This window comes from Pyxicephalus adspersus, chromosome 7 (genome assembly GCF_032062135.1).
Source record: "Pyxicephalus adspersus chromosome 7, UCB_Pads_2.0, whole genome shotgun sequence".
In the NCBI taxonomy this organism is placed as follows: Eukaryota; Metazoa; Chordata; class Amphibia; order Anura; family Pyxicephalidae; genus Pyxicephalus; species Pyxicephalus adspersus.
The window spans coordinates 26,897,439-27,019,334 of record NC_092864.1 but is presented as its reverse complement, the minus strand read 5'-3'; the positions used below and the strand labels follow the sequence as shown (position 1 = coordinate 27,019,334).

Below are 121,896 nucleotides of genomic sequence, written 5' to 3'. Positions count from 1 at the left end.
CCTCTAAAGTCCCTTCATTAAAAATAGGTCAGCTTACATTGTCTGCGGTTCTCCCATTCCCCAACTTACTGTCACCAAATCAACCATCTCCTACATCACAGGCTTTCACACCTCTCTAGGTAGATTCCTATGGAACCTGGGGAGGGGTAAACTTTGAAAGTGCAATCCAGCCTGGGGCAATTTCTCCATCTTCTCATGATTTTTCATCTGTTCTATATCCCATATAACCCTACCAGAAAAGCCAGGGATGTCACCCTTCCCCAATCATTGTGGGCAGGAGATGGAGGCAAGGTATGTTTAATTCTAATCTTTTTTGGCTTAAAATCTTGCATTAGGTGATTTATGGAGGGAGCCCAAAGAATGTAGATTGTAAGCTCTTCTGGTCCTTCTGTGACCTTCCATGTTAGTTATTTCATTGATTGTATAGCCAGATGATTATTGAATGGCGGCTATGACTGGCTCTGGGTCCCCACATAGCCTGCAAGTCACCTGGCATGGTTCAAATTCTTTGGAAGTGATCCACTGGGCCAGTCCTATTAGTCTCTGTGCAGAGGAGCTGACACTCTAATGTCCCCACACTCACACACTAATATTATACATTTATATAACTCTGATATAACACTGAGCCAGTCACCTAATCCCTGTACATCAGGTGATTACTCTGTAATGTTTTTGTCTTCATTCTTTGATGGGTCATTGGCCCTAAAGGATTCCCATGAAGTTTAGGGACCACACTTGGTTCACCTTTCACAGTAAACTTTACTTGAAGATTTATCAGCACTGGCCCTCAAGAGACTCTGTGTGTGCTGAGACCGGAATGTAGAGAATCAGAAGACACCATGGAGAACTTTCTGCTCCAATGCCTCTTCAATGTGGAAGTTTACAGAAGGATGGGGAGGGCTCTAGGTATTGCCTGTCTCAGTCACATGAGTCAGCAGAGTGGGTATATGGAGCATTCCAGACTCAATGGGGTTTTGATTTTCACACTTTTTATAGTTAGTGTGATGGTCAGGTATGCATATGGACAAAAAACCTTCCTTGCAAGGTGGTGAACGATATTCTACATGCAATGGGGACACTCTTGGGTCTGGAGAGAATGTCAGAGGGTCCTGGATAAGGGAGTGGAAGAAAATGAGTTTTTTCAGTGTTTTTCCCTTGTCAGGGTGAGTGGCTTTTTCTGTCTGTCCTTTATGTACTCTTAGATCCCAATCTCTTATCCCAATTGGTTTTTGATAAAGGGTGATATTCATAGGGAAGGGGTTGTGCTTCTGGTCTTTGTTTATTATATGTTTGGAATAAAGTTTTTATTTTTGTATATATGTTTGAAGTTTTTTGGCATGAAGCCTGATATTTATTTTCTCTTAGGTATTTATTGTAAATATATGTGTGATGTTGTGAATACAAAATCTTTCATATAAAGGAAATTTACACTCCAATGTGCCACCATACACATTTACTAAGGTTGGGATTAGCAAAATAAATACTGAATTGTAGGAAGAAATTCTGAGATAATACAATGTGTGGATAGTTTATTAACTCAGATTCCCTATAGACTGCAGAGATGGAGACATTATCCTGCCATGTACAAAGCATTTGTCAGACCACATCTGGAATATGCAGCCCAGTTTTGGTCACCAGTTCACAGAAGAGTGCAGAGAAGGGCAACTAAATTATTAAAAGGAATGGAGGAGCTAAACTATGAGGAGAGATTAGCTGAACTGAATCTATTTCCCCTTGAGAAGAGACGTATAAGGGGGGATATGATCACCCTGTATAAATATATAAATGGTCCATATAGAGAACTCTCTTCCCCATTATTCACTTTGAGATCATTACAAAGAACAAGAGGGCATTCTTTGCATTTTGAGGAAAATAAGTTTAAGCTCTGGATAAGGAAGGGATTCTTCACTGTAAAGTCTGTGAAAATGTGGAATCAGCTCCCTTGAGAAGTAGTTTCAGCAACTACTATAGATTGCTTTAAGAAAAAGCTGGATCATTTCTAGAAGCACAGAATATAACTGGGTATAAAGGCTTCTTAAGGGACTACTGATCCAGGGAATATCTGATTGCCTCTGGGATCAGGAAAGAATATTTTACCCTGTTGGAGCAAACTGAATCAGGCTTTATAAGGTTTTTTTGCCTTCCTCTGGATCGACTATGTCAATGGGTTTAATCTGTGATATGTTTATTTTCCTAGTGGTTGAACTTTTTCAACCTAACTATGTATTTATGTATGTTAAAAAAAGTGAATGCAAGTGAATGTCCAAAGCCGTCTCCATTACCCCCCTGCTGTCCATGGAAGATCACTCATTGATGTCTTGTTCATACATTTGAGTTGTGCAATGGCTCTGTGACCAGTCTGTGTAGATTATTGATGGGCCCTCTGGTCTCTCAGTCTTTGGACAGCCGTTGGCTGCAGTCAGAGGTCTCTTGCTCCAGAGCCTTGACATCTGTTATCATCATTTATTGATTCCAAAAATCATCTGCAATGCTGGCGTGTCATTAGCCGGAACCTCACAGCGAGTTCACAGGGAATGAAATTTCCATAGCATGCAGTAAATGCATCAGATTTGTTTGCACAGTAATAATAATCTTCACATTTTATTGTAAAAGCAGAACATTTCAAGACATATATCACCAATGATGGAATACGACAAGGTCATTACCAGCGATGGCCATTTGGATTCACTTTAATTGGACCCTGAGGGTAACTGAAACACTTTGCAACTGTTCCAGCTATTTTCTTGTGCCGAAAGATGCCACTCATTTTTGATAAAGTGAAAAGTGACAATAATTCATACAAAGGTCACTAAATGAGCTGGAATACCCTGCCCCCCTCCCCAGAAAAAAAAAAAAATGACATCTTTGTGGAGGTAAATTTCTCTCGAGCACCTGAATGCTTTTTTGTATGAGCAAAGTGGTAATGACGCATATTTAGTCATTTGGTGGTGAAATCAGTTTGCTGATTTCTTAGCTGGAAGAAAGTAAAATGTGAATATGGAATAACAAGTTAAAATGTGAAAATATGTTAGGAAAAATAAGACACATTTTTGTCCAGTATTTATGTAGCACCCACATATTATATAGCGCTGTACAGTTACTCACCATCCTTCGGAGGGCTCACAATCTAATGGGCATAACAAAGTCTAGTTTTTGGGGGAAGAGAAAGTAACCTTTTAGTAAGTTTTTGGGATGTAGGAAGGAGGAAACCCACGCAAACAGGAAGAGAACCTGCAAACGCCATGCAGTTAGTGTCCTGGCCGAATATGGAGCTGTGGATGCCACATGTTAGGAGGCTTGGAGAATTCATTGTTACTGTAATTGGGACATTGACAGTGTGGGAGGAAATGTTACACCTATAAGTGAACTGCTGCAGGTCCATGAGATCTCCTGAGAACATAAAGATCCTATATTGTGCTGGGGAAATAAATCCCAAGAATTGGAAATTGATTGGGGTCCATCTGTGCATATTGGGGATATCATAGTATTTGCCCCCCTCTCTCCAGTGATAGCCAGTGATCTCTTGTTATAATGTATTGGTAACCGATAACTGCAGATAGGATGATCCTCTGACCGTTCAATGTTGGTGGAAATTTCCACTGATTGCATATGAAGAAATCCTTTCTATGGGCCATAGTGCAGTTGCTTAGTGTGATGGCTGCTGTATGATGGATCGCAGTCCTAACTGCACCAAGTGTAAACTAACCAAACTTTTTAAAGCCCCCCTTGCAATGGTCACATAACCCTGCTGCCAACATTCGGGGGGGGGGGGGGGGATGGTTGCATCAGATGCATAGGTCAAATATTTTTTGAAAAAGAAGAGCGAGGTTAAAATAGTTGATGGGGTGTGTTATAGGTGCAAATGTGTTTGAATGATTGAAAGGAAGAAGAAAGAAATGGTACAGATGATAAATAATAATAATGTGTAACTATGTGAGATCAGAATTGATTAGGATTAGAATGTAAGCCTTTCTGGTTCAAAGACTGATCTGATTGGCTCAGTATTCCCTGTACAGCACCTTGGTATATGTCAGAGCTATATAAATGTATAATATTAGTGTGTTACTGTGGGGGGACATTAGAGTGTCAGCTCCTCTGTACAGAGACTGATAGGACTGTTCTCTGTACAAAGCTCTGGATATGTCAGAGCTATATAAACGTATAAAAATAGTGTGTGATTGTGTGTGGGTGAGTTGGGGGGGGGTTATTAGAATTCAAGCTTTTCTGGTACACAGACTGATATGACCGTCTCAGTGTTTGATTAGAGATTGCAATTCAAAACACACTCTTGAAGATTAGAGATGATTGAATCCAGAGACAGCCAAGCAATCAGCATTTTCAGTTTGGTGGTCTCATTCGGAATATAAGGGGTGATTAGATTGTGGCCTCCATGCATCAGGATATATAGTGGGGGTAGGGTAAACATAATATTATAGAAAGACATCTCATCTTGATAGCTGCCACCAATCAGCACCTCCAGTTCCCGTTAATTCCTTTTTATCTCAGTCACTAAGTACTTTGGCAGCTTTGTATTGCTTTATAACTCATTATCTGAGATTATCTTCTGGAAGAGGGACAGCTCGGAGTTCAGCATAGTTTATTGCAACACTTTGTGACTTTGTATAATATTTCCTTATTGTGTGCAAATATGTGACGCAATAACGTCACAAAATGAATATTGTAATGCAGAGTCGCCACTCATCCCATTAGTGCTGTACGATGGCGTTATTGTTTGACTCCTGAAACTCACAAAGGATATTTAAAGCTCATTGTACAATAAAATCACCCAAACCGCTGTAATTTGCCATTCCTGATGGACTCCAATGCATTTTGTAAGAGTTGATAAGAACTGATAATGTAATGAATAATTTATCATTATTGAAGTTATTGCTTTCTACTGTTATTGGTTTTATGATCTTTTTTTGGGATAAGCGGTGCATTTCAATGCTAATGGGGAATTTCTTTGAAAGAAATGTGGAACATCGCATGTTGCATGCATGGTTTGTCATTTAGGGAACAGTTTGTAACAGGTAAACATCTCCAGGTATCAGGTTGTTGTGACTGATGTGGATTTATATCACTGGACAATGTGATTGGCATTGGACCACATCTAGGGACATAAAGTCAGTAAGCACATGATTGTGATTGGACATTTAACTCTTTACATTCATCTCCCTGTGAGGGGGTGGGCATCTGATTGCTGAGAGATTCCATCATAAACCCCCATTATTCTTTTTGAGGTAACAGATGTGGGTAAGAAGCCCTGTTCCTTAATATTGTGACCTCTGTGCAATCTCTTTGCAGTTTCTGCAGATTTTCTGGTCATTTGCATTCATCTCTATTTGTTTACACCCAGTGATGCAAATATTTAGGCTACTTACACACAGGCAATAATTGTCGTTGGAAAGGAACGTTTGACGACCAATTGGTCGATAATGTTTAACATAAAAACTGCACAACGACTGGCCAACGACGCCGACGAATGAGGAAACGAACGACCACTTCGGCGGATCTGATTGGGCAACGATTGTTAGCTATCTATTGTGTGTACGGTCGTTCAGTGATCGTGGATGTTTCTGCAGTACACTTTCTCCTGTACATGTCATTTCCTGCATCGTTCAAACGATCGTATCTAGTGTGTGTACATTATTGGTAGATTATATTTGAACAATCGTATTGTTACAGCATGTACAGAATCATGCACAATACCATCGTTCAAAATAATCGTGCATAATAGTTGATCCGTTGTCAATTGTTCGTTTTGCTACGACAATTATTGCACGTGTGTATGTAGCCTTAGATCCCAGGCATGTCAGAGTTTCTTCCGACCCTTGTCCCTCTATGGCTCTACCTGCAGCCAATACAAATGTTTATTCAGCATTACAGAGAATTCAATTGTTCATGGAATGTTTCCCCCCTCCCCACCCATAATGAAGACAGTGAGAATTGTCTGAGAATTGATTTTGGTGACTTCATTGTGTTACTTGTTATGCAATCCAAACAGAGCAGGTCATAGACGGTTTATGGCTGGAGTTGTGTCAATAACGCCGCAGTGATGTCACCTTTACATGGGAAGAAGTTTGGACCTTCACATATGACTTTCCGTAACTCTTTACTGGCTGCAGTTGTGCGTAGAGGAACATCATCAAATCCTATGCATAATTCCTCTAAAATGTAAATGATGCTTGCAGTTTCTCACCCACATATATACAACACAGAAACACATGCAATAACATGCATATTCCTGCAGCTGTACGGTAATGCGCATCCCACATGTTGCATGATGCATTTTTACTATTCTTTTTTTTAAATATTTCTTTAATAGTTTTTATAAAAAAGAGAGAGAAGTAAAAAAAAGTTTGTAGCATTGAGGGTAAGAGAGGAGACATTATGGAGGGGAGAAGGGGTAAACAAGGGGGTGATTTCTACTCATTCCTAATTGCACCCCAATGCACATTGTGCTGCACCTCCTAGCATTCCCATTGCACTCCCCAAACAAATAAAGGTTTGATTTCTGGAAACCAGTGCTGTGTAATGCAACCTTAATCTAAATGATCGCAACACACAACAACCAAAGGCTCCAGCGCATGAGAATGCAGCAATGTTCCTGTAACACATAGATGTGAATAGGCCAGTATTTTATTCATTAATATTTCCTCTTTACTCATTCAGTGGGTATTCCATAACATAAAGATCTTGGTGCAGAGGCCCCCTTTTGAAATCTTCTTCCCTTCCCATGCTACTGATACATTTTAGTTGTTGGGAAAACTTTGGTACATTTATATTCTTGTCTTTAACATACTGACAAATATTACCTGTGATTTTTCCTTTCTGTACTGAATCTTCCCAGTTTTATTGCTGTTCATGTTCGGGCTGGTTGCAAAGTCGCTCTAAACATCTGAGGTTGGGTTTGGTTCATATAGAAATAAATAACGCTTTTCTTGGAACGCCGCATAGCTCATTCTCCATACACAGCGGGCAGTGTACAGTACCAACAAGCTTCCCGCAGCTCCCATGCACTGTAAACAATGAGCTGTAAGCTTGGCCATCCCGCAGTCCAATGTATTCCCCTCCAAGTTCTCTGCACCCCCTGCTGAATTTTTAACAAACATACAGAAATGTTTTCTACTGTAGGTCAGCCACATTACACTAAGGTTTATGTTTCTCCTCTTCTGTTCCTGGCAGTGGGAGGTGAATGCTGCAGAGAATGTGACACAAGTGCAATGTTCCGCATGTTCAATGGCCAGCACCATACTGTGCCCCCAGGGGTATGTCCATGACACTCATACAAGAAGTGTGGTAAATGGTCATTCAACCTGTGATAGAAACCCAGCTTCCTGATCACTTTTTAGTTATGGCCCAATTGTTCTACACTTAGCAATTCTGTGCCAAAATAATCAGCATTAAAGCCCAATCTTTCAAGATTTGTCAAGCTTGAAATTTCGACTCCAATAACCTCTGATTAGTCATAATGTGGCTGATAGGAGATGCCTATCGGGCTGTAGATCCTGTGCTGTGCACCACTGCAGTATCACACCCCATTTATTCTGTCCGGCGGTGTCACTTGTGGCAAAGAGAATAAGGAAATCCCCTGCTTCTCTTTAGCTGTGCAGCCTGAGTTGTACATTCTCAGCATTCACAGCACATACTCTGAGGCTGTACACAACTGAAGGGGATTTTTAGAGCAGATTAGTCCCTGGTTCAATCCTGCGCTGCCCTTGGCTGCTGGGACTTTTTAGCCTTTTGCTCCAAGTCCCAAGTGCTTGTTTTGGTATTAAGCTGGGCTGATTTGCTGCTGGTGGGATTTATTTGTTGGATTTACTGTTGCTGACTTTACCTGTTTCTGATCCTGCGATTGTATTGTGTCTGAACCGATCTTTTGCCTGTGACCCCAACTCTGGTTTTGTCTTTCCCTTGGATAGATTGTCTGGTGGACGGATTACCTGTGAATGACCTCTGACTCTGTATTCTGGAATTGTCTCTGCTGGAATCTCCTGTACTGCAATATTGTGGGCCCCTGGTCCTCTGTCAGTCCTTCCCCAGACGCCGTTCCTTGCACACATAAGTCATGGAGGTAACAGTGTCCTGGGATAGTGCAACTACACTCCCGAGGCTGAGCGGGGGGTTGTTATAGGCAAAGATTGTGGCATTGGATTGGATGACTGGGATCTGGCGAGCACTGGTACCGGACCAGGGCCTTACAGTGGCCTTATAAGTTATTCACATAGTATTATATTAGTACTGTGTATTTTTATCTCATTATCTCTTTTTTTCAAATCCTGAGACTTTCTTTTCTTTTGTGGCAGCTCCTTGGCATTGAGAGTTGATGGGCTTGCAATTATCTATCATTTCTCACAAGTTTTCGTCTCTCCATCTAAAAGAGAAGCAAATGCTAAAACCCTAGCTTAGGTGTTTAATCTTCTATGAACCTGGCATTTCATTGTCATTCCTCAGCAATCCAGGGTGCAATGCAGGTTTTGGAAATGATGTTTTCCAGTTTATTGTGTTGAGTTTATAGGTCATTGACTTGCTGGATGAACACTGCCTCGGTTTTAACACTATTGTGCAGGGATTTGGCACTGAAGTGCATTCTATACATTGTAATAAACCTTTGCTGAAAATCTGGTCATTATTAAGTCATTCACTTTTAGATTATTTTGGGCCCCGGGCCAAGAGTCAAACTGGGTCCCCTTGGCTAAATACAACAGGAACATAATTCTGCATAAAATGTATCTAGTGTTCTCCAATATATTGTTTTATTTTAAATTTTCCAAAATGCTATTTTTTTACACCATGGAGTGGATCCTGCTGGAGGATACAATACTGCTGTTGTAAGGGTACAGATGTGCCAGTTGGGACTTGGAGGGGCTCTGGGCAATAGCCAAGTTTGCCACCCCCAAACACGGGTTGCTGCACTGTTGGTATTCCTGTGATCAAGCAGTTCCACAGTCAGTTCTGTTTTTAGTAAGTCATTCCAGAACAAAGCAGATGCACCTTACGGTAATTATGGCGAGTAGTTGGCACGGGCAAAGATTACTCTGCAGCTTTGGAACACGGCCAGTGCATAATTCACACAGATTCACCTGTTTTTAATGGACTTGCTTAAAACATTAGTAACCATGCAACAGGTTGCAAGAAGAATCTTGGATTTAGAAGAAGACGTTTCAAAAAAAATGGTTAGACTAACCATTCATGGCAACATATTTAGGACCATTGTTGTGTGCATTTGGGAATTGAGCACATTCGGACGTTTATTTATTGTAAACTGCAGCGGCACCTTAATAAATGTTCACTTAATAATAATTCAGCTTAATCTCTTTTAGGGGTCATTTTTAAAAAAAACTAAAAGCAATGATGGAAGACTTTTTTGGCTACATTTCCATCAAATACATTAAAATGTTTTCTTTTCCATATCACACATTTTATGCTTATGCTGCAATGATTGCAGGGTCAGATTAACATTAAATGGGAAATGTTGTGTTGGTGGCTTTGTTAACTCTTACCAAGCTTTCGTCGTTGCTTTGTCCAGCGGCCAAGTGGCCTGCGGACAGAGAGCTATGCACAAGGCACAAGTGGAAGAAGGCAAGCATGTTTTATCTGCAATGGGACAGCGCAGAACTCCGTGTGGGGAAAATTTACATGAGAAATGGCCCGGCTGCAAAAGCCATTTCATCCCCATTGTTTCAGTAACGCAGCTGTCATTTGTGCTACATGACGCCTGCGTCCTTGTACCATGCTAATTTTTCCAGGGACAATTTTTTTACAATGAGCTGTGCGGCTTCTAACAGAAATCTCTTTATGGGCCGAGCCCCAGGGAGTTCCCAAGTCTGCCAGGCCGAACAATAGCCGAGAGCTGTAAGCGAGCATGTCTGTGGACATAATATGGCATGAAGAGTATTGAGGCAGCTTCCAATCTGCCCGCCGTTAACACCTGGTAAAAATGCCTTCTGGAAATTAATCAAGATATCAATCAATGGCTGACAAAAACATTGCGCCCCTTCCACGCCATAAAAGTCAGCGGAGATGTCTTCTGTCGCTAATAGTACATTACATTTTACTAATAACCTTCGCCCATCACTCGTATAAAGAAATGGGAGTGTGCAACCCAAGAAGTACAGGAAAGGGGGCAACTGAGGGGAGGCAGTCACCATGATGGGGCGCATCAGCCAGCAGTGGAAACAAATTGGATAATAATAGCAGTAACAATAATAACAAGTTTTAAATATTAACATATTCTTATGTCTACTATGTTAAAGTCACATTGAATATAAACCTGAGAACAAAAATGTCATATATTGCATCTTACCTGTCCTTCAATGTGGCGGCTGCATTCATTTCTCTTATCAGGCTATGGAAAAGCGGTGTTGTCACCCTGCAACGTGGGACTACAAAACATTTACTTCACTGCTTTTTTTTTATAATATACAAGTTCTGTAGTCCTCATCTACTTCCTGATACCATTATTTGATTGCACACTGCACTGAAATGGATAATTTTGGTTTGTGGCAAGGAGAGCGCTGACGTCTTGAGTCATGTGACAGTGCTGGAGGTTAGTTGCTAGACCCGAGCCCGCTCAATGGGAGAATGCCCAAAAACACTGGATATGGGCATCAGCTCCAATGGAAATGGAAGGGCATGGGCTCACTGGCAAGGTGAGCACTGGAGGTTCTGGGACTTTTACAAAAACATTATCACTTTACCCTAAAGGAGCAAGATGACAGGTTGTCTTTAGGTTATCTTTAGGTTCAGACATTTTTTTTTTTCTGCGGCGCCATGATAGTTTATGTTTTTTTTTTTAAATGCTTCTTTTCTACTTTTACATTCTGAATCCATATCTATAGAATCTGGCCTTTATTACTGCAGCCTTATTAATATCCCCTCAAAGGTAAATGATCAGATAAGGCAAAATAAAGTTCATTTTACGTTGACGAGTCAATCATTTAGAAAGAAAAGAGCAATTATTACAAAAAAATGTCGGCGGTAAACGGCTCCTGGTTTAACCCCTTGTAGCCCCAGGAGGTGAAAAGGCCGGCGAAGAAAAGCTGTGTGAAGCGGCCCATGAGACGATTACTTTTGCAAACTTCCCAACTGGAACGACTTGTGAGCCCAGGTAATCTGGACATCGGGCCTTTGAAGTAAAAGCCTTTTTAGAAACAGTTTAACCTTGCCGGCTGTGGTTTTAAAACAAGAGAAATCAATCAGCCGGGAATTACTGAAGAATTATTTGACGCCATCGATGAAAACTCTTTAAGTGTTCTTCCATTAACGCTTTTTTTTTTCCTCCCTTTAAAGGTTCCCACAGAGGAGGAAAGGAAGGGAGCGAGAGGTGTGACATTGTGAGTCCGGGCTTGTGCTGGCGGTTATTATGTCAAGAAAAACTATTAAAATCCTCCGTAACTCCATTCCCTTTCAGCACGACAATTAGCTGCGCTTTGATGTTGGGAGGAGAACCCGGCTTTAGTTTGGCTGGTTACACAAAGGCAGAAATGTTTTCTGCTACAACACTGACTTTGGAATTCAGCTGAAAATCACAAATTCCACGCTTGGCATCGACGACATTTTGTATTCATTAAAACTTAATAAGTTCTTAGAAGGAATTTCTGCTTCTATCACTTGTAAAGGCGATCGTTTCAATGGAAAATGTTTCAGCAAGTTGTGTTAAAGGGCCAAGCAAAACCTTCACTGAGCCAGATAGGATAATATTTTACAACAGCAACACAGACACAAAAAAAATTAAAATGGTTTATTTTTTAATTGAATAGGAAAAGACTTTCTTATACGCTCCTTGCAGACTTGTAGTTGAAAATAGCAAATGTCAGCCACATAGTTAGACAATCACTTTGTCATGAGGTTGAGTGTGGCTGAGTTTTGGTTCTTCCTCCACAAGAGGAAAAGCAAAATGCCAGAAGCCACTTGTTGCTTTCAGGAACGGCGCCACAATCCACCACGACCATAGCCGTTCTCATTCAGTTGAATAGGAGAGGTCGGTAGTATGGTTGAGCCTCCACTAGGATGCTATGGTCGGCCACAAGAATAAAATGGCCCATAGGGAACTTCTTGAGACTTCTTAACTGTGGCTGTGAAATCTACATTTATATTGAATTCCTCTAGAAATACAGCAGCGCATTTGTACCTCTGTGCTTTGAGCCTCATAGCTGTACGAGATCATTTAAACCAACTGTTTTACAATGGGGGACTCTCAAAATAACTTTCAGGTCTTCAGAGTACCCCTGCTTTAATTACTATATCCACTGCTCACAGTATATTAGTATGGTGGTCAAGGAGAAGAATTCCTCTGATATTGCTGGCCCTTACAGATAGCCAAAAAGATCATTAGTGTCACCTATACTTACCTGATAGGCACAAACTGCTCATTGCTCAAGGAACCCCCAGCAACCTCTGCAGGAACAATGTGGGCAACCTGTTCTAACAAGAGGAAGCAAAGCCCTGCCTCTAGCAAGATGCTAATAGGGGAAATATATTTTGCTGGAAGACCCAGGAAATATAGGTGACCAGTTCTTTGTTTTCTGCTTGCCAATTTTGAACACATCATAAAGGGGAGGATAAATGCTAAGAATGCAAAAAATAAAGGGTTCATTTCAAGTTATAGGTCAGATGTCAGAGATGCATTTATTGGATGATGTTGTGTTAGGTTAGGAGTTAAGGGGTAATTTTCCAGGTTTTGTGGGGCAGAGGCAAGTTTTAGGCTCAAGATAATTTATAATGGTAACAGATAATTTATATTTTTATATTATATTCGGTGAATTTCCAGCATCAAGACTGAGGAGCTGCAAATAAACAAATGGCACATTGCATGACCTTTATGGGTGCATTGCACCTATATCAGATTTGCCCTCATTTGGAGCATTCTATAGATGGGCATAGAGGGTGGACAGAAAACCAATGCCCAAGATAAAAAGTGTCCAAGGGGGGCAAAGGCCAATTTAATAAGGGGATCAGTAAACCAGCAGGGACAGGATTGGATCTTTGATATTTGCATAGGGACTAATGACAAGCAGCATTGCTGGAAGCTGACATCTTCATTGCTTTTTCATTGGACCTGATTTATTAAAGCTTTTCAAGACTGGAGAAGATAGACTACCATAGGAGAACCTGAGTGTTCCAGCAAACCTGAAATGGATTGCTTGAAAATAATTTGCTATTTGTTGGAAAATGTTTTCAATCCTGGACCAGATGCATTCAAGGTTTGCTGTACTACCCAGGTTTACCCATGACAGTTTATCTTCTCCAGTCTTTGAGAACTTAAATCACTTCCGTTCTGAAAAAAACACTGAGCACATTTACAGCCCAGTTGTCATTATATTGCTAACAATAGACTGAGCTGAGTTTTGATGGATTGTGATGTACATGCATCCAAGCATGTAAACATAGAGCCAAAACAAATTTTTTTTTTAGTTACAAAAAAAGGTTTTGTATTCAGGTATGCATTTCATCATCTATTCCAATATATTTCCTTATTCTATATGAGGGGGATAGAAGAGTAAGGCCTTGAAGTTGCGAGGTCAATAAGGGCAGCACAATAAAAGCAACCCCGGAGGGGCACAGAATTGAAATCAGTAAACAACACACAACAACCGCATGAGCACGCCCGGTTCACCAGCACAGGAGGAGTTAAAACCTTCTTAACCGTTGAAAAGTTGTTTGCTTTGATCCTGCGATGTTCACAGAGCCGGCCGCATTGTTGATAAGTCAGACAAAGACACTAATGCGATTGGTAGAGATGCATCAATCACAAAGTCAAAAGCCCGAGGAATTCCCATAAATGTAATCCGATAAAATGAGCGGGTAATCCACCCTTCTTTCAAGAGGTATCAAAGAGACTGAGGATTGTCATTTAACGGGGCAGTGCCAATCCTTCGCTGCTCACATCAACTTCACAACAAACATCAGACGTATGAAGGAGAGGAGACGACCCTGAATGCAACACCGTCAACCAACTCATCACCAAGACCTACCTTGTGTCCTTGTGAGGACAGAAATGTAGCCGCTATCTCTGACCACCTGCAGATGATGATTGTTTGGTTGTTCTAATGACCCAATGGCCTCAATACATTCAGAGTCATTCCACATCAGATACCTACCTGCTAAGAGCCATACACCCAGGTTACAATGGCATTTCATAAATGGTTACTCCAACAGTGCCCTCAATTTCATCAGATCATGATGCCTCCATTCAGTGCTTTATTTATTTTATAAGCCACGTACATTAGATGGACGATGGCCCAAATTAGCCCAGATTATCAATGTGCATTGTGATTACTTCCCCCTCCTGCTAGATTGTAAGCTCTTCTGGTCAGGGTCCTCTCCTTCTCCTTTGTCACTGTCTGTATTTTTCTGCTATTTCAAACCCCTAATGTATAGCACTGTGTAATATGTTGGCGCTATATGAATACTGTTTATTAATAATAATAGTAATAATAATTACTTCAGGCTTCTTTGTAGTATCAACTCACCCCGCATTGTTACACAAGCCATGCAAATCCATCATCTGCATACATATAATGCTTGGTTGTGTTGCTTTAACATGGCTACAGATTCCCAATAGACCCCTTTACCTGGGCTCTGAATTCCAACTTTAAAAGGTGATTTCAACCTGCTGAGAGTTAACATATGAAAAGGCTATTCTGTAGCAAAAAGCAGACCCTGGTAGCTGGAAATTAGAACTTAGAGCAGCATGGGGAACCCTTAAAATAACTATCAGATAGGAACCTTTAAAATAACTTTTTTTAGCTTGGGGCAAACCTTGAAATACTTTCAGGTTTTTAGGTAACCTCTTCTATAATTACTATATCCAAAGCTCATACTACATTAGTGTGGTGGTCAGTGGGAAGAATGTCACCCTTACAGATAGCCAAAAAGATCATTGGTGTCACTTAAACTGACGAGAGTCACAAACTGCTCATTGCTCAAGGAACCCCCAGCAACTTCTGCAGGAACCCTGGTTGAGAAATAGTAATGAAAAGTTTCAAAAGCACCCCCTGAGGGCTCCTTCATGTCTGAGAATCATTGCATGTCATGTCCAACCTTTTCATTTATGATTGCAATGTCCAGGAACTTCATGGAGCAAATTGGAGCAAATTGAACCAGGGTTCCTCCGGACCAGGGTTCCTCTTCATAGGGTTTTTTATCTGGGATATGTGTATTTTCCTAGTGGTTGAACTTGATTGACTTATGTCTTTGTTCAGATTAACTGACTATGTAACTATGTAACACCCAATCAAGTCCCCTCCAACCAGGACACACAAGTGGAGCAAGCACAAATATCACTCTGGGCAGAATAAATTAAGGAATTAAAAATCATCTTATTATTTATTCTCTGCTCTGGAACACCTCTGCTTGGTGTGCGGTCACCTTGGCCATTCCACTCTCAGGCTTCTGATGCTTTCAGACTACTCTACTTTACCTACTTGCTAACAGGTGGGGGGTTTTGTGTTTAAGAGTGAGTTCCAAGTGCATTTGCTACATATATGCTTAGTGTGTTGCTTGGCCATTTTAATGGCATTCTTTCTGGATCTATGAGTCATACCAAGCATGTGTAGAATAATATTATAATTTTGTATTTATATAGAACCAACTACAGGTCCATAGTCATGTCACTAGCTGTCCCTCAAAGGGGCTCACAATCTAATGTCCCTACCATAGTCATATGTCATTAATACTGCACACCTGAGCATTACCTATATGATCCATTTGGATGTCTCCTTCCAAAACCAAGGCCATTATCATGAAGTTGACCCCCCATTATCATGAAGTTCATCACACTCTTTGCAGCTACAACAGTGTCCAATACCTAAAACATCTTTGCATGCTGCATTATTACCAGGATTCCTCATTGCTGACACATGGACTCCATCATTTAGGAGAATCATAACATTTTGTGTATAGAGGTCAGGTGGCTGCAAAGTTTTGGTCAACTGGTGTATTTACATCATTGAAAGACCTATGATTTTTCCAAGGTCATATATTATTATTACTAAAGAGTATTTGTTTACATTACATTACATAGGGTTAGCAAATGATGGACAGATATAGACAGCGACATGGGAGGTGGAGGGGACTCTCCCCAGAAGAGCTTACAATCATATGTGACTTCTAGATGTAATTGGGTTGGCACCTTTTCTTAAGTGCCTTTTTGATTGATATAATTAACATAATTGGGACGTAGTGTGCTTTTGGAGATTGATTTTCATTATATAAGGGCCTATCTCATTTTATCATTGTTATCTGAACCCAGAATCTGTGGTGAGTCAGCAGAGGCCACAATTTCCAATGTGGAATCCAATTCCACATTGGAAATTGTGGCCTCTGCTGATTGTGGGTCTGTGCTATTTGTTGATAATGTATCGGGGATATCCTCAATGCATTTTCCAGCAATACGCAGATTTATAAATCCCACAAGTTGAGCAAACCAAAGCGGCTCAACTTTCAATAACATAGTTTCCAGTGTCAGTGATGTCATGACTGTTCTCTGCTTCCATGGCTGACAGGTACTCTTTATTACAGACCAGGTGACTTGCATTGGAGTCTGTGAGAAGGAATGTGACATGTGTATGTGAAATACAAATACAACAAAGAAAACAACTTACTGTTTTATTATCATGGTTTGCAAAAGTAAATATCTAAGAAGCCGGCGATGGATTTCACCTGAAAAATGATATTGTTCTGTTTGATGTGTTGCCTGGTGACCAGCTCCCTTCTTTTTTGTGGGTTGCTGTATTAAACTCTGTCAGGTGTTGGGATGTGAAAGGTTATAATATGGTCTAAAAATAGTTTTTATTGAAAGGTGAACTTCAGTCAAAGTGGAAACTGAGGCCCCAGGGTGCACAGAGGGAGCTTATTCGGTGCTCAGGGCTTTCCAGACAGAAATTGCTGCAGTTTCTTCCTGCACCCCACTGCCTTCTGCCATTAACCTGGAGATCTGGGAACACCGACTTGTGATGCTGGAGGGAATTCTAGGACACGCCCCCTGCTATTTGTTTCTTCATAGCCATTGGTCAGATTTACACTGGCCTGTTTAAACGTGATGGGTGATAGAAAGAAGGAGGACGTTGCATGGCAGATTTGAAGTTGATGTCCAGGCTCTAAAGTTCCTTACGAAATAACACCACATCACCTAAATGCTCCTTACATAGTTACGTACATTGATACCCTGAATCCCATGACATCCTTGATTTTAACTGCAGATTAGTGGGTCTCATGTGCCATGGGTGCCCAAATGTCTGCCAGGTCATTTGGTAACCTTCAGTTGGATTCATTGGGTTCCTCTGACTGAAGGTGTAAATCATCCTTCCACCTCCTTCCCCTCCTTCCCTGCCCTTCCTCATTTCCTTCCATTTTCATCCCTCCTCCCCCTCTTTCTCTCTTTCATTCCTCCATCCTTACTTTTCTGACCTTTTGTCCTTACTTCTCATCCACCTTCCTTCCTTACATCCCTGCCATTTATTATTTCTCCTTCTATCCCCTTTTCTTCCTTTGCCCCTACCTCCTTTTCTTCTTTGTTCCTTCTTTCCATTTTCCACTTTCTGCTCTTTCTCCATGTCCTACTGTCTGTCCTTCCTTTCTTTTTTCCCTCCATCCCTTATCCTTACCTTTCCTCTCTTCCTTACACTCCTGCCATTTCTCCATCCCCCACTGTTCCTTCCTACCTCGCCTTCCCTCCTTTCTTCTTACCTGCTTCTCCTCTTACTTCCTTTGCTCTTTTTGTTCCTGCCCTCTCTTCATTTTTTTTTCTTTCTTCTCTTCTCCTCTTTCTTCCTTGTTTTCTTTCTTCTTTACATTCCTGCTCCTTCTCCATGTCCTGCTGTCCTTCCTTGCTTCTTTTCTTTCTTTCTTCCTTCCATCCATCTTTCATCTTTACATTTTTCCTCTCTTCCTTCTGCTGTTTGCTCTTTCTTTTTCCTTCTTTCATTTCTTCCTTAAAATCCTGTTCTCACCTTCCTTCCTCTCTTCCTACCTCCTTCTCCTTTTATCTTTCCTTCACTCTTTTTATTCCTACCCTCTCTCCATCCCACGTTCTTTCCTTCCTTTCCTTTCGTCTTTCTTTACCTTCATCCTTCCTTACATTTCTGCTCTCTTCTTTCCTCTGTCTCCTTACTTCCTTCCTTTATTTCTCCTTAACTTCCTTCCTCTCTTCTTTCCTTTACTCTTTACATTCCTGCTCTTTCTCCAACCCCTACTGATCTTCCTTTCTTTTTTTCTTTCTTTCCTTCTTCTTTCCCTCCATCCCACACCTTTCTTCCTCTCTTCCTACCTCCTTTTCCTCTGCCTTCCTTTTTCATTTTCTCTTTACATTCCTGCCCTCTTTCTTGCCTTCCTTTTTTTCTCAATGCTTCATACATTACCTTTCGTCTTTCTTTCTTTCTCCCTCTCCTCCCTCTTCCTTCCTTTTTTCCTTTCCACTTTACATTCCTGCTCTTTCTCCTTCCCCTACTTTGCTTCCCTCATTTCTTTCTTCCATCCTTCGTCTTTACATTTTTTCCTCTTTTCCTTCTTCTGTTTCCTCTTCCTTTTTCCTTCCTTACATTCTTCCATCTGTCCCTTGCTTCCTTCTTTACCTTTCTTCCCCTCTTCCTTCCTTCTTTTCTTCCCTCTTTATTCCTGCTCTCGCCATCCCTCTTTCTTTCCTTCCTTTTTTCCTTCCATAGTTCCTCTCTTCCTTTTCCCCTCCATTCTATTTATCTATATGAAATGCGATCTTCCATCCGCCCGCTGCCACCCACAGAGAGGAAATTCCAATAATCGTTACTACTAATCACTCCGCTTTAACCCTTTCCTGTCCTATCACAGCCCTACCATGCAGGTTATCATTATCCATATTGCTTTGCTTTCCCGCTAAACTCCCAGAAGTCTCCGCTGGCTTTGTTGGAGCAGAGAATCTCCACCCCACCCTACGGGGCACAAAAAGATTTGCTGTCATCTGTTTAGATAAGGATTAGGGCGCCAGGTAGAGCCCTTCTCTCTTTCAAGTTCTCAAGAAGAGCAATCGCCTTTGATGTCATTGGCTGCCGTTGTTAAAATGTCATTTTTCCTCCTTTGTAGAGCTTTTTTTGTTACATATTTTTTTTTTTATCGGTGAGTTGAAGCGTCCATCAGCCGATGATGACAAAATCTCCACCAAAGAAGACAAATAAGCCTTTGATTTGGATTGTATTCTCAGCTCATTGTTCTTTGGTAACCTGCGTGTTAAGCTGCAATATTCATGCGGCCCATCTGCTGCGCAGGAGCGGTACCTGCACAAAACAAACCCCTTGCAGCCAGCTTTGCTCCTAATTGATGAAATAAGCCGAACATAAATAGAGTGTAATTGTGCGTCCGATGAATAAAAGCCACAAATATCTCTCTTCTTTCTTCCTCTTCATGTCAATAGGATGGCCCCATCTTCCTGGCTGATTGACGGGCTGAAAGGGCGTTTTCCCATCATGCCTCGGAATGTCACGAAATGTTTCTCTGTACAGTGCTATTGAGGAAAAAATTATCATCAACTTATCATTGATAATCATCAACTTCTTATTATCAACAGAAACCAACTCAAAAAATCTTCAAGTGCTCTTTTTTTCATAAATTAATTCCCATTCAATCGAACCTGCTGGAAAATCTGACTTCTCCAGGAAGAGTCAAATCCCCAGCCAAAGGCGGGTGGGGGCAAATTGGGCAATTGCACATAGCCTCCACCTTCTCCAAGACCCCAGTTCAGTGGGGGGGGGGGGGGGCAGCAAGTTGGTATGTTGTGGATTTGGGGCCCCTGCTTCATATTTACTCAGGGCTCCATTAAGTCTAAGTCCATCCCTGAGCACAGTGCCCTCCGACTTCATGTCACACTCTTCTCCTCTGGTCTGCTGGGGGCATCTGATTACTGTCTGTGCCAGCCCAGCTCCTCTGTTTCTTTCTTCATCTCCTTTTATATTAACAGAATTGTTGTCATATATCACAGAATGTGGAATGTATTAGTAGTACAAAGAACTTCTGTGTATTAACATGATAATACTGCATTAATTAGTGCTTTGAAGTATGTAACATACAACACATACAAAACATACAACATGTGCAGAGTGGAGTAGAGTTATGTATGTAATGTACATCTCAGTACACATAATAATCAGAGTTGGGAAAATAATGTAGAGTACAGCATACTGAGTGGAACAGTTATGAATATAGAGAGTAGAGCCAACTTAGAACACAGCATAAAGAGTGGGGTAGAGCTGAGTATATAATGTAAAGCACAGCTTACAGAGTCTGGCAGAATTAAAGATATACAGAATGGAGCTGCGTCGAATATGTAATGCATAGAATGCAAAGTGGAGCTGAGTGGAGAATAAAATGTACAGCACAGCATACAGGGTAAACTATATAACACACTACACAATGTACACAATAGAACAGTATGGAGAATGTCTTGTACAACACAGCGTACAGCGAGGACACCTTTTCATTCACCCCATTAATAAGATCATCTTCCATGAGAACTTTCTCTGTTCTTCTATTGGAAGATCCATGACCACCATGATGTCATTAATACAAACTTCTCTGTTCTGTTCCCTGGCTATTAATGGCCTGTTAATACCCTCAGGGTCACAAGTGGAGCAAATATGAGGGTTGCACAGAAGTCATTATTTGCACTTCTTGTTTTCGGTGATCATTAGTTATTGCATTGCAGCCAGTAAGTTGGCATTTTCAGATGCCCCCGGTTTGTCTCAGTGGTTCCCTCTTGGTGAATGGAGGGGCCCTTCTTGCACATTGTGCTGCTCTGACCAGGCTGCCTGGAATTGTTGGCTTCCCTCTCACACCCATTTCCTGGTTACATGTGATCCCGTGTACATATTAGCAGATTCACACCTTAGTGTGGACAATGATGTCAGGCTGACATGCTACGGCTTGCTGTCTAAGCTCTTCGGCTGTGCGGCTTTTGGAGTTTGCGTTGCTGCGGACCTCTCTGCCGACCCAGGAAAGTTTTGTATTCTGCCATGGCCTTTGTTGGCTTTTCATATAGATATCTGCCGTGCAATGATTTGGAACCTTTACAAAGTAAGTCCGGCATTTTAAATTGTATGAAAACCCAAAAGTTTTAAATATTGCAGCTTCCAGTCCTTAAATGCAATGGCTGCATTTGTTTTCTTTTTGTTCTTTTATTTTCTGTCCATTGACGCACTCTCTGATCTCAGATGACAACACTTATTTATTGTAACAATAGGAGAACAATGTTGTCACCCTAGTACAAAAAGTCTGTTAGGACTACACCACCCTCACCTCATAGCCTTATAGCCATTCCCCAGGGAATATTTCAGTGAATGTCAGATTCACTGCATTATAAAGAAAACCTTAAAACCTATCCAAAAGCTCCACTGATTTTGCTGAGGCTGGGATGATGTTATCAGTCTGCTGCAGGCAGGGGCAGGCATTTCATCAGTCTCCTTTTCTCCAGTAATCACAATGCATCATTGTATCCGGTGACATGATGAGAGGCTGCAGCAAGGGCTGATCTGTGCCAGACATTTGTGAACACAGCATAGACACTGGGATTCATGTGATTGTGTCATCTCGGCATTGCAGTCCAGAAAGTAGAAAGTGACCTTGGATGATGCCTGAACAAATAGGGTGATGAAGACATTGTCAGGGGGAGCTCTGTGATCTCTATGTAAAGTAATAACTACCTGGCAGTGTTGCACAGACACATAACTGAGCATTGGGGTAACATGGATATGATGACAGGTCCTCTTTAGACACTCCTTTGCCCCATCCTGGTCTGTGATATGGGCGCTCGGTGATACAAGTTCACATTTATTTTTATCTGGTTGCTCCGAGCAGAACTCTGGACACAAACACACGTCCATGGGGCTAAGACTTTGGCACTGCGTAACCCTTTAACCCCCGGGGCCCTGCGGTTGGAGCCCTGGCGGCAATGGCCGGGACAGGTGTCTGGAGGCAGCTGAGTTAATGGACTTCACTTGACCATTGCAACACTTTCTGGGTGTGTTCAGGGCCGGGGACACAAGGTCGCATTAGTCAGGGATTTATAAAACAAACAGGACTTGTGTCCCGGCAGGCCGCTCAGGTTACAGGGGACGTCTTGGTGCAAAAATCAGCCAAATACCTGGCAACAATGCAACAGCAAATTCTAACATTCACCCATTTCTGTTCTGTCTAGAGATTTGTAACCCCTCACAGCGGGAGAATTCCCCAAATCTTGCAGGAAAGACACAAAAAATGCAACCGCAGGGCCTGAGCTTCATTGTGATTCTGTGTCACATGACCTGATAATAGGAATCTCACCTCCACCACCAATGCACAACTCTCAGACTTTGCAGTCATTGATCAGATCGATCTTACAGGTTCATGTAATTGTGAAATTCCAATCCAATACCCTCCATTTCTTCATTGGGGGATTTGCAATTGTGCAACAGATCATTATCATTTTGATAAATTCAATTTCAACTTTTAGGCAGATGACTTCACATTGTCATCAAGCATACGTTGTTATGGTGCAGAATTCATATTTTACTCGATGACTGCAAGCTGCCCAGATCCAGAAACAATAAAGAAATTACAAACCATAACATCATCGACAACATGTTTCACAGTTGGTATGAGGATTCTTATTTCGGATGAAAAGCTGTCTTTGGTTACCCCAAACATTGCACCTGACTTAATAAAGCTCTTCAGGACTGAAGAAGATAAATTATCATGGGAGAACCTGGGTGATACAGGAAACCTGGAATGGATCTGGAATGGAAAAAAACATTTGCCAAATAATACCAAATAACTTTAAAGAAATTCATTCTAGGTTTGAAGGATCACCCAGGTTCTCCCATGATAGTTTATCTTCTCCAGTCTTGGAGAGCTCTATTAAATCAGGCCCAGTGTTCTAGAAGGACGAGATTTCCTAAATGTTCCTTTACAAATGAAGTCTCTAATGTTTTTTTGACAGCATTTTCTGTTATTGAAATGTGTGCATTGAAATCTCTTTCTGATTGTAGGTGTGTATTCTATGACACTACCTGTTACAACTACATACATTTCTTTTTGTAAGTTTTTAGAATCTTGAAGATTCTTTGAGCATCAATATTCAGCTCTTGGGTGGATTTTGCTGGGCCGGACAATACTGGGCAAACCAACAATTTGGAGTTTCTACCACCTAGTGTTTTTTTTACAGTGTATTGATTGATTTCTGATCATTTGGTGATCTTTTTATTCTATTCCCATTGACATCCAAAACCTAACTTCCTTGGAGAGCTTCTCTGATCCTGACGTGATGATAAAATGCAGTAGCAAAGAGAACATCAAACCCTCCAAATCTGAGGATGACAGGAGAGGTCCAACCTGCAAACTCCCGAAGGAGAATCTGTTCATCAACACCTAACCTGGAATACCAGAATCTAACTTCAAGCATTTGTGGTGGTAAATATTAGGGTGTACTTACTTTTTTCCTTTAGATTGACTGTTATGTGTCATGTTCAGGTGTATCACATGTATACATGAATTAGGATCTGAGGTTTGCTTGTTCAGACATTTAATGAATGTATGCAGTTTAGGTCTCTGGACATCACCAGTAAAAAACACAAATACATTCACACACATACATAAATACACACACACATTCACACCCAATATGAAAAGAATGTAACATAACAATTACCTAACTGATGACCGGTTACAGAAAAAGTGATCTCTGATCTGTTTTCAGTTAAGAGGCTAGATCTTCAAACCTCACTGCAGGATGCTGAGTTTCAGGGGTCCTGGTGGCCATCAATGTTTTAGCTGTAATAATGTTTGCTCCAACTCTGATTGAATCAACTTTATAAAAGTAAATCTTTACCCTCATTTGAAAATCACCCAATTGTTCTTCTCTACAACTGATATATTTAATTAATTGATGTTGATCCTTGTTAATAGATTAAAATTCAAATTGACAACCAAATGTTCACCTTATATTTTGAAGGAAAATGTTGCTGCATTTAAACATCACTTAATCCATGGCAGCCAATCAGAGGTAAAATATACAAAGTATTGATGTGCAGAAAGTCATCAGCACCCAATCGGAGCAAATATCCACTACTGCAATTTTCACATTCTGGAAATCAGTTTACTGTCTGCTGAGACTCAATCTGTAGCCTTTCTAGACCCCAAGACCTATTGCTGGACCCTGAGACTTACCCCTGGAACCCAAGATTGATCATCAGACTCTGAGCCTAACCACTGGACCCTGGTAGCTATTCTTGTACCCAAAGACTCATCGCTGGACCCTTAGACTCATTCATGGACCCAGAGATTCACCTCTGAACCTCAAAGATTGACAACCAAACACCAAGACTAATCTCTGAACCTTACTCCTAGACCACAAGATTCATCAATGAACCCCAAGATTCACCCCTGGACCCCAAGATTGTCAATCAGACGTCTAAACTAACCTCTGGAGCCTGGGAATCACTCCTGGACCCAAAGATTCATCACTGGTCCCAGAAACTCAGTTCTGAACCACAAGATTGACAACCAGACACCAAGACTAACCTCTAAATATTACCCTTAGACCCCAAATCTCATAAAAGAACCCTAAGAGTCACCCATGGACCTCAAGATTGACCACCAGATTCTAAGACTAACCCCTGGACCCCAGGAGCTATTCCTGGACCCTCAGACCCATCCCTGGACCCAGAGACTCAGGTTTGAACCACAAGATTGACAACCAGACACCAAAACTAACCTCTTAACCTTACCCCCAGACCCCATAATTCATAAATGAACCCTAATACTCACCCCTGGACCCTTAGAGCCATCCCTGGACTCCAATATTGACCACCAGATGCTGGGGCTAACTCCTAAACCTTAAGATTTACCCTCAGACCCCAAGAATTATCAGTAAACCCTAAGACGCTCCCTTGGACCCCAGGATAAGCCATCAGACCCAGAGACTGAACCTTACACTTGGACCCTGAGATTCATTGTTGGATCATCGGACTCATCTCTGGACCCCAAGATTTATGGACAGACACTAAGGCTCACCCCTTAACATTAGAACTCACTGCCAGTCATTGAGGCTCACGGCTGAACCCAGAGACTTTTCCCTGGACTTCAAGACTCATCTCCAGAACCTGACATTGACCCCTTGACAACAAGACTCATTAGTGAACCCTTAGACTCACCCGTGGACTCCAAGATTCACCACCAGACCATGAGACTAAACCCTGACCTTGAGACTTACCCCTCGACCCACAGATTTATTGCTGGACCATCAGACTCACTCCTAGACCCCATGACTCATCTCTGAATCACAAAGATCAATGGCCAGACACCAAGACTCACCACTGGACATTACTAACCCTGAGACTTACTCCCAGACCACAAGACACATCTCCCGACCCTGAGACTTACCCCTAGACCCCAAGATACATCTCCTGACCCTGAAACTTACCCCTAGACCCCAAGATACATCTCCTGACCCTGAGACTTACCCCTAGACCCCAAGATACATCTCCTGACCCTGAAACTTACCCCTAGACCCCAAGATACATCTCCCAACCCTGAAACTTACCCCCAGACCCCAAGACCCATCTCCCGACCCCAAGACTTACCCAAAAACTCATCTCCTGACCCTGAGATTTAACCCCAAGACTCATCTCCGGACCCTGGGACTTACCACATCAGAGAGCCCCCATCAGTGAACCCTTAGACTCACCCCTGGACCCCAAGATTGATGGCCCGACCCTGGGACTCTCTATTCCAACATCCAACAGCTACTACTTACAGGGCAATGACCATAAAAAGCTTAAGAAAGAAACTTGACAACAACAACTTCAATCAGCAGGCAGGCAAAAGCCTCTCCAATGCCATGTTCAGATGAGCGGTTATATTCACCACTTTCATCCAATGTTGAACCCCACAAAAACCCCAAATATCATGGAAAAGAATTGGATTAGTACCTCTCACCACCTTTTGTTCAACTTTGGTCTTCTTGAACTGGTATAAATAATTTATATTCATCATGTTATATATTTCATCATTTTTATTTTAATTTGGAGTAATGATGAGTGAATCTGTTTCCATTTTGGGATTTTTGGGGGAACTCGCCCTTTATTCCTATAAATGGGCCATTGTGGCCATGGCACGAGACAACAATCCTCACTGTAATTTGGGTCCGCGTAACATTTTCTGCTGCTGATCGTCCCGTCTGCATTCTCATGACACCGTTCCCTGGGAGTGACAACATCTCTCAGCCCTGCTAATAGGTTGAACAAACATCCCTGAAGAGGCATCGTGGGAACCGGGCCAGCACTTTGTATGGGCAGATTGAATCATTCGGCCTGCAGTGTCAGGTGTCACTATTAACCTCTCACTTCCTGGAAGAAATGATGGCTAGAGAGTTTCTCCGTACATCAATGTGTGGGTCACCTGGGCTGGTGCCAGCAGGCCATTCCAATGAAACATCAGCCATTTTTTAAGTAGACCTGTCATAATAAAATCCGGATATATCACAATAGAACATTTTTAACTTTGTTGTTAGTATCGCCTAGGCTGAGATGATGTCATCAGTCTGCTGCAGGCAGGAGGAAGCATTTCCTCAGTCTCCTCTCCCTTAGTCATCAGACTGCAACATTGTAACTTTGTATCTAGGAGTGCACAGGCAGTAGGATTTACATGAAGGGGTCACCTTGGAGTCATTGGGGTCTAGAAGTAAAAAGTTTTTTCTAGCAGGAGGAAAGGAGATCTCAGAGGAGGTGTGAGGAGACAAGAGCTCCCCCGCTGGCGAGTAAGGGAACTACCTAACATTAATAGGTGGGCAAATATACTGCTGCTTTCTTGCTTCCTGTGTCACTTCTATGCTGATTGGACAGAGCTGATATTACTTGTGGCACAGGAAGTTGTGTTGTGGAATCAGAAAATAGGGGTGTCATCTGCCTGGATTGTGTGTGAATTATATGAATGGCTGAACAGAAATACAAATCCTTTCCATATGGACATGTCACGGCCTGGAGGGTAAACTTTAAAACAATTACCCCTCTATCTGCTATTCAGCCCTCTACAATCCAGTGCTAGTTCACCTTAGGATTCCTCCGAGCCCTGGCTGCCATGGACACGCCCCCAAGGAGCTCACAATACAGAACTGCCAGGAGCCTATTGGGTTTAGAATTTTCTGGGCGTCCAATCAGAATGGATATATTTGGCTTCCCTTGCAGTGCTCCACCCCCTTTCATATGATATTACCTGCTTAGCCTCAGGACAATATTACATGTGGAAGATACGTCCAAAATCAGTGCCCCTCCCCAAAACCAGAATATTTGGAGTGGAGTTGCCCCAGTTGATGCCCCCACTCACAATGATAGAATTTATTTTATTTGTCTTTAGATTTTTTTTATACATACATCACATGACTGACACCCCATTGTTTGGAATTTGAGGCCCTGCACACCGTGTGGTCACCTTCTTGGCCCTCCCAGCGGTCGCCCTCACCTTGTTCCCGGCCCTTTGCTGCGTCAGATTCACTTGGCCGTGTTTTCTTTGATTCTGCAGAATAAAGCTTCTCGTGTTTCATGGCGACCTCCTCCTAACCTTTGTGTTTTGCTGGGGACACAGCGTACCATTGTCACCGGGAAGAATAGACATCGCAGGATGAACGCCGTTCGCAATTCATAACTCTGCCACTTGCAGGTATCACCGCCCCTCCCCCACCAAGGAGTCAATGGAGGTGTATTGTGACAATGCCAGGTAACCAGAAATGAAGCCGCTTGCTGTCAATCAATTCCAATCCCAGGAGATTGTGGAGCATCAGCAGGGCAGCAATGTGACAAATTCCCCAATAATAAATGTTTCTAGATGTTTCTTTTGGGTTTGTGAAATATTCCATCCAAAGTGTTTTCTTCCATAAGTGTAAAATTTTACATATTTATCTGTTGATCCTGCCAGAAAACATGTGAGCTCATAATTTCCTGTGCTCTGTTAAATTATATTAGGTTATCTCTGTGCACTACAGAACACCTCCTATTATGTGATAGAGGGAGGAAGGGGGTGCTCTGTAGTCCTGTCATAGGGTGACAACACCTCTCCTTCATAGATATAAAGCAATGCAAGTGTTGTCACCTTCCTAGGACTGCCTGGCTGCAATATATGACACCTTTGTTTTCGGGGTTTGGTGACACTGGCTGACAGCCAGTATAAGAACCCATATCTGACTTTTTGATAAAGCCCAGTACACTAGAAAGAGGGTCAGTCAGGGCCCCATTGTGATCGCAGTGCTGTCAGTCTTACACAGGGAACATGCTTACAGAAGACTGGATGGGGGAGGGGCATAACTAAAGGCAGAATGCAAATGTGCTGAGAAAGCCGGAACAGAGTGAGCAGAGGGGTGGAGTCATCTGTCTGCTGCTGCTCCTTCACTGTCCAATCACTGGCTGGGGAGGAACAAGAACTACAATGTGCCTATAAATGAAATTGCAAGCGGGTAATTTGCCATGACAGCAAAATCAAATCAATCACTGCGGTTGAACACTTATAAACCTGGGGGAATCTCCACCAGTGAAAGTGTATGGTGAATGTCAGATTCATTGCTTTATAAATAGATCCTGAAATGTTACTGAACTACAATAAAGAAAAAACAGATTCCTTTCCCTGCTGTGTGCTAACCTGTATCAATCTCAGGGCTGGATGGGCAGAACTACAAATCCCCTGGCAGATGTCTTAGCTGTCTCATATTGCATTTGGCTGTTGACCTGGAGTTCCTCTTTAGGCTCATGGGGTGTAGAGTTCCCCTCTCAGGGGTCGAGGTGATGTCATGGTTGAAGTGTCCTTCAAACCGATCGTTTATGACAAGTGAACCCTTTCCTGCATCCTGTTTCTTGCCCCAGTGGTGGAGGACGGCCGATTGTTCCCCGCTGCCCCTGGCAGGGTTGGGGTGCCCCCATTTGTCATTCTTCATGGGCAGGTTATTTCACCTTTGGTACTACACAGAAATTCCTTGACATCAGGCCTTCAGGGCCAAGCTGGTGAAAGTCCATCTAGAAGATTCCGATTGGCCCCAGGATTGTCCCCCCTCCCAGCATCTCAGTTTGGGGCTGCCATAAATTGAACGCTTTCTAAGATGTTTCTGGGGTTCAATCCCCAGCTAGACAAAGGGCCAGAGGCTGTCTAATAGAAGTCATAGGAGGAAAAATAGGAAGTTACCAAACAATTTAGAATTTGTTGGAAATTGTAAGCTCTTCGGGGCAGGGTACTGTTGTCCTCCTGTGTCACTCTGTAACTGTCTGTCATTTGCAACCCGTATTTATTGTACAGCGCTTCATAATATGTTGGCACTGTATAATATTAATATGCATGGGTGCTGTCTTATCTAAGCAATGGAGAGGAATCATTATGGAAAACTGCAATCGGGAGATTGTTACAGTTGATGCATTGTTTTTTAATGCCAATGAAATAGCTATGGTCGCAGTTATTGCAACCACAGCTGGACGTTTTTCTTGTTGCGGGGGAATACCAAGCTCTCTATTACTGCCCATACAGCTGCATAATTAATTAATTTAAAGTGCAGGAATGCAGAAGGTCCACTATGCATGGGGATCATATGTAAGCTCTATAAATACTGTTTAATAACAGTAAGTAAGTAAGTAATATATGTAAGTAAGTAAGTAATAAGTAATATTATGCAAGGGGTGGGGTTGCTTTCTTATGTAAACCATGGAAAAGAATCATTATGGAAATTTGAAATCAAGGGATTGCTGCAACTGATGCATTTATTTTTTTGCCAATGAAATAGCTCAGTTACTGCAACCACAGCTGGAAGTTTTTCTTGTTGGGGTTGGGGGTAGCCCAGCTCTTCATTACTGCACCTACAAACCAGAACGCTAGCAGCCCCATAATTCAGAGCGCAGGAATGCCAGCCATGCACCATGCAATATTTTGGATCTATTTGATGATTGTTTAGACAAAAACATCAAACTGATCAAAATGCAGATCTATTGATCAGTTTTGATGGATATTTGGGCAGAATGTCAATCATTGATACAACGCGTGTACATACAACAGGGAACTGTATGCCAATCTGCATTGTTTTTGGGGCTAAATCACCAACCAGAAGGTCGGCTATGCATGGAGTGCAGTCTTATGTATGCTACCAGGAGGAATTGTTAAGAAAAACTGTAATCAGGAAATTGCCACAGTTAATCCATTTTCTTTTATGCTAATGAAATAGATGCTATTGCAGGTAATGCAACCACAACAGAGTTTTTGTTGGTGGGGGGGACCCAGCTCTCTATTACTGCACATAAACAAACCTGCAGTAAGTTGTACACCATGTGAGCTATTTTGGGGGTTCAATTACCAATTGTGCAAGGGGAAATCCACTATGCGTCGGTGGGGTTGCAGATTTATGTAGGTCTTGGAGAAGAAATTGCAATCTGGAGATTGTTGCAATTGATGCATTTCCATTTATGCCAATATTAAAATTAAAAGCTGATATTTCAGGTATTGCATCCACATCTGGGCTATTTTTCTTGTTGGGGGGGGGGGGCTCTCCATTACTGTCCTGCAATGCACAAACTGGCAATCCCATAATACAGAGCGTTGGACTGCCAGCCATACAACATGCAATATGTTTGATCTGTTAGATGATTGGCACATTGATGGTTCTTTATTTGTAGACTTTTTTCGTTGATTGGCTACCGCTTTTTCCAATCAATATTCAATCACACTGCATCTTGCTGGGACTTATAGTTCACCATCCCCAAGTCCAGTGCTGGCACTGACGGACAGAAATCACTTTGAACCTTGAACGCCAAATATTTTGTGTGGGGGGAAAAAATGCGTCCCCAGCCGCGGAGGTCATGTGATGGCGGTCAGGGGGGTGATTCTGTAGCAGATGCATTATCATTGTGAGAAAATACAAAGAGAGGCAACAACACAGATTACCAACTGAGGGAAAAAGCTGCTTCCCATCAGACTAAACAAACTCCAACCTGACACATTGTTGCTTCCCTGCGACGTCCAGCCAAGGTTACAGATAGCAGCGCGCTCAGTTCCGTCACCCCGGCCCCCCGGTCTGCTGAAAGTCACCGCAGGACAACGGCGTCACTAAAGCAGAGAAAATATCTCACCTAGGGGTACCAGAAATGGTGGGAATATTGTGCACCGAGCTGGGCTAAAGGGGCTCTGCCAGCTGTTCCCCAGCTCCTGCCTGTGCATGTGATGTGCAACAGAGCAGACTTGATGAACAGAACATATCTGCCAAGATTTTGGGGATTGGGAAGACAGAAACTTTTTAGGTCAACTTAGGCAAATTACACGCCCTGTAAAAATAGGAAAATGATTGGTAAAATTGTTTGGCGCAAATTTTCACAAATAAATGGGTAACTGGTATAATAAAAGAACAAAAATGCAGGGAGCAGTTACAGTTACTGATTGCATTTCTCACTGCACATTTTCCTGCAGTCGGAGTTGCCCTTTAGCCCTCCTGTCATTAGGGGAACACAATAATATAGTCACAAAGTTTATTCGACTCCATAAAAGCTGATCGCCAGTCGCCTGGGGTAATTCTCCGTCGTTGGGTTGTAATGTTGCAGCCTTGGCTCTGGTAACGGACCCTCGATCCTTCCTGGTGTGTCTGTATGCGCGCTTTATTGCGCCCGTACTATTTACAAGGTGTGAAGTCTCTTTCAAAGTCAGATTTTGTCACACCTCTGGCCTTTAATATGAGGGGGGTGAGGGCTCCTTAAACCGGCCCAGGCCCTGTGAACTCCTGGCAGCCATCGCCTCTAGCGCAACATGTGCAGCTTCTCTGAGGTTAATGAATGCGTAGACGTGACGTGAGCGCTCAGACAAACCAAAAAACATATAGAATAAAATATAAATATATTCGACAATCGCCATGCAGGGAACACTGCAACTGCATTACAGCTGCCCATTCAACATAATGCACCACAGTGCATGATATTACATTATTGAGTGCTGCATGCAGTGTGATGCACCTTGTCTTAATGCTTTGGGTGGCTTTCATAATAAATAGAATGAAACTTGCGTTGCTGTAAAGGGTTTGTTACCACAACATGCCCTATGGAGGAGGTGTATTTCACTAGGAGTTGAGCTTTGTCCCGCCCCTGCTTACTGCCCGAGGCTGCCTATTAGTTCTTTATTGTCATGTGTGAAGTCAACCTTGTTACCCCCAAGGAACCCTTAAAATAATTTTCAGGTTTCAGGAGAATTTCTGCTAAAATAATGTTGATGGTCAGTGTAAAGAATGTCTCAACTTATGAATGTGACTTCTAGAGGAAACGGAAAAGATTGTTGGTATCATGCTCTGCCAGGTGACATTATGTCTGACATTATGCAGGCACTGCATCAGAATGAAGGACAATCAGCCACAGTACCTCTTGCAACCTCTAATGCAGGGGTGTCAAACTCAAATACAGAGGGCCAAAATTAAAAACTTAGACCAAGTCGTGGGCCAAACTTGAAATTTATTGAAAAAACAATTAATCTCACCTCTCTCAGAAGAAACACGAATACATGTGAAGAGCTTGCAGTAATATGCAGTGGATATCAATCCATTCCATATTACTGCATGCTCTTCTCATGTGTTCTTGTTTCTTCTTATTGAGATTAATTGTTTTACTGTGCCAGAGAATGCAATGTGAAACCAAATGAATTGCTGCATTCTCTGGCACAGAAAAACAATTAATATAGCAATAGCGCTATGATAATTCTTGATAATAATAATCCTGATAATTCCTGAATATTGAGTTTATGAGCTTGTGCCTGTCAGTTTAAATTCTGCGGGGTCCAGGCATAGGCTGCACAAGTGATGGTGCTACTACAATTCCCGGCATGACTTGCATCTATATAATGCGGAGCCACACATAGGTCACACATAGGCAGAGAGACCGCTGGTCCAGAGTTGCAGCATTGTACACGCGTCTATAGAACAGCAGCTTAATATGAATTGCAGCTGGCCCGCCGTTACTACGGATTGCAGTAGCAGTGGGCCAGCTGCAATTCATATTAAAAATTCTTTTCGGGGGCAAAAAAAAGTATGTGACGGGCCAGTTTGAAACCCCTGCTCTAATGGAAGCCCAGGGTTCTACGGAGCCCTGTCTGAAAATGGTTGAAGTAGGCTGAGGAAGTGGAGCTTTGTCTGACTTTACAGGAAAAGTCAAGATTTGCATTTATATTCAGCACTTTGCATCTGTGGCTTTATTGGCTGTTTTCAGAGCTGATAACAAACACATACTGTGTATGGAAATATTTGGGTCTGAAACCCACCCCTTAAAATGTTATTTAGTATTTAATTAACTCCTCACAAAACTATTCAATGGAATTCCTGGATATCAATGGGTGAGAAAACATAAAACTACTAACCTGAATGCTCATTCACACTATTGCATGCTTTAGTGCTAAAAATTGTAAATATCACACTAATTTACATGCAAAGCATGTTCAATGCCCATGTGTGCAGGCACTTCCTGGTATAGACTGACAACTCTCCCAATTGTGTCTTTGTGTTGTCACTATGTTACAAGCACCCCTATAGGTCATTACAAGCAAGTACAATACAGAATATTCATGAGGGTGGGGTGGGTGTGGATGAGGTGCCATCCTGGCCGCATGTTTGCAGAAAGTACAAAGATTCTGCCAGACATTCACTGACTATTGTGAGAAAAAAGTTACCCCTTCTAATAGCTGCAGTGCTGCTGTGGTCAGGATTCATATTATTGCCTTTTTTCCTTTTTACTATTTTTTTATTTCCTGTATATGAGCACTTTATACAGCCAGAATTGCTTCCTAACAATCATCAGCCAATAGGTTTGCTCTGTTCTGTTTACTTTACCTGCACAGCTCTGCCTGTTATTTTGGTTAATATCAGGGAATGTTCCTATTGGCTGCTGGTTGTCAGAGGCAGGGGCTCTTTAACAAATGCCAAAGCTGTGTAGTAAAACAGAAGCAAGCTCTCCTATTGGTTGCTGGTTATTAGGAAGCTTTCCCTGCTAAGTGAGCCATCATTTTATTTATTAAAAAAAAAGTGGTAAAAGAGAGAAAAAGCAAATTTAAGCTCTGCAGTGATCATTGATCTGTGGCCGGGCTGCTTCACCTCATTTTTCATTGTTCATTATTATTATTACACAGTATATATATAGCTCTGACATATTACGCAGCACTGTACAAAGTCCATAATCATGTCACTAACTGTCCCTCAAAGGGGCTTACAATCTAATGCCTCCTTATATATACGGTAATCATAAATTCATGTGTTTTTTTTCCAGAAGAACGGCGCCATCTGTGTTCAGCATCATCTACAGCCTGGACTGAGATGCCAGCTAGGTAATGACACATCATATAGGTTTGGTGCCCATGCAGTATTTACATGTCCCTGGCAGCCTCTCATCTTTTGATTGGCTACAAAGTTACAATGTTGCATTCTAATCAAGGGGGGGGGGGGGGGGGGGGGGGCTAGAAGAGACTGAGGAAATGCTTCTTACTGCCTGCAGCAGTAAGATTATCTATTGTGACACACCAGGAATTTCTTGTCCATGCAGAATTGTAAAGCCGCAGACAGGTCCTCTTTAAGAATAATCTAGAATTTTATGAGTGCAATGGAGGAGTTCAACCTAAATAACGAAGCGACTCGTTGGTCTTGTGCTGCGGCCGGAGATTAATCGCTCTGTCCGTCAGTGTTGATATTGACTCAGTGTTGCCATGTTACAAGCTTGCACCGAGAACAACATGAGGACGGCAGGACGCAGATAAGCCGAACGTGCTGAGACTTGATCCACCCATTATGGTCAACACACAGGCTGAAGTATTGATAACCGTAATTTTACACCTTGATGGCCCTTGAAAACAGCAATTAAGAGCTTGACGTGATGCGAGTATTATCCACGGCTGAGGAAGAAAGAGGATCAGCTGCATGGAGCTGCATCGCTGCAAAATAAAAGAAATTTTTTTTGTATATATATAGGGCCACAAGGTCACAAGTTTGTTTTAGCAATAACAGGGGTTAACCGGTCTAGCTAATACATTTAATAAAATCGGATTCCGGAGAATTGGACCCCCAAATCATTTGGAAATGGGGTGTTGGTTGCATTGCAGTGAATGCGGTGCCGCTGCATCAAGGTTATGTAGGGAAACTTTTCTGATGAACCGTTAGTGCCCAAATGCCCCATTGGCCAACTATTTGCATCTGTATAGTAACATTAATGCTTTGGTCTGCAGATGAGACAATGATTCATGTTTGTGAATGTGGAAGGAAATTCTGTGTACACACTGTGGGAATAGAAAGAAAAAGTAACATTTCCATAGAAAGATTCTCTGTACATCTGGGCATCCATCAGACTGATAACGCAGGGAATCTGCTACACATTGGATATGGGACATGGATGCAGTGTACACTGCTGGACATTGACAGAGATTATCATCATACATTGTATCACCTACAGGATGGGGGGCAGGAAAGGGCACAGGATGGGGGGCAGGAAAGGGCAACAGAAAATTCTCCCAGAAATTTCAATCTTCAGTTTGTGTGAATGATTGCTTTGCCCATGCTCTGGGCCTCAAATGTCAGTGTGTCATTGTCCCTGGATTCCTAAGTGCCAGTTTATTATCATTCTTTAACCCAAGTGCAAATGCGCCATTTCTCCAGGCCTCACGTGTCACTGCTTTATTGTTTCGGGGTCCAAGTGTCAGTGTGTTTTGCTCTGGGTTTTAAGAGTCATTGTACTAGGAACCTTAAGTTATCATTCTTTTATTGCCCTAGGAACCCTATTATTATTATTATCATTCGTTATCCACAGGTGTCATTGAATTATAGTTCTGTGACCGAAGTGTCCGTGTGCGATTTATCTGGGCCTTAAGTGTCACTTTGTCATTGTTCCAGGGCCCAACTGTCAGTGTGTCATGGTCTTGGGCATTGCCCTGGGCCCCAAGTGTCAGTGTGTTGCTGTTTTTGGCCCAAGGGGTCAGTGTGTTATTGCTCTGGGCCTCAAGTGTCAGTGCATCATTGTTCCAGGGCAAAATTGTTAGTTTGCATTGTCCTGGACCCCATATGTCACTATGTCATTGCTCTAGGCCTCAAGTGTTAGTGTGTCATTGTCTTAGAATTCTAAAGTAATAGTGCATCACCATTCTGGATCCCCAAGTGTCAGTTTGTCAATGTTCTGGGACCCACACTTGTCAGTTTGTTATTGTTGTGAGATTCCAAAGCCAGTTCAGATCTCACTTTGTCATTGCTCTAGGCCTTAAGTGTCATTGTTGTAGGAGCCTTCTGTGTCTGTGTGTCAATGCTCAGCACTCCAAGTTATTGTGTCCCTAGCCTAAAGCTGCGTACACACTTCCAATTTTTATCGTTCAAAATGAACGATGAACGAACGACGAACGATCGATTGGGCAAAAATCGTTCGTAAAAAAGTAACCAATGACACCGACGAACGAGGAAAGTCGTTGGAAATGAACGACCGGACCGGCGGATCGGATTGGACGACGATCGTTGACCATCGTTCGTGTGTACGATCGTTCATTGATCGTCCATGGTCTGAGCATGCGTGATGAACGAACGTTCCTGTGGTGCACGTAACTTCCTGTATCGTTCAAACGATCGCATTTATTGTGTGTACAATATCTACGAACGATCGTGTCGTTATCTGTATGTACAGGATCGGTGCTATACGATCGTTCGCAGATATCGTGCAGGATCGTTCGTCGTTCGTTTACCAACGATAATAATTGGAAGTGTGTACGTAGCTTAAGACCCTGGGTGTTTGTGCGTCAACATTTTGTCGCCAAAGTGTGTGTCAATGCTTTGCACCCCCAAATCAGTTTTTCATTGGACTAGGATTCCTAAATGTTAGTGTGAATTTATTTGCCAGTGCGCTAGTGCTAGTGTGACAACGTTTTTGGAACCTCATGTGTCAGTATGCTACTGTTTTGTTACCTGCATGAATGAGTCATTGTCCCGGCATGTCTCTAATACAGGGGTGCCCACACTTTTGTGGCTTGCAAGCTACTTTTAAAATGACCAAGTCAAAATGATCTACTAGCAATATAAACTTGGACATAATAACTCCTGTGCGAGTTTATTTTTAAAGCAGAGCTGTGATCTACTCGCGTTGCCTTGGCGATGTATCGGTAGATCGCGATCCACCTGTTGGGCACCCCTTTTCTAATATAAACTGCAGTTCTGCACATTACAGGACCTAAAATCCAGCCTGTGGTCTCTTCCTGACCCCCCATATATGATAACATAGCAAAATGCTGCACCATGTTCATTACTTTCATGGCAGCTGAAGGGGACGCAGCAGGAGAAGTAGCAGCAGACAAGCAGAAAAGGGCAAAAGAGGACACGCATTTATATTCTGGCCAGGGTGGCAATTTTGTTTGTTTTTTCCCCCTTCGCCCAACGTACACTCTTTCACAAGGGGAGCCCATTGCTATTTTCTCAATGAATGTTGCAAGTTTACTTAATAGAACTGAAACCAGCTGAGGCTTTTGTTTATTTGCATAAAAAAAAAGTTCAATAAAGATTTGTCCTGATTCAAGCTTATTGTAAAGAAAAAAAAAGGCATTGACAATGTAAGCCCCTCCTGCCTGCACCCTGTATCAAGAATGGTGCCTCGCAGCTGACGGCCTGAATGGGCCTATTTTAGGACGGGGGAGCCCTGTATTCTCGTGTTGTAGCTCTGCCAGTCTTCTGGGGGCTGAAAGGAAAGAAGTTTGGCAAGAACAAACTGTACAGTAGCAGCACTTGAATGGGGGGATGTGGTTTGTCCTCAGTCCTTACACAATACATCGCCCCACTCGGCTGCTCGGGGACGCTTCTCGCCTATCTTGAGAGGCAGCTATTTAAAGTAACATCTTATTTTTACATTCTATTCTTAAAAAAAAGGTTCCCAGGCTGAAGTGCTCCTTGGATCCGGGAGGGGAATATAATCCAGCATGGTGGAGGTGTTTGGATTAAAATGGAACCTCCGGGGAAATCCTGCATAGTGAGCCCCCAATGAGGTGTGAACATTGGTCCTGTATGTGCACTCCAGGATAACGACCATTAAGTATTTGCATGAAAGCCCTGGGACCTGTAGCTTTAAAACAGCTTGGACACCAAGACTGGATATTGAGAGGTGCAAAATCCCAGACCTTCCCCAGCCAACAGGAGACCCCTAGTTTGGCCCAAAGTTGGCTAAGTCGGCCAATGCCACAGTGACAGGTTCTCTTGATATCCTATTCCCTATCAATACCATACAAACCTTTTTACTTAAAGCACCGTCATGAAATTTTCTTGCTATTCCTATCAGTAGCCTGCAAATATGGTTCTGCCATGGAGAAGTGGGGGTCTGCCATGTTCCAGGATTTTATGACTGGGTGAACAGGAATACAGGAAAAGAGGATGCAACTGGTACATAGACGTTGCCTATTGTTCATACATAGATGTCTATTTATATTGGGACCCAGGGGCTTCTGCCACAATGTATGCTGAGCACCTTGGCATATTATGGCACACTGAACTAGAAATGTGATGGCTGCATTCCCCTTCATCACCATCATCTTCATCATCACCCTGTCTTTTTCTGGATTTGGAGTATTCAATAGTATATATTGACTGGGCTGATGTAACTCCCATGCATGTACACAGGTGCAGCAGAGAATCATTCCAGATATGCACATGTGCATGCACCGCTTAGTGCAAAAAAACCTGAAATGGGTTCATGTTTCCTGAACTGTAAAGAAGCTTACAACACTCAGTATCCCCTTAGCACCCTTCCCCCTATAGTTCTCTTACAGAATCCATTGTACAGTATAATATGGGTTCAGCTACCTTTCTGACCTGATAGAAAAATACCCCCCAGCCACTCTCTTTGCTCCTCCAATGACCTACTAATGACTTCCTTACTCATAACCTCCTCACACCCACGGCTCCAAGACTTTTCTAAAGCTGCCCCAACTCCCTGGAATGGTCTTCCTCGTCCTATTCGCTCCCACTTTCTGTTCATTTAAAAGACCCCTCAAACCCAACACTTCAACCTCACCTACCCATCTTCTTCTGTCTCCTAAACCCTTACTACTCACCAGCCATTGCATATCTCCCCTCCTATTGTGTGCTAATTCCCCCATTTCCTAGATTGTAAACTCAAAACCAAAAGTGTGCAAAGTGTTCCAATTTACAAATAGCTCTATCCTGATTAGAAGATGCTGTCCCCTGCAGAGAAGGACCCTTGCTCTCTGTGTGGAAGCAGCCCTGTCTCTGAAATGGTATGACCTCCTGTTGAGTCAGAACTAGAACGCTCCAATCAGAAGGAAGAAGGAGTTTTTTTTATCTCAATGCTATAGGGCCAATTCAGCAGGGGGCGTGTCCGACCTTGGCAAAGAGACCGCTGCTTCTATAATGAGAACAAGGGTCCTTCTTTGCAGCATCCTGGTGGTGGCCAAGCTCTGACTACTTTCTAAAGGAAATAAATTTGGCTTCATATTGTCTCCAAATTGTCACATTAACCCTCAGTGTGCTGGGTATTTTTAGCTACGCATTACAGGTTGTCCACAACAAAATAGAAGTGGTGTATGGTTCATGCTGGATGGAAATCCAAGTAAGCCAAATTGTTGTTTTGGTCAAAAATTGAACCTGACCCCACCCCCACAAAAAAAAAAAGATTAAAAAATTCAGGTAATAAGGAAACCAATTGGTGGATGAGGAGCATGGGGTTCGGAGAGGGCCAAAGACGCAGCTTCATCTTGAGCGAGCGATGGGAAAAACAAAAATGGGGTGGCGGTAGCCCAGCTCAGCCCCGATAGATAGTGTGTGAGAGAGATAGAAGCGAGCCCGTCTAGCCCTTCTCACAGTCCTGAGATTTGGGCTGAGCCCAGGCAGCGGCAAAGTATGCATAGCTAAAGCGCCCTGGCTGTTTCAGGCCCTTTGTATGTGGCACAGGCTCTGTGATAATCCTGATTACTGAATCTTCCAGGACACCGAGCTGGACAAATCAACCTGAAAGAGAAACCTGAAAAATGTTTAATTATAATGCAGTCAGCTAAGAGCAACAATAATCTGCCAGCAGATTCAATATTGTCCATATGTGGTAATTAACTTTTCTGGACTAATCCCCCCTGCTCCTTGCATGTAGTCAACGAGCAGGCTGACAACACTGCCACATGATTTGGACCCTATGGTAGGCGTTGTCACCAGCAAGTCACAGAAGGAGGATTGGGCAGGATCAACAAGTATTTCTATTTAAGTAAATAAATATATAAAAACATATCGGAAGGATGGTGAGAAGAGCAATTTAAAGTTTAGAAGAGTAAATATATATATATAATGCAATCTGGTAATAGCACTCATGCAGAAGTTTTGTTTTTCTGGGACTCCCCCCCCCCCCTCTTTCCTATAACATGATTTTATTTCCTGTTGTATCCTCCGCCAGATCTGTTATTTTTCCATTCTCTGCGTTCATTTTGAAGTGAAAGTGCACAGCACCCTGTTGACAAAGCAGAGTTAGCTGGATTTATAGGAAGCAGCGGCCACTCTCAAGAGGTCTGACACCAGCAGAAAGCATGGGCTCTGCTGATTGGATAGCTTAGTGATCTTGGATAGATTTGTAACATTGTTTGCATGCAATTTGCTCCAATTTGATATAAATCTGAATGGAATACTGACAAGAAACTATTTCAATCTATCATTGCAATCATAATACCAATAAAGAGAAAATCCCACAGAGATCTTGACACAGAGATCCCACAGAGAAAGCAATAAATCTGACATTCACCATTCTGTAATGGAAAATCATTTACTACCATTGTCAACACATGGGCCTGGATGGTTCTCCACCAGAAAATGTTGGGTGAATCAGATGCACCGATATATAAACAGACCCCTTATACTGTATATGCCTGGTATTAGAATAGCTCTGCAGACACGTTGGGGCTAAAGCTGAGCATCTCCGATACCTCCAGGGGGCAAAGCCGCCATCATGGCATTGTTTCTATACTTTACATGCACTGAATCAGATGTGAATTTTATTTCTTATCATAAAATATATAAACAGAGAATCTTCCAGGTCCATGTGTTTCAATGACAGTAATTGATTCCCACCAGAGAATGTCTGAAGGAATGTTTTATCCCCTATTTTATAAATAGAACTAAATGTGTTTATTTACTGTAAACGTACAGATTTTGCTGTTTAGTTCATCAGTTTTATCGATTTATGGACAATTCCAGAGTGCCCGACACCATTCCTGGAGATAGGCATGCTGGAACTTGTAGTTTCCTCCTTGATTGGGTGATTTCTATTGCCTCATCTATGTATAGACCTCTTCAATCTGCTGCACCTCATCTAGGGAACTTCTCTGAAAAATCCCATATGCTGAACCCCTACTGTTGACCCTACAGAATTTGCTGGGGGCTTCATTGGGCAATGAGCAGTTTGCACCTCTCGGGTCAGTTTAGGTGACACCGATGATCTTTTTATATATGTAAGGGTGACATTCTTTGTCCTTTGCACTTTTGCCTTTGCAGTGCTAGGTCCCCAGTTTGAATCTCAGCCAGGACTATTTGTATGGAGTTTACAGGTTCTCCCTGTGTTTGTGTGGGTTTCCTCTGGGTTTCTTCCCACATTCCAAAAACATGCAATTAGCTTGATTGGCTTCCCCCAAAATTGACCTGAAACTCTGGTAAATGACATATGACTGACATTAGATTGTGACCCCCTTTGAGGGACAGCTAGTGACATGGCTTTAGACTTTATACAGCACTGCATAATATGTCGGCGCTATATAAATACTGGTTGATAATAATTTAACAGGAAGTACCTAAACAAAGAAACAGCAAGGATTTTAATAAAAGCTGATTGTATAAAAAAGATTAAACAAAATGATACCATGACATATGAAGAATTATTAGCATTTAGTTATTGTATTTTCTGGCATCATTCTTATATCCAGTCGAGATTTTATAACATTTTCCTGAACCTGATTTTTGTTTTTCAAATTATTGTGTGCTAATCAACAGCTGTAAAATCTCCGATATTCTTTTGAATGGTTTTGTGCACATTCTGCCGTTATTGTCCCGTCCTGATTTTTGTTTGGCGTTGACGTTAATATGGAAGTGAAAAGTAAGGATAACAATAGCGCCGGAGACATTCATACCATTCCCGGCTTCTCACAGGCGGAATCTTCTCCCTCCGGGCCGAGTCCTGACAAGAACCTGGGACAATGGGCTCTCCAAAGGGGATGTGGGCGTAATTCAGGCCAAGACGCAATAGAAGTGTCAGGGGACATACAATGTAAGCGTATGGGCTCCGACAGTGAGAAGTAAGAGGCATTGTGTGCCTGTTGTCACCCAGCTATAATTTATTACACTGATGATGGACACGGAAGATTTGCCGCATCAATTCTCAAACTGACGACATATTTCTCGGCTTTTGTGAGCGGAGGGCCAAGATCTGAGCGCACTGACATACGAGTTGGGTGAAGACGGATCAATTCAAACATTGCTCTAAATGAAAAGGAGATTTCAGTTTTATGTTGGATGGAGTTGAACAAACACTCGACGGTTTCCTTTAGTGGCTGCAGAAAACATTTGTTTGCTGCCAATAAAGGAGATGCCGCTCGTTACTAAGTGGGGCCACAGAATTCTTCATCAATGGCCTCAATTGTTCAGGATATTTGTTTATTAAAGATGTGGTAATGTACAATGCTGTGTGATTGTATGCAAGGGCTTTCGTGTCGTTGTATGATTTGTATATCTGAAGAGGTCGCATTTCACAAGTCAAAGGAAAAATACAAAGGGTGGAAACTCATTATGATGAGGTTCCTTTAAAAAACTGTGAAAGTGAACGTGTGGCTGCCCTGAAGATCTAAAAACTGAAATGGAAAATTCCCTTTTCCCCACCTATGTTGTGGTATATGGTGGCTCAGTGGTTAGCACTCTGGCCTTTGCAGCACTAAGCCCTAGGTTCAAATCTCGATCAGGACGCTATCTGTGTGGAGTTTGCAGGTTCTCCCCGTGTTTGTGTGGGATTCCTCCGGGTGCTCTGCTTTCCTCCAGCATCCCAAAAACATCCAGTTAGGTTAATTGGCTTCCCCCCCAAATTTGACCTTAGACTCTATTAACCCCTCTAGTGGTAATCCTGAGTATGACTCGGGGTGGGTTTTACCTGCAAATAGCGGTAATCCCGAGACACACTCAGGGTAACTTTAACCTAAAAAAAAGCCCACTTACCTTGCCCTGTTGTCATCCTCCGTCGTTCTGCTGGTCCTGGGGACGCGTCCTGCTCCTCTGATCTCCACCCGCGCAATGCAGAGACGATCTCCGGGGTTTCCCATTGGTGCAGGCCAATCCGCAGGAAATTCAAATAATTTTGTATTGGATTCAATAGCTGTATTGAGTCCAATACAAAGAAAGTTTCATATATTATATATATATAATTATATTATATATATATTATAAATGCTACAGTACACTTACATTACCTGTTTAACTATTTTTTTAACAGATTTTTGTGTTTTTTTAAATTTAAAGTTTATTATTAAATTGAATAAAAATTGGATATTTTGGTGAGTTATGCCTAAAAATTATAGCCTACAATGTAAAATAAAATTCCATGCAAAAAATTTGTAAAGCTTTTTGCATGGAAATTTGAACAGAATTAGAATGCTAGGGAGGTTAAAGACATATGACTATGATAGGAACATTAGATTGTGTATATCTTTTTAAGTTCTGTGGTAATTTGGTGACGTTGTGCTTTCGTCGTGAATGAATCATTAAGGCATTTTCCAGGCATGATGACAAATGAAATCTTTTGCAGTTAGTGGGGTCTCTAACTTTAAAAAAAGAGAACTGTCCTTAAATGTTGTAATATGTTAAGGTTATTTATAACACATTTCACACATTATTTAATTAGCTGCATCACAAAAACTAGATAAAAATTGAACACAGATTTGAAATTTGCATCAGGTCAGGTTGAAGGATTGGAATCCCAATCACTAAAGCCGGGGCCACAATTATGATGGCGGGTAGTGTGTTTACTATAAAGTTTGTACAGGCTGTGTGCATGCAATAGGTGCAATGCTGCGTGTTCTGATGAGCTGCAACATAATTGCATTGCTAAGGTGCATTGCGAATCTCTTTAGAGTGAATGGCACTGCAGAACATGCACGGTACCATGTGTTGGGATATGCTAATGTACACACAAGAATAATCCTGGCAATCTCATAAGAGGGTTAACATGATATTTTGTATATTCATAAATCTTCCATGCAGGTCCTTGTTCCGCCAATTCCTGTTATAGGGTGACAATTCTCTGTCCCAGGACCCTAATTGTGCTTCTGCATACTCATCCTTACAACTAGGACTGCAAATGGCAATGCCAACTCACATTGGGCTTGATTTATTAAAGCTCTGCAAGGCTGGAGAACATCGTGGGAGTGATCCAGAAAACCTGTAATGAATCTGGTCTCGGATTGAAAACATTTGCCAACTAATATCAAATGATTTTAAAGAACTCCATTCCATGTTTGCTGGATCACCCAGATTCTCCAATGATAGTAAATTTTCTCCAGTCTTTGGAGCGCTTTAATAAATCAGATCTGTTTTGTAGACGTCTTTCACTGTTGTCACCATCATATTAACACATGTTGTCATCGCCACATTAACACAACCATTAAAAATAAAGCCAGCAGTGAAATCAAGCAATGACTCATTGTTATCAGGAAAACACTGCAGCTGTGCCTAATTCATAAGTTTCAATGCGATTCCTTTTCAGTCCCCTTCAGACTTGTGGTTTTTAACCGCAGCCCCTGTCTAATTAGAATGCTTTTAGCTCACAATAACTTTGGCAGTTTGAGTTTGAGTTCTCACACTGGAGAAGGAAAAGCAACCACGGGGCCAAAACCTACCTGTCTTCTCCAGGAACTGCACTGCAACTATAACTACAGCCACGGCCTCATGCAAACACATGCACAAAACAATTTCCAACCTCCCCATTCAGTTGAATTGGAGCAGTTGGCAGCACAGTTGAGCCTGCAGTAGAATGCTGCAATGAGCTTCAAGTCTGAAATAGCCCTTGCTCTGTTTTATATTATCAGTGAAGTGGCGATTCAGCAGGTTTCTGACCATGCTTCCAGGCTGCACTAAAGCCATTTATCACACGATTCTACACTTTGTAACTTCATCATCTGAGAATTGCAGTAAGTGCTACAAACAGTCTCTGGTTCATGGCCATTCAGAGGATGAAGACATCGGTGACCATAAATGTTTTCTTAGAGGATCAGCCAGGGGCAAATATAAAAATGTGCAGCATTCACTAAGCGATCTGTATTCATTAATCAGTGTAAATGCCCAATCACTATATCTTTATAATCCTATAGTTAGGTTAGAAATTTATACAATCAATTGAGTCCAATAATAATAATTAAAAAAAAATCAATTAAAATCTGTGAACCCCAATCCTGATCCAGAGGAAGGAAATAAATTCCAATCATCCAATTCACACTTACAGAAAAAAAAATCAATCCTGATCCCTTAAATCTGTCAGAAGCCCCCAAAACAGCATTCTGCAATGTTACTTTTTTTCTGCCATTTAAATTTTATGATTTTTTTTAAAGCAATCTACCAGTGGAGTGTGTTTTTTTGGAATCTTTTGCAAAGTTTTTTTGGAAAGTTTAACCTGGCACCATCCTGCTACACACTTTAACCTATAACTAAACTAAAATGCAGATATTTACACAAAACATACTCAAAAGTTCTCATGTCCCTTCCAGCAATAAATGTATTCCATCAAAGTATGCCTATGATCTAATCTTTCCAGCACTTGTTCTTTGCTGACTTCTTTACCTGGTCTCCTTGTCCCTGTGATCACATAACATCCTATGCAAGGGCTCTCTAGTGGAACTCATTTTGCTTGATTGCCATTGTATAAGTGCTCCACCCTAATTCCTGTATCACACAAACAAAAAGAAATACAAAATTAAATGTTGTGGTCACAGTGGCTCTACCCCAACATTCACCGTTCCATTATTCCATCTTACTTCCACACCACCGAGGTCAGCCGGATCCATGGCCATACCGCTACCTATTAGTTCTATCAAGTCAGGAAGCCCAACAGCTAAATAAACGAGCCTGCATAGCTGACAACGCTAATGCTAATTGTAAGTCAGTTGGTTTATGTTGTCAGCCTGGAACAAGAATGACCGGAATTGGCAGGACCCCTTGGGTGGGAAATATTACAATCTATTTTCTTAATAAAATGTTATATGCTGAGACCCCAGTTTTTCCTCCAGGTACAAAGACTGCCCCTATTCTTTCTGCAATGGCCTTAAAGTGCATCATTTTGCCCCAGGTTGACTATATATATAATTTATTTATATAAAGTGATGTAATTGTTCCTTCTTCATCTCTCAGGGGTGAAAACTTTGGTTTTAGTTCCCAATTCCTCATAGTTGTGATAAGCTGGGAATTGCATGCCATTCTGTTGATTCTGGATATATATTCCGGGATACCGTTGGGTTGGGACGCGGTCCAATATCCCCATCGCTCGGCGTTGGCTGTGTTATTACAGATAAACACAAAGGACACCATTGTGGTCGCCTATAAACAGAATGAGACAAAGACGACTTAATGGAGACAAATTCTGAGTCTTGCTGGCCGCGCCTACAACAACAGGAGCTCGGGACGAACCGACCGAGAGAGCTGAGGATAATTAGGCTTATTATTTTATCTTATTTAGCTGCACTGTTTTATTGGATCAAAATGAAAACATAAAAGCCGCATCAGTCATAGATGGGCCATTGTAATGACAGGCAGCAAGGCATGACGGGTAAAGAATGCGCTGCATTGTCTCATCAGGTGGATGAACCTACTTAAAGCAGACGGAGCATCACATACCTGTTCAGACATGATACAGTCATGTAAATCCTGGGGTCTGTGCAGTACCAGGATGTGTTTACAAATATCTGATCCAAATATGCATGCAGCCTCTAACCCTATGCCTTATTATAAGCATGCAGCCTCTAACCCTGTGACTTATTAAAAGCATGCAGCCTCTTACCCTGTGACATTTTATAAGCATGCAGCCACTCACCCTGTGACTTGTTCTATGCATGCAGCCTCCCACCCTGTGACTTATTATAAGCATGCAGCCGCTCACCCTGTGACTTGTTCTATGCATGCACCTGTGACTTGTTCTATGCATGCAGCCTCCCACCCTGTGACTTATTATAAGCATGCAGCCGCTCACCCTGTGACTTGTTCTATGCATGCAGCCTCTCACCCCGTGACTTGTTGCATGCATGCAACCTCTAACCCTGTGACTTGTTCTATGCATGCCGCCTCTCACCCCGTGACTTGTTGCATGCATGCAGCCTCTAACCCTGTGACTTGTTATATGCATGCAGCCTCTCACGTTGTGACTTGTTATAAGCATGCAACCTCTCACCCTGTGACTTATATGCATGCAGCCTCTCATCCTGTGACTTGTTATAAGCATGCAGCCTCTCACCCTGCGACTTGTTATATGTATGCAGCCTCCCACCCTGTGACTTGTTATAAGCATGCAACCTCCCACCCTTTGACTTGTTACAATTTTGAAGTCTGATCACTGGGGAATAGGAAGCAAAGTAAATGCTTCCTCCTGCCTACAGCAGACTGATCACCTAACCACAGCTTAGGCAAAGTCACACATTGAAGCTCAAAGATTGCTGTTTAATGATAAAAGGCATAGCGGTCTGTGACATATCAGGAATGTATTCTTTTTTAAATGTTTTTTTTTTTATTATATAACTGGGTGCACATGCTTAATTATCATAGAGACCATTTCCAGTAACAGTGAATGAGCACTGTACAGACAGAGCTGTTCTATGGAGGACGTAAAGAATGCGCAGGAGGCTTCTAACTCCCCAATAACAATTTATGGCAATTTGGCACAGCAGATCAATACATGACACCAGGGGTCAGCTGTGTTACTGATAGACTTTTACCTGAAATATTTACAAATGCCCTGGGTGGGCAAAATGTTATGTTTATGCCAGGCAAAACTATCAATATTTTAATAAACTCTTCAGATTGTTAAAGTAACCCTTCCCAGAAAAATTCCAATCAATAGGGTCCTGTTAGAGGTCTGGTACAATTTATCAAGTCTCTATTCTTCTGCATTGCAAAGCCACCCAAGTATCTGACAATTTCTGAGAATGTTGGATTTCTCCATCCGCCCATATATTGCCACTGCGTCCTGCACTGATAGATAGGTGAAGACAGGGACGCGGCACTCCTGGAATTATCAAATGCCGGAAATTCTTCAGTAAGCCCACCTCTGCGTGCCAATGTTAGGACAGGTAAGTATTTATTTATTTATTTTAGAAAGTCCTGCTTTCAAAGTTTTTTCAATTAAGCAAAGTCTGCTTTAAGAGGAATGTAGGCTGTAACAATTAGAGGTGACCTCTGACCCTGGGCATTCAAGCTTAAGAAATTAGGAAATCTTTACTTTTCCCTTTTTCTGACTGGCAGGATGATATGAACCCATATAACACTTAGAAAGGGGAATATTGTCACTTGTAGCTGTTGTATTTTATTTTTAATTTATTTATTGTTTTTTTGAATAAACATTTTGTTCATTTTTGTTTTACAAGTAAAGACAAAACAAAAAGCTTAAAGCAACTAAGTACCCCGAAGAATCTCTCCAGTCACTGATGGTTGTAAAATTTGAAAATGTTTGGAAATTGCAAATGAGTTGTAAAACTCTATAAATTGCAGAAAGAATTGCAGAGGAATCAATGACAGATCCTTCATTACATATAACTGAGCCTATTTGCAGATTCCATATGGCAACCTCTGATAGTTCTATTCATCATTATGTACCAAAACCAAGAAAAATGAAAAGCATTCCCACAAATACAGCATCACAAATATGGTGACATGAGTTTGCATGTCTGTACTGTGTTGTCATATCACACAAGAAGACAATACGTGAAGATGTATAATAAAATCCATAAAATGGAAATCAGGCATTTATAAACCAAAGTCAGGAGAAAACATGAGGCCTGCTTTTTAATTTTCAGTATATGGGTTTTCTGTGTTGTGCAAGAGGAGAAATGTTTTTCTTATGTATAAGTTCCTTATGATGTAACAAATCTTGGATGGTGTCCAGTGGGAATCAGGCAGCAAGATTACAGATTGTATATAATAAATATTGCATGCCGTTGCTCCAGATTTTACATGTGAGCACACCTGATAATCAGCGTTTCTTTCTTTCAAAGGTCATAGATGTAAAGAGTTTAGTTAGCGAGTTAAAGATATTTATTTGATGTTTGTTCTTTTCCATGCAAAATGCACTATATGGACATAGGAGCATGGGTACCTAATCAATGCACCTAGCATGTTGTGCAAAAGTTATAGCCATAAATATGGATCCCCCACTACCACCATTTTGGCTATTCTTCAATTCAATTCTTCTTACAATTACTTTTTACATTTCTATTACATGGGAATTTGTCCCATATGTGAGATCGGGTACTGATGTTGGATGAGTCCTTGCTCACCATTCTAATTCACCCCAATAGTGTTCAGTAGGGTGAGGTCAGGGCTCTGTGCAGGACACTCAAATTCCTCCACACCAAACTGGTGACCCCATGTCTTTATGGAGGGGGCTTTGTACCCCCGGCTACAGTTATGGAGGAACAGAAAAGGGTCTTCACCAAACTGTGACCACAAGGCTGGAGGAGCACAATTGTCTGCAATGTCTTTATATGATGGAGGATTACCAGGACCCCTCACTGGGGGCACCTGAGCTCCATACTTACTATGATGGATTGGGATTCCAACCAGAACAGCTATAGCACAACATCAAAATAAAAGAGAAAGACCATTTCTAGAGTGTTTGTCATCCTATCCTCCCCAAACACACACATAGGCCCCTCACCCACATGGCTCCTTTTCCCCAAGGTTCTTATGTATATATAATATATATAATATAACATATTTGGTAGTTACATCATGGTGTCCATACATAAGAACATGAATATTTATATGTACAGGTCTGTTACAATCAGGGTACACTTCAGGGTGAAGATCTCTGCATCTGTAGGATAAACAGCCAAAAACCTCAACTCATGTCCATACAGGTCTGTAAATGAGCAGACCATAAGTATTTGCGTCTCTCATTGCGTTCTCTGGGGTCACCTCTGTTCTTTATAGAGATGACAGAAGAAACATTGAAGAATGATGGCAGAAAAAAACCCAAATGTTCATTTTTTTAAGTTTGTGTTTTTTTAAGTGTATTTGTCTGAGCATTAATGTTGCTGCTTATATTTAGGCTGATCACAAAAATCCAACATTGGAACTGATCAAGTGGCTTCCTCAAGCTATCATTTACTCTTTTGGTACATTTACAACAAATTACAGCTGATATTGTAACTAATAAAAATAGAAAGCCAGTTGCCTTAGTAAATGGTGGTCAGCATTACCATTGGCTGGTGGTTGCCAATTAAGGTAAATTAGAATTGGTTTGGATTTAAATCTAAGTTTTTAGTCACTCTTTATGTCCTCATTTTGAGCAGCACTACTGGGTATAGATCTGTTGACTGACCTACTTTGTTGGATTTCTGTTCCAATCATCAACTACTTTTTCAGAAAGGTTCCTTTGGAACTTTCCTCCAGATAGATTAAAGTCATGTACCAGAGTTTCTGATCTCAGCATATGGTATGTTTTGCACCTCAAACAAGGCCAACAGGGAGCCAATGTTGGATGTCTAACTGGGTGAAACAATTATGGAGGAGGGTGATATCAAAGGATTGGGGACAGTTGGGTGCAGGGATTTTGTTTCTTCCAACATGGTGGAAGCTTGTTATTCTTCTGCACTACAAGTCATGAAATGTTTGATGCATGCACCAATATTGTGATGGTGGGGTCACAGCGTGAAAGCTTAGTGCCGATCTGCAGCTAGGTAAAGCCCAACCAACGGGGAGCCTCTTAGAGGTCTCCATAATCCAGAGATAATATGAGGGCCTTGTGTTTCAGAGAGGATAATGACAACTAATCTCCATTTATCTTCTTAGCAATATTCCTCCTGCAAGGACTTCTCGCTTCTCTGACACAATCAAACAGGTGCATAATCTGCTCGGTGATAAGATCTGCCAGGAAATCTCACCAAATCAAATTATGGCAAATTTCATCCCCCAGCTCTGGGGTGAAGCTCTGAGTCGGAATTAGTGGCTGCTTTATGACTGCAACACATAGTGCCGGGCGGAAGCCCATCTCCACGTAGGGATATAATATATATGGTTTTTTTTTGGATGTTTTGATGCGTTGCCAGTTAGATAAAATTGTTTTAATGGGACCTGTATCAGTGCTCAAAATGCACGTCAAAAGATATGTATGAAATGTGCCAAAGCTCTGAATAAGTCTGGGTCTTGGAGAAAATAGGTAACAGATAGTCCCCTCTCATCTCTGTTTGTGGCCCTAATATGGACCCCTATTTGTCATTATGACCACTGGGACGTGAAGTGAAATAGAACACAACATTTTGGGTTGTTACAGAACACAACAAAGGGGAAATCTTCCAACAGGGACTATAGTTCCAGAAAGGATTTCCCCATGCCTAAAGAGACCTTTCTATTTTCTGTTGTCTATAGAACAAGAAGTGATGTGGAATCTCCCCAATGGGGCATGGAGGTCATTGAGTTCTGTGATTTCACTGCATACTGTGAGCTTCCCATAATATACATTAAAAGTTGCAAATCGATTTGAGGAGGGAAGCTTTAGGAGAAATATAAGCAGAATGAACTTCAATTTAAAGCAGAGCTATAGTTAAACTTAAATTAAATTGCTGGCAGATTTTCCATGCATGAGCACCAGCCAATATATAATAACGCATCCCCTGCAGCCAGTCATATGCAGCCCCCAAGCGCCCAACAGCTGACTGCCAGTCTCCACTGTGATTCTGCTGGAAGATGCAGGACAAAGTCTGGAGGAAGCTGGTAGAGAACATTGGGTTCTACAAACACCTCCATATATCATCTCTGCTTATCTCTCACGCCCTTATCATGGTACATAACTTATATAGTGTTAGCACATGTGTTTACTGTGCAGGTGACCCCCCCTTACCAGCCATGCCCTCGTATGGCCTTCATGGCATAGGATAAGGAATGCAGTGCCAGTAGTCAGAAAACAGACAGATTTAATGTGATGTTTCGTTAAGAATGAGGTGCAGAGTTTAGCAGTGGTGCAGTTTGTTAAGGGGTGCAGAGGTGCATGCTGGAGGAAAAGGGGTGTAGTGGTGTAAAACGGGAGCAAAGAGGAATTATGGTATAAAGGGATGCAAAGGATAACAGTTATGGATAGGGGTGTAGCGGTGTAAAAAAGGGAACATTGGTGTCAAAGGGATGTAGAGGTATAAAGGGGGTGCAGAGGGAAACAGTGGTGGAAAAAGGGCACGAGTGAACATTGATGGAAAGGGGGTGCAGTGGTGTAAAGGGGGTGCAGAGGTGAGAAGTGGTTAAATAAAGGTGTAGTGGTGTCAAAAGAAAAAAAAGTTGGAACAGTGGTGAAAAGAAGTACAGTAGTACAAGGAGGGAGGTAGCAGTTCTGTATAGGGGTGCAGTGGTAGAGAGGGGTGCAGTAAAGGAAACAGGGTACAAAGATGGGCATTAGTGAATTGCAGTGATGTAAAGGGGGTGAAGAAGTGAACAGTGGAAGAAGCAATGGTAGAACTGGGGTACAGAGGTATAAACGGGGTGCATATAGTGGTTGCGGAATTGAAGGCTAGTGGTGTTAGGGTGTGCAGAGTTGTGCAGTGGTAATACAGGGGTTCAATGTAAAAGTAAAAGGGGTGCAATGGATACTAGTTGCAGAATTAAAGGGGTAGTGTTGTAATGGGGGGCAGAGGTGTACAGTACGAGAATAGGAATTCAGTGGAGGGGAAGGGGTTTGGAGGTAAGCAGTGGTGGAATAAAGGTGTGGTTATGTGAAAAGGGAGCAAAGAGGAGTAGAGGTACAGTGAAGGTGATGCAAAGGATATCAGTTGTGGAATTGGGGGTAGCGGTGTAAAAAAAAGCCTTCTATGAGCAAGCCCATTGGAGGGGCAAAATGTATCACAGGGATGTGCCATGTGCTGATCTGGAGGTCATGGAAATGATGCAATGCAATGATTGGCACTGATAATAAAGATTTTGGAAGATTTTGATTTTATTTTAATATGTGGCCATTGCTTTCTATGTTGGAGAAGGGGTGCAGAGGTATTCAGCTGTGGATAATAGGTTCAGAAGTGAGCAGCTGGTGAGGGGTGAAGAGTAGAGCAGTGGTGTAATGGGGTGCGGAGCTGTGTAGTAGACAAGAAGTGCATGGGGTAAGAATTTGTGAACAAGGGGTACAGAAGTGAACAGTTGGTGAGGTGGGTAGAAGTTTGGGGTGTACAAGGTGATGTGTGTACACGGTGGGTGTACAAGGTGGTGATGTGTGGTGGGTAAAAGAGCAGAGACAGGTGATTGAGGGGTGCAGTTGGGTATATCATTATATTTATTATTGTTTTATTAATTTTAATTATTCTTTTTATTGTTTTTATGATACTTTTTCTTTTATAAAATAATGTTTTTTCTACCTTGTCAAAAGTTTTCACTGGGCCCATGGAACTGTAGCCACTGCCAGATCAAATGACCAAAGTTCTGCGTACAGCTGGTACAATGCCTTGTAGGATGAGGACTCCCCATCCATGTCGTTTTTCCACCCATCAGTAAATGGAGCCGTGCTAATAATTAACCCAAGACAAATCGTGGGTCATTGTCTTAGTCCTCCGGCCTGGGGGGCTTTACAGTGATGTGGCCCTGATGTGACATTCACACAAAAAACAAAATCTCCTTCCAGAGGCTCCGAGTAATGAAATATATAATCAGCAATATTATTGCACAGCTATAAACCATGGAGTGTAGGACTTGCCTGAGGAGAGGGGATGTGTTTTGTAACCCTGTGCTAGGATGACAACACTACTCCTCTATCTATACACGGTAAGGTATACGAGTGCTCACCCCAGGACTAGAGTACAGAAAACCTCCCCTTCTCCACTTTGCATAATATAAATTAGAGGTGTTCTGTAATGATACTAGCAGGATCACCAAGTAAAGATAAACGAAACATCCTTAAAAAAAAAACAAATGCAGTGACCCCATTCAAGAACTGGTAAGCTGCAAATATTATGACATATTTGTTTGAGGGTTTGGATACAGTTTAAAGGGATACTTAAAGCAGAACTCAAGTTGTTTTTTTTTTAATGAAGATTTCGTTGTAGTACTCACCTCCTTTCGGGTTCCATCCTGCACTCTCAGGTTCAGCAAATATCATTAAGCCCAACTCCTATGAGCCCAGGCTGCCATAGACACACCCCTTGGGGTGTGGCTCGTCATCACTGGGCTCACAGTATAGAACTATAGAAGGCTTCCTGCAGTACTGAAAGCTGCCATGAGGGGGGTAGAGGAAGAAGATCCAAAGACATCATGTGACTGGAGGAATTTAAAGTGGTCCTGCCACCAACCTAATTTTAGAGTTTAATACTTTAGAGTTTTTATTTTACTTTTCTTTTAGTATCCATCCTTCACTTACTCATAAACAGGACCAGAATAGATGAAAGGAAACCCCACAACCCTGTAGAAAAAATTAATAGCTCACAATAGCCCCCAAACCACCCAAATCTCCACTCTCCACTCTTCCATTTGACTCCAATACATGAAACTAAAATAGCAAAATTTTCCCCAATTTCTTCCAAAGTTGCTTTGGCTGGACTCCTTAAGCAAGCACACAAAATGTTGTGTGTCATACTGCTGGGTGTGCCCCCACCCATGGCTTGTTTTAGGGTAGAGTAAACTGGGCAATTTCCCAATTCCCCCACCTTGCTCAGAGCCCCGATTATCAGAATGGTAGGTTGTGCAGGGAGTTGGAATGTTTTCAATTTTGGGCCCCCAATTCATATTTGCCCACGGCCCCATTTTATCTAAAACCATCCCTACCCCCACCCACTAATCCAGTGTCCCCCCCCATTGCATGGCCCTGACATGTCCTCCTCACCCCTCCGAAGTGTGGATATGCCATCACACAGGGGAACCATTAAAGTGTCAAGGCCCATTTCGTACGGCGGGGAGCACGTTGCCTCCCTCTGAGGCCTCAGTGGCTGTTTACCTCTGCGGATAATGGAACGTTTTCATGCAAACAACATTCATCTTCTATTTCTGACAGATGTCATATGACAGATTAACATAAATTGTATTCTGGGTTTTCAGGTTCCATTGAAGAGCGTCACCCGGCACCTCTAGGGGGGCAGATTCCCAGCAAGATGTAAAGAGCCTGACAATTTATAGCAGACACACAAGACCCCCGGAGAATAGGAGAAGCACCCCGCAGCTCCACCTTATATACAGCCTGATATTTATATCATTCACCCACAATGTGCATTCCCCAGCCCGTAGGGAATCCTTTGTATCATTCCAATTCACTTTAAAAAACACAAATAGAAACAATGTAACAAAATTTTAGCAGTTGCGTTATAATTGATTATTCAATTATTCTTCTAGTTTTATTTTGCTTTTCTTTAAAGTAAAAACTCAAACATGGAAGTAAATATTTTGCTTTTTCTTGTTGTTGTCTTTAATATTTGTTGGGATTCTTTTATCCTTAGATGCTCTGTATTTATACACATTTTATAAATTTAAATATATACATATTTGGTTCTGTGCAAATTGCAATATGGAAGCTCTGATATGGTACCACGTATCTAAAATCTTGTAGCGAAAACATGGGCCTTTAAACGGGAACAATCATGAAAAAAGTGGCACTTACCTACTTACAGCAGCGGTTGCCAATCGGTGGGCCGTGGGAAAATTTTGGTGGGCCATGGCTCTGGCCGAGTGGCCGCTCTGGCCCGAGTGGGGTCAGAGCCGCAGCCCATGTCCCCCGTACAGATCGCCAGGCTCAGGGAAGTGGGAAGTGTGTGATACTTCCCCCACCTCTTAGATTGTAAGCTCTTCTGGGAAGGGTCCTCTCCTCCTGTATCACTGTCTGTATCTGTCTGTTATTTGCAACCCATATTTAATGTACAGCGCTGCGTAATATGTTTGCGCTATATAAATACTGTTTAATAATAATAATACAGATGGAAAGCTATTGATCCCCTTGTGATCCTAGTCCTGGCGCAGGCTGGATACCAGGCACCACCATCTTTTTCTGCCTTCTTTCTGGTTCTTCTTCAATGTCACCCAATCTTGCATTGCATATATGTAAAATCGGGTGAACGCTTCTGGAAAATGTAAAAAAAAAGTGCTAATCTCACTGTGAGCAGAAAGGGAGGGGTCTCCCCTAAATCGTTACAATATTAAAAAATTAAAAACAAATTTTCACCTTGTATAAAAGTGTAATTGTGATGATAGGTCCACTTTAAAGGTACTATCCTAGTAGGTAATATAGAAGGTAATATGAAAAGACTTTATTATTCACACATAAAATAAAAAAAACAACTAAAGCTCTTTTCTATTGGTGATATATTTGATGGCATCATAATAAATCATCTTTGTCCAGTGAAACATTTTTCAGCTCTTTACACATCCCTATTTAATGTACAGCACTGCGTAACATGTTGGCGCTATATAAATCCTGTTTATTAATAATAATAATAATAATAATAATAATGTGAGCCTCTATGCGTTTCGCAGAAGATTGCTTCTTTAGGAGAAACATGTTTTTTACAGTCTTTAATATACCAGAGTGGTAAATCAGTACCATCAGGACCATTTGGCCACAAATATAGAAACATCATCAGTGTTTTTCAAGGAACGTGAGGGCACGTCTCAAGTTGAAATATGTTTCATTGGAGCAACAGGTTTTACTACTATGCCTTCAAACATGTCCCTTCTATTGTGTTCTACTTCAGTGTAAGGATTAGGATAAAAGCAATAAAAGAGGGATCTATTAATATTATTATTATTATTATTATTATTAATAATAATAAAATAATATTAATAATAATAAACAGTATTCATATAGCGCCAACCCATTACACGGCGCTGTACATTAAATAGGGGTTTCAAATGATAGACAGATACAGACAGTGACACAGGAGGAGGGGAGGACCCTGCCCCGAAGAACTTACAATCTAAGAGGTGGGGGAAGTATCACACAATAGGAGGGGGGATATGGAGTGGTGGGTGAGTAGTGAGGGTTTTAGGAGGTAGAAGAAGGGGATTAGGTGAGTTTGAAAATATGGGTTTGAGTGCTTTTTTAATTTTGCAGTTTTTTAAGAGCGTTGGGGCAGCTCTAGAAAAGAAGAATGCTAAAAGAATAGGAGGTGCAGCTGGAGACATTATTAGTGTTTTTGTAGTATAAAGTTGATAAGAAGGGAATCCAGGGACATTATCAGGGGCAAGCAATGCTTTAGAGATAGGAGGTGAAGCTGGGGACATTTTCATGGTTTTTGTAATATTAAGGGCATAGGAGGGGAGTTCAGGGACATTATTGGGGTAGGCGATTATATAAAGGGTTTAGGAGGGTAATCCAGGACCCATATCATTGGTAAGAGGTGCTATAAATGGGGTAAAAGAGAGTCCATGGACATTACTAGGGGTAACTGATAATAAGCACAAAGATACATAAGTCTCTCTTTTGCATTTCCTCTATTCTCATATTTGATAAGTATTTAATTGACTTGTAAAACAAAAACTGTTAACAAATAAAAAATGATCTACAATGAAATATATAAAAAGAGATACAGATAGAGAGAAAAGTTAGGAGCTATTACAGTTAAGAATCCGTACTTCGCTCCCCATCACCAAATGACATCAGAGGTAACCCGGATCATTAAAAACAGGACAATGAATATTTATGAGAACATATTTAATTTCCGGTGTTCACATTTTACATCAGTAAATAAAATAAATAAAAAAAATATTATTCTACAATAAACTGATGGAATCCGGCCCTTTGAGTTCAGTACATTATCCTTCATCAGAATGTGTCTGTAGTGCACTGATATTGATGGCCCCTGTGCAGGCTGGTGATGGCTGGGGGGTTATGACAGGAGCCACAATGGCATTGTCTGATATAGAGGGGGGGTGCACAGAGACCACCACAATGGGCCCTTTTATCATCATATAATCCCATTTGTGATAAGAAGAATTCCTGGGGATTAATTTAAATTCTTTACATTAGCAGTGGTTTGGCTCCCTAAATGAGATGAAAACACTCTTATCAGATTAATAGTCACATTAGGCTATTACATTCTTATCTGCTGGAAATTATTCTTATGACAGCCATCCCTCCTCCTCCCCCCTCTTCTCTATGGAGTGGGGTAATTCCTGATTAAGATCTCCTCTTTGCCGTACAATAAGCCTTATTATTGGATCTGCCATGAATTGATAAGTCCCTGGCGCTATAGGAGCGGGCAGCTGCCACTATGAAGAATGACCTTCAGATCCCTATCATTGTGTCAATGGCACAGGAGCTTCACTGCCAGCTAGCTAGAGACTCAGCTCCCATGGTGCAAACTTCCTCCAGCATTATAATAAAGAGACCCTGTCACCAACTTTTGGGTAAAAGAACATAAGAACAGTATGCTTGTGTGTGTTTTTTTCCATAAATGTATTTACTTGCAATGTACCTTTGCTAGAAAATATGACCACTCCAGAAAAAAAGTCAGGTTCCAGCACAAATTTGTTTTAAACTGCTGCAACAGATGTAGATGGGCACCATGTGCTACTTCTCAGCATGGTGACCAGTTAGTCTATTGGAGTAAATAGTTCTTGATTGGTACTTTTGCATATTTGTGGTGCAACAAGCAATGCAATGATTGCTCAATCAAGGTAAAGTGATCATAAAATTTTTAAAAAAGTGATGATCTATGAGTATATGATTGCCACATCATCATAAATTTACTACAGGGTGCCACTTGAGTGACAGCTCTGAATCTGCCGGGCTGCTGATGTCACATCTAACAGGGTGGCTCCCACGGCTCATCCACAAGGGAGGATTTTACAGATAATTCACATTTATAAAACATGTTATGATGTATGTACTTAAACTATAATCCTAAGGGAAAATTGTGGAAAATGGTGCAGAGACAGGTTCTCTTCTTATCAGTCTGAACAAAATGTAATTTGAGGATTTTAATGGTCTCATCAAAACTCAAGTGTTCGCTGGAGTCTGGAGAGGTCTTTTCTGGGTTACAAGCATGTCTGCGCGCATTTCCCAGGTCTGTGCACCCAATGTGCCCAATATGAAAGACTCCCATCATCTCTGCCATGGCGTTGTTGGTTCTGTTTACCCAATGTGCCCAATATGACCACCATCTCTGCCATGGGGTTGTTGGTTCTGTTTACCCAATGTGCCCAAAATGAGAGACTCCCACCATCTCTGCCATGGGGTTGTTGGTTCTGTACACCCAATGTGCCCAATATGAAAGACTCCCACCAACTCTGCCATGGGGTTGTTGGGTCTGTGTACCCAATGGGCCCAATATAAGAGGCTCCCACCATCTCTGCCATGGGGTTGTTGGGTCTGTGTACCCACTCTGCCATGGGGTTGTTGGGTCTGTGTACCCAATGGGCCCAATATAAGAGGCTCCCACCATCTCTGCCATGGGGTTGTTGGGTCTGTGTACCCAATGTGCCCAATATGAAAGACTCCCATCATCTCTGTCATGGGGTTGTTGGGTCTGTGCACCTACTGTGTCCAATATGAAAGGATCCCACCATCTCTGCCTTGGGATTGTTGGGTTTGTACACCTGCTGTGCCCAATATGAGAGGTTCCCATCATATCTGCTATGGGGTTTCTGGGTCTGTACAGACACTGTGCCCAATATGAAAGGCTCCCACCAACTCTGCCATGGGGTTGTTGGGCCTGTGCACCCACTGTGTGCAATATGAAAGGCCCCCACCATCTCTGCCATGGGGTTGTTGGGCCTGTGCACCCACTGTGTGCAATATGAAAGGCCCCCACCATCTCTGCCATGGGGTTGTTGGGTCTGTACACCTGCTGTGCCCAATATGAGAGGCTCCCATCATATCTTTTGGAGTTTCTGTGTTTGTACACATGCTGTGCCCAATTTGAAAGGCTCACATCATCTATGCCATGGAGATCCTAGGTCTGTGCACCTGCTGTGCCCAATATGAAAGGTCCTTGCCATCTCTGCCCAGGGGTTTCTGGGTCTGTACACCCCAATGTGCCCATTACGAGGGGTTCCCTTCGTTCTTGTGCTGAATCCCTGGGTCTGCACACCTGTCTGTACCCTCTTATTAAGATTTCCCACCATTCCTGCTGGCTTTTTTTTCATTATGAAGAATGTAACATGAAAAGCTGAGACACACAAAGATGCACGGACTTCCCAGGTTCCTAGGTCTGCTTCACAAAACCTCCAACAGAGCTGGTGCAGTGATGGTGGAAATGTTGGGGGTTTATATTGCCCATTGCTGAGTATTTCTTGATCATAGATTTATTTGGACTGAAAACATTTTCCCTTTTTTGTCCCTTAATGGGGAATTCTGTGAAAGCTGTATATACTTTTTATGTCCAAACCCAGCCTTGGCAGAAACGGTTGGATGATGTTGGGTGTCAGCCAATGCAAAAAGCAGATCTGAATCCATGGGGGGGGGGGGGGTATTTTGGGTGATGGGGGTGTATAGCAGCTGCAGCTACTATGTAACTTTTCAGTTCCTGCAGAGAAATTGCAACAGACAGACTTGGGTTTAGGAAACACACCTTTGCAATCTGTTCATTTTCATTAAAGCCATCCTTGTGATGAAGTGATAAAAGAAGATGAATTATAAATCTGGAGTTATTTTTGGCTGGTTCCAGTTATGCAGTGAAATCATTTTTCTTGTTTTGTTTTTTTATCAGCACAAGATTGAAGAACAGAAGTCCATGTCACAGGGAGCGACCACATTTCCTGCACATGGCAGCACCATTTCTATTATCTAGCTTGATAACATTATTATTACACAATTTTCATGGTGGAGAGAGTGGTTGGTGTTGACGGGACAATCCATGGGCAATGGAGGAAACGGCCACAAGCTTGGCGAACATCTACAGGTGGCCTGCGGTGGGTATTAGTCATCCCGGTCCGGCATTACGTCATTCAACTTTACCCGTCTAAATAAACAGAAATTTGTTCCTACACTTTGTGCCAAGGGAGTGCCACCTCCAGACATCGCTCCAGGCTGCGTACCTGATATTTGTGTTGAAATGCACCCCAGAAACCAACCAGACGACAACGATGGATGTCAATGTTTGTCACTTGATCGCTTCATGTCTTAAAGGGAAAGTACACCTGTAAAAGAGATTAAATGAGAAAAACAAATCAACAAATCATTTGGAAAGGATAATAAGACATACAGATAGATAAGAACACGCATGCTATTACTGGTGATAGTGACATCTAAATTCAGCAAACAGCTGAATACACAATGGGATAAATACAGTATATGGGAACTGTTTTTGCTGCCAAAGGATTTCTATTTCTGCCTGTTTAGTCCTGCGATTTGCACAGCTCTGCCACCCAGCACAGTTCTGTTTGGAATGCAGAAGACACAATAGTCAGTAACAATAACAAGTCTGGTCCCACCCCTAGTCTGTGATTGGACGGTTAAAGGTAAAGCAAGAGACTGGTGATCTCATCTCTCTGTCCCTTTCTCTCTCCTATGAGAATGCTTCTTGCTGTCACATGAGCATTGCAACACACCTGATTGGTTCTTGTGCTGCAGCTACCTGTCTGAGATCTGCTGTACACTCATCTCTTGCTTGTATTTTAGAAATATCATAATTAAGACAATTTTTGCCCTTTTATTCCACCTGGGGATTAGATAAAAAAAGGGTTCTGGTGTCCCCTGGAATCTCTATATTAAATACAAATGATGGAGAAGAGAACTTTTTTTAAAGCACACATTGCTACTGATGCAACTCCCCCACCCCCACCCCGAATCTCAAAAGAGCCAATATAATGCACAGGGTGGGCTCACCCCATTACTTCTCCCCTGTGCTGAGCCATGTAGTCACTTGGCATCTGCTGGGCACTTGGTGGCCACAAGAAGCAGCTTCACCTGTCAGCTTCTCCAGATGTGAGAATCTTAGGATCCACAAATTCCATTTAATATGATTAAACTAGAAGTGGTGACAACACTCTGTCCATGAACTGTGCTCTTGTGTGGTCACCTTGTTATATGGACTTCCAATAGAGACAACTCACCTTACACAGGCACAGTCCACTGGTATCACCATCAGTACTTCCACGCTGCAAAAATGTCAACACTGCACATGCAGAGGCTGCAAGAGATCAGCAGCACTGATGGAACAACAAATGAAAAATGTATTTTAAGAATATCAAACTGCTTACACACAAACTACGGGGTGTATTTATAGAGCAGTGAATCTGAGATTCAATAAACCTTGTCTGATTGTGCATCAATCACTAAAACACATGGACCGGGTCAATTTTTGTTAAGTGAATGTCAGATTCACTGCTTTATACACAGACCTATAAAAGTCATGGAGTCATATTTAAGTAAAATGAAAATCCTTTTTTTATAATTGCATCTGCAGAATGAATGAATTTCCGAGATTCGCCCTGAGGATTCCTACACTGCGCTGATATAGTTTTGTTCTCCTCCATTGTGCGTTATGTTGTCATTTATGGTAACCGGTTGCTTTAACATTCCCCACTGACATGTTTACAATCCATATGATAAACTGCTTCTGCCTTGATAAATAACAAAGTTGCAACATGAGGAAGTAGATAGGAGAGGAGCACTCTGCCTTTCCCGGGGGAAGGTGTCGCAATAGATGCGTTGCTGGGTCAGGCTGGACCTGGACTGGTTAAGCTGCAGTGGAGGTGTCACATGAGGTGACGGTTTGGTTGGGGGACATTTGAGGTATCTTGACAAGCAGCGGTGACAATTTGGGGCATGCATGGGTGCCCTGTAGGTACTGCAAGGAACAACTCGCCTTCGCAGCTCAGCTCCGAATTATTACCTTATAAAATAACAGCAGAGCCTGCGAGTGCGATTTTACGAGCTCAGAGCAAATAAAAGTTTAAAGACGCGTCTCGCTGCACTGGTTACGCTGGCCATAAAAATAATTGTCTCCCACTGGCCCTGTCATAAAGTCTGACATGAATAGGGTCTGCGCCCCGCTATTCAGCTCCGTAAGTGCTCTTTACCAGGGCGCTCAGCGCCTCCAGGGCAGCAAGACCTCATGGCGGCGGCGATGGGCAGAGGCGGCAAGTTTTTTGTGGCTTCCAGTAAGTGAGACGCCGTCCGGTCGCTGCTTGTGACACACAAGCTGATAACACGTTCCCGTAAAGATCAAGACATGAAAGGCGCCAAGGCCGTGATGTGAAATCTCCAACATTTTACAGAAAGAAAAAGGAATTCAACTTTAAAAAAACTTCTGAACACAACCAGTAAATAATTATGAGGCTACATGATCATGTGATCTCCAGAAATGCGCAACCAGAAGAAATTTGTGGCTGCGCCTGCCCCAAAGGTGTGATATTATTGTGCCCATACATACAGGTGTGCTTTCACTGTACCCACCCCAGAGAAGTACTAATATTGTGCCCATCCCCACAGGTGTGCTGCCATTATGCCCACCCCCACAGGTGTACTAACATTGTGCCTACCCACACAGGGGTGCTACCATTGTGCCCATCCCCACAGGTGTACTAATATTATGCCCACCCCCACAGGTGCGCTGCCATTATGTGCAACCCCAGAGATGTGCCAGTATTGTGCCTACCCACACAGGTGTCCCACTGTGCCCTGCCTTCAACACAAGCAGTAGTGGAGTGGTCACCAAAAGGTTCAATTTTTAGATAATTCTTTAGCAAGAATATTTCCATTGCAAAATGATGACATTTAGGAAATTTTGATGTTGATTTTTTTTTTTGATGGCACAATTTAAATGAATGGTCTTACATGAAATCCACAGCCTAATAAATGTCAACTTGCAATTAATAAATGCACCACAACTGATCTAAAAATTTGACCTGCATTTTTGTTCATGCTTTTGGGTTCCCAACCTTCCCCCAACACCTGACCAGGCCAGAATATTGCAGGTCTGGGGGTACTGGGATACCTGGCATTTCCTGGCACCACACGCTGTACTCCTCTGCAGAAGGAACGCCACACTCCCTGGCGCTGGATCAAATTGGAGGATTGAAGCAGGAAAATGTTCCATTCTTTGTTAAGTCTCCCCGCAATATATTGTACCATCCCTGAATGGCTGGTGATCTGAGGTAGGACATGGGAAGAAAAGTTCATTTAGAATAGGTTTATTTTTTTAATTCAGCACAATAAAAAGTGTTGCTACTATATCAGCGTGGTATCACTGGGATGTGCCAAGGTTGGAGCATGTGGGGGAAATATACAGTCTAGGAGGAAATTTACAATTTAGACGGAACAATAATATATAGGAATAATCAGAATTATATGTAATACAGTATATGTTGCTGCTGTTAATTTAACTTGGCTCTGCTGCAAAATTGATGTTGTAATTGCTTTTAATAATTGTAAATAAAGTATTGTTTTTTTTATTTTTTTAAACTTTTTTTGGGGGGATTTTTCCATTTTTAAATAAACAATATACAAAAACGAACCAGATAAACATAGACAAACATCAGGGAGCACATTAAACAGTACAATAAGAGTCCTTGGTTGCAGTCCTTGAGTCGATGATGGCATGGGAAAGGGAAAGAATATGGGTTTGGAAAAAAATTGCATGTGTATTTTTCCTGAGAAAGGAAAATATGAGTAAGGCAATACGGCTGTTTGAACAATACTAAAGCGCAAGAACAAAGCATTGACATATAACAAGCATTTCAGGACCAGGTGGGGTCCAGGTGACACATAAACTCTGGTTTTCCCACATAGTTATACATTTGTCAGTGGAACCTCGGGCACTAGCCTTATGGTTATCATCAGGATATCATTCACCTTGAGTAGCCACAATCCAACAGTAGGTGAGGCGGTGGATTTCCAGAATATTGAGATACAGGAATTGTCCGCACTAATGAGGTATCTGATGGTGAAACCATTATGGGCCTTTACTGACATAGTGTTATAATGTTATATAAATTATTATTTTTTTTATTAATATTGGTGCAAATTAGAGATTTGGCTTGTCCATAAATTGCTGTTTTTTGGCGGTAATATGCAGATGATCATAGCACACATTGTGCTGCCCATGTGCACTTTAGAGTACTTTAAATAGGCAACAGACAGTTAAGTTTTATTTCACAAGGGACTTGTCCTTGATGCCTGGACGCCTCAATAAAAATCCTACCTGATCCCAAATGTTAATTGCAGAACTGTAGTTCTGTTTTATTACAGAATGCAAGAGATTGTCCACCCTAGAATGCACATGTTAACACATGCTGAGATGTATTATGCATGCTGCAATGTGTATATGTATTTATTTTAGCTGTTTTATTTTATGCACAGCATTATGAGATTTCAAAAAGTATTAGAGTGCACTGAGAAAATTCCTAGCAAATCTGTTAGCATAGGACAAACATCTTTTGCATTAAAACTGCATTGGGTAATGCGACTCACAAGCTCTGCCATGACTAAGAAGAAAATGAAAATAAAAATAAAAGTGTAACTAGAATAAAATGAAAAGAGAAGGAGAGTGGAAATCTACCGACTGTACAAACACCTACAAGTATTTTTGGTATCCTAAAAACCCTTCTCAGGGCAAAGAAAAGCATTTCATTTATCGTAGTTTGGCATTATCTTGACTTTGCACTGTACCATCTTACGTTGTAATAAAATGTAACAGGGCCTTTGCTATAGTCTAGGAAAGTGGCCCTTGGACCGGGTACACTGCTCGCTCCCCACTGACACTGAGCTGTCAGTTACTGGTAAAGATGTCACCATTCAGGTCCAAGGAGAGATGATTGACAGCTGTGCCCTCCGATGGGTAAATCCCAATGTGGGGCCGGGACCTGAAACCCTCTGTTATCTGTGACCTTCAGGCAGAATTATACAGAACTCAATAGAAGATCACATAGATAACCAACCAGGATCAAACCTGACCACAGGGCCCCTCTGTCCCTAATTACAAGGCAGGTCGGGACCCCATAGTAGAGGTCACCACTCTCCTGCACTATGAAGGGTCGGTGTGATATTATTGAGCCATCAAAGACCTTTCAATGTCTTATTTATCGAGTTGCATTCTTGAAATTTCTTAAAACGTAACAATCTACTTAGCCAATAGCTTAGCTTAGTCAATCTAATTAAAGTTTTGGGAGGGGATTGGGTAGTTTAGCTTAATTTCATTCTCGTTCTTTGTATTTTTACCTATTTTTTGTTTTGTATTTGTAATCATTTTTATCACAAAGTAAAATAACAAGACCACAGGAACAGGTTCAGGACAAGAGCTTCCACAGCCTTCAGGACCCATTTACAGCCCAATGCAGCACTAAAGCTGAAGTTTAACTTGAAACCTTCATTGCATACTTTCTTTTAGTTCCAGTGATGGGACTACTGAGCTTCTGTCTGTATCCACTGATCACAAAGTCTAAAATGGAATGTGATGGAAAGGTTTTATTATGGAATGTCAATATAATGTTGATGGGGGATGAGGGAACGCAAAATACAAGCAAGGTAACCTTCATCATTACATTCTATGTGTCCCCACTGATGTCCTGGAATGTTTTGGATGATTTTCTTCCCTTGTGATTCCTCCTTTTATAGAGACCAAGGTGTGTACAGGAGGCCGCATCCAACATCCTGCACAGGAGGCAACTTATCAGATTCCGGCCCGTTTACAGCCCCATTAACCTTTGTTTATTCACTCTGCTACGTCAGCCCAACACATTCCTCCTTCCTCCTTCTCAGTTGGGAAATTTGTTGTTTTCTTCTTTATGAGTTTTTATTACAAAAATTTGTTTGAAGGTTCAGATGCAAAAACTGATTTGTTTATTGTTAGCGAGGAAGCTGCAAGTCTGGGCCAAACAAATGCAGAACAGGAGTGGGGATATCAGCTTATTGTAAGGGGTCACAAAGACCCTCTATGGGGGGGATTCAATGTGATGAGGATGAAATGATGATGATGAAGATGATAATGACAATGATGAGGAGGAGGAGGATTATGATGAGGATGATGGAGATGACGATAATAAAGATGACAATGATGATGATGATGGTGATGACAATTATGATGATGAGGCTGAGGGTAATGATGAGGATACCGATACTGATGATGAAGTTGATGACAATGATGATCATGAAAAGGAGGATGCTGATGGCAAATATGAGGATGATGGTGATAACAATGATGATGAGAAGGCTGAGGGTAATGATGAGGATGATGATGAGGAGGAGAAGGAGGTTGTCTTCATACATATATGTGATACAAATTCATCACAAATACCCCAGCAGTAAGTCCTCCTATTCTGTCCACCAGTATATTGCGGTAATGCATGTCTACTTGAAGAAACAAATACAATACATATGTAAGGTGCGCTGGGTTCCCATTCATTCTCAATGGCACTGAAGCCACCCCACCAGCGGGCTGCAATGCAACATACAGCAACACACTGCCATTACAAAATGTAACAATACCAGTGCAGGATTAGCAGGTGACACAACAATGTTACAGAGGGGATGAAAATATGAATAATTGACAGATTTCATCATTAATTATTAGAGAACACATGCTTTTTCTTCTTGGAGAATGTTTTTTAATGGGAGCCTGTTGCTGAGGTGCATAGTGGTACCTGATTCAATTGGCTGGTGGTTGTAAGGGGCGGTCTTGCCCTCAGTCAATGAGAATGTTGCCCATTGTCCACATTAGCAACCAGCTCTAGAACTGCCATTAATAGTTTTACTTATAATCTCATAAAACACATTGGGCTACCAAAGAAAGTATCCATAACTCTTATCACAGAATTATTGCACACAAATATTTATAAGAATTATAACATTTTAGTAAAAATAGATTTTTAAAATATATTTTTCCTATGATATTTTTTAAAAAATACGTCACTGATGTCAGAGAAACCCTAAAATATATAATTTGTATATCACTCTCTGAGCTCACCCCATTTCCTGGACCCCCTTCCTGCCCATTAGCTGCAGCCCCGCCCACAGTGAGGGTGATTTCTGCTTGCAGCCAGTGTGCAGCAATTCGGTATAATCACCAATTTCGGTAGCTTGGTTGATCTCATGGCCTTTGAGGGAAAACCTAAAAGAGCTAAAAGAAGTTTTTATAAAGCGTCTGGCAGTTGTGCTTTAAGGCTGTGGTCTTGTCCTGGTTTTCTCTCCCTGATTTACATCAGGCAGCCAATTCACTGACTGTCTATTTATGTGGCATCCCGTTGCAGCGTCTCTATTCATCCAACCAGGAAATTCACCCTGGCGAGCTGTTAGGAAAACAAAAGCCCTGAATAACATTGGCATGTTTGCGGCTTTTGAAGGACACTCCTTCATTTTTACCCGCTGAGATACCCGTTCTTCTCTGCAAGGAAAACATTCTGGGCCTGTTGTTGAGGACAGTAACTGAGCCCTTGTTGTGCCAGGCTGTCATTTTGCGCTGGGCATCTGCCAAGCGGCCTCTTTCTGCTCACTTACTTTTGGAATATCAAACACAACACACAGGTCAGATGATTGTATGCATTTACTGCGACCAGAGAGGAAAACTTTCCCTGCACTTGGCTCTGCTCTCTATAAATGAAGTTTATTCCATGGTGGGCATTTTTTGCTTTGCGATGCTGCTGCATTTGTGCTTTGCAAATTTGTGATCAGGCAGAGCTTTATTGCAGACATGGATGCCCATTCAGCAATAAAACATACTCACCTGCCTGAACTGTGCAAGCACAGGGTGCCAGATTACCCAGCGCATCCCAGGCTTCCCTCTGAGCTGCCAGTGCTGAACAAACTCCTGCATTACTGCATGGGAGCTATGGCATTCCCAGACCTCCTCTTGATAAGCACCATGTGCTGCAGTAAGTGTGCCAAATGCAATCAATGTGTCACATCTACAATTCCCTGTTCTATTACATTTTATTACTTTTAATATAACATTTTAATAGAACAACAGTTCTATTCTATTACCCTTCTGCCATTTATTGATGGGGGTGCAACAGATTCACACTATCAGTAATGGGGCTGACATATTAACACTTGCATTAAGATATACATCATGAAGAATCTAAATGCGGTTTATCGATGTGTGTTGATTGGAATTTTGATGCATTTCTATTGATTTCAAGAGAAAAAAATGCACAGAGGTGAACTATTTCCCTGTTTGGTGGCATTTTTATTGGATTTACCATGGAAAAGCTGCATAATGTGAAAATGCACCACAGAATCAGTTCCAGATGATCCGACACTGCAGATATACAGAGGATACAGAACAGCCGTGCCTGGGCCATACCACCAAATTTTGGAGATAGCAAAGAGTGGCACTCAATGTACTTTGGCACAAGAGATGCCCCTGCCATGCCTGTATCCTGCAAATCCATAAGAAAGGAATTCACCAAAACTGATAGGTTAAACAAACATCTGAATCTTTTTTTAGAAATTAAGCTTTTAATAAAAATGACAAATGGAAGCGGCCACCCTACACAGATGGGTTCCCTGCTCGGATACCCAAAATATGGTGCCGGTGGCTGATGGTGAGTTTGTTTACACCTTCAAACATTGTAAACATTGTTTGCCTCGGCTTCTGCAGTAAAAGGAAATGTTTTTCTGATGAAGTCATGTTTACCTGATATGCATGTTTTATGTTGCTTTTTTATTTTATTGTCTTCCTCTTTTATTCTTTTATTATCCTATTTAAAACAGATTTGAAGATTATACTGCAGCACGTAGCCAAGTGTCAAACACTTTGAAGGGATCCCAAATCATTTCTAACCTTACAATTTGTAGTTAGCCAATTTTTTTATATTTCTCTTGCATCTCCATTCCTTTGCTTATGTATGTTTATTATTTATTTTTATGGTTTGCAGTTTGTATGTAATAATGTATGTTTGTATGTTTTTTAAGGAGCAAAATGTAAAGCTTGGGGTGGGTCAGGGGAAGGTGGGGGGTGGATTGCTGCATCTTCGCCTGGGGCTGCAGGGGACCTTACCCTGGCTTTGACCATGATAGCCGATCAGCTAATATTTAGTTCAGCAATATCTCCATGCTTGTCTTGGCATGTTTCTGTTTTACTGACCACATTAGTATGATTTTAAAAAAACTTTATATAGACATTTAGAAATATGATTATCAAGCATTATTATGAATCGGCTATGCTGACCTCTTTGCATGATCTCCAATGCTTCCCTGCTGCTCCAATGCAGTCCCTGGTGGACTTTAGGACAACAACTCCTAGCTGCCACCCAGGCCAGGAAGATCCAGGCCGCCTCTGTTTGTATACATTGGCCCCACTATCGCCCATTGTATGCTCCATTCTTCATCATTGTTCCATTCATTCCGATGAATCGGAGCTCCTCCTACCCAGTGCAGTTAAAGCACCCTGAATAGAGAACTGACTGGCAGCTGTACCTTCAAACAAATGCAAAAGTGTCTATTGTGAGAGGACAAAGTTTCAATTTGCACTCTATGATCAGATGTATGAGGGCTGTCACTGAGACAGACAGAACACAGAGATGACTCCAGATGGCATAAAAACTTTCAGCTTTTGGTGATTTAAGGATGACTCACTCAGAAGCATTTCTAATTATTGACAATCTGCCTTTTATACAGCGTGACTTCTTCTCTGAGCTTCACAGGACCTTCAAAGCTCTCGATATCAGAAGTTATGGTGCTGGAGGCTTCCCCGCAAAGGGCGTAACTACTGCCAACATTCCATTCTTTGCTGTATTTAAATGAGTCCAGTATGGTGAGATATGGACCAGTTTTGATCCAGCAGAGCTCACAATCTAATCTCCCCACTACAACTGTACAGACCAAGAACAAATGCTTTCTCCAGAAGCAGCTAACCCACCATTGATGGGTAAGCTGATTCATTTGTATATTTGTGTGACTGAAGCCACCAGTGGAGAACATTGGTGAAGCCAAACATGGGAAGACATGATATGGGAAAGTCATACTGATTGTAGTTGTAGAGATTCCGATTGTTTCAAAACTGATTTTGGTTGGGTTTACTAGAGGAGGTCAAACAGTTCACAAAAGGTAACTTCAGTTGATATCCAAGGCCTGGCCAAAAAAGTCTCAAATTCTAATATTCCATTGGTCACCCTTTAGCTTAGATTTCCACACACATTCACCATGGTTTTAACAAGCTTATGGAATGTGACAATTATTTCCATCCAGAGTTGCATTTATTCCCCCCCCGTTCTTGTATTGATGATTGAAGAGGTGGGGCAGATCTGGACACTGTGGTGGCCAATCCATAAGTGATAATGATGTCTCATGCCCCCAATCCATTCTTTCACAATGTGAGCCCAAATAATCCATTGTGTCATCTTGAAATATGGCCATGCCATCAGGGAAGAAAAAATCCAATGATGGTAAATCCTGGTTGATTCATTTCAGGTGGTCAGCTGACCTTATTTTTGCTCATTTAACAGTGCTGAACCTAGACCTGACCAACTAAAAACACTATCCCCATTGGCATTCCAGGTCATATTACTCCCCCCATCAGGACCCCAGATCATAATACTGCCCCCACAAGCACCTCAAAGCATAACCCCCCAACACACACCCCAGATCATAACACTGACCCAACACACACCCCAGATCATAACACTGCCCCAACACACACCCCAGATCATAACACTGCCCCAACGCACACCCCAGATCATAACACTGCCCCCACACACACCCAGATCATAACACTGCCCCCACACACACCCCAAGTCATAACACTGCCCCCACACACAACCCAGATCATAACACTGACCCAACACACACCCCAGATCATAACACTGACCCAACACACACCCCAGATCATAACACTGCCCCAACACACAACCCAGATCATAACACTGACCCAACACACACCCCAGATCATAACACTGCCCCAACACACACCCTAGATCATAACATTGCCCCAACACACACCCTAGATCATAACATTGCCCCAACACACACCCTAGATCATAACACTGCCCCCAAAACACAACCCAGATCATAACACTGCCCCCACACACACCCCAGATCATAACACTGCCCCAACACACACCCTAGATCATAACACTGCCCCAACACACACCCTAGATCATAACACTGCCTCCAAAGATGCATACAATCATAATACTGTCCCCACAGGTACCTCTGGATAATTTGCACCATACAATGACCATATCATCTCTTGTGTCCAGCATTCCAATCCACCATGATATTGTTTGAACTTCTACCCCATTTTATTCAGGGGATAAGGCAACATCATGCCAAATCCTCCCATAGACAGTGTGTGACAGGTGTTTGATTGCTGGCAATGACAAACCAAACATTGAAACCCAAACAAATCATCTAAAGTAATCAAAAAGTTTACTGAATGGCAGGATAATGTCTCCATCTCTGCAGTCTATTCCTCCTAATACAAGAAAGTACTTTACTAGCTTTAGATATTGCATGCTGTTATTAAGTCTATGATCTACCAGAACCCCCAGATCCTTTTCCATTTCTGACCCCCGCCACTGTATTCCCCCTAGAAAGTATGAAGCGAAGTAAACTATTTCCTTGCAAACTATTTCACTTGGCTTAATAAATGAAGTTGAAGCACCACTGACTTAACCATCCAAACATCTACAAGGAAAATTGCTATTTATTTAGTTTTCTTTGGATGTGATTGGGTTATCTTTACAGTGAATTTTCATCAAAGTTAAGTGAAATAATTCCTTGCAATAAATTATTTCAGATAGCTAAGGGGACAGTTTATATTCCTTTAATAAATCAACTCATAATCTATATAGTGTATAGTGATAACTATACCGAGGTCCCACCACTTCAAGGCAAGAGCAAACTGTTAGACGGATGTATTATAAGTAATATAAATATTTTTGTTCATCCATTGACTGAAATCAATAAGCAAAAATAATTCATCTTACATCTACATCCAACTGGTAAGCACAGAGGCCTCATGGTGGGTCTCAGCTCTGTAAAGCCACCATTCTTTAGAAAAATGACAAAACATGAAAATCTTTTCTATCCACTCCTTAGAGACTGAACGTTCTTAAAAGATGCCAACATATGGTCCATTTCATACCCTACAATACCCAATAACACACCTAAATAGAAGTTAATTTGTCTGTTTTGGTTGTTCACCGTGAAGAACTCAATAGTATTTGTATTGTGGAGAAAACCTGAGCTATATTAGAGCGTATCGGACCGATTCCTCCAAATCAAAAGAAAAAGAAGACTAAGGCGACGGAATTCCCTTAAAGAAGCAACAATACCTCCACTTTGCGACCCTTCTAAGGTAGCAGGCGACGAGGCCTCCCGGCCAGGAACCTCACATGTGTAATGTCCGATTAGAGACACAGAATAGACACATTACATGCTCGTCTAAGGACACTTGTGGGATCTGATTCCACGTGAAGCTTTGGGTAAGCCGGAGAACTTTCTTCTTTCAAGTCAACAGAAGGCGATCAGCCGAGTTCATAGCTAGAATTTACACGCATGTTTCCTGCTTTCAGGCCTGAGCGATTGGAGTTTTTCTGGATAAACCTTAATTAGCATCCCTACAAGAATGGCGTGTAAGAGCCGATTACAGATGCATTCCTTTCCTGGGAAAACACACACAGAAAGAACAACCTGCACAAAAATGCAGGAAATTGGGATCATTTAGGGAAACTGATCAATTTCCAAGAAACTTTTGTAAATTGTTTTTTATATTAATTACAAGAACGATTTTATAGCATAAAAATAAATGTTTGATTGTTATTTCCCTTGCACAGATCATGTGGATAGGGATAGGTGAAAATGAAAGTTTTGATTTCCCAAAAACTTTTATGAAAATTTGGAGATTTTGGAAAATTGCCACTTTTGGCTAAAGGCAAACAGGTCAAAAGTAGTCATTAGAAAATGATTTAAAGAATAAGTATACTTTACATGAAGTAGCCCAAATACTATAATAATAAATTAAATAAAATAATCTAACCTACCTGCCTCTCCACAATACAGAATTTACCAAGATCCAGGGAAACTTGTACATTTATTCATCCCACTAGTGAACACAATGGGACTGAATAATCAAAGCTTTCGAAGACTGGTGAAGATAGACTATCATGGGAGATCCTGGAATCGATTTTTTCAACCTGATTTGCAATGAGATGGCAAATGTTTTCAATCCATTCCAGGTTTTCTGGATCACCTAGGTTCCCCCATGATAGTCAAAAAGTCATACTTAAGCCCATACCCTCAGGAGCCATTTAAAGTGCAGTGTACCCTTAAAAACCACCAATGTCCACCCCAAATAATACTTTAAATGAAGTAGCTCTAATCCCCCCCCCATCCCACACTAACCTACTTCCCTATCCACTGTATGGTACTTACCAAAATCCAGGAAACTTGTATGTTAATGAATATTGAAATAGCGCCCAATAGTGAGCACAAACCCTTACCTTTCGGATTTTAAAATCCCTAAAACCCATCACAGATGATACTTTAAATAAAGTAGCCTTATCCCCCCCTCCCTTTCACTGTACATTACCCTAAATTTATTTTGGCAACCACTCAAGTATGATTTGTGATTCATCTACAGGTAACATGTCTCTCCATTCTCTCTTCTTACTCCAATGCTTTGTTATAGAACAACTGAAAAAACAAAATATGGAAGGTCACTTTAGCTGACAAGCTTTGCAATGTCAGATATGTACACAAATAAATCTGTTTCTACGTAAGGGTGAATATTAGCACATTGAGGGAATATAGAAAACAATGGGTCAGTACTAAAAGATGTAGAAATCCATGGCCTAGGCCAGGCAAGTTTGGCCTAAACACACCATAATGAATCATATACTGTGTATGAGTCAATCAATTTTGCATGATAAATATATTGGGGTGTATATATACAAATGTTATTTCCAGTTTTGTCCTGTATACTTTTATATATTTTACATAGTAGGTTAGGTTGAAAAAAGACATACGTCCATCAAGTTCATCCTCTAGGGAAATAAACATATTATAGATATAAAACCCTATGGACGTAGCTGATACAGAGGAAGGCAAAAGAAAAACCCTGGTACAACTTGCTGCAATATTAGGAATTATAGGAATTGCTGCTTTTATCAGACCATTCGCTGAGTGTAAGAGTCTGCCGGTATTATTACCAGTTGATGGTCTCAAGGTTTCTAAAAAGATTCAGCAGGCTATACCGATAACCTGACCTCAGGCTTCTGGAACAATCATCATGTCAATCAGGTTGTGAGATTGCTCCGGCTGTTTTCTTATACAAAGTTGATCACTGTGCACACATTTCCTATTCCTGCCATGGTTGCAAGCAAGTGACATTTGAGGGCTGTTTAAGGTGTGAGGCTGCTTGCAGACTGTAATGTAAAGGTCATTTTTAATTATGTTTAATGACTAACAGGCATGAATAACAATTGTATTTATTATATCATTTCTTAGCAAAAGTGGAGTTTCCTTTTACAAACCCGAACAATTGATGATTGTATTTTAATAATGACATTACAGAGGACATAATAATGATTGTAACAATGCGCAGACTTAACGGTCCAATTAATAATGGTTATAATATAATACATTGACGCATGAACATATTTGCCGTTGGTCGGCTCATGTACAGGAACAAACAGTTCTATATAGTTTGGGCGCCTGGCCAGCCGTCCTGCAACCCTTAATAATGTATAAGTGCTGAGCGCTGGGTATTATAGAACAACGTAACAATTAGTGGAAAGCTTAATCCATAATAACTTCCTATGGCACATAATAGGTTACCATGGCGGGCAGTATCAGTAACGATAATTATGGTTATTAGGGCTGCAGAGCAATAATGGATAAAATATGGAGGCTCAATGACAGCAGGACTCACACTATGAATGTTAAAGAAGGACAAATTTACCTTCAACTTAATTCCTTTAAATTAATATTCATTTATTGACATAATAAAATCATCTACAGAAATCTGAAAACTTCTAAAATGCTATACCAAGTTGTGAGATACCAAGATAGAAATATAATGTGAAGGGTATATACAACCAAACTTTTATTTTTTGCATTACATGGACTGGATGATGGTTAGAACCTCCATCAGACCTCCGACTTTTCCTATTTCCATCAAACAGAATAAAAGACTTTTGTGTCTTCAGTATCTGGACCCTTGGCATGGAATGTATTTTTTAAAATTTTTTAAATTTTTTATTTATTTATATACATAACTATTTACAGAGAAAACTAATCACAACAGTACAAAAATAAAACAAAGTGATACATAACAATGCAATCTTTTATCGTGTTTAACAGTCCCTATGGTTTAATTTACTAATGGAATATTGGCTGTTCATATAGCAAAATAAAGTAACTCCTTGCAAGGGATCTTTAACTTAACTTAGGTTTAAACTTAGTTTTTACGTTAGGCTTAAAGTTCTGCTGGCTTCATCTATCCAATCATGTGCAAGGACATTTTTTTTATTTCTTTGCACAGTGATGTTTGCATAAAATCCTTGTAAGGTATATAAGTGACCCAGTGGGGATTGATTTTCCTTTCCAAATAAGGCAGATTTTTATTTAAATGGGCAGACAAAAATGGCATTTACAAGAAATCCCTTTCTTCTTTTGAAGAGAGGTATTAGCACACAATGAGATGAACCGGTAAGAGTGGGAATTCTGCCCAGTAGAGCTGCAAATCTAGAGGAAGGGAAATGGATAGAAGAAGATAGATATGGAATAAGCAGCCTCATTACAAATAGGTAAATAGGAAAAATCTGGCAACAGTGACCACAATAGGATTCATTTGACCTTAGTTATGAATGTGAACTTAAATCAGCCAAATCCATTCTATTAGAGAGCGCCTATAGAGGAAAAAAAGCCATTCCCGTGCCACAATGCTGCAGAGTGTGTTCTGCATTCTGCAATAGTTTGTGAGCCCCCTTCCCATGTCATATTAAAACTAAACCTCTCCAATCAAGGGGTTCCATGAGGTTTGATAATTTTGTCAAAACTTTCAAGTATCAAATCATACTACTTGTGCATTGAATTATTTATATTTTTAAATACATATAATAAACACCCGGATTTAATTTTATTTCCGGTCTCAATTCACATATTTGTCACTGAGATAAGATAATGTATTTTTTTTTAAAAAGTGACTGTGATTAATAGTTGTGCTTGATATAATTTTAACAATACAGTCACATGACTTGACAAAGATCCTTGCATTAAGGCTTTGACAATTGAACATTTTGAAATTATTTATGGTGTGACAGATGGCATCCAAAGTTTTCTATTGCACATAGAACAGTGTAACCCTGAGGCTCAGGTCACATGATATTCTGAAAAGATAAAAGTACATTTTAAGTTCTGGAGAAACAGTGATAGACCCGAGGCATGCAGGTGGAGCTTCAGGGAAAGGAGAAGTACCTCTCCCCATGTTCCTCACTAAAATCGCCAAGGTTTTCTGAAAATTTTTGCAAATCGCTTTGGAGATAGTGTACCTTCATGCTCATAGTAGCGCCCAAATTTTTAAAGTTTATGAGCATGGTATATACCAAAGGGATAATGATTTTTTTCTTTTTCAACCATTGGCTCTTTAATGATATTCACTGCACCTTTTTTTTTCATGTTTTTTTTTTTCATCCTGCTTTGCTCTACTATCTCACAAGCAGATGAAACATGGGTACTTTGTGTATCCACTATACTGTCCAAATAGGAAGTTCACCATTTTTAAATCAGCACATATGGACAATTGGTGTTCATGATAGCAAAGCTTTTGTAAGACCATTTGGATATTTTCATATTGTTCTTTAAGTTTTGTTGAGTGACCAACTGGAATTGATCCATAGCAGTTGCCATTATGCAGTAAAACAGATTTCAAAGTTCGAGTGGAACTGTCTATGAAAAGCTGCCAGTCTTCTGCTCGGTATTCTGGTAGTCCCATATGGGCTAGTAGTCCAGGGATGTTACAACAATACACAAAGTCTCCATCTTCACTAAAATATGGTAGGAGTGTCACCTCTCTTGTCCTATAAACCATTATTTTTACTTCCAGTCTCAGACAGTTCTTTTCTTTTAGCCTAGATGCTAAAAGTTCAGATGCTTGTTTTGTCAGACTTAGGTCACTTATTAAATCATTGGGCTCTTCTTGGGAGAACTGCTGGTTTGGTGAAACACTTCCTTCATATTCACTTCCACTGCTAACTCCTGGATTACACTCCAAACCCTGTATATCCTCCATGTTGGATACAGGAATATCAGGGAGTGTACTGAACACAGGTATGGGAACATCAGCACAATTGGGCACAGGGCGTCTTGCCAAATCCAAATCAGGGAACTCCCACTTGTTTTTCTTGTAATGATTGAAACCTTTTACATTCACAGCACAAAAATAACAATCATTATGATGATTTTTTGGCTCTCGCCATACCATAGGTACACCAAATTTCAAATATTTCAGTTTTCCAAATTATTCCACTGTTGTAGACATTCTACACAAGTTTTGCATACCATATGGAGAGCACAATACTTATCTTGGTCCTCCGGTGTAATGCCAAAATATGCAAGATATTCTTGTTTCACAAATTCTGTAATGTTTCTTCTCTGTTTTTGTTGAGAATATTCACTACAAATGTAGCAAAATACATTCGGGTCATTTAAACAACTTCTTGGAGAACTCATAAGTCTGTAAAAAAAGGGAAAATGTATGAATAAAAGGAAGGCAAATTAAAGTTTCATGAAAATAATGCTACATTTATTATATAAAATGCAAAACATTGGTGTAAATAAAGATTGATAATAATATGCTGTGTTAACATTTGTTGTTGGTAAAATCGTCTATTCCAATTCCTGTATCACAAGAACTAGAGCCAATTCAGTAAAAAATCCTTGACAAGTGAAAAAAACATTTTTTTTTTGTTGAGCTCTGTAATTAAATGTAACATGTAACAACATCCATTGTAAAAAAAAAAGCTTTCTCTTCTTGTAGTTGTACAAGTTGTTTTTTGACACTGATACTTCCCCTGAAGAAGCAGATTGTTTCCGCAAAATGCATTGGATTGTCGACAAATATCAAAAACTTTCAACCATATAACTAATGATATTATATAAATTGTACTTTATGATGATTTTAAATTGATGAGAAAATAAAATATTTTCTGGTTTTATCTTTAAGGCCACATAACTCCTTATTCTGGGCTGTATGCATCTGGAAAAACAGCCAGAGGCCATTTGGACAATTTTTAGCGTTTTGGTGTTTCATAGGAGGTGGAATTTTGAATCCCTGAAATTATTGGGAAGAAAATATAACCTTTCTAACATGCAGAAGAGAATGTTACTGTACCAAAGGTGGGAGATGATTGATGGATGGAGTATTCACAAGTTTGATAGCAGTACAGAAATTATTTAGACTAAGGCAGGTATTATGGTCCTGTAGGCAAAAAAAAATTAAAGTTGGCTTTATTAATGTCTGGATATTGAAGGTTATTTACTCATGGGGCATGACAGTACTCCTGGAAGGATGAAAGTAATCCTGGATATCACAGCAACTCATTGGCTAGCACTCACATTTCAGAAGGACTAGCATGGAGTTTTCTCCCCATATTTGAGCATGTTTACTCAAAAAATTATGAAAATGGTCCTCCTTACAGTGTGGTAATGACATATGACTACGGTAGGGACCTTGGATTGTAAGCCCCTCTGAGGGACATTTAGATATATGATGTTTGACCTTATAAAGCACAGTGTAAAATGCTGCTTTAAATGCAAAATAATAATATTCAATTGTATTTAGTATCTGCGTGTGTAGTTATAGCAGTGTTACAAAGGAAATTGACCCCGAAATGTGATACTTGGCCGCACCAGCCATAAAACCGAAGAGGAAATTGAAGCCACTTGGTTTCATTGTTCACCACACACTCCCTACTGCGCAGATCTTGCACCAAGTGACTATTTCTTCTTCAACATCACAAAGAAGTTCTTATGTGGGTAAATATTTCCAGACAATGCAATCTTACAAGTAGCTGTCAGGGAATTTGTATGTAACACCACTGAAGATTGGTTCCATCAGTCAATATGGATGGCAATGTGCTTGGTCCTCCATAAGGGAATACATAGAAGGGGATGAAGGGTAACCTGGGTGCTGCGTGAATTATTTCTGTACAATTTTCGTTTGTATTCATAGCTTTTGATTTACTAATAAAAAAGTCAATTAACAAGTCATCAATGAAAATGGATCTTCTGCTAATCAATATATTTGGGAAATACCATAAAACACATCTAGCCCAATCTATGTAGTGAAAGAGAAGAACCTAAGAACATGAAATCCCCCTGCATAGAGACACAAGATTATTAGAAGGTGGCCGCATGGAGGGTGACAGGGAAGATGAATATCCTGAATTATTAGAATGTTATGTGTAATTACTGATGGGGATTTTCACCTGTTTCCTCTTTTTAGTGGAATGCACTGGACTGTAGAGCATTGCTGCTCATTAGCGGTGTACAGATGCAGGGAGAAGGAATGAATCCATCACTTATGTAAATTAGGGGTGTCAGCACTGATTGATGGCGCTCCCAGTTAATCTATTTTTCCCAATTTTGCTAATTACCAGCAAAGGGTTGGAATTCTTTCCAGCCCATAATGGTGAGTAAACTGCCAACACCTTGTCTTCTTATTAAAAGTAATTGCAGTCATCTTATGTACTTTATCCGTCCACTTATCCACTATCCATTCTTCACAATTCTGCGTGGGAACCAATGAAAATGCCACATTGATTGGATAACAGAGGATGCAAAAGATTTAGGGTGGGGTACCTATGGTGCTAATATTGAAGATGGTAGTGGGGGGCCCTCCTCAACCCACCACATTCTAAATTAATCCAAAAACTCCAATAGGTCCAACAAACTGCTAAGCTATTGTCTGCTCCATGCATCAGGTAACCAAAGTGCTTTTTCCAAGCTGAAACCTTTGTTTGTATTTGTATTAAAGTTGTGGAAAGTATTAAAGAAATAGTGCGGCTATCTAAATTATTTTTATGTAGATGTAAATCTAAACTTGATGACATTCATGGGCAAATGTATAGACCAGTAAACAGGCTCTTTGCCAGGAAAAATGGAATTATGACACTTTCCGCAAGATTAGCACCTTATATCAGTTATTCTCAACCAAGGCTCCTCCAGAGGTTGCTGGGGGTTCCTTGAGCAATGAGCAATTTTTCCTCCCTGGTCAGTTTAGATGACACCAATGGCTATTTGTATAGGTTACATTCTTCCCACTGGCCAGCAATGTAAGAGGAATTCTTCCCACTGACTACCACACTAATATACTGTGAGCTGTGGATGTAGTAATTATAGAAGGGGCTCCCTGAAGACCTGAAAGTTATTTCAAGGGTACCCCCAATGTTAAAAAGGTCAGGAAACAAGATCACTTCTTTCCCTGTTGATGGTGAATGTGAAATGTAATTCCATAGATAGCATTCACCCAGAAATTGGCATGGACTTCAATTCAAACACTCCGATTGCCACTTTTGCTGACATTTTTCAAAGGGTCGCCACAATGGAAATGTATTGCAATGGAAATCTATGGCTGCGGATCAGCACTTTCAAAGGCTGAGACAAGAAAAGGTGACAATTGGCCATCAAATGACGAGTTTGTAAATTGACCATTTGGGTTAAATATGGTATGGCAATCAATCATTAATAACCAAAATGCAATATGATCGTTCCTGCATAAATCATTATAAGGTATTTAGAGTGTTGATCAGAAAAAGAAGCCAAAGATGGAGCTTCTGAATTCTGCTTGCTGACAATGATGGTGACATTGCAAAAGCAAACCAGAAAGATCATTGTCACCCTATAACAGGAACAGCCTGAGCAGTGGTCTTCATGGCAGGACCTTCTGAGATTATAACTAATATGTTAAAAGACGAAGATAATTAATCTTGAAAATGACTTTTGAAATGCCATTACCATGAGATCTCTTGAGTTGATCTCACTTGATACAAAGTTTCCCGTTGAAGCCGCCGCAGCTCACTAATGTACAAACAGGAAATGAAAGAGAATAAAGATATAAAGCTCTGGCTTTATGAAGCCTCTTGGTGAGTTTACTGTCATCAAAGAGATGAGGGATCATTTCTAGATTAATTATAACAGATGTCGATGCCCCGGGGCGCCAAGTAACGTCCTCACTGACTCACTCCGAGAAATTCCCATAACCGTCTCCATGGACACACCCAGCAAATTCACCTTTAACTGTTCCTGTAACTTCCCCAAATGCCGGGGACCCATCAATGACCAATCCAGGGGCTATTTCAGCGTATAGAAAATGAGCATGATTTATTAAAGCTCTCCAAGACTGGAGAAGATAGATTTTCATGGGTGAACTTGGAGGATCCAGACAACCTGGAATGGATCTGGTCCACCATTTACCAGCTAATAGCAAATGCTTTTTAAGAAATCCATTCTAGGTAAGCTGGATCACCCAGTTTCTCCCATGATAGTCTATCTTCTTCAGTCTTGGAGAGCTTTATTAAATCAGACCGTTTCTGTGTGGATAGTTTTGTTCATTTTTCTGTTGAGCACTTAGTTTTCTCTTATACAGTGTGCTTTGAAAGTGGACCTGTCATTACAGCCGAGTGCAGTATATATCAGCGTAACACTTATTGCAAGATCCCAATGCCTAACAACAGCCTCTCATCTTCTGAATTACAGCAGGTTGATGACATCATCTTACCTGCTTACTTTTCCCACTTACCTTTCTGCCCGATAGAAAAAAATACCCCCTAGCTGCTCTCTTCGCTCCTCCAATGACCTACTAATGACTTCCTCACTCATAACCTCATCACACGCACGGCTCTAAGACTTTTCTAGAGCTGCCCCGACTCTCTGGAATGGTCTTCCTCATCCTGTTTGGCTTGCTCCTACTTTCTGCTTTTAAAAGAACACTCAACAGGTTAACTCCACCTACCGGTGATCTTCTGTTTCTTAAACTCTCACTACTTACCCACCATTCCATATCCCTCCTCCTAATGTGTTCTGCTCCCCCACCTCTTAGATTGTTAGCTCTTCTGGGCAGGGTCCTCTCCTCCTCCATTGTACAGTGCTACATAATATGTTGGCACTATATAAATACTGTTTATTATTATTATTATTATTATTATTATTAATAATAATAATAATAATAATAATAATAATATTATTAATAATAATCATCACCATCATCATCATGACTAAGCCCAGGCAAAGTCACTTACCAGAGCTCAAGGACAGCTCTTTAAAGATAAAATTTGGAGCAGTTGTGATAAGTGACACTTTGCCAAGTGAACATCAAAACTTTTTACTGACAGGGTGGGGAAGTAGAGAACTGTATGCACTTCACACAATGGCTTTAAAGTGTTTCCTGCTGCAAACAAATCTTCATAAAATACATTTCACAGGAAGGTGGTTATCGTGCAGGCTTTGTTGGCAGGTTGTACGGTTGGTGATGCCAGTTTGATGGGGTGGTAACAGTTTGTGACATGAGCTGGCACACCTCGGGCTAGAAATCCGGGTGAAGAATAGATGACAATGGATTTCTGTTCATTCTTGTCTTCCCAGGGGAAACCTCCACCTACGCACACCTCAAAGAGGATGCAAACCCTCAACTGGATGACATTACATTTTCTGTGTGCTCTGTTTATCCCAAACATTTGCCATTTATGGAGTAATATCCTTGTTTTCACCCTTCTTTGTTACATTTCATTGCTATCTCCTACAACCTCTGTTAGAGCCACTTTATGTCCTAATCCACAAAACAAGAAGCTGGGCCTCCATGACAGGCACACAGGCAGCCATATGGAAAATGAGCCCCACTATGCTTTATTAGAATACCATTTATTATTATTATTTATTTCCTGGGAAAGCCAACACATTTCAGGGGCATAAATCCCTCTTCTTCCAGGCTGAGTACAAACAAAAGAATGAAATCTGAATGCCTCCAATGGAATTACCACCAAGTCTGGTTCCTGTGTTCCATCAGTCTGTTTCAGATTTCATCCTAAAAGTTGCTCTGAAGAAGGGGAATCAATGCACCCGGAACATGCTGGCATTTCCTGGTGTATATAAATGCATTTTATTCTGTATCTTTACAAGCAGAATGGCATTACTATTCTGTATACTGTTTATTATGTTTCTATATTGTTATATTTATAATATAACTTATATTTTATATGTTTTTTTATTTTGATTTTATATGAAGTTTAGACCGGCATTTGGCAAACACATGGTTACCTGTCCCTGGATTCACATGTTCTACAGCTAGGTTCTGTCCCTTGAACCCTCACTACTCACTCTCCATATACCCCCTCCTATTGTGTGCTACTTCTACCACCCCCAGATCGTAAGGTCTTCAGGGCAGGGTCCTCTCATCTTCCTGTTTTATTGTCTGTATCTGTCTGTCATTTGCAACTCCTATTTAATGTACAGCGCTGCATAATATGTTGGTGCTATATAAATACTGTTTATTAATAATAATAATAATAATAATAATAATAATAATAAAAAAAAGGTTCCAAGAATGTTCAATGGTGATTTTGACAAGTGTTTAGGAAGAGGTTAGAAGTCTAGGGATGCTGTCCCTGAGACACCACAAGAAGCATCCCTAAAAAATTGCACCACAACCAAACGCTTGTAAAAACTTCAGCTGCTCCAAATGATTAAAAAAAGCAGAGCTGGCTTACAGTGGTCCCACTGGCAAAAATCTCCTAGAAAATAAGGAATAAACCTAATCTTCAGCTAATTCTGTTAGAAAACTCAGGATTCTTTGGATCTAATAATCCAGCTCTGCTCACCTCTTAAATGATTTCCAGCAATTAAATCCTGGCATAGAATCTCACCGTTCCCTACAAATTTTTATTTATTGTTTTCTTGAATAGGTGTTGGCTCTGCAGGCACTTTAATCCCCAGCAATAAAAATGTGATAGAAGTTCCAACAATGTATTTGTTTCTACAAAGAAAAATAACTCAACCCCATTTTATTGAGCAGTTAGAAATTGACCTTGGAAACTTTTCAGGTGTAGCTGGATGGCGGAGGATTTAAATTGTGGACCTGTTTAGCTGTTAGAACACGTCCACACATTGCTCGAATCTAAAGCAGAAAAAATCAACACATCTCAAACGGCTTTCATGGGTTCATCGCTGTGTGAAAAAATTCCCTTTAGAAATTGTTCAAAAGAAATCATGTTGGGTTATTCCCAACTGAAGCGGCTGGGGGGTGGAGGAGGGGGGAGATGTTTCGGTGTGGCCTTCCAAAACAAACCGTGTAAAGGATAAAAAAAAAAGACCACATCAAAGTGCAGGTGCTACAAACACAGGTGAAATTGTAAAAAAAGAATGCAAAAGATAAAATAAAGGAAAAATCTATGCAGCTATCTCTGGGAGGCTCTCCGATGTCTTGTTTGCTGATTCTCACAGAGCATCGTGTGACACCTGCTCCTGACACAAACCCATGGGCACCGCTCCAAGAATTCCAACGCAGGTTAGTGCCAGAGGGGAGAGGCAACGGACAGATAGCGGTGCCAAGCTGCGGGAAGGCATTGTGCACTGAGTGATCTCACCACCGGCCGGGGCCAACATGAGACACTCATCAGGGAATGCCTGCTGCTTCATTAAAGGGACGCACGTCAGGGGATGCAATATTATCTCTCAATTTCAACATTTCAGGAATTTTTGTCTCGGTGGGAAATTGATAGCTTGGTGAATGTTAACTATATAATGGCCTGTTGGGATATTTTTCATGGCAAGTAGGCAGTAGTGGCACATTTATGCAGAATCGATTCCATGGGAAAAAGTACGGTGCTGCACTTTTCTGTAGAAATTCCACCATGTGGGTAACTCATTTAGAAATTGGGGTGCATAGGAGTGCACCCCCAGGTATTGGGTTTTTGTGATTGATGAAGGATTTACATCATTGACTGATTGATGGTAGATCTACTTCTAGGGACATAAAGTTTATTTTATTAATAAGTTTATTTATTTAATTCTATATGTTTTGCTTTTTTTCTGTATGTCTCCCTTTGTGTTTAACTTAACTGTGTTGAAATTTCACCATAAGCTCCCCAACAAGCCTCCACATTCTTCTTTTGGAACCTAATGAGAAAAGAAGGCCTTGTCATATGCTTGCTATCCCCCCATTTCCATGCCACTCGGGCTCCATACCTGGATAAACATCTGGCTGGAATAATAAGAGGGACCCTCTGATGTTTTTTCCAGTATGGGTTTCCCCTAATAGCACAGTCAATCACTTGTCCACAGATGGAGCCTTGATGGACAGGAAAAAGGGCCAGCTTCTCAAACCATTTCAGGCCCCATGCCTACAGGACAGGGCTTCTTTCTAACATCTGTCCCCACAAATAGGGATATGGAAGTTTGCCAAGAGCTCTGGAAGACCCTTTAATAAAATATGCCCCCTCCAACAGATTTAAAGATAAAAAACACATACTGATAAATGCCCTTTATCTTTAAAAAACCACAAGTACATACTTGCCAACAATTACGTTTATGTGTGGCCCCAAGCTTGCAGCTTTTTATATGGCCTGTTCCCTTCCTCTTGACTGATACCTGAAGTCTGGGGCAGCCAAAAACGCCTATATGTGTCTCCAATTTCTAAAACATGGGGCTGTCTTAAACAGGTCGGGTGGCCAACACACTTTCTGACCTCAATTTCCCCAGCTTACATTACAAGCCATCACATATGCTGTCATGATGATTTACTTTTCAGCTGGTGTGCAGGTAATGTTGAGAAATTGGGGTTAATGAAAGAGCTAGCAAGTCACATATTTACAAACTGAACCGAAAGAGGGACCCCTTGCAAATTGGAACCTTGGTATTTATTATGTAATAACATGGGTTGGCACACTGCTGATGGGTTCGCAAAGGATCCACAGGATTCCCAAAGACCTAAAACATTGCTACTCGGAAAAATAAATGCCTATATTGCAGTGCACAGTCAGCTGAGTCTCAAGAGCCAATTATAGGCCCATAGCTGTCATATTGTTAGTATGTGATGGAGCTGCTAAAAAGATCTGACAGTTATGTGTGGGCTGGTATACTGTTTATATTGGTAATGGTACCATTATGACCCCCATGGCAGCACCCATCTTCCAAAGCCCTTTGTTTGACATCTTTCTTATTAGCCCTTTACATGCTCAGAATTGAATAATTGAATTAATCCATGTCGCCTGGCACTAAGTTTTAGCAAGACTCCCAAAACTGTTCATTAACTCAACCCAAACAACAAATTAATATGTGTATTTATAGGAAACACAAAATCACCATTAGCCAAAAAATTAAGAATTAGAGCCGCAACTCCTTCTATTCTAAAAACAAACAGGAAGTGGTGCCATCTCTGCCAGCTTTTGCCAATGTATCAGCCCTAAATTTAATGCATATGGGTTTATATGTATTTATAATCAGGTCGCATTGATGACCTTCGAACTGTCAGGGACTTTGCACCCACAAGACATTTGTTTATTGGTGTCACTCCGATACCTCTATGCATTTCATCTTTCCCTCCTGCTTCATAACTCATCTTGCTGTCTGTTGCTGCCACCGCCATGAGTGTAAAGTCATTCATTTGCTATTCCACCTCTGCATTCCTCTGACCAGGTTGGTTCAAATTTAATAATTCATCTTCCAATGTAAATCATTAATCACAGGTTCACCCACTGGAATTCGGGCACATGCTGCAGATGACAGGAGAGGTAGTGACGAATGAGGGTACTTAGCCATCTGCAGAGTGACAAATCAGCAACATCATCATCTGCTCCACCTTAATCAATAATTCAGGTCACCAGGAAGCTGAATAGATACTGCTCTGATCTTCTGAAGACAAATCATTCTGGATTAAAAAGATGGAAATCCGATTAACATCAATAAAATATCCAGCCAGGTGTTTTTCTTTGTTTGGTTTCACTGAATGAAAGGCCAATACTAAGAAGATGAAGTTACCCTATGTGACTTATGCAATTCAATTCTAATATTTCCCCACTGTGTTGGAAAATTTAAATAGACTTTAGAAGGATTAAAACCTTGGTAAAGTTTTTATTTCTTATTTCTGCATTTCCCAATTAGGCAGGTTTCAATCTACTGCTGGTCTAGATGACACCAGGAGAAGAAATAAGATGTGCAAGTGCCAGAGAGCATGGAAAAACACTTTCCAACAATATCCACAATAATTCCCCATTATTATTATTATTATTTTAAAAAAGTATTTATATTGTAGCAACCAGGGAAATTTAAATAATAAAAAAATTTACTCGAACTTCCGATGGTTCCGCAAAATTTCAGCGAACCAATTTCAAAACTATCAGAAGATCGAGGAAAATATACCAGGAGGATTCACAGGTTGCGAACCCGCGGCACTAGAGGGTAATTAACCTTCAGTGCCGCTGATCGCACACTGTTGTAAAAATCAGAAAGATTTTTTTTTTTATTTAAAATTCGACCTCGATCGGCGAATTTACACCGGTGCTGTACATTAAATAGGGGTTGCAAATGACAGACTTTGTAGTGGCAGAGCAAACGAAAAATGCTTTTACCCATAGATTTTTCATACAGAACAGAAAAATATTGCGTCAAAGTCAGAGGTTATTCTAAACAAAGTTCAACTATAAGATTATATGTAATGGTAATGAAAATTGCCCGATTGATACAAATAAGACTGTTTCAGGCCCGACGCGTTTCGCTGTATTTGGCTTCTGTAGGGGAGGTAGAGACATATACTAATAACATAACACGGTATAATAAGAGAAGTTACAAGAATATTTTTAGTTAGTTTGTTGTGTTACCATTGCAAGTATTTAGTAGAACTTCATTAGGCAGAAAATTGTAATGTTATAGTAGTATGTGGTTTTATTTAAGTGAAAATAGAGCATTAGTCATAATGAAAACATTGTAGTAAACTGAATCATTTATGATAGTGTCCAACTTTATAAGAGGTTGACTTACAAGGAGTCACTAGTGGTAAATAGCTAATGTTATTGTGAACGACTTGTCTAGGAAAGTGGCATAGATGATTATATTGTAATTATATCTGAACCAGCAAAAGAAAATCATTACAAAATAATTATATATAGTGGTAAAGAATGTTATTGAAAGTAAAAGAACTAGACTTACACCCGGCTATCCAAATGATCTAGGACAACGTAAATCATTAGAACAGGTTATCTTCTTCCATTGCTCCATGGTCCAGTTTTGACACTCATAGTCCCATTGTATGCACATAGACAGGGGTCACCATAGGCACTTCAGCTGGTCTGTGGCCATGCAGCCCTTTATGCATTGATCTGCAATGCACTTTCACCTTTTTTCCATGGCCACTTTTAAGTTTTACAATTGTTTGTGCTACAGTAGTTTTTCTGTGAGATCAGGCCAGATAGGTTATACTTCAGATTTGAACGCACATGACCCTGTCATAGGTGCACCAGTCGTCCTTTCTTGGATCATTCTAACCCTCTAAATCCACAGGACCTTTTCTTTTGGAGATTTCCTGACCCAATCATCCAGCCACCACAATTTGACTCTCAGATCAGAACATTTGCCCATTTTTAGTACATCACCTTCAAGAACTTACTGTTCACCGGCTGCCTAATATATTAGACTCCTTGACCAGGGTCATCATAACCAGATAATCATTTTTTTCTTTCTGATCAGTATATATATTGGTCATATGCAGCCACATGCACATCTCTATGTGACTGGGGCTGCAAGAAGAAAGGAGGAAGAAGGGCTGACTGTGGCTTAAAATGACTCTGTTGTCATTTAACCAATAGTGGGACCCTGTGAAATCAGTGCAAAAATACTTACTTGTCCCAACACTTGGTTCCTTCAATCTTTGCTCTTGCAGAGCTCCATTCAATGCTGGAATCTTCAGCATCCAACGGAGCCTTTTCAGAGATGTAGCTTATCAAGTTTGCAAATTTCTGAAGGCAAAAGTAACAGAGCAGGTTAGTATTGTTCCTCTTCTACAAATTGATTGAAGGACTTGAAGAAAGTTTCTTCAATGTTCTCCACAACCTTTCAATAAAAACAATGATTTTTAATTTCAGAAGGTTAGGTTGCCTTCAGTTGCATCTTACCAACTTTTACCAGTAAAAAGCCTTTTAATTGGAAGTTAAGTACCACATGGAACCATAACAAACACCAACACAAGAGGGATCCCCCTTTTACTCAAGCCACCATGCTGTCTGTAAAGAACATAGGCTACCAAATAGAAGAACATGTAGAAACAAATATTTCATAGTCATGACTTTTGTTGTAATGGCTGGGCTTCTTCTAAGCTTTCTTATCGGTATTTCTCCTGCCAGGTGAGCTAAAATCCAACATCCATGTTCTACACTTTTAACTCTTTAGATTTTTCATGTCTCCCATCCCACCCCACCACTTAAGCCATACAGACCCCTCCTTTTCTTCTTTTTGTCGGCGACTTTATTTTTGCCGTAAGAGTCACTTTTAACATTTGTTGTACTGATCCTTTGGACTCAGATGTCCATTACTCCCTTGCTGGCTGTCCCCGGTACATTAAGTCACCATCAGGAGCCCCTCGGTAATCTATCCATCACATCACTTGTAATAAGCAGCTTTGTGCCTTCTAGATAAACCAAATAACTTACAAAAACCTTCTCATCCCTAGACTTAAGCTCATTGATGCCTTTTCTCACCCGATTCTCTAAAACTTTATATCATCTGGTGGCCACAGATAAGCCAACATTTATGTGCCAATCCCAAGGATAAAGGCGGACTCTTGAGCCATTGAGGCTTTCATGTTTATAAAGGCGAAAATCAAGGCGAAAGGTTTTCTATGACATTGTCCTGGCCAGTCTCTTATAATTTGCTTCAACAAAAGCAAAAATATTTTGGCAAAATGTTGAGTTTTTAAATTTTGCAAATTAGTGAAGACCTACAGTATTAATCTATTTTTTTGCCAGCAATTTTTCAGATGATTATCTGAAAAAAAAAATCCTAAATATGGACTTTTTTTGCTTTTGTAGCAATTTTGACTTCCAAGGTGTGTATATTGGTGAGGATTACATAGCCCTCGGCTGCCTCATTGCTGATGTGCTGTTGCACAAGCAGGTCGACTGTCCTTAAGCTTCCTTTAACGTATGACGGGGATATTCCGGAAGGCTCCAGGACACTCTACCAGCAGCCCGCTGATCTTGCTCATGCACAGTGGTGCATCAGCTGTATGTACAAATCAGAAAATCCCCTCTTACACTATTACTGGACCAAGTGTCCCACTTGAAAATTTTCCCCTTTTAAAATCATCTTCCTGTGACAGCTGTAAGATTTTAGAATTCCCATCAATTTCTATCAATGACAATGGTCACCGGGACAAATAGACACACATGTCAGGAATCCGGGCAATGCCGATTCATGAATTGTTCCGTGATCCATGCATATTTAACTAGCGAGTCAGTGGGGAGTCACAATTTCTCAGTCAGTTCCATTTCTTTCATTAATAGGGTTGCAATTACAACACCAATCTGAACATCCAACATTTGGTTTGGTTTTGCAAAAAAACAAATAACCCAGATGTTTGATGAGTTAGTTAAGTCTGTTTCATGGCACACAGTGGGCAGCAGCTGGTTCTGTGCACCTTTACAGAGGGCTCAAAGCTGATGGTTTCCTTGGCACAAGTTGTGAGCATGCTTTTAAAGGTGTTTATACCCTAAAAACAAGCTGTTTGCAGCTAGTGTTTACCTTGATTGCCAAGTGGTGGGACAAATGGTACTCTTTGGTCATTGTTGGGCAATGGCAGCCATTGATAATGGGAGACACCAATGAGCCAGATAACAGGAGCCATTCCTGGTTACATTATAGGAGTGTTGGGTGTCTGATCACTGCAGGTCAGTTTGGTGGCTTCCATGTCACTACTGTGTCTTGTAATAGGGTGGAAGCTGCCAGATGGGACCATGGGGAGAGGGGGGATGTTAGGAACCCAGCAGTCCAATTCATTTTGACTTGTTGACAATGCAGCAAAATGCAGGTATCGATAGACTTGTTCTGTTTTTATTCAACTCATCACAACATGCAGATGCTTGTGTGCATTGTTGTGTGATGAAATGCAGATGCATTGACCAGCCACATTGGGTTAAATTCCCAATGGCACTGCAGTCAGTTTCCTGCATTGCATTTTGCATTTTGTGCTGCAAGTTACTGCAATATCGGAAGAGAATGGAAATGTTAGTGAAAGTCCTGAGCACAACGTGTAACACCAATTTCCAAATACATTGGTGGTTTGAGTTTACTTTTGAATAATAGATTATTCACACCTGTGGAGTAATAATGTATGCATTTTACCAGACATCACCATGGCATAGACAAAGGTTCATGTATGTACATGCCATGGAGGGTATGTCAGTGGGCAGTAGGTGCAGGGGATAGGTATGGGTATTTCAGTGGGTAGTATATGCAGAAAGAGGGTATGGAAGGTATGACAGTGGGCAGTAGGTGCAGGAGAGGGGTACAGAAGGTACAACGCTGGCAATGTGTGCAAGTGAGGAGTGCACATGTTTAAATTTCTTTCTCAAACTTTTTCAAAACTCATAAAATGATCTGCAGCTTTTCAGAACTTTTTTTTCCTGGCCCTTTGCTGCAATATCCAGGGAATTACCTCTCAGGGGTCTCCTCTATACATGTCGGCGGCAGGCAGCATTTGCCCCGCTGCACTCACTTTGCCCCTCGGTCCCCTTTGGGCATTATCTGGGCTCTATATAAAAGGTTAATAGACGCCAAGTAACAATTTCAAGATATAGATTTGCCCATTATTTGCGGGGCGGCCGGACAGCAGGACAATGAGCAGGGTGGAAGTGATTAATTGACCGCAGTCCCTCCCATCGTGTTGGGGCCACTCCATTCAGGACATTCCGGCATAGGGGCCGATCTCCGCTACATTAATATGCATTGTGGCTTCCGAACGAGCGTTCTATAAAGGAGGACGGAGCTCGTAATTTAACAGCTGCTGCCAAGACTGACAGCCTTTGTGAGACCAGCTGGCCGTGTCCAGTGCACCGGGGTGTAATCTTAACATTAATCAGCTTTATTATTTCCACTAATACCAATTTGTTAGCAGACGGGGAGGGTGGGGGGATCAGACGCACCAGCTGTCATCCACCATCGCCTGATAATTACCAGATTTTTTGTTATTGTTTAAGATCAAAATTATAATTCAATTAAGATATTTGCTGGGCTCCTGGCCGCAGTCAAGGCACTAAACATCAGCTCTGGAGGGCGATTATCCCTCTTAACCCTACAGGCTGAGAAAAGGCCGGTTGGGCCTGCACATCGCGGGTTTTTCTTCCCGGTAATACAATAAGGTTGCGCTATATCTGCTTCGTTAAACTGACTTTGTTATGAAAATCACTTTGAAGCTCAAATTTCTGCCTGTTTGAGAATTGGGGAGATTTATGCTTATTTCCTGTTCAAGTGACACCACAACAAAAAATGAGAAGGTTTGGGAAAAGCAATAAAATCCAACAAATGTTCTATCTCCTCCTCTTTTGCTGCTGTCCAATCAGACAAATATCTCATCACTTCCTTTCTTTGTGATTGGTGATGTGATGTCACATGGACAAGAACTCCAGAGAAATCTCCCCAGATGGCAAAACGAAATGCAATTTTGGGTTTACAGCAGATCGCCGATCCAACAGGTTAGATAGAAATATAAGAGTCACAGGCAAACCCTTCCAAATAATAAATATTCATGATTCTATTCTCCCATTCTAGTGATTGACTCATTGGGCCTGATCTAATATTGTTCTCTGAGACTGGAGAAGTTGGATTACCATGGGAGAACCTGGGTGATCAAGCACATGTGGAATGGATTTTGTTCAGAATTGAAAACAGCAAAAAAGGAAATCCATTGCAGGTTTGCTGGATCATCTAGGTAACAACAGTGGGTCGTGCCTACATATTATACTTAGGAACAACCACATGAAGGGTGACAATGCTGGAGGATAGCTGGGAGACAAGGAAAGAATGTTGTCACCCTGCTGAGCCTCCTATGAAGGTCCTGGTTCTGGTATTTCCTGTTATAGGGTGACAATGCACCAGACCTTTCTCCCAGATGTGTTGTTGCAGTGGACTGCAAGTGACTGTTACTGATTATTCAGTTGTGGTGACCATCTGTAAACTCATCCTAAGTAAATCCATGCAGAGACTGCTAAAGTGCAAGGAGACAGAAAGTGGGTGCCAGGAGGCACTGAGATGCAACAAATAATTACCATGAATGAACATTGTCTCTAATGAAAAGTGCATGGAGCAGTATGAAGGACCTTCTAGTTAGATTTCTATCAACTTTTTAGGAAGGTGCAAAAACTTAGCCAATTGCTTTTACCAAAGTTGTATATATAATTTATAGGGCTGATCCTCTGTGATAGCCAAATAGATGGCTATACCGGCACCGTGGTGAGCGCCAGCTCTGCCTTTCCTGGCAGGGTTCATGCCATCCACTCAGTTATAATTACTGCTCCAGAATTAGGCTAAGAGGATATTAGTGGATGAAATTCGTGCCGGATAAGCTGATACCTCTGCCTACAGCTCCTCGCAGTTCATGGCTTCTGACACTTTCCTGAACGTGACTCTCAGCTCATCTGCAATTGCCGTCATCTTCTAATAACTTTATCAACTTGGTGCAACTGATTGAGGAAAAACGAGAAGAGGGGACTCAAAACACAACATAGTCAAAAGTGAGCGGACCCCATGTCCCCCCATTTCCAGTTAATTTATTTAGGTCCAGTAATGGGTAATGCAACATCATACAAAGTCATTGCAGGCAATTGTGCTCTTCCAGCCTTGTGCTCACACTTGGGTGAAGACCCTTTTCTGTTCCCCATGACTGTGCCCCAGGGTACAAAGCCAGCTCCATAATGACATGGGGTCACCAGTTTGGTGTGGAGGAACTCGAGTGTCCTGCACAAAGCCCTGACCTCACCCTACTGAACACCTTTGGGATAAATTGGAATGGTGAGCCAGGTCTTCTCATCCACCATCAGTACCTGACCTCACCAATGGGGCAAATCCCCACCATCAGTACCTGATCTCACCAATGGGGTCAAATCCCCACCATCAGTACCTGATCTCACCAATGGGGGCAAATCCCCACCATCAGTACCTGACCTCACCAATGGGGGCAAATCCCCACCATCAGTACCTGACCTCACCAATGGGGGCAAATCCCCACCATCAGTACCTGACCTCACCAATAGGGGAAATCCCCACCATCAGTACCTGTCATCACCAATGGGGCAAATTCCACAGACACAACTCAATGGCAACACGAAAGGTCTTGTACAAACAAAAGGTGGGAAGTAACCAGCTCCCAATGTTTGGCCTGGTTATGGAATGGGATTGCCAACAAACTCATAAACCTGTGATGGTCAGGTGTGTATATATACCTTTATAAGCTGTTATAATGGAGAAATTAAATTCTCACCCGAGAAGTTAGATTACTGTCAATTATACGAGTGACACAAATATAGACAACATTTGATAGGTAAGCTCTGTCTTCTCACTGATCTCACTCTCTCATCTCTCTCTCTCAAAAGGTGTTTGTTGGATGTTGGAACTTTAAATCACTTGTCAGTCCCTTCTATCTCTCTGTGACTTTTGAAGTGAGAGCTCTCTGCTGAGTTCCTGGATCTGTACACCTGCTGTGCCTACTATCCTTTAGATGAACTCACAAAACTCTCAGATAGATACAAGCAGAGTCAGGAATTACAGTAAGAAGATCTCATTGTTGGAGCATTCCAAGATGTATAAGAAACTAAGTTGACATAAGAAGAAGAACCTGGAACAAGATGGCAGCACCTGGTGTCCAGCCAGCGTGGATGAAGAAGGAGGAAGGGCCAGCATGGGACCTACTGGATTAGGATCGCAGAGGGATAGGTGTTATTTACTTATTATTTTTAATTTTTTTTTCTGGGCTGGCTCATGAAAGAAGCTGTTCAAATGCCTTGATGGGCAGTCCCGAAGAGCAGGAGTTTCTAGAAGGTCTATATTTGCATGCAAACCACCCAAGCTAATGGACACATGTGATGCTGAAGCTCTATGATTGAAATAACTAAAATCCTCCATATGACTTGTTGCAACTTCTAATTTACATTGTGAGAAGCTCACAGTGTGCAGAACAATCAGAGAATGCAATTTTGGTCAGGAAAAGGAGCCTGTATAATGGAGCAAGACTGAAGGGAAGGCTGGAGGAAAGGATAAATTTAATGGAGGGAATGCTGGAGGGCAGATTAAATAAAAGGAAGGAGAAAGGGCAGATTTAATGGAGAGAAGACTGGAAAGCAGATTTAATAAAGGGGAGGGTGGAGGGCAGATTTATTGAAGGGAGGGTTGTAAGGCAGATTTTAGGAAGACTGGAAGGCAAATGTAGTAGAGCATTTAGTCTGTCATCACTGGACAGCCAAACCATCAATCTGTGCAGGAACGATGGCAGATGAAAGGACCCTCGGAAGAGTCTTTCTTAGCAGCCAACCATGCAGATTTGAAAAATATTTATATTCCTCTGTATATATCTCAGCATAATTCGGAGAATTTATTTTTTTGTTTTTATGCCACATCAAAGAAATATGATGACCGTATGGGTTTTCAAACACTCATTTATCATGAAGCAAAAACTAACCAACAAAGTAAAAGTTTTACTCTCCTTACTCACAGTGTGCCAATATGCCAAACCACAAAGTATATTCTTGTCCAGGGCCAGTATATGGAGGGGATTCACTAACCATAAAATATACATTTACATCACCTGTTGTGTATCTATGCAGAGTATGTTTTGATTTCAAAGTGTTACAGTTTTTATCTGAATGATCCTAGGTTTTAAGAAACTAAATAGACTAGAATGACCTTTGGAGCTCAGCATCAGATACATGTTTTTATGTCAAGCTGCACAAAGTAATCAAAATGTTAATGTTAATACTTTCAGCTAGGTATTAGTTCTTCAAGGGATCACAATCCTCCCTTCTAACAATGCTTTCATATGGTTTTCCATCCAGAAGGACACAGCAAATATTTTATAGGAATCACATAGGATCACCAACTACTTCTTGAGTTGCCGGCTCAGAGATGGCACAAATATTGGCGCAGCATCTATCATACAACACAATATACATGTGAACTAATCCTTTGTAGAGATTTTTTTAAAGATAGAAAGATGAAGTTCCCAGAGTTAGCTAAATAAATTATGCTTTTTTCCCATAGTCACCAGTGCTTCTGCTTTAAACTGGCTGGATTTTTTTGCACGGTTAATAAGTATTGGATAAATTATGCAGTTTATAGATCATTGGCACGGTTTTGTTACAATATATATGTTTGTTACATTTAGCAAACTGAAGGGGAAAAATTCACTGAAAAATCTATAAATTAATATTTTAATTCTCTTGATTCTCAGAAGAAAGTACAAATGTGTTCCACTTCTGTAGTAATGAAAGGGTTTACGATTGGCCCCCATGGTAACATATGTGTATATTCTTGCTACATGTGGCTGTGACGTGTTGACCCAGCAGAACAAAACATTCCTGCGTTGCTACAATGTTTCCATCACACTGCTGGAACAATGTCTCCAGATAGAGGCGATGGGAACCTTGCATGGCGCCAATTAGCTCTGCCGCTCTGCCACCTGCCAGCTGCCAGTCAAATCGGGGTGATGCCAAGCACCTTGTGTCAATCAAGCGTGCCCCGGTACGTGCCTTAGACTGGCTGCCATGGAGCCTCATTCAATATGGAGCCACTAGTGAGCCTGTGTCTTCTTCACCAGCGGTTCCCACTGAGGGGACAGAGCCGGTGTCACCGTACTAGCAAAGACAAGACAAAGCTCGGTTTCCATGGATCTAAAACATGGACTTAGCAATGAATTAGGCCTCAACTTCAGGAGCGCGTCTGGGCAACACATAGAATCAACCAGTGACCTGAAAATACTATATAGGGTGCGGGGCCGATTCCCAGTAATGGCCCAGTTGTCTTCAGTGTGCTGAAAACAAATATTGATTAAATTTTGCATAAGTCTTTTCCCTTAATGATTCCCTGCCAATAAATTCTACTCAGAGCTCCACCAAAAGTATGTTTGCGGATTTCAAAACAATGATACACTTTGCAAGGATAATTTTTTATTTTACTTTGCAAGTTTTTTTATTTCAGTATAATACAAACTGGACATTACTAATGGCCAGGGCAACTTTTCTAAGTTGCTGCATTGCAAGTAAGCTGCTTAATAATTTCTTGACAGTTCAGGACATGCACAGGATTTGCAAACTCAAATGGAAAAGCAAATAGATATATTTATATTTATATATATATATGGTTTTATGAGCAATAGTATATGGACACCCTTCAAATGTTGTCCTGGTAATCCTCCGCCTCCACCGCCTTGTGGTCACAGTTTAGTGAAGACCTTTTTCTCTTCCCCAATGACTGTGCCCCAAGCTACAAAGCTAGCTCCATAAAGACATGGGGTCACCAGTTTGGTGTGGATGAACTCAAGTGTCCTGCACAGAGCCCTGACCCCAACCCTACTGAACATGAGTGGATCACCATGAGTTGGAATGGTGAGCCAGGTCTTCTCATCCAAAATCAGTACATGACCACTTACCAATGGGGGCAAATTCCCACAGGCTTCCTCTAAAATCTTGTAGAAACCATTCTCAGATAGCTGATATAGTCACAAGGGGAGGCCAAACCATATTAATTGGCACAATCTCAGAATAGGATGTCCAACAAGCTCATTTATGTTTGATACTCAGATGTCCTCTGTCAATGAAATGTAACTTTTACTTTGTCCATACAGATCAACCTGACGTTCCTTATTTGTATTTGCTCTCCCAGTAACAGCTCAAATACACAGCACCCCAGCCGCCTTACCACAGTGTAGTTCTTAATACTCAAATGGCCACTTTGTAAGGCCTCGATAAACTCTAACTTTCATCTCAAAGCTAATCCTTTAAGTAATACAAAATTCTATATTTTTCATAGCAATCATAGCAAAAATATTCATCAAATGTGTTACCGTGATTCTCACTTTCAATTACTACAACGCATTTGATGGAAGCTAACTTGTAGCAGAAATAGTTATTACTATTAGAAGATGATAGTGGTTAACAGAACAAGCTTTAAATGTTATTCTTCCCAACAGGGAAACAGAAATAAAAACTGGTGAATAAAGCCAGCACATGTGAATAAAACCTCAATGCTTTACTAAGATCATCCATGCAAAATCCATTGAAGAAACTTTTTATTTTTCTACCTATTTTTGCATGCATGACCTTAATGCACTGAGGTTTCATTCAGCTGTGCCGGCTATTTTTTTTATCTTTGGGGTCTGTTTATAAAGCAGTGAATCTGACATTCAGCAGCATTAAATGGGATCATTGTAAAGGATCAAACAGCACTAAGAACATGGAGCAGGAAATATTTTTTTTATCAGTGATTGTTGCTGATTGTCAACAATTGGCATCACTTATCCCTTTCTGCAATAAAGACCTGCCTGATTGCAAAGTGGAATTGTAATCCTGTTTTAGGGGGTTCATTTATAAAGCATTCCCAGATGGAGAATCTTCCAAATCCATGTACCTGGGAAGGTTCTGTAATTAGCTGTAATTTGTCACATTCACCTGGAATAATTCCTATAATGTTCTTGTAGTAGAACTGATGGAGTGGTTAAAGCTATACAAACTAGCTACAAGACTTTACAAAGTCTTCAACATTACAAGTCCAGCTGAATATGACAAATTACTACTAGCCTTCCAGGTCCATGTGTTTTCAATGGCAGTCATTGATTGTCCATGAGAGATAGTGTAGTGAATGTCAGATTCAATGTTTTATAAATGGAACCCTAAGAATACTGTAAAAAGTAAAGCTGGTATGTCAAATGTAAAGTATACATTCTATGTTATAAGATGTTTTCTCTTTTCCTAAAGTAAAGTAAATTGCTTAAAAGCAATTAAAAAACCCAGGTTCAAACACTTCTGGGAGCTGCATTGATTATCTGTTTTCCAGGTGAGCTTGGTGCTGGAAATCCCATTGCCCTACGCTCCTGCAGAAGACTGGAATGCAAGATTGCTGGATTTCAATGCACCCAGCTCCCCATGGAGGCACAGTGGTGCCATCCTGACCTACCAGATCTGTCATGACCTTGGAAAAGTTTTTTTTTAGTTTTGCAATGGCTCCTTGCAAGTTAATGAAATTTTTACATATATGTGTATAAAAATAATAGTTTTCCTTGTCATAGAAGGTTTAGTTTACAATAAATGAGACAATTACAAAACTGGATTGCTAAAGTTTGGGCAAATAGTAATTTAAGACTACTCACATTTTTAAATAGATATATTTCTTTTGCATGTTCTACTCTATCAAAAACTTATGAATAAAACCCACATCCCATGAATGAAACTTTTCAAAATTACCGGGTACTTTAAAGTCATACAAATACCTGACTGAGAACAAAGCAAAAACAAAAACTAAACAATCAACATGTTTTATTCAATCCACATACAAAAAAAGAAAAAACTGGCTCAACGCGTTTCGCAGAACATATCTGCTTCTTCAGGAGAAATATAGAGCATATCAGACCTCCATTAGTGTTTGTGGAGTGCACATGTGTAGACACATGATATATGCAGCTAACTTATGATTAAGACGTAATTAAGCTTCCCAATTGCTGAATTATAAACAAGTGTTTAACCTAAAATGTAGCACTAATTAAAACACTTCACTGATGCTGTGGTTGGATTAACTTCTCCCTATCTGTTCCATGTAAAGCGGTATGCCTCTACTTTCCTCAGCTATGGATCAAATATGGACGCCTTTTATTCTAATGAACTTTATTCATGTTAATTGTTTATGACATAGGTCTGATATGCTCTATTTTTCCCTGAAGGAACAGACATTATGTTCTGTGAAACGCGTTGATTTTTTTCTTTTTTGTATATGGATTGAATTATAGATGTTGATTGTTTTGCTTTTTTGTAAAAAAAAAAGTAGCTTGGTTCTCAGTAAATTCTTGGTATGCCTCTAAAGTCCCTGGTATTTTTGAAAAGTTTTCTTTTTTCATCTTCAACATACTCAATTATTTACCCAAACACAAAATATTTTAATTGCATATAGTCGGTGGTATTAACATGCTTGTATGCATGTAGACATGCTGATCCACTAACGGGCCCGTAGTTCATTTTGAGAGACGCAGCTGTAGGTAATATTCTCTGGGACGTGAAGGCGAACCCTGTGAAATGTATCTGATCATGATGAAAGCTCAAAGAATGGACAGAGACATTTCAGCATGTTTCCAAAGGCTGCCAGCAATTACCTGAACACAAAACCCATGTGTCATAGGAACGCGAGGGTCCCCCTTTGTAATGATGCCTCCTATGCGGAAATAAACAGCCAAGAGCTCACGGTGCACCCGCAAGAAGCAGATAAAAGCTGCGGCAGGTGCTAATGTCACCAGCACACCGGTATGGAGCAATGGCCTTTGTCTCTGGCAACTTCAAAGCTTTGATTTATACAATAAAGGGTTCCTCGGTTTCTGTGGCTGTGCCCCTGCCTGGTCGGAGCTGAGACTCACACAAGGAAGGAGCTCGCGGGTGATTAGGTCTGAGTTAAATAGGCCCCTTTCATTCCCCTCCGAGGTGGCTTTGAACTGTGCACGCTTGTTGTTTTTTTTAAACGACCCTTTTGCCATTCACGTCTTATCATGCAACATGATTACAAAATGATATTGTGCATTGATAGAAGAGCTTTTCAGCTCCATCAGGCCCTACAATAGCATTCAGGAACATGCATGCAGCCTCACCTTAGGAGGGGGGGACCCGCGAACACAGCTGGAGCACGCACTACGCCCTGCAAAGTGCAAACCCTGCTAATAAAACAACGAACGGGATTAAAAGCTTGCTGCAGAAATGGAGCAACTTAGTCCTAAATTATCTAAATATTGCAGATCTGCCCTCAATAATTCCAAACTTTAATCAGAAATCTGCACAATTCTGCAAATCTTATAATGATCTGTGAGCATTTCCTGGCTAAAAATTCTGGGAATGGGAAAAGAGATTTAAGGAAAACGATTTAATAAATCATTTCTAATCAAAGAATACATTTTGTGATTTTGCTCATCACTTAGCTAGTTTGGTGGAATTTGTTTTAAAAACTTTTTTTTTAAATAAATATTGAGAGTGCAATCTTTTTTTTTTTTAATTTTGCGCATTTGTTCTAAGTGCAAAAAAATACCATTCAACCAGAAATCCAGTGTTGTCCCAGGCCTTATGCTCTCTGCAGAGCTATCAACCCTGTTTACTTACTTTTGCGTGCTTTGGGATTGGGTACTTGTGTGGCTACCCGTAACTGGCACCCTGCCAGCCATTCGGTCACTGGCACCACAGCACTGGTTGTTAAAGAACAACCAAAAAAATTCATTCAACTTCACACTGACATTGACACTGGCACCCAAAAAAGAACCCTGACAAGTAAACAGAAAAAAAAGGAAGGGTTGGGGCTTGTGTGTAGTTAGATGGGGGGGATGAAAAAGGTTTGGGTGGGGGGTATCATTCCAGAGATCACTTTTAATTTTGCTTTTCCAATTGTCTCCAATGCATTTAATCAGAATGGCAAATTTTAATCAACATTTCGGGGAAATGGAATCTCAATTTGCCCGCCCAGAACTTGATAATAATAAGCAGTATGTAAAGCTAGCCACAAGGGTACAATATCATTCTAAGAAGACATTTTTAATATCATCATAAACTTCACCTTGTCCCATTTTGCTCTGTATTTGGTGAGTTTAGAAAATCATCTTTGGTCTTTTACTATATATTTAGTTGGTGTGAGAAAATTGTGCACGTCAGCATATTGAAATATGAGAAATGTCCAAAACATATTCTGGCTACTAAGTTGATGTCAATAATAATACTGGGTGTATTAATATTTAGCAAATGAACTGCATTTATTTATTTTTTTTTGCACTTTCATTGGTTAGGACAAACTATGTGATTCTGCTGAGATGGGGTGGGGGGATTTCTATGGTCATATGAATATAACACTTTGCTGATATGTTGTATTGTATTGATCATGTTGTGATTTGTATCTTGCGAAGATCTTTGAGATGCCAACATTGTTAATGATATAAAAAAATGTTGCTTGCATTAATGGTGGCACTAAAAACCAGAACACACCTAAATTATGTAGCCAATGTGACTTCAGGATTATTTTTGGTTGGTGTCACATTAAAGTGGAGCTACACCCAACCACTAAAACTCTCACATGTCCCTGATATAAGCGGAATAACTGAAAAGAATGCAAAAAGGTGAAAATGGGATTGTTTTTGGAAAAAAATACAATTCTTTACAACACAAGGAATCTGACATTCCTCCAAGCATTCCCCCATGGGAATCTAATACTGCTAATTAAACACATGGACTTGGAATATTCCCAAGAGGGAATGCTTGAGGAAATGTCAAATTCCCTGTTTTTTTTTTGTTTTTTTTTTAAATGGAGCCCATAGTTGGATCTTTTTTTTTTTTATTTTAGCACAATACAAATGGATCTAAGAGCACAATGGATCTTATAAAAAGATGAAAAAGCTGTACCTACCAGCCTAGAAGCTTCATTTAGTTTATTGAAGGTATGGACTGAGTTATTTGGATGAGTGATTCAATATTTGTATTGTATATATTTGTATATAATTCAGTTTGAGATACTGTGTCTGATTTAATAAAGTTCTCCAAGGCTGGAGAGGATACACTTTCATCAATAAAGCTGGGTGACCCAGCAAACCTGGAATGGATCTGGTCCAGGACTGAAAACATTTGCTAGCAAATAGCAAATGACTTTCCAGGTTTACTGGATCACCAAGCTTCATTGAAAAAAATGCTCTACTTGGAGAACTATAATAAATGAGGCCCATTGAGTTTTGCAAATATATTTTTTTATATTTTAACATTTTTAGTTGCAACAAAATGGGAACTGGGAGATTTGTGAAAAGGAGTCTCACATGCCACCTGTTAAAAATACATTAAACAAGGAAACCATGTACACAATTACTGATCCTTTATGTGTCGTGCATTCTAATTTCCTTGGCTTGCTCTGCTTGGAGAATTCTACCAAGGAACACCTGATGGCTCTCGACACTTTACCGTTGCCAACTTTACACCACAGGTGCACCACAGCTTCTCCGATCACAAGATGCTGCATAATATCGAAATGGCTGGTGAATAGTTCATTTCTGGGAGTTTGTTACTTGGTTTCCCAATTTTTCAGTGGTGGACATAGCTACCAGCGGGCCCCTGTGCAGAACTGCCTTGGGGCTGAGAAGGATACATGGCCCCGGTGCAGGGGCACCCTTTGCACCTCACTAAATCTGCCTCTGTATTTCTCAACACAATTGTTCATTATATTCTCTGTTTAAGATTTGAGATTTCATCAGGCCACATAGTTGGATAAACAAGGTGTGAATGAGTTGCAGACTGCACAGTTTGGCCCGGTTCTTGTTGGTAAGAAGGTTCCACTCCTCTTCTCAGGCCAAGGTAAGTCTTGCTGATAGAAAACTAACTCAAATGGTAAGTTGTTTGTGTTAGCAAAAAATTTTGTTTTCTATTTTTACTTTGGAGTACCAAGATATTTTTTGGGTTGATGGACAGTGCCAATATCATACTGTAAGACTACAGGCAGGACCTAAGGCTGTCACGTAGATCTCTCTCTGTTGGTGCCACAGCCACAGGTTTCCAGCTGTTCACAAGATGCTGCATAATATCAGAATGACTGGTAGGTAATTATTTTCTGGGAGTTTGTTACTTCGTTTATCAATTCTCCAGTGGCAGATGTAGCCAAAGCGGGCCCTTGTGTGGAACTGCGTTGGGGTACAGGGCCTTGGTGCAGTGGCACACATTGCACCTTCCTATGTCCGCCCCTGGATTTCTCTACAAAATTGTTCATGATATCTTTTGTTTGAGGTCACATAGTTGGAAGTTTTGGATGAACAAGTTGGGGATGAGTTGTTGCAGACTGCGCAGTTTGGCCCCGTTCTTGTTGATTTTCTTCCCCTTTGGTCCTTTGTTCTCGTCTACTCCTCTTCTCAGGATCTCTATGGTTGGTTTGAAACTTTTTTCAAGGTTCATGGTTCATTTCCAGGTCAAGGTAAGTGTTGCTGATGGAAAACTACATCAAAAAAGAAGTTGTTTATGTAAAGAAAGAAAACTCTGTTTTCTGTTCTTCTTTTGGAGCACCAGGAATTTTATTCGGTTGATGGGCAGTGCCCATGTCATTGTGCATTGCTCAAGGACCTCAGGCTGTCATCAGATCTCTCTCTCTCTGCTGGTGACAGTAATAGAAAGCCATCCAAATGCAGCATAAACTTTACTTTGATGTCACTTCTCCCTCTTTCTCTTATTCTTTCTTTCTCTTTTTGTTCTTTTCATTTCTCAGATGCAGTTTTGCAAAATACGTATTAGCTAAGCGTGATCTCGTGTTTGTTCGTGGTCCAGAAGTAAATTCTGATCTCCGCACAATCTCTCTCTCGTTTACATCTACATTTGTATGTGACAACTTACTTACTGCCAGGGTGGAAACAAAGGCGCTGCACAAATCCTGTTATACAATATTATCCGCTGCCTTTAAAATAGGATAGTTACAAAACGGTGAGATGGAAATTCTATATTGTTCGCTGCTTGTACAACTGTGTCTGTGCGAATTCCAAGCGGCTATTAGAGAAAGTCTCCACGCGGGCCGTGCAGGCACAAAGATTCTCATTGTCACACCTGCCAGCATGAAAAAGGATTAACTTTACTAGAATTTGAGAGACAAAAGGAAAGGCTTGCCGGGTTCTGGCTCTTTGGAAGTGAATGTGTTAAAACTCCATTCAGAGGGGGCTCGGCCATCTTAAATGGGGGAAGAAAAAATAATAAACAGATTTTCTGCTTTAAATCATAAGATGGTCCGCCCCAGGGTCACTATCTGCATTGTGTGCACTAGAAAACAAGACCTAGTTACTGAAACAAGATTCTCACACTGGAGACAGACTGGATTCCATTGATATTTAGGACAAGTCATTTAAAATAGCAAAATCCACCAAAAATTATATTTCTCTTTTATTGATCACTAAAGCAAAAAGCTTAATAATGGGACTTTTAGGGCAGCAAAAAGCATCATCTAACAGGTTTCAAAAACTATAAATCATAAAAAAAATATTTATTTCTTATAGTTAAGAACATGTTACAATTGCAATTGCAGTAATAAAAACATGTACAATTGCAATTTCGATGACATGATTCATGCTGCCAGTCTTCTGTGTTAACATTCTATTGTACGCGTTTCGTGGAGCTGAGCCGCTTCTTCAGGAAATTGGAGATCTACACTCACAAAATTTACAAAACTTAGATAAAACAATAATTTTACAACATAAATCTTATTTTGATGCTAAACAAATAAATAAATACATATTATTATTAACATAAATTATTCTTTTATCTAAGTTTTAATATTGTAGATCTCCTATGTTTTTGGAGAAGTGGACAGGAGATTGGCAACGTGTATCATGTATTCGAAATTGTAATTGTACATGTTTTTATTGAGCTTTGTGTTTTTAGCTGTAAAAAATAAATCAGTTTTTATGATATATAGTTTTGAAAACCTGTTAGATGATATTTGATGCCCATTTTTTAGCTTTTTGCTTTAGTGGTTTGTATTGTAGGGATGTGACATAGATGATATAGAAGACCAAGTCAGAGGTATACTAGTTTGGTTCTCTTTTATCGATGTTGGAGAATTTACTGACTTTTAAAATTGGCTGAAAAGATTTGAAAATAATACATGGACCTGGCTGCTCTGGGCTTTTGCTTTTCACTGTTAGATAGTGGTGGGTTCAGCACCATGTTACACATACCAGAATAATGCAGGGTCCTAGGAACACCTGATGTAGAGGCATGCATATATGCAGTGGTGGTATTCCTGAGCTCCCTCATTGAGGGATAAAAATAAAAATGGAAATTGCAACAGGATCACAAGCACATGTGAGAGCTTTCTGAAATCTTGAAAGCTTGCAGTCAAGTGTTATTTGGCATTCTCAACCACGCTCCTAACGGCTTCCATCCAGCTTTATGAAAGCAGTTGGTAACCGTGCGTTTGCATGTTCCTTCTGGACATGTAGTTGCTTTTGCACCTCTGGAAAAGGAAAATCTCTGCAACTGCCAGGCATGGAATGCATGCAAACTGTTATTCTGCAGAGCGGTTTGCAGCTTCTGGGCATATAGCATTTCCTATGCACCTCGGAGCAGCTTATCAGCAGCTTAAGTGTCAAACTGAAGGACATTTTCAAGCAACAACTGAAAGCCATCCATGCACCATCAATATACTTCGGCACATTGTTATCAAATTAGAGTTCATCTGAATATCTGAAGCTCAGTTCTTTGTAATCCAGAATATCCACACTGCACAACCCACCCTGCAGGTTGGACATTAGAGGTTTACTTCCTCACCTGGGAGAAGATTTATATATTGGTAATTGCATTTTAGTTCAGGTTTTGTGTATATTGGGGTGGTTGGATAAAGAAGCAACATTCTCCCCTTTAGGTCTCTAGGAAAGCATTGGCAGACCTGTGCACTGCAGGACCTGATGCTGTAGGGACATTGGGTCTGATTGGTCATATAATTACATTTTATCCATTGATTGATCTTCATCAGGGATATGATTCATCAAAGCTCTGTGTGCACTCCTCATACAGGTGAATTGGTTTTTGACCTGATAATGATTTCCAAGATAGGCCAGCTCCCTGATCTACTCCTCCTTCCTCATAAACAATAAGTCCCACATACCTTACTATAGGCAGTGAGGGCATTACAATGGAATACGGACAGATTTCCTGTGTCTTGCATCATGCTGATGACATCATCAATGTTTTATCATTGTCTGAGTCATTCACTTCCCGTCCCGACATCATCCATTATTACTCACAGGAAAAATACAACATGTAGGTGGGAGCTCCAATATCTACAGGGAGAACTTATCGCAGGGTTTGTATAGCTTCCTGTCCTGATGACGGTCACAGTCCTCATTTCTGATATGGATGATGGAGAATCTCCCCAATGGGGTCACAGACAGAATTAGGGAGGGCATTGATTGATCTCAAAATCTGTTCAAAGAAGAAAGAGAGCCTCAGATTTGTTCAGCAGGATGTTGTCATTTTAAAAAATTGTGAATTATTATTTCTTGGGGTGGGGGTAGTATATATTGTAAAATCAGTTTATTTTTTTTACTGTTTATGTTTCCTTTCCGTAAATTAATAAAGAATCCAACGAGGGGACATTTTTAGGGGAAGCAAAACAGGTTCAGGATTGGTGGAAGGAGCTTTTATTATTTTTTTATAGCGCTTACATATAACACAGCGCATTACAAAGTCCATAGTCATATCACTAACTGTCCCCCTAAGCTAATGACCCACCCTCCCCCATAGTCATTAGCAATGTCTTAGGGTAATTTGGGGGGAAGCAAATTTACCTAACTGCATGGTTTTGGGAATGTGAGAGGTAACCCATAGGGAGAACCTGCACACTCCATGCAGATAGTGTCCTGGCTGAGAATTGAACCTTGGACCCAGCGCTGTAAAGGCCAGAGTGCTAACCACTGCCAGCCACTGTGCTGCCCATCACCAAAGCCCATTGGTTTCATCCTAGCTTCCTCACTGACTCGAAAGCACTAAAATCAGAAGATTTCACCGAAAGCATTTTGGATTTTTTGCTGCAATTACAGGGAAATGCTTTAAATTTTTTACTAGAAAACTAGAAACATTTTGCAATAAAAGAAAAAAAATTAATGTCATCCAATATTTAGGGTCTATTTAAAAATAATTTCACCCAAGATTCCCCCAACTTTTACCCAAAATTCACACATTGCGTCTGATTTATTAAAGCTCTCTAAGACTGAAGAGGCTACACTTTCATCATTGAACCTAGGTGATCCAGCAAACCTGAAATGGATCTGGTCCAGGATTGAAAACATTTCCAGGTTTGTTTGATCACCCTGGCTCACTGATGAAAGTGTATCCTCTCCAGTCTTAGAGAGCCTTAATAAATCAGGCCATTGATTGAACTGACATTTAACAATTATAAAATAAATGAATCATAAATAAAAGCTGATTCACATTTCAGTCATGTGACCACAATATCAGCCCATCATGGGGATCACATGGCTTCATTTACAAACAAACCCACCAGCTGCAGCCATCAGTTTATGGAAGCGCATTGACAGCTGAAGCAGGTGGGCTGCAGCTGTCCCAGTGCAATGAAGTAAAAAAAGTCAGAGTAATACATTGATTTACAATTTAGAATTATTATCAACTTTGTAAACCTTTTTTAAGATTTTTGTCACTATAAAAATTAAAATACACACACACAATGTAAAATATGATTTGGGTAGAAGAATACTGAAGTTGATAAATATAACAATCTCCCGTCTGCAATGGACTGGCGGTGTTTGGCTCGCACCGGTGCACACGGATATCCTTGTACGAGCCCTATTTTTGTTTGGTGTGGATATTGCAGTTCTTCCACAAAATGACATCACTTGTGGCTCTTCTCTGTGTCCCCGCAGGGAGTTTGTACCTTTAATTATGGATGGGAGGAATCGCTCCATCAAATCTTTTTATTTAATCCATCTACAGTAGGTTCTCTTTGTTCTTTAAGATTAAGACGAGGTGGCAAACAGCCAAACACACTTGCTTGATTGCCTTTGGCCAAAGCAGTCGCAGTCGTCAACCATCGGGCCCGCAGGTCTCATTAATTAACTCATCAAATGCTGGAGTGCTGGAATCCTAAGCCGGGGCCCCTCCACGCTGTACGGCTGATCTCACAGAGTCAATATTAGTTTTCGGCGGAGGATGAGAAAGAGCCTTTCACAGGACAATATTTGAACCCCGACCATATTAAGCAGCTGCTTCAGTATTTGTTCAGGTTACTGACACCAATAATGCTTCTCGTATGGCGATCGGGCTGAGCTACATCTTTATTCTTCACATTTTTCTTTAGGGAGGAACCAAAATTTCCCTTTTCTAGTCTCAGGTCCTTCTGCTCCATTTTTGTTTAATTTTGTCAGATTTGGAGATGCAAACGTTTTGGCGCCCCTCGAAGTTTTGCTGATGTTAATGGGATTTGGGTAATAAACTTGAACTCCTATAAATAAAATTCAAAAGTTTTAAATCCCCCCCCCCCCCTTTTGTGATAAAATGGTAGGTTAAAGAGGCTTCTAAATTACATGGGGTGATGTCATCACTCTACCAATCAGATCCTAGAGAATGCTGAGAACTAGAAATCTGCAGGATCCATTGGTGAACAAAGATTGCAGAACTGACCTCTGCTAAGAATCCTAATGCTGCCACAACCCTGTAGGTGCCTCTTGTGGTGATTTGGGTCCAGGGCCCTCATGCAGCTGAACACTTTGCACTTCCCCATGTCCGCCCCTTATAAGATTCTTGCTTGTCCAGCACCTGACACAGAGCTGCTGTCACCCGAGGACAATTTCTTCCAGCTCTACAAAACAATAACTTACAAGGCTGTCATCACATAATAACTTTCTATTGGGCAACAAAGTTCAGTGCGCCCAAAGGGTTGATGGTCAGCTATCTCCCAGTAAAATCCCCGTCACTTTTGAGTTTATTAGATCAGATGTTATTGCAAATACATATACACGGATTTCCCCAGTGCCTCTCTCACAATGAGCCTGATTTATTAAAGCTCTCCAAGATCTAGATTAGAAAATCTAATCCAGGTTTTCTGGATCTCCAGGCTCTCCCATGGTATTCTATTTCTTTGATAAATTAGTCGCTCTCAGTTTTCAGTCAGTGATTCTTATTTTGCAGTGACAATTGTCTCTGAATGCCAGCCCAAGGAGTGGCACAATGATGCCCACCGATGCATCTGCGGCACATGAGCAGGGGAACCATTGACTCATCCTGGGCCAGTCTTTAGGTTCCCTGTATTATGAAAGACACTTTTTCCTCCAAAGGTTCTTTTTTTACAAAGGGAAGGGGAGTTAAGCTTCAAGTTTATTGCCTTTACAAATTCAATAACCATCAGCAAAATATGTCATTTGTAAAGGGGCTCTCAGACTTGAAATAAAAAAATAAAAAGAGGAGCAGAGGGACCTGGGACTCGAAAAGGGAAATTCTGGTTTCTCCCAGAAGAATAATGGCGGGATCAAAGATGTAGCTCTCCATTCAAGAAGCATTATTGGTGTCAGTAACCTGATCAAATACTCAAGCAGCTGCTTAATACACATGGCCGGGGTTCAAATATTGTGCAATTACCCTACAAGAAGCACTATTGGGGTGCCAGGGGTTGAGTGGGGAATAGGTTGAGGTTTTTTGGTGACATGGAAGAAATTTCTCCATATCCACCCATTTAGGTGTCTCCATTGGAAGATTCTCATCTTTTTCAATGACAACTGCAAAAAAAAATTGGCTTGACATGTTTTGCTCTCTGCACCTGGTATTCATCTTCACGTTTGGGAAACGTGACCCTATTTCCTATAAATCAGGGATTTTGATTGGCCCTGACCCCGCCCGCCCCCCCAAAGAAATCAAAGAGTAACCTTGTTTTCTTCTGGAGTGGGGGATATGTGAACGGATTGTGAATGACTTCTAAAAGCCAATGATTTACTGTCGGAAAGAAATAGAGTGGAAGCTTTTCTCACAAAAAATCCCAGCGAGTCCGGGATCTGCACAACGCAGCGCCCGATTACCCTGGGAGACGCGGCAAATCCGACTCCCAGGCCCCTCCCCCTGCCACATTGAATCAGTCGTGTATTTCAATTGTACAATGATTCACTTAGCCCGAGTCAAGGAGATCTCCCAGAGACATGACGGGAATAAAAGCATGGGAAATGGGGGAGAAAAACTTCCTCTCCTCCATGGGCAGGGCTCCGGCTGTTTGTTAGGCGAGGAGGGACGGGCAGATGAAGCAAAGTGGCACAGATTTTTCTAGCGCTATTCACCGGAGGGGTCACAGGTCAGAGTCGAGTCACACAAGGTTGCCACAGCCTCCGGGAGGACAATTTCATGCTGTGAATTAGAACGCTGTGTCCGGTGGCAAGCAAGCCAACCAAACAAACACTGCAGTTTCACACTCTGATTAGCAACGTCAATAGACGGTCCGTGAGTAAATACATGTTGTTTCTTAATGTGTCCACAACACATCCCCCCCCAAAAAAAAATACCCCCGCTTTAATGAGTTTGTTGTCGGAAGTGTCTACAATGTATCGATTTACCCAAAACAGAGAAGAGAAGGTCCTATAGGGTCATTTACAGAACCGGCAACCAACTTAGAATGAACAAGGAGCTATTTAAAGTAAATGTTAATTACTTTTTATTGGCCCTGTGCCCCATGTATCATAAACGATTGATTAACTTGTTTTTTGTATCATCTCAGCAGCCACTTTCTTGCTCCAGCAACAGCTGAATGGCATTTTTCAGAGAAGGTTATTATTACACAGTATTTATATAGCACCAACATATTACGCAGTGCTGTACAAAGTACATAGTCGTGTCACTAGCTGCCCCTCAAAGGAGCTCACAATCTAATGTCCCTACTAAAGTCATATGTCATTTATACAGTCTGAGGTCAATTTTTTGGGGGAAACCAATTAACCTAGGTGCATGTTTTGGTGTGTTGGAAGAAACCCGCGCAAACACGGGGGGAACCTGCAAACTCCATGCAGATATTGTCCTGGCCGAGATTCAAACCTAGAACCCAGCGCTGCAAAGGCCGGAGTGCTAACCTCTTGCAGGTTTTTAGTGGACATTGCCTGGTAATGATTGTTGAGATGGCCATGTATAGTCTCCATGGCGGGGTGACAACATAAGATCACAACTGAGGGGCAGAGCATTGTCACCTTGTAATAGGGATTATATTAAAAATACTGCACTGATTAAAAAAAATTGATTACTTTTGATAATAATTATATACAGTAAATATGTTAGGAATTATAAAGGATTTTAGTGACCAGATTTGCAAGAATATCTATGTATCAACATTAAGGGATCTTTGAATTTGACATTCCCACTAACAATCAACTACTGCCATTGAAACACATGGATCTGGAAGATTCATACAAGTCAATGTCTGTCCAGCGCAAAGGGTCACTCTATCTAAAACTGAAATGTAAGTAAGTGTTTGGCTGAGGGATTTAGGATTTATAATAGACCACCCCATCCCCCCTCCTCTACATAATGAGGAGTTCCCCTTGTGTTTGCTTCATCAGACAGGCTGGGCTGACAGGACAGAGTGACACTTATCAGGATTGCCAATCCGCAACAACTTCTTTTACTGACAAAGTGCATTTTTTTAATGACTAATAAAATTTTGCAGAGTTTCTATAAAATACTAAAACAATCTCTATTTTACTGTTATTAACAGTATGCATAAGTTAAAAAAAAACATCACTAAGTAAACTGTCTTCCTTTAACATAAAAGATGCCTATAAAAGAGTCTACAAATTGTACACACAGCCTTGTCATCGCAATGCATTGCTTCATTTTTATGCCAAGGGACAGTTTCACAGACATAAAAACCCACAATCCTACCAAATGGACTGCTCAGCATTTGTCAGCCTGAAACAAGCACTTTGATGAACTGTTGGAGATACTTAGCAACCATTAACTGGTGAGGCAATGACCACTTTGGTCAGGTTTATGTATCATACTAAATGCAGGGGTCAGGAATATGTTATGTACAAAATAGAACACAGAATGCAGTGGTGAAGAGTTTGTATTGTACAACACAGTGTAAGGAGTGTAGGTCAGGGGTATTTTACGTACAACATAGTGTACAGAGCGCAGGGGTCAGGAGAATTTTACATGCAACATAGAATACAGGATGCAGGGGTCAGGAGTCTGTAATACACAGTACAGAATACAGAGTGCACAGATCAGGAGTGTTCAAAGTGCAGGGATCTGGATTATGGTATGTAAAACACAGAATGCAGGGGTCAGGAGTAAGTAATGTACAATGAAGTGTACAGAGTGTAGGTCAGGGGTATATTACATACAACAGTTTACAGGGTCCAGGATTATATTATGTACTACATAGAATGCAGGGTCATGAGTATGTAATGTACAACCAAGTGTATAGGGTGTAGGTCAGCAGTAGATTACATACAACATATTGTGCAGAGTGCAGGGGTCTGGATTATGTAACATTCAACATAGAATACAGGATGCAGTAGTCAAGGGTATGTAACATACAACATAGTGTACAGAGTGGTCAGGAGTCATTTAAGTACAACATGCTGCATTGTGTGCAGGGGTCAGGAGTGTGTAACAATGTCCCTGTCATAGGTTCAGTGGGTGTAAAAATTACTTCCATGGTAGGTGTCAGTGGTATTGTAATTGCATATATACTATATTTATATAAACCTATGGCTGCTATAGGTTGCCTGATGCCCATAGAATCCCTATAAATGAAGCATTTAGCCTGGCTCAGCTGTCACACACCCTAAAAAGCTACTTTAAATAGCAGTATGGATTGTAAATTGAAGCAATCTAGAGTTGTAAGTATTGCATTGTGCAGAACAGATATCATAAAGTCCCATACAACCTGCAATACCAGCAAACAGCCCAATAGCAAGGGAAAAGGGCTGGATGGACAGACAAAGATCCATACAAATAGGCATTGCTGACATCCCATCAGCTCAGTGTTTCTTTACTATTTCCAAATTCCTTCCATCCTCGATATTTATGAAAAATGAAAAAAAAAATTGTACTAAAACATTGAAAATTATGTTCATACAAAGTATCACATGATATAGCATTTCGTAGTGTATATATTATACATAGAATACTACTAGAATACTAGTGAATTCATCAAATGTCATTCAACAGTAAATTTACTTCAAAATAAAATTAATTCAATATTAAATAATGAAAAGTATCTAAAATCAAAGAAATAAAGATTATAATCCACATTCAAAATTGTATGTTGTTTGGTACCTAATTTAATAATCTATTCAACCTCACATTGTTTCAGCTTCAGTTCCCAATTATCTGGATTTCAATTTGGGAACATCATCAATAATCATAGATTTGAATTGTGAGACCTCATGCCTGCTGTGTAGAATTTATCTGCAAACCGGCAATTCCTGAATGGATGGATGGATAGTCATGCTATTCTGCCCTTTACTTTCTCGGTTGGTTCACCCACATGGTATTACCCACAAGAATCAATCACAATGTGAAAGATATGGATACATATCCTTGTTTTCAGCCAGTGCCCAATAACACATTGAAACTGTCTCCAGTTTGCTTTGAGCTCTGCCATGGTGTCCCCCATGGTTAAAGATAGCCCACTCGAATTCCTCCGCCATACTGTATATAGTAAGTCGATCTACCAGTGCCCATAAGCTAAGCAAAAGGGTAGCTGAAAATGATTCTTATGGATACCGTCAGAAGCTGTGTGTAGGTATCACCATGCTTAAGGAAGCACTTTCCCAGGAATGGGTGCAAGAGAATTTGGGAATCCAGACTGGAAATTAGGCATCCAACTGGTACCATCTTCAGTCCATTTGGCCATGGACAAGGAGCCTTTGGCCATGGGCAGGGAACCCCACAGCAGACTGGCCTGGGCCACCTACAAAGGATTTATACATTTACATGAAAGAAGTTTTACATTATTTAAATAGTCATAAATGCACAAGCTTTGTGCGCTTTTTGTGTATTTCACCAAAAAAGGCGTGTGGCGTTATTTTAGATCTCATACTCCTCCCGGGTTCACAGTTTCACGCCGCCTGTTGCCGCAGGCTTCCGTTTATTCATAACACAGGTGCAATTGTATCAGATGAGATGTTGGAATGTGCGATGTGACCTTTAGAATGTAGGAAAAAACATTAACAATGTGTGCCGAGGGCTTAATATATCTGCTGGAGCTTATCTCAGGGGACCGGGCAACACGTCACTGCCACCCTGCCATGCCTGAGGCCAGACATCCGTGCTGCACATATCACTATCAGCGCCTTATATAAAACCTTATCATTCACAAATATTTGGAGATCACCTGACAGTATCTGATTCCAGAAATATCCAATCTGAAATATTACCTGAACGCATTTACGTTACAGGAGGTGTAAGGAATGTTGTAAGGAATGGAGGTGTTGGAAGGAGCGTCAGATAACAAAAGCTTCTGGCCATCTCACAGAACCAATTTTCTAGCACAATGGCTCTCCTTTGGCTACATACACACGGCAGGTGAATGATCGTGGTTGTCTTGAATGAAAAACTGACGTGTGTACATCGGTTACCCAATGCGGTTAATGTATCCCTCATAGTGAATCAGGAACAAACAAAATGCATGTCAAAGGAGGCGAGCACAGCGAGGTGCCACATGCTCTCCATAGAACATGATGTAACAGGATGAAAGAAATCTATTGTATGTATGCAGCCTTAGTCTGGCTTATTCCAGATAATATTAAACATATCGGTAACATTAAATCCCAGCCTATCACTGTGTTTTCTAATTATGTGATAACTGTGCCAGCCAATCATGGTGAACACATGAGGTTTGTTTACAAACAAACCTTTCAGGTGCATCGGTCACTTTGTTTCATACAAATAAAACAATTTGGAAATAAACAACAATATCTTTCCACCTTTTATTTTATAGTCATGTAAATATTGCCAAAAAATGACAAACTACATTTAGGTATCCAGACTTCAATAACATCTGCTCATAAAGTGATTAAAAATAATAATAAATAAATAATAAAAACTTTGTATCAAGGAGAGGAAAGCCGAAATGTCCGGGGGAGTCATGTGATCTCTGTATTAAATACCTGGAGATGCCACACATTACCTAGCAAACTGCACAAAAATATTAATCTGATGACAGGTCCACTTTAGCAATCAGCTCTTCCAGTACTGCAAAATCTAAGAAGAAGTTAGGAAACCCAGGAGCTGCATGAAATAATAGCTCAGTATTTACCCGGGCAAGCACCCAGCGTTTTTATAATACATTATTTATGAAGAACTCAGGTTGTAAATTCCAGGAAAGACACAGACAGGGGTGGAACAGAAAGCCAAACGTGCAAAATGTCAGTCACGGCTGTTATTCTTAGCTATGACTTGGCGGAGATGAGGTACAAGGAACATACAATGGCAGGAATGAGCTAACCAGCCCATGTGCACCTGTGTGGGCGGGGTCAGCAGGCCATTCATTCATTGGCTGATAATTGATTTGCTCCCACCTGTGCACAACAAAAAATCCAGCTCATGGCTTGGAATGGCTGGGCCACCACAAAAAAGTTTCTGGGCCCCATACAGATCCAAGGTGCACCTTTCCCAATGTGTTTTCCGTCATGTGACATATATGTTGCCTAAGGTAGGTATCATGAACACCCAACACCCCATGGTTGCTAGCCAGCAAGAATCATAACGTGATCAGCATTATAAACTCCAAATAGAGACCAAGCTGGCTGCCTGGGATAGTGCCTGACATTTCCACTAATACTTGTATGATTTGTTTACTACCAAACCTATCGGGATTTTTAATATTAGTTGGTCTCATTAAACTGGACTTGTTCTTGTAGTATTGAATACTGTCACAGCTTTCCAAGCTGCTTCTTCAGTTCTGATAACCACCATCGGAGCATAGGTAGTCCTGAACCCACTTTTATTTGTGCTTAGAGCTCAGCTTCACACCAAGTTTTTCCTGCAATTAACACAGGATGGCATTTGGTCCAAAGATCTGAAGTCCCTGAGTACATTTTATAAGCTGTATTTTCTTCCTTCCAGGTGTGCTGGAAAAATAAAAAAGTTTTTACAATGCTGCGGATTTAATAAAAACATTGACACGAGTTATAATGACAGGAAGAGATGAGGATTAATAATAATGAATAGATATAAATACAAAACAAAACCGAGGAGTCAGCCTCCTTATCCCTGTTCAGCACATCTCCTCCATGGAGGCAGAGCTGGTTTGTACAGCGCAGGTTACGGAATGCGCACCTCTTCATGCTCTATTATCTTCAATGGGCATCACTCAAGCTGACGCGGCACCTCAATCACGGGGCACTTCCAATCTTCAGTCAAAACTTTGTGCTCCATTTGAAGCCTCGTATTCCCCCTCATTGTCTTGGGCCTTCTCATTTTCATCAGTTTGACGGAGCCTGGATGTCTGCCAGCAGCCATTTTTCCATGTCAATTTGCAAACAGTTATTTACATCAGGCGTTTCAGTGGCACGGGGGGTCAGCGACAACTCACAATGCAGCTGACGTGCACAGTCAGAGGCAGCGCGGGGACACGGCACCCGTTTATTGCTCGACACAGGACCTGTCACGTTTTAGATGAGATCATAAAGTGATGGCACTATGTAGTTAATTACCCTTTTCATTCCATTGTGCCACCTGCGTTCCATCGACGGGTGGCCGAAAGTCATTTAATAGAATTGACAGGGACTTTTTTACTGGTGATTGGTGGCCAGATATAGATTTATCCCAGACATCTAAATACAATTACCGATATAAACATTACTGAACAAAGATGAGCTAAATAAAGTTTTCATTTTGATGTAATTTTTACCAAAATTGAGACATTTCCCTGAAAAATTGATTTGTAGTGAATGGGAAAGACCAAGTAATTGGGTGTTTAAAGGGTAGCTTCGTTCAACTGTTCTGGACCCATTTTTGTGTCAAAAAAACCTTAACCTTGGTATCAACTGAAATGGTTAACCTTTAGTAACCTTGAGTAACCCCAGCACTAGCACTACAGATAACAATAATTTTTCATGAATCCACTCATCAATACAACATCCTATTTTATCAGCCTGATATCTGGGAAATAAAACATTGGCAAACATTAGCAAAAAAGTTTTAAATAGTTTAAAAAAAAAATTATTATCCCGGCAAATTGTATTGGAATCAATAGGAAAAGTATAGGAAAAAAATAAAGTGGATCTGGGTTTTAAATGGATCCACCAACAACCCCAGCCATCAAACATCATATAGAGAACACTGCAAGAAATGTGACAATACCAATCAGCAAAACCTAAAAAACAAATCTGACATTATGAATATGGATGACTTTGGGGAAAGTCTGTTTGACTGACTTTTAATAAAGATAAAAGTAAAGCTGAGGAGTGTCTGCGGATGCAATCTCTGCCTATCTGACTTTTTTAGGAAGTGTATCATCTCCAGGATGGATGACGATGAATGGTTTTTGATGTTTTTAGACAAGTAAGATTATCATTTCAACCTTGATACCAGTCATGCAATCCCTGAAGAAGCAGATTCTGCGAAACGCATTGAAAATTGAGACTGGATAAGTAAGTTGTCTATATGTTCAATATGAAAGATATATTTTTAATAATAAATAAATTATGTGAATATGTTCATCCATGCGGGTTTTTTGAAGGAATTGTGTGGGTTCTGGGGGTTGCAAAATTTGCTATTGCATGCCCAAAAAGGCAACTTTTCAACTATGATATTTTACATTTTGAATACAGAAGTTAAGAAAGCTCAGCGTGAGATAATATTTAAAGCATTTATTTACAAATAACTTCCAATAAAAGAAACAAATGGACACATGTAAAAGTATAATAAACAAATAAACAAAACTATCCAAAATACTACCCAACTATCACCACCCAAATCAATATAGCGGAAATCACTTTGCTAATCCCTACATGTCACACGGTGAAAGGATGCCCAGTGTATTGAAAATCTTTAAATTGTATTAGTGATGCTCATCCCCTCTTTGGGATCTGCTCAAAACGTAATGATGAAGACCCAAAATTTGATATTTGATAGTTTTTGGAATATTTCAGGTGATGATCTTCTCTTGTTTAATATCAGGATCCGGCAGACCAACGTTTGTGATAAAGATCTTGAATTTGATGACAATCTAGCAAACCCTGAAGAATGTTTTCACCAAGTCCACAAAATATGCTATCTTGTTGGGGTTCAACATTTTTGTTGTCACAAAAGATTCTCAATCTCTGCCAAAGTTGTTTTTGTTAGTTGAAGTTCATGGGCCCCCTTTCACCAAAATATCCCATTAGAAAGGGTGCAAAATGAGCACCTTCTGGAGTTTTACCCATGAAGAAACCATTGGCATTTAAACCCCATAAGTCATTTGGTTGGTTCTTTTTGTTCTTTTGGAAGAGTAAGAATTGGATGCCATCTATTGCAGTTCCACTTCTTGTCCTTTAACAACAGACGTGTATAATTCCTGTTTGTTCTTCAAATTTATCAAAAAGGTTGAGGCCTGAAGATCACAGCAAAAGACTTAACCAGGAACAGAACTGAGAAAGACAAAATTAATAGAAGTTTTTGGGCCTCCTCTCTATAGTGCAAATAAGCCCCACCTGACCTCATGTTTCAGCCGGCCACACAAAGGCACAGCATTTATCTGTGCCCGATTCCATAACAGTCCTCAAGGTCGCAAACTCAGACAATTCCCCCAAAGGACCTTTTTTCTCCTAAATGTTCATTTTTTGTGCATTCGTTACACCCCGGAACCGGCGAATATTGCAAGCAAAGTTTTGTCTGCTATGTATCAGTAAAAGGGGCCCACTGTCAAAGTCAAAAACAAGATTTCAAAAGGATTTGACTTATTTTCCTGGAATCTTTTGTGACTTTTGGTTTGCTTGTTACCTAGGGTCGTTGAGATTTTTGTGTTTTCTGGATGCTGAAAAGTTGAACCACTGAACAGTTCATCTTTGTCTCTTGAGAAATGTGCTGGCACACTTGAGGGGTTCCCATCAACAATGCTGCATTTTTTATTTATTTCATATTAATAATATTACACAGTTACACATATTACACAGCACTGTACAAAGTCCATAGTCCTGTCCCTCAAAGGAGCTCACAATCTAATGTCCATAACATAGTCGCATGTCATTAATAAGGATCATTTTGGGGGAAAGCAAATTAACCTAACCGCATGTTTTTGGAATGTGGGAAAAAACTGAAGTACCCAAGAAAGAACTTGCAAACTCCATATCATAAACACTTTATTCCAGGTGGAATACCGAAAACATGGACGTAGTTAAGAATTAAAACAGGAGGAGCTGCTTCACCCCACCAGGTCTCACCCAGAACAAAAATACTTTCTTTTTGCAGACTCTGAATTGAAAGTGTTGGCATAGATGTCAGAAAATGCCTAACTAGAATAAGGAACATTAGTTTTTGTAGAATCCACACGGCTATATCTAACTTTCCTGAGAGTCGGTTTGGTTGGTGCTCGCCTTAGGCCACCTCTCACGTGTGGGTACCAAACACACCAAACAAGAAAAAAAATGGGATTAGCTGCTCCTTCACATAAGGGCAACTTGTATACTTTAGATTTATTGTCCCTTTAAGCCCCTTGTCTAAAAACTTAATAAGTGAAAAGCCAAGTTTGCCGTTCTTTGTGTGCAGCAGGGAAAAACACAGAAGGTGCTGAAAATCCCGGGGCCATGAAAGGACTTATATAGATTTTTGTGTGAAAAATAGGGCTCCAGTTAATGATGTAGCGGGGTTTTATTGGCGCCATTAACACGTTCCCCTCGTATAAAGACAGTGGCTGCTTTGTGGCAGACAGTGACAGGAGCGAAGGCCGCTGGTGCCATAGTTTATAATGTGCGGATGGCGAACTTTATAGATGCTTTGTGGTGGTCTGGGAGCGCGGTCGGCAGGCAGACTGGTCCTTCTGTCCGGGCAACTCTTTATTCATCGACCCTGGGAGTGCGGCTCACAAGGCAGAGGGAATTATTAAAAGCCACCGACAGGCAGCTGTCGGCCTCAACTTCATGTTTGGTGTGACATTAAAGTGGGCCAAGCATCATATATAATATTAAAGCAGAACTCCAGACTTCTCAAGATGAAAT

General features: G+C 40.9%; 2 long non-coding RNA genes across 2 annotated transcripts; both read left to right on the top strand.

Annotated features, from left to right (window-relative positions):
* Positions 1-1,013: 1,013 nt before the first annotated feature.
* On the top strand, positions 1,014-64,444 carry LOC140335362 (uncharacterized). The gene is made up of 3 exons (XR_011921687.1): positions 1,014-1,163; positions 34,251-34,308; positions 60,820-64,444. It is a non-coding gene; the product is annotated as an uncharacterized lncRNA (long non-coding RNA).
* LOC140335361 (uncharacterized) lies at positions 20,660-26,023 on the top strand. The gene is made up of 2 exons (XR_011921686.1): positions 20,660-23,412; positions 23,954-26,023. It is a non-coding gene; the product is annotated as an uncharacterized lncRNA (long non-coding RNA).
* Positions 64,445-121,896: the final 57,452 nt, after the last annotated feature.